Raw genomic sequence first — 107500 nt, 5'->3', positions numbered from 1 at the left:
TTTTGCAGGCTCTTCAGAATTGTTTCCAGTTCGTTTGTGTGCTTCTCTGTAAGCGACGGGTGCCAGGGAGGACAGCCGTGCATCATTACGGGCGTTACATAAGTCTTATAGCACGAACGAAGGAGTTGCTCTGTCATTCCAAACCTTCTTAGATTTGCAAAGGATTTTAGAAAACCAGCTGCCAAACCAAAACCGGCTGATGTGATCTCCAAACGATAGATCATCACTTATTGTGATGCCAAGTATTTTTACTGATTTTTTGGTTTGGAAAGGTGCAAATTCATTTATTCTCTTCTTCTTCTTCAGGAAGTTGACATGCATTACACAGCTTTTCTCGAGGCTTATCTGGAGCTTCACTTGATCAGCTTGATGTTGAAGTTCTGCAACAAGGGGTATGAGCTGATTGGGAGTTTGTGACAGGAAGTGCATCAGGCTTAGCGAGAGATCATCTGCAAATTTATACCTCTGTTTGTGCTGCCTCATCAGTCGGTTGATGACTATAACAAATAAGATGGGACCTAACTTGCTTCCTTGGGCAGCTCCACACGTGATGTCTTGGAAGTTGGATATTTCCCCGTTTTCGAGTTGTACTTACTGTTGATGACCCGAAAGGACACTTGCAATGGTAGATAAGAGAAACTGCAAGACTTTCGGGGCACAGGCTTCGTTGATTACAGTCGCTTAATCAATCAGATCAGAAGCGTTCACGGAATCAGAAAGGATTATTTTAGGAAGTGCCTCGGGATTTTCTAGGTTCTCTAGTAGATCATGAAGTAATCTGACCAGATAATGAGTTGTGCTATGTCCTCGACGAAAACCAAACTACATAGGATGAATTTTGTGTTCTATTTCTGCTAGTAGCCAGTGTAAAATAAAATCTTGGAAGACTTTTGAAATGATGGGCGTCTTTGAGATTGGCCTGAGATCAGATGGTGAGGTTGGTGATGTTTTTTTTGGAATTGGTTTGATCAACGCCTTTTTCAGCTGATCTGGGAACGGTCCGTCGATTGGGCACTGACTATTCACCATAGTCAGTAGGGGGGAGCATGCATGTATCAGCCATGCAGGAATTTCACCAGGGCATGAGGATTTCCTAGTGTTTATGCTTTCAAGTCTTTTTTGGATCTGGGAAACTGTAATAATAGGGAGGGTTTCAATTGGACCATTCTGTGGCATAGTCTTGAGGGGAGGCTATTGGCGGCAAATATTTGAAAAGTATGTATTAAGAGCGTTTGCGTTTGAAGTATCTTTTTGCTGTGACCTCAGTTTTGATTTAGACGTCTACTTTGCCAGCAGGTTCAGGATATTAGTGTTTACCTGAACATGGTCTCTATTTTAAAACTTTAGATCACTGAGGTATCCAATACATAAATTTCTATTGCTATCGGAGTCGAGAAATTATGTTTCTCTACCGTTTATATTCGTCAGAGTGTGGCTTTGTCTCATAAAGCATGTCTCGCTCTGCCATTGCTACTTTAATTGTCTGAGTAACCCTTGGTTTATTCTGTGCCCTAATTGTAACTCGCTTTTCAGAGAAGAAATGTTCGTACTCTCGAATTGTTTTTTCATAGAAGAGTTCAGACATGCTGTTTGCGTATTTGGTTAAAAAAAGGCGGAACCAGCATACTGAGTTGAGCCATTCTCTGTAGCCAATTATACCTTCTTCTGTAAGTGGACGGTAGGTGAACTGGGTTGGTTTAGTAGGTTTCATTGTTGACTTTGGTCGTAATATAACTGTTGCATGGTCATTGGTTGAGAGTGGTGCTTCCACCAAAGGATCTAAGTAGAAATCACCAACTGTAGTGAAGATCAAGTCAAGGGTGTTTTCTCCCCGTGTTCTTACTTTAACTATTTGATACAGGACTGTAGAGCTTTCGATCCAGTTTGCCTTGAGGTTGTTGAAGTCCCCACAAAGAAAGATTCCTGCATATTGATATTTTGTTCTGTTGAAGTCGCAACTTTGTTGGATGTATTTCACTAGTTGTCGCCGATATGGTCCTCTTGGTGAGAAATATACCGTGGCGTATTTCAATGACGACACTTGACGAGGTAGGCCTTTTGGTCGCGCCCACAGCCACGAAACTTCGATGACATGGTCCTTTGGTACTGCGACATCCAGAATCCTATGAGGCACGTTTTCTTTGCAGTAGAAATCGCCACCGCCACCATTTGTCTTGGGTTCTCCCAATGCACTGCAGCGTGTGGAAATGTAACAGGAATACCCATCAACCATGGCCAAGATAGGAGACGGATCCATGTTTCTGTCATGCACATGATGTCAATGTCATGTTTCCTTAGGAAAACTTCCATATCCTCTGCCTTGTTATTGAGAGATCGAACATTTGACAGGGCTTGTTTTCTTTTTCCCTCTTTCCAGGCTGCAGGAAGAAGGATCAGGAGTCTACAGTCCCAGAGCGTGAGTACCTGTTGAGGGGATTTGTGGGATAGTGGGGTATTTTGAATTAGATTTTGCTGTTGTCTCCACATTTAGACAAGTGTTTCCTGTTCTGATTCTCGCTGCCGCGAAATATATATATATGTATGTATATATATATATATATATATATATATATATATATATATATATATATATATATATATATATATATATATATATATATATATATATATATATATATATATATATATATATATATATATATATATATATATATATATATATATATATATATATATATATATATATATATATATATATATATATATATATATATATATATATATATATATATATATATATATATATATATATATATATATATATATATATATATATATATATATATGTATATATATATATATATATATATATATATATATATATATATATATATATATATATATATATATATATATATATATATATATATATATATATATATATATATATATATATATATATATATATATATATATATATATATATATATATATATATATATATATATATATATATATATATATATATATATATATATATATATATATATATATATATATATATATATATATATATATATATATATATATATATATATATATATATATATATATATATATAAGAGAACTAACTGGTATAATTCTTCGTCACTACTCAAAACATAATTTAGCGAATGGAGATGGTCTAGCAATTTTTTGGGGAAGGATTTCAGCTCTAGAAAAGGTTTTATTTAGTTCTTTTAGTGCTGCCAAATAGCTAAGAGTTAAAAAAAAACCTACAAACTAAGCACCCATTCTTCTTCCAGACCCAAAGATGTGAAAGTTCCTGGAAACGCAAATGACTATCTAGACTATGTTCTCAGCTTAGCTCGTCCAATCATTGCAAGCTCTGGATTAGACCCAATTTTTCCTTTGCCTGAAGTTACGGGCACCTTCGAAAATACGGTAAAAATCCACATTAAAGTCCTTTTAGTTTTTGATCAGAATGGTTCTTTTACTCTATGCTGCTCAATCCTTAAGAGTCGCGTAGCTTAAAATTTTAATGCAATTTTACGCGAAGAGTATGAGTAATTTACCTATACTCTTTGACCTTAGGGAGCAAATTTTGTCCGTAACGTAGGTGGTGCTAAGCAAATTCAAGTCCAACATATAATTTAAGTAATATTATACAAAATTATGGAAATGTCAATATGGTAGCAAAATGTAGAATTTCTGGCTGAGCAATTAATAAGTTTTTTATAGTAAATTAATAAAAATTTCCTAGAAAGATGGAAAATACATACGAAGTGTGAAAGCCAGTCAAGGGTAGAATGCATACCAGTACCATTATCGTTGATTACAATTCTATGGTTTCAATGTTTGTTGAAACACAACATTTTTGTTCAATATTCTTTTAAAAGGGTGAAAATAAGAACGGGTACCCGTCAGCGCGTCAGGCTCAAATATACACTATTCCACTGATAAATTTTCACTGACATTAATAACAATTAGTATGCGATTGAAATCCTCTAGCTAACTAGAAAAAACTCAGTTTTCAGTAAAGCACCAAGAGGTATGCAGGGAGAGGTAATAGCTTGTAACTAAATTATTTAACATGTCCCTGCCCTGAGGTCTTTTGGCAAACAGCTAGTCAGGGAGGAAAAAAAAATTGAAATATCTAATGAGATACATCTTAACTATGTGCAAAAGCTACTTACCCCCATTCAAGATTGGGATAGGGTTCAAAAGCTCCAGTTGAAGGCTTCAAGCCATTGAAAATCAATTGGTTATCTTACCATTTATCTTCCCTGGCATTGTAACCCTCTTTGGCCAAAATTGATATTTCGTGGCAGATAATGGCAGAAAACCCCACTTTGCTGTAGTATTATCTCTTTTTTCACTTACGAAGGTCATCATTTTCTCATTATTGATCACCAATGTTGGTTGTCGCTACATTATTCACTTCATTGTTATTTATTGTTATTGTTATAAATTGATATGTTATTTATTGTTATTTATTGAAGATTTACGAATGAACTCAGGACCAAACTTACATAGTTTCAGTATATTCTTTATACTTATTATTAATTAAAATACAAGTAAATCTAAAAGCGTAAAATCACTTGGATTTTCAACGGAAATAAATTCCTAGAAAATCTTGCTAGGCTTTCACTCATATCCAGCTTTGATTTGCATGCGTTTGATAAGTTAAAAACAATTTTAGTAAAAACAAGTTAAAAACAATAAAAAACAATAAGTAAAAAACGAAAAATTATTTAGAAACAAATATGAAATATACTGAAGATAGATCAGCGCGATATGGTACAAATATTGCAACAAAAAACGTAAATACAAAAAAAAAAAAATAACATTCAGCAATGCCTTCCATAAGATGTACCGACTGCTTTCCTGATTTTTTTGTCAACTCGACGATTTATTTGCTTATACTTTGCTTCTATATTTATTTGCTTTAATTGCTTATACTTATACCTTGTAACATTGTTTAAAGGCAATGTCACCGTTAAAGCTGATTAAAGTGAAAAAAAGAATAAATTACAATCAATTCCTTATTTGAGATGGTAAAAAATAGCCCACGAATAAGAAAGGCAATCGAACTACTACTACTACAAATAACTCACCACAGGATCAAGCCACCTGAGGCCAACACAGCTAAACACAACTCCGGTCAATCCTGCCTCCGTCCCAATATATTAAAAGCCTCCCTCCCTACACCCTCCCAGGAAATTTCTATTTTTCTTAAATCTTTCTTTACGGCATTCTCCCAAACCAACCGTGGACGACCTGCCTTACGTTTAGCCCTAGACGGATGGCCGAAAAGGACAATCTTTGGCAATCTGTGATCCTTCATGTGCAGAGCATGCCCTAACCATCTCAATGTGTCGTTTACTAGGCTATAATTTCTTCGAGGGCCACCACTCCTCAAGTGGGAATAAAGTTGAACGCAAGGTCCCCAGTCTTGCAGGTACCCTAACTGGGCCGAGACAACCCTTTACAGAGGTCGTTGTCTATAGATCTGGATCTTACGGGTATCAAAGGGTCACCTATACTGTTGTTAACTATGCAAGGTCAACTATATCGGGTATAACACAACACTAATGTTGTGTTGTATCCTCTGTGGAAATTTACTTGGAACCTTTTGTTAATCAAAGACTCGTAGAAACAGGGACGTCACGTATTGGGGGGGGGGGGGGGCACCTCACTAATGTTTTTTCCAATGACTGAAAATATTCTACTGGCTCAAATAGGTAAAACGGCTGATGAAAATGTATGACGTAAAGCAATGAAAAAATATCAGTCTCAGTTGGAAAAAAAAGAAGTAATTTTAATTGCAATATCCCCCAAAGTCAGTAAAAGTAACCAGCCAGTCGGTTACATCCATCCCCCTCCCCATAATTTGGCTAGTGATGTCTTTGCCTAAGACAAGTCTAAACTTGTAAACCTTGTGACTTGTTGTGGTTTTATCATTATCACTTCTTTTTAAATAAATTTCAGCAGAAAAAAAGCATAAGTCTTGACACTAAAAATCCAGATTTGACATTTTGATAATCTATCGAACGGAAGGAATTTTTAATTGGCCGTGGAAAAATATGTGTATTTCTGGAGCTTTCATTATTTTGATATCAAGATTTTTTCTGTGATTTTTTTCTAATATAGATTCTTGGGGTTGATTGGTATGGTGAAGTTGCTTTGTACAATGGATTCCTGTTTGGGCTTTCTACTTTGACCAGAGCAGGAGATGCTACTTTGGAAGTAGTTGGCTTCCGTATGGATTTCACTGGAGATGTCGGCCTTTCAAATGTTCAGGTTCGCCCATTTTTTCAAATGTTATATTAAATCATGCATTTTAATAATGTCTGCTGTTTCTGTTGCAACATCTTAGTCTCAATTGATGGGTCACCTCGTCTTACACAATCTCAGTGTAGACTTTATATCATTATTCAATAAAAAAAAGACAAGTTTTTTCAACTGTAAGTAAGGAGTTTCATTAAAACTTAAAACGAACAGAAATATTACGTATATGAGGGGGGTTGCCCACTCGCTTTTTATTGTTCTAATTAAACGGCCCGGTCCTTGTGTTTGAGGAGTCGCTCTAGAAGAATTGGGACTAAAAGTCAAACTTTAGTGTAAAGAGCAAGGAATTGAGGAGGGGTAACCCTACTCAAATAGGTAATAATTTCTGTTCGTTTTAAGTTTTAATGTTGCTCTTTTCTTTCATTTAAAAAACAACTTGTGTTTTAATTTAATTTCTGATCGTCTTTTTAAGAAATTTTGGGAAAATCCAACTCCCCCTCCCTAAGAAATTCCCTCCCCTAGAATATTTCTCTATGGAAAATCTCTCCCATGCAAAGCAGCCCCCCCCCCCACCACAAAAAATATTTTAATTTCTCCTTGTTTTTCAAATCATGCCGGAAACCCCCCACTGTGGAAAGTTATATCCAGAAATCCCTCGCCAGTGGAGAATTCAAGGGTTTATTTTTAGAGACATTTCTAGAAATTTAATTATTCGTAAGTTTTAGAACCCTAGTACATATAATTTTGAATTTTGCTTCGATTTTCCATTTTAAAGTCCCTTGACGTAGTGGTCAATTCTCTCAAGAAGTTTTAACTTATCTGATCTTGCATGAATGTCTAAAAATAAAATACGTAAATTATGAACCTATATTTCGAATTTCTTGCCTCTATAAGGCAAGAGCGGATCCAGGATTTTGGTTCGGGGGGGGGGGTACTAATTTTCGACTCGGTTTTCGACTAATTTTACTAATTTTTACTAAGGTTTTACTAACTTTTGACTCGGTCAGAACTTTCGGGGGGGGGGGGTTCAAACCGGTTAACCCTCCCCCCTGGATGCGGCCTTGCTATAAGGGGTCATTTTTAAACAATTAGGCGAATTCTCTGATGGTTCGCGGTTCTTATAGATCAGCTACAACGTATTATAAGATTAGAACCTGTAGTAATATCAGTCAGGCACGTATACACGTTAATCTGGCATCATTCTGCTTTCTAAAGAAGGTAAAGAAGCTTAAGGCTCTTTCTTATCTTTAGGTTTGTGGTATTTTTTTCCCACTTACCTCCAAGATCACCATAAATGCACGAGAAAAAATTATATTCTTTCTCCTCGTTTGTCTACCCGTTGCAGGTATACGGAATCTTTTATACCCCTCTGAGCCTAGTAGTCAAATAGCGGTAGTGGGAAATAACATTGTTCTCTATTCTTTTTTTTTTATTCCACTGATTGTTACAGCCAATAAGCTTTTGTAGTTAGATTATTTTGCATGAATATTTGACAAGTTTGTACAGTATGACAATATTTTGCGTAGCTTTTGATCGTGTTATTTTTAATCTTTCTGTTTATTTAACGAGAAAGTAAATTCAGTCACTTGAGCTTGTGAAATAAGAAACACGATGATAAGAGATTCGACTGATAGAGATTAAGATATTAGGAGATTTAGCGGTAAAAGATGATATTTTTTTATATCTTTTCGCAGAAGAATTTTAGCATTGGAACTTATTGCTCTCTCATCAGACGTATCTCCTATTATTTGTTTTTCAAACCGACTGGTTAAAGTTAAGTCTTAGCTGACATATTTAGTTCGACTAATCAAATTAATTATTACCTTTATTTCAATTTTTCTTCCACTATACAATCATTTTCTTAAGTAGTACACACTAAAATGAGACAAAAGTCAACTTACAATTTCCATATTACCACTTCTTCGATTACCTAAAAAAAATTAAAAAATATAATGCCCTCTAGGGCATTGTGGATCTGCTTTCTGAGTCTTTCATATGTAGAGCTTGAAAACTTTACATTTTAATAATAGTAAAATTCAGATAATCACAGAAAAAGCGAATAACAATCCACTTTGCTGTAAATTTTCACTTCGCCCGTTGTTTTCAAAAAGAATTATAAACTGATAATAATTTTTAATTAAATTGAACTTTATTAAAAGTATTTTTTTGTATAATAGTTGTCACATTATTCAATTTCCGGTAGCCTAGTACTATTTGCTAATAAATAGTGACAAAGAATTATGGTTCTTCTTAAAAATCAACTTAAATTTGAAAGACGTTCTAAAAATTTTTAAAAGGTCTATTCACTAGTGACATCTTTATTTTTTCTTTGTAGGCAGGTTACAGATGCCACTATGATGTTCAAGGTGTTGGAGATGACGCAGATATAAATGTTCTTATTCCTTATGTTAGTGCTAGGTTTTCTTCGTCCACTTTTCTACTCAACGCAACGACAACAATGAACAGTTTTCAAATACTGAACATAGGGTTAGTTTCTTTTCGTACTTGGTAAAATCAAAGACTAAAAGAACAGGAAATATAAATGGACGGTTCTGGATATTTCAATTCGTTTTTCATGCTTCCTTAAAATTCGAACTCAAAATCAAAAGCTTTCAGCTATGGATAACATTCCACGAAACTATTTGTAACTTCAATACACAAATACACTACTTTCACATCATGAAAACATTTTTTATTATATAAGCTGAAAGTTAAGAAGGGTAATTATTTTTCGGGAATTTATGACGTTGGTAGAATCTAGGATGAAAATTCAAAAGGTATTTTCCAGAAACAGTTGAATATGAAACTAGAGAGTTTACAATTTGCCGATGTAGAATATGGATGAAATCATTTTAGGAGAAGAGGCTGTGAAGTAGCAGAAGGTTTCTTAGTAAACAAAATTAGAAAAGTAACTATGATTATTAGCAAGAACATTTTAAGCTTAGTAGAAAAAAAAAGGATTTCTACAAAAAGTTTTGAGCGACAGATCGTATGAGAATAAAAGAATTGTAAGGCAAATACACTAGAGAAATCGCTCAACTTTGAATTAAGGAGGTTAAAAATAGAGGCCATGGATAAAATTGCCAATGATCTGGAAGATGCAGCTAACCGACACAGTAGTAAGATACTGCACTAGCATGTTAAGAAATTGAGAAGAAGTAGTCAAGTTGGACTTGACCCAGTAAAAGATAGGAGCAGGACCTCAGTTAGTGACAAGGAAGCTGTTAAAGAGAGATGGGTAGAGCCCTTCAAGAATGAGTTAAACCGTGATAAAGTTTTAGAATGAAAATGAAAAATTGAGAATGAAAATGAGAATGAAAAATTTTTCAGGTAAAGGAAGATAAATTTGTGGGGAAGAGTTAGAGACAGTACTAAAGGTCCAAGAATTAATAAAGCCTCAAATACTGATAGTGTGGTAAATGAGTTTTAAAATATGGTGGCAGCGAAGAAACAGATAAATTGCTGAAGATTACGAGTATGATTTTTGAAAAATAGAAAGGACCTAGTAATTTCAAGAAATCTTTAATTAAACATCTTTATAAGAAAGGGAATAACAGCGATTCTGATAAATATTGACAACATTACCTTGATGTGCTTAGAAAACAAATTACTAATCATGACGATACCTATTAGACTGAAAGATTCTGTAGGTTAAGTTTTAACAGAAAAACAGTTTGGTTTTAGGAAAAGAAGAGGATGTGCCGACAAAATTTTCACTCTCAGATTAATAATTGTGAAGTGTCCGAACCATATGACCCCTTTAGTCCTCAATTTTGTAGATTATATGCGAGTTTTTGTTTCAGCCGATTCAAAAGCTTTAGTGAAGGTCTTACCATTGTACGGTATACCAGGAAAGTACATAAAAGTGATTAGTGCTGTGTACGAGAACAGCATTGCTGTGGTTAAAGTAAGGTCAGTGGCTGGATTGGCGTTGAATCAGGAGGTAAGTAGGGTTACGTCGAATCTCCGTTTATGATTACAACGATAGAAATTTCTAAAGAATAGAGGAAAGGCTCTGGGTAAGCATGAATTCAAATGGGGAGATAAAACCCTAGACATAGGTCATATCGACGATTTTAAAGTCTTTCAGAGTCCCAGGGCGGGGGGGGGATAAGAAGTATCAAAATACTTTTTTTTTAACTGACGCCTTTTCAAAGTGGACAGCTTATCTTACACAGGTAGTATTATTAGTAAAGATGGTGTATGTAATGAAAATGTAAAAAATAGAATAGCTGAGGCCCAGGGTGTTTTTTCACAACTGAAAAAATCGAAAGCTACTATAACGACAGATCTCAAGTTTGCTTTTGAAACGTGGAGGCTTCGAAAGACAGAGAGACATTTGTTGATTATTTCCAGGGGAATTGTCTGAGGATAGTTTTAGGTACCCGTTTGATGTGTCAAGCGAGAAGCTGCACGAAAAATACAGCTTGATCCTACTTTTAAAAGCTATAATGAAAGAAGGCTCGAGTGGCTAGGACATGTTTTATCCATCCAGGACATGTTGGCTAGGACGGATGAATATGACAGATTGCCGAAAATTGTACTTTCTGTTTATCCATCTGGGGCCAAACGAGAGAGATCCCCATATCGTTTTATCAAACAGTTCGTGCCAAGTGAGGAGCAAAATGGCCAGTAGTAACAAAAACTCTAAAAAATAAAATTTTGATAACACTTTATACTTTGAAAGAATCGGCTTTTTCGGCTGATTTAAAATATACAAAAACTGTTAGTGATACCGTTAATTCCCACTTTATCAAATCATAAGGTGGGAAGAGAGATCCCCATAAGTCGACTTGTCTTAATATAAATGACACCATTAGATGCACCTTATTAGATAACCCTACTATAAAGGTTTTGAGCTCCAAAAAAAAAAAAAAAAAAAAAAATCGAAATTCGCATTTTCTTTTTCACCAGTAGAAATATCGTGCATGCGTGTTTTTTGTTTTGTTTCTTTTCCCAAGGTTGATCTTAACGGATTAATGGCTGTAGAACATGAGGGGAAGGTTCCTTCGAAAGAAAATGAAAGTTCTAGTACCCCTTTCAAGTGACCAAAAAGACTGCGCCACAGGAAAGAGGCGTTTTCTGCTATTTTGTGGCACTAAACTACGGTTTTCACCCAAAGAGGAGCAAGCTCCTATAAACTGAAAATTCCGAGTAATGCCATACGTTGGTGCATTCGTTCCTGAAAAGCCACATAGTTCATACAAGATAAATGGTCAATATGGACAATTATCTTAATGCTTGATTTAATAAAATAAAAAAAAACAAGTTTTTTCAATTGAAAGTAAGGAGCAATATTAAAACTTAAAACGAACAGAAATTATTACGTATATAAAGGGGATTGCCCTTGCCACAACACCTCGCTCGTTACGCTAAAGTTTTTTATTACTTTTAAAAAAGCGTCTTATTGTAATTAAATGACCCTTGTGTTTCAGGAGTTATTATTAAAGAATTAGGACACAGTTCAGACTTTAGCGCAAAGAGCGAGGTGTTGAGGAGGGGACAAACCCCTTTATATACGTAATAATTTCTGTTCGTTTTAAGTTTTAATGTTGCTCTTTACTTTTAGTTGAAAAAAACTAGTTTTTTTTATTTAATTTCTGATTATTTTTTAAATAATGCCAGAAAATCTGGCCCCACCTCCACGGAGAAATCCCCTCCCCACGGGAAGATCCTCTAGATAATTCAATCCCGGTGAAAAAATACCCCGAACAATTACTCTTAACCACTCTGCGCGTAAAATTGAGACGGAAAAGAGAAAGCAAGGCATTTAAAAAGAATTTTGTATAAGAATTATGGCAAATCCCCCCAGTGTATAGTTTCACCTGACACGTTCACTCCCTGGAATCTTCTCTCGCCACGCAAAATTCCTCCATGGAAAAACTCTCAGCAGAAAATTTGCCCCCCCCCAGCCCGAAAATGTATGCATACATCCCAATAAAAAATACTATGCGCAAACAATTGGGAAATTTTATGACTTAAAGACCTTTTCCCTGGAGCTATGGGGGGGAAGTCCTTGTTATAAACTAAGGCACAGTTATTGGGCTTTACAACTATGATGAACAAAATGGCTATCTCAAAATTTTGATCGGACGATTTTGGGGAAAAAAGGGTGCGGGAGGGGTCCTAGTTGCCCTCCAATCTTTTTGGTCACTTAAAAAGGGCGCTAGAACATTTAGTTTCCGTTCGAATAAGCCCTTTTACGATATTCTTGGACCACTGGGGTCGATACGATCACCCTCGAAAAAAAAAAAAACACGCATCCATGATCTTTCTTCTGGCAAAAAAAAGCAAAATTTCACAATTTTGCAGATAGGTGCTTGAAACCTCTACAGTAGGGTTCTCTGATACACTGAACCTGATGGTGTGATTTTCATTGAGATCACTTGACCTTTAAGGGCTGTTTTCCCCTTTCCTCGAAAATCAAGAAAATGTCTCAGGCTCGCAACCTTTGATGGGTAAGACTAAACTTAATGAAATTTATATATTTGAAATCAATATAAAAAGTCAATTCTTTTCATGTATCTATTGGTATCCGTTTTTAAGAGTTTCGGTTACTATTGAGCCGGGTCGCTCCTTACTTACAGTTCATTACCACGAATTATTTGATAAGTTGATTCACTTGATTTTTCATAAAATTATACACAGTGATGTATAATTACACATTGTCATTATGAAGGAGGGGCGGTGGACAAGGCCGTACCCAGGAGATTTTTCGGGGGGAGGGGGGGGGGCTTGCAAAAGTATTTTTTTTTGGGGGGGGGGGAGGGGGTATAGATTTTTTTAAAGAAACGCATCAAAAATTTGTCTATATCCATTTTGTTACGTTTCTACGAGTCGGGCAAAAATTTCGGGGGTTCCCCCCTGGAAGCGGCCTTGGTGGTGGTTCATTGTGTGGTTGAGGGGCGGGGGATAAATACAATAGCACATTTCAATGCCCAAATCGACTAACTCTTCACGATCCTTTAGATTAATATAGAAAGAATTATGGGGGGGGGGGTAACACATCTCTACTTGTTGCGGAGTTATGTTTCTTGCGTTATTGTAAAGCTTCATTTAACTAAAATGAGTTGCATCAAGTTTCATAAAATTATACACAGTGATGTGTAAGTGTGTATCAACTATTGGGAAGGAAGGACAGTAGGTCATTTTGTAGACGGTGGGTTGCAGATGCTTTAAATGGCACATTTAATGCCTAAATATCACAACTCTTATTCAGCCTTCAGATACGTGTAAAGTGAGTTTTGGAGATGGGGGTTGTATAAATTGATCTCTAGTCCTCATGATTCCCGGGAATATTTTTGGTCTGCGTATTTATTGTTGGCGTTAGGGGGCAAAGGGTATATAGTGCCCTTTTCATTGTGACAATCTTTTTCTAAGTAGCACAAAATATTACATTTACCTACCTACCAACACATTAGTGGAAAAAGCGATGCGGTACATCAAGAACCTTGCCAGGAAGTTTGTTTGGGTGGACGGTTGCAAGTGCTTCTTTAAGTTTTGTTTTTAGTGATTTGAAATAATAATGTTTCTCCTATTCTATTTGTATTCCATGTTTAAATGTTTTTAAACATATAATGTATGTTGCATACAGGCATACCCTATTTTAGAAGTCGCGATAGCTTCAGCCGCGTAGAAGATATAAGTCACCCAGAATTTTTATCCATATGAACAATAATACCCCTTTCTGTCCATCCAAAATTATATAGTAAAAATATTATTAAGGCTTTATTCAGCAAAATTACTGTTCATCGAAAATTTTGACCTAATATTAAACAATTTTCCCAAATTTTAATTAAAATTCAACATTTCGATTCTTGAGCAGAACAATTGAAAAAATGGGTTGCCACTAACCAGTTTACAATTATTGATATGTACAATTTATTAGCAAGAAATTTTGGGTTTTACAAGGCCAATGTCCCTAATCAGACCTTTTTAGGCCTGGGTAAGATCTGAAAAACGACCCGAATTTATTTTCTTTTCTGAACTGAGCAACATTAATACTTAAATTAATAGAAACTATTTTTGTGTACGAGGTGGAAAGTTCCCCCTCAGCCCCTAGCTCTCAAAAGTAAAGTTGAAATTTTGTTCCAAATCTTTAAGAAAGACTGCTGAAGAACGAGGGCTGTTGAATTGGAATAAAAACAATTAAATCACTAAAAAACTCTTAGCATAACGAGCGGGGGTTTGAGGAGGCGGCAGCTCTCTCACACAATGAGTAATTTCTGTGTTTTTCAAGTCTTAATGTTGCTCCTTACTTTCAGCTGAAGCAAACTTATTTTTCTATTTGTTCAAAAAAAAACTGAATATTCTGGCTTCAAATGTGGAAATCTCATTTGACAGAATTGTAAGATGATTTTATTTTCTTTTTTAATGCTTGAGTATTCCAGTTAGTCAAAAAACTTTCTATGTTGATCGGGAAAATATGCTTTGAATTTTCATTCAAATCAAAAGCTGAATTTAATTTATAAAATTGAAAATTATGAACTAGATAAAATAGTCCGAAGTGAATTCCAAACATGGTTCCATAAAAATACCGATTACCAAAGTCAACTTTTCTGAAAATGTGATTTTGGGCTCAATAGGTGATTTGAGCTGTCACTTGATTTTACACCTTAACGGAGACTTTTTTTTTACTTTTGCCACTTTTTTACACCTTAAAGGAGGGCTATACATGAAATATAGCCCTCCTCACAAAAAAATCTGTCTACATGCATCATTTGATATAATAGATAGTTTAATGACGGTAATTTTCTGCCCAAAACAGGGTTTACTCAGATACAAAGTAATGTTTAATCTTTTGCAGATCCCCCCAGGTCACATTTCAGGGCTTTGATGGCCTTGACTGGGTAGCTGAGGCCATTGCCGACATAGTTCTTGACAACTTGGGTGATGAGATTCTCGAAGCCTTAGAAAGTGGAATTTCAGATATTTTGGAATGCATCATCAGTGTTACATCGAGTGACGATCCAAATTTGTCCGTGGACTCCTGCGTACCAGTTCGTAACGTAAAAGTCTTCAGAAGGATTTAAACCATTGTTTTTTTTGTACAACCAACTGAAACAAATAAATCTGCTTACACCCCTGTTATTAGATTTGAAGTCCAAAATTAGGTTTATACGTCCAACCGGAGTTCAATCCACAGTTAACCAAAGGCATTCATAGTGTTGCAAGCCGAAAAAAAAAAAACAACTAAGAAACAAGCTGGATCTCGCATGAAAGTGACTTTGTGAGACCCCAGCGTCCACCAGGAACCCATTTATGAGGGTCCTATGCCTCAAAGTTTAGAGGGCACATTCCAGGAATCAAGTATAATTAATAGATTTCTATGTTCATGAGTATATATGCCAGCATGTAACATATATCTTATAAATATGTTCATAAGTTTATGTATTTTCAAGGCAAAACGTTTTCTTCAGCAATCTTTGATTACAAGGGTACATTTCAGAAGCCATGAATATATGTTATTGTGTTATCATGAGAGCTCATAATATGCTCATATATGTTCAAAGTAAAATGTTTTCTTCACAAATATTTTTATTGGGAGGGTATATTCCAGAAGCAAATTATCATTTATGATAGTATTTTCTAGAGCCTATATGTTAATGTGCCTATGTTAAGCCTATATTAATATACGCCTTAACATATATGCTCAAAAATGTACTCATAAACATTTTTGTATATATTTCAAGAACAATATTTACTTTAAAGATCTTTTACTGAGAGGGCATATTCCAGAAGCCAATTATTATTAATATTCAATAAACTCATTAGCACATATGTATATGTATGTGCTAAATATGTTCATATACATTTAAAGCAAAATCTTTGGTTCACACATATTTTTGGTGAAATAATGCATTTCAGAAATCAATTATGACTAACGATAATTATGCTCATTACCATGTAGGTTAATTTCGAAAACATATGTTCGTAAACATTTTCACATATGTCAAAAGTAAAATGTTATCTTCATAAACATTTTTATTGAAATGGTGATTTCTGATAATTATGTTCATCAGCATATATATCTTAAATGTAACATATATGCCCAATTAAAATTTTTATGTGTGTTCCCAGAACAATGTTTTCTTTAGAGGAATTTTCATTGAGGGTGCATATTCCAGAACCCAAGTACAATTGATGTTTATTATATTTATAAGCATGAATACTAACTTATAACATAATTACTCATAAATTCATATATATATATATATATATATATATATATATATATATATATATATATATATATATATATATATATATATATATATATATATATATATATATATATATATATATATATATATATGTTTTATAAATGCTTTAATTTATCCCAGTGACAAGTTATGAAAGCACCTCTCAAACCAATTTTGTGGAAAACTGGAAATTTAAAAGCAGCAAAACACGCTACTACAACGAAAAAATGTTAGAAATTATGGGAAAGATAAGCAAAAAGAAATAGGAAACCTGTGTCATTGGTATTTTTCTGCAAGAAAGTTTTTCTGTAAGATTTTTTATTGATTTTATTCAATAAAGGAGGAAGCCATAGGCTTCTTGAATTTTTACCAAATTATTAGTTGGGGCTTCAAAGTAAGTAAGCATAGTGCCATAGAATGGCGCTCCTCGTATATGTTATAATGTTAACCCAACCTTGAAAAAAAAGAAAAAAAAATGTCTGACGCTATACAATAAGTACCTGAAACAATTGTTTTTCATTATACAAATACGATCAGTAGGTTTCTGATCGTCACAAGCGAGTATAGCCTACGTTGTGTGTTTTTTCCTTTTGATGTCTGTCTTACGACTCACTCTTCAGCTAATCTCTAATAATGCCTTATTAAGTAATGACATTTATTTTTACTTGAGTTTTACATTTATGTCTTTCTTTGCTTAAAATAAGGTTTATTTCAAGATTAGTGAATTATTCAAGAGTAAAAAACCTCAAATCATTTCACTATTTTGCCGAAAAAATTGTCGAACTATAGTTTTCCTCGCTTCAGCCAATACTACCTTATTAGGTAACACTAAATAAATACACACAAGAAATTAACTAAATTGTGTGGACGATTTCGTTCTTATCTGTGGCCAGCGTTTACCCCCTGGCGTTTACGAAGAAACTAGCAAAGAAACCGGTTTGTTCTCGGGTCTTACACTCGTAAACTTGAGTGAGGGTCATAAAATAAACAAGTATCACAATTCCTTCCCCCTACGGAAAATTAAAAAAACTAAACTCAAATAAAACTCTCAAATTTGGAAAGCCTTATTTGCAACGGAGGTACTTTCCGCGTGGGGGTATTTTCCGTGGGGGATATTTAACAGGGTGAGGGGTAAACGCCGGAGGGGGGGGTAAAATCCTAGAACCGTTGTATTCAGACAATATTTTTCAATATAAAAAGACATCAAGTTAATGGAGAATTAACCTTCCTTCAGGTGAATACACGTAAAATTTGGAATAAGGTTAGGTCTAAGGTAGATGGCAAAGTTGAGGAAAAACAAACAATTGAATTGATTTGGTAAATTAAATGTAAATTAAGTTATGCTGTAAAAATGGCAGAGATTATGTGTGGTCAAAAAAAAGCAAAGAAACTCAGTTCAGTGCCCTTGTCTGCGAGAATTGTGAAAGAACAAATTTCCAAATTAGCAGAAAATGTGAAGGAACAGCTTATTTTCGCATTAAAATGGGCTAAAAAGGATGTTTTAAAAAGGATGCAAATTCAAGACACAGGAATCAATTTTGAGCCAAAACTTGTGTGAATAGTAAAAACTTAAATTAGAAAAGGCCAGGGGTTCATTGGGGCTGTAACTTACCCTATTTCATGGTAATTTTTGTTCGTTTTAATCTTAACTTGGTTGTTCATTTTATTGCTGCTCGGTTTAGGATTCGTCAAATTTGACATAATTTATTCATTTTAATACTGTTTTATTTTCAAGTTGCTGTTCAAGTTTCGTGTAATTATTCATTTTAATACTGCTCGTTTTTTACTTCATTTTTTCTTCTTCCAAAGCAATCTTGGTTCGTTTAAAGGTTAAATAACTATGTGACTTCATGAGTTGAAAGTTTTGGAAATTAGGTCTTTCAGGATGACAACCCCCCCCCCACAGCCCTCAGGGCAAGGGTTGTTAGTTATGCCCTAGGGGCATATAAGGTTTTCATAGAAAGCGTTGTCGTAGAAACTTCAAAAAGGGCTCATTCGATTGGAAATTGAAATGGCTGGTGCCCTTTTTAATAGTAGGAAATGGTTGGAGAGCAACTAACCCCCCTCTCACGACCACCATTTATCCAAACAAATCCAATCAAAATTTTGAGATAGCCATTTTGTTCAACGTAGTTAAAAGATTCGAAAATTAGGTGCTTGAGAATGATAACCCCCTCAGAACTCTCAGGGCAAGGGTAATAAGTTATATCCTGGAGGCATATAAGGTTTTTATTGAAAGATTTGCCGTAAAAACTTGAAAAAGGGCTCATTCGATTTGAAATTGAAAGGGCTAGTGCTTTTTTAATAGTCGAAAGTTATTGGAGGGCAACTAACACCCAATTGACGCCCACCTTTTCCGCAAACACATCCAATCAAAGTTTTTAGATAGCCATTTTTTTCAACGTAGTTGAAAGTTTTGGAAATTTAAGGATGCCATCCCCCCCATAAAGTAAGCCTTGGGGGCATATAAGGTTTTTAAAGAAAGCGTTGACGTAGAAACTTTAAGAAGGGCTCATTTGATTGGAAATTGAAATGGATAGTGCTCTTTTTAATAGTCGAAAGTTATTGGAGGGCAACTAACCCCCCTCTCACGCCCACCATTTCCCCAAACACATCCAATCAAAATTTTGAGATATCCATTTTGTTCAACGTAGTTGAAAGTTCTGGGAACTAGGTTTTTGAGGATGACAACCCCCCCCCCCCACAGCCCTCTAGGCAAGGGTTTTTAGTTTTTCCCTGGGAGCACATGAGGTTTTTATAGAAGTTTTTTTCTTAGAAACTTTAAAAAGAGCTCATTTGATTGGAAAACGAGAGGGTTACCGCCCTTTTAATAGTCGAAACTAAATGGAGAGGAACTAACCCCCTCTCACGCCCACCATTTCCCCAAACATATTCAATCAAATTTTTGAGATAGCCTTTTTGTTCAACGTAGTTGAAAGTTCTGGAAATTATCTATTTGAGGATCCCCATAGCCCCCAAGGCAAAGGTTGTAAGTTATGCCCTGGGGACATATAAGGTTTTTATAGAAAGCATTGTCGTAGAAACTTCAAAAGGGGCTCATTTAATTGCAAATTGAAACGGCTAGTGCCCTTTTTAATAGTCGAAAGTGATTGGAAGGCAACTACCACCCCTACCACGCCCACTTTTTCCCCAAACACATCCAATCAAAATTTTCAGATAGCCATTTTGTTCAACGCAGTTTAAAGTTTTGGAGATTAGGTCTTTGAGGATGACACTCCCCCCAGTGCACTCAGAGCTAAGGTTGTAGGTTATGCCCTGGGGGCATATAAGGTTTTTATTGAAATCTTTGTCATAGAAACTTGAAAAAGGGCTCATTCAACTAGTAATTCAAAGGGCTAGTGCCCTTTTTAATAGTCGAAAGTTATTAGAGGGCAACTAACCCCCTCTCACGGTTATCTTGGGCATGTTTATTTTTTAATGTAATTTAAATAAAAACGTTAGAGTCAGAATAACTCAAATAAAACATTCCAGTGTTCGAACCTTTTTAATAGTCGAAAGTGATTGGAAGGCAACTAACCCCCTCTCACGCCCACCATTTCCACAAACCCATCCAATCAAAATTTTTAAATAGACATTTTGTTCAACGTAGATGAAAGTTCTTGAAATTAGGTATTTGCCAGCGTTGTTGTAGAAACTTCAAAAAGGACTCATTCAATTGTGAATTGAGAGGGCTAGCAGGAGCGAATCTCAAGCATTTTTGTTGGGGGGGGGGGGGGCAAGAAGGGTCCATATCTGGGTAGTCAAAGGGCATGATATTTATACTATTTTTTCTCCACATTATTGTGGAGGGGGGCAACTGCCCCCTGCCAACCGCCAACCCCAAACGACGCCCCTTAGGGCTAGTGCCCTTATTAATAGTCAAAGATGATCGGAGGGCGAATGCTCTTCCACGCCCATCATTTCCCCAAACATTTCCGATCAATATTTTGATATAGCCATTTTGTTGAACGTAGTTCTAGGGTCCGGAAACTATGTTTTTGAGTTTGACAACCCCCTCACAGCCCTCAGGGCTAAGGTTATAAGTTATTCCCTGGGGGCATAAAATGTTTTTATAGAAAGTGTTTTCGTAAAAGCTTCAAAAAGGGCTCTTTCGATTAGAAACTGAGAGGGCTATCGCCCTTATTAATAGTCAAAAGTAATCGGAGGGAGAATCACATCGCCCCACGCCCCCCATTTCCCCAAACATTTCAAAATTTCAACATTTTGATATTGCCATTTTGTTCAACGTAGTTGTATGCTTGTTAGATTATTTGATTAATTTTTTTCCATTTTTGGTTAAATGAAGTTGTTTACTTTTTTTTTAAACTTATTATGTGCAAAATTTTTTTTGATTAATTCTAATTAAACGTCCTTTGTGATTCAGGTGTCATTCTTAAAAAGTTGGAGCAAAATTTAAAATTTAGCGTAAAGAGCGAGGTATTGACGAGGGGGCAAACCCCCTCATATTACCTATATGATGAAGTTCGTCCCCTCCTCAATACCTCGCTCTTTACGCTAAAGTTCGAATTTTGTTAAATAATGGCCGAAATAAGTAATCATTTGTTTGTGTTATTGTCCGGCATTTAATTTAATTTTATTTTATTTTTACCTTAGGATTTTACCTTAGGATTAGCATTTAATTTTACCTTAGGAAGCTTCATAACTATGGTTTTTAAGTGATAATAAACCAAAGTTATTGTATGTCTTTGGCTTGTGGTTCTTATTAATAAAAAAAAAGTTTTTCCAACTAAAAGTAAGGAATAACATTAAAACTTAAAACGAACATAAATTATTAAGTATATCTTTGAAAGATCTTTTCTTTCATTCATTTCAGTGATTCGAGAATTGCTCAACTTGTTACTTTCATTTTCCTACAAATAGTTTCAGCCTGTTTGGCCGTTTTGTTACAATGCCTTACAAAATTAGTTCCGCAAATATTGCTAATTTAAGTTACGTGGGAGAATCTTTCTATGCAGATAATGTCTCGTGGAGGAAGGGAATTTTCCATGGAGGGGGAGCTGGATTTCCGTATATTATTTAAAAGTCGATCAGTAATTAAATAAAAAAACAAGTTAGTAGTAATCAACATTATACTTCTGAGCCTTGTATACACCTTTTCAAAGAGATTCAGAGCTCCCTCACCTGGCCTTCTGGATTTGCTCGGAGGTATAGCAATTTCAACATTATTCTGGGACTTGTATACACCTTTTCAAAGAGGGTGGGTATAACTTGATTGGTGATTGGGATTTGAATAAAAGGAATAGTTTTCTTTACAGTTCATATTAGTAAGAGAATTGAATTTAAAGAGAATAGTTTATTTGCGAGGAAAAAAATTAGTAGAGGAAAAAAAATGAGTGGCGCATTTACATTATTGGAGATTAATGATGGTGCTGCCAACAAAAGCGGTGATGCACGAGAACCTAATCTAGCTGTGGAAATAACTGCGGGATATAGACTATACCTTGAATGGGACACTATGTATGCTAGATACGTGATATCATTAAGCAAATTTAAGCAGGAGGAGCAGCTATGTTTTGCTGGAAAAGTGAATATTCTCCATATAAATAAACTTCGGTCAGCATTAGATGTCCTATCGAAATATATTGATGAGAACAAAATACATCAGTGAATATTATTATTGTATAAATGTTCAATAAAATTGTTTCTTAATCAATGGTATTTTTTTCTTTTGTATAGTAGACTAGCGTATATTTTTTAGAGTATAAAAAAATTCTGGTTAGTCTGAAGTTGGTTGTGAGAGAGTTAGGACTCTAAAAAAAAATGGAAAGATTCGAGAAAGATCGAATCATGAGGAATCTAGTTATTTTGGACAAATGTTTGATTCTAGATGACAATCTTCTAGACTTGTCTATTCAAAGGAAGATATTTTCTCAAGGCTTGCTTGTCGATATAATGAAAACTGATTCTCCATCATTAGAATATTGTATGAAGCTTCTAGCCTAATTGCGTAGGTGATAAAGGAACATTGAACATTTTTTCTGATTTTGTGTGTTTTCGCAAGAAAATAGCTGGTCTTTAGCAAACTTAGCCATAGCTAGTTGAAACTCTACATAAATATCTTCATTTTTAGCCTAATTGCGAGGATACTAGAGGAACATTGAACATTTTTTCTGATTTTGTGTGTTTTTACAAGAAAATAGCTGGTCTTTAGGAAACTTAGCCATAGCTAGTTGAAACTCAACATAAATACCTTAATTTTTAGCCTAATTGCGTAGCTACTAAAGGAACATTGAAAATTTTTTCTGATTTTGTGTGTTTTCGCAAGAAACTAGCTGGTCTTTAGCAAACTTAGCCATAGCTAGTTGAAACTCTGCATAAATATCTTAATTTTTAGCCTAATTGCGTAGGTACTAAAGGAACATTGAACATTTTTTCTGATTTTGTGTGCTTTCGCAAGAAAATAGCTGGTCTTTAGCAAACTTAGCCACAGCTATTTGAAACTCTGCATAAACATTTTCATTTTTAGCCTACTTGCGTAGCTAAAACAAGAGCATTTTTGTTGTATCTATTGGTATCAATATTCTATTTTTTAGAGTTTTGGTTACTATTGAGCCCTGCGTGCCTGAAATCAGGAATTAGAATATCTAATTAGCTGTTTGGGTTTTCAGACACAGTTTTTTAGATATTCATGGGTGTTAGGTTCCTGGAGGGTTTTATGACTTCTCCCTCCAATGAATTCAGATGGTTTTAGGACTCATCCCCCTAGACATAACTCCATTCAACCTTGAGCGAAGATATAAAAGTTTGATGAAGTATTTTTCTATTTAACAACTATCTTAACAGCTTCAAAGATGACGGGACAGTATGAAACGTAATTTAACAGTTACCGAGAGGTCAATGACTCCTCCCAGCAATGACTTCTCAGGGTTCTATGACTTCTCCCCCCAATGAATTCAGATGGTTTTAGGACTCATCCCCCTAGCCATAACTCCATTCAACCTTGAGTGAAGATATAAAAGTTTGATGAAGCATTTTTCTACTTAACAACTACATTAATAACTACCAAGATGATAGGACTGTAGGACACAGAATTTATCAGTTTGAAAAAATCATCTTGTGGTGTTATATTTAAATGTGCATTTTTATTATTGTCTATGGAACTCGAAGAAATTGACTATTATCATTGGCTAGTGAACTATAACATGTTTAAGTATGATAAAAGCTTGTGGAGTACTACATTACGTTACATAAACAGACTGGGATTTTATGATAGAGTGATTACACCACTTAATAATACTGGTCAGGAACTGAGAAATGTTCAGGAGGAAGTCAGTGAAATTTGCAGCTTTTTCGGGGTTGAAGCACCCTACGTAAAGGGTAATGTACCTACAGATAAAGTTTTAATTCAAAAGTGTGACCCTAGGATTCCACTTTTCAATCTAGAAGAGTTTAAGTGTCCTAAATTTGAAGGGGGTTATCACCGTCCTGAAGACAAGGTTAGGTTCTTCGCGCAGTGGATACCTAAGGACATACCTGATCGTGATAGATCCATAAGACGTGGTAAAAAAAAAACTTATCTATATAATAGGATATTCTTTTCTGGATGTTTAAGTGTGAACTCTAAGTACTTTTTTTATGTAAATATGTGGTGTTTTTTTTTCTCAAAAAAATATTTTAATACGTTTAATAAATAAATATATTTAATCTTAAACAGTCTTTATTATTTATAATATTTTTATTCATTTCATTAAATTATTAATAAATTGTAAGTAAGTAACAATAGCTTTCTTGAATTCGCTTCCTGCACACAATACAGATATTTAATTCAAGAAATCATAAAAAAATCGCAAGTAAGTAATAAACTCTTTATTGTTTTCACCTATTGGATACACAATACTGAAATTTCATTCAAGAAATTATGAAGGAATTGTAAATAGGTAACACACTCATTCTTGAGGTCACCTCTTGTATACACAATGCAGAAATTTCATTTAAGAAATTATCAAAATTGTAAGTAAGTAGCAAATTCTTTCTTGAATTTGCCTCCTGGATAAATAAAAAAGACATTTCATTCAAGAAATTATGACAAAATTCAATGTAAGCAACAAACTCTGTCTTGAAGTTACCTCATGGATACATAATGCAGAAATTTCATTTAAGAAATTATCAAAAATTGTAAGTAAGTAGCAAATTCTTTCTTGAATTCGCCTCCTGGTTAAATAAAAAGGGCAGTTCATTCAAGAAATTACGAAAAAATTCTAAGTAAGTAGCAAATTCTTTCTTGAATTCACCTGCTGGATAAACAAAAAAAAACATTTCGTTCAAGAAATTATGACAAAATTCCAAGTAAGTAACAAACTCTTTATTGTTTTCATGACTTAGATACACGAAGTAGAAATTTAATTCAAGAAATTATGAAAAAATTCTCAGTAAGTAACAATTTCTTTCTTGAAGTCAACTCTTGGATACACAATATGGAAATTTCATTTAAGAAATTATGAAAAAAATTGTAAGCAAGTAACAAACTCTTTCCTGAAGGCACCTCTTGGATACACAATGCAGAAACTTCATTTAAGAAACTATAAAAAAATTGTAAGTAAGTAATAAATTCTTCCTTGAAGTCACCTCTTGGATACACAATACAGAAATTTCATTAAAGGAGTTATGAAAAAATTTTTAAAAAGTAGGAAATTCTTTCTTGAACTCACCTGCTGGATAAACAAAAAGACATTTCGTTCAAGAAATTATGACAAAATTCTAAGTAAGTAACAAACTCTTAATTGTTTTCACGACTTAGATATACGATGTAGAAATTTAATTCCAGAAATTATGAAGAAATTCTCAGTAAGTAACAATTTCTTTCTTGATGTCAACTCTTGGATACACAATACGGAAATTTCATTCAAGAAATTATGAAAATATTTGTAAGTAAGTAACAAACTCTTTTTTGATTTCACCTCTTGGATATAAAGTACATACTTCATTCAAGAAATTATGAAAAAATCGCAAGTAAGTAACTTTTTTTTTCTCTTTATCACAAACAATTTTCACTTAGCTACACGATATAGAAATTTAATTCAAGAAATTATGAGGAAATTCTCAGTAAGTAACAATTTCTTTCTTGAATTCAACTCTTGGATACACAATATGGAAATTTCATTCAAGAATTTCATGATTTAGATACACGATGTAGAAATTTAATTCGAGAAATTATGAAAAAATTCTCAGTAAGTAACAATTTCTTTCTTGAAGTCACTCTTGGATACACAATACGAAAATTTCATTTAAGAAATTATGAAAAAATTGTAAGCAAGTAACAAACTCTTTCCTGAAGTCACCTCTTGGATACACAATGCAGAAACTTCATTTAAGAAACTATGAAAAAATTGTAAGTAACAAATTATTTTTTGAAGTCACCTCTTGGATACTCAATACAGAAATTTCATTAAAGAAATTATGAAAAAATTGTCAGTAAGTATCAAATTCTTTCTGGAATTCACCTTCTGGATAAACAAAAAGACATTTCGTTCAAGAAATTATGACAAAATTCTAAGTAAGTAACAAACTCTTAATTGTTTTCACGACTTAGATATATGACGTAGAAATTTAATTCAAGAAATTATGAATAAATTCTCAATAAGTAACAATTTTTTTCTTGAAGTTAAATAATTGATACCAAAATACAGAAATTTCATTCATGAAATTATGAAAATATTTGTAAGTAGGTAACAACCTCGGTTTTTTTATTTCACATCCTGGCTATACATTACAGATAATTCATTCAAGAAATTATGAAAAAATCGTAAGTAAGTAACTTTTTGTTCTCTTTATCACAAACAATTTTCACTTATCTACACGATGTAGAAATTTAATTCAAGAAATTATGAAAAAATTCTCAGTAAGTAACAATTTCTTTCTTGAAGTCAACTCTTGAATACACAATACGGAAATTTAGTTCAAGAAATTATGAAAATATTTGTAAGTAAGTAACAAGCTCTTTATTGATTTCACCTCTTGAATATACAGTACAGATACTTCATTCAAGAAACGTGATTAAACACGTTTTTAAACTACATGCTATTTGCTTGCCTTTTCCTTGGCACCTTTCCAAATGAGCGGGGATTATTTCACCTTTTGGATATACAGTACAGATACCTCATTCAAGAAATTATGAAGAAATCGCAAGTACATGCAAAGTCGACATAGCTTTATTTCATTTTTTTAAGGTTAATTTAGACGAGGTTACGTGCGCAACAAACTCTTAATTGTTTTCACGACTTAGATATACGACGTAGAAATTTAATTCAAGAAATTATGAAGAAATTCTCAGTAAGTAACAATTTCTTTCTTGAAGTCAACTCTTGGATACACAATACGGAAATTTCATTCAAGAAATTATGAAAATAGTTACGTGCGTGCACGTAACCTCGTCTAAATTAACCTAAAAAAATGAAATAAAGCTATGTCGACTTTGTATATACTTGCGATTTTTTCATAATTTCTTGAATGAGGTATCTGTACTGTATATCCAAGAGGTGAGATAATGCCCGTTCATTTGGAAAGGTGCCAACGAAAAGGCAAGCAAATAGCATGTAGTTTAAAAACGTGTTTAATCACGTTTCTTGAATGAAGTATCTGTACTGTATATTCAAGAGGTGAAATCAATAAAGAGCTTGTTACTTACTTACAAATATTTTCATAATTTCTTGAATGAAATTTCCGTATTGTGTATCCAAGAGTTGACTTCAAGAAAGAAATTGTTACTTACTGAGAATTTTTTCATAATTTCTTGAATTAAATTTCTACATCGTGTAGCTAAGTGAAAATTGTTTGTGATAAAGAGAAAAGTATCTGTACTGTATATCCTAGATGTGAAATCAAAAAAAGAGTTTGTTACTTACTTACAAATATTTTCATAATTTCTTCAATGAAATTTCCGTATTGTGAATCCAAGAGTTGACTTCAAGAAAGAAATTGTTACTTACTGAGAATTTCTTCATAATTTCTTGAATTAAATTTCTACGTCGTATATCTAAGTCGTGAAAACAATTAAGAGTTTGTTGCGCACGTAACCTCGTCTAAATTAACCTTAAAAAAATGAAATAAAGCTATGTCGACTTTGCATGTACTTGCGATTTCTTCATAATTTCTTGAATGAGGTATCTGTACTGTATATCCAAGAGGTGAAATAATCCCCGCTCATTTGGAAAGGTGCCAAGGAAAAGGCAAGCAAATAGCATGTAGTTTGAAAACGTGTTTAATCACGTTTCTTGAATGAAGTATCTGTACTGAATATTCAAGAGGTGAAATCAATAAAGAGCTTGTTACTTACTTACAAATATTTTTATAATTTCCTGAATGAAATTTCCGTATTATGTATCCAAGAGTTGACTTCAAGAAAAAAATTGTTACTTACTGAGAATTTTTTCATAATTTCTTGAATAAAATTTCTACATCGTGTAGCTAAGTGAAAATTGTTTATGATAAAGAGAAAAAAAAGTTACTTACTTGCGATTTTTTCATAATTTCTTGAATGAAGTATCTGTACTGTATATCCAAGAGGTGAAATCAAAAAAAAGAGTTTGTTACTTACTTACAAATATTTTTACAATTTCTTGAATGAAATTTCCGTATTGTGTATCCAAGAGTTGACTTCAAGAAAGAAATTGTTACTTACTGAGAATTTCTTCATAATTTCTTGAATTAAATTTCTACGTCGTATATCTAAGTCGTGAAAATAATTAAGAGTTTGTTACTTACCTAGAATTTTGTCAGAATTTCTTGAACGAAATGTCTTTTCGTTTATCCAGCAGGTGAATTCAAGACAGAATCTGCTACTTACTTACAATTTTTTCATAATTTCTTTAATGAAATTTCTGTATTGTGTATCCAAGAGGTGACTTCAAGAAAGAATTTGTTACTTACTTACAATTTTTTCATAGTTTCTTAAATGAAGTTTCTGCATTGTTTATCCAAGAGGTGACTTCAGGAAAGAGTTTGTTACTTGCTTACAATTTTTTCATAATTTCTTAAATGAAATTTCCGTATTGTGTATCCAAGAGTTGACTTCAAGAAAGAAATTGTTACTTACTGAGAATTTTTTCATAATTTCTTGAATTACATTTCTACATCGTGTATCTAAGTCATGAAATTCTTGAAAGAAATTTCCATATTGTGTATCCAAGAGTTGAATTCAAGAAAGAAATTGTTACTTACTGAGAATTTTCTTATAATTTCTTGAATTAAATTTATACATCGTGTAGCTAAGTGATAATTGTTTGTGATAAAGAGAAAACAAAGTTACTTACTTGCGATTTTTTCATAATTTCTTGAATGAAGTATCTGTACTGTATATCCAAGAGTTGAAATAAAAAAAGAGTTTGTTACTTACCTACAAATATTTTCATAATTTCTTGAATTAAATTTCCCTATTGTGTATCCAAGAGTTGACTTCAAGCAAGAAATTGCTACTCACTGAGAATTTATTCATAATTTCTTGAATTAAATTTATACGGCGTATATCTAAGTCGTGAAAACAATTAAGAGTTTGTTACTTACTTAGAATTTTGTTAAAATTTCTTGAACGAAATGTCTTTTCGTTTATCCAGCAGGTGAATTCAAGAAAGAATTTGCTACTTATTTACAATTTTTTCATAATTTCTTTAATGAAATTTCTGTATTGTGTATCCAAGAGGTGACTTCAAGAAAGAATTTGTTACTTACTTACAATTTTTTTTATAGTTTCTTAAATGAAGTTTCTGCATTGTGTATCCAAAAGGTGACTTCAGGAAAGAGTTTGTTACTTGCTTACAATTTTTTTCATAATTTCTTAAATGAAATTTCCGTATTGTGTATCCAAGAGTTGACTTCAAGAAAGAAATAGTTACTTACTGAGAATTTTTTCATAATTTCTTGAATTAAATTTCTACATCGTGTATCTAAGTCATGAAAACACTAAAGAGTTTGTTACTTACTTGGAATTTTGTCATAATTTCTTGAACGAAATGTTTTTTTTGTTTATCCAGCAGGTGAATTCAAGAAAGAATTTGCTACTTACTTACAATTTTTTCGTAATTTATTTAATGAACTGTCCTTTTTATTTACCCAGGAGGCGAATTCAAGAAATAATTTTCTAATTACTTAAAATTTTTGATAATTTCTTAAATGAAATTTATGCATTGTGTATCCATGAGGTAACTTCAAGAAAGAGTTTGTTGCTTACATAGAATTTTGTCATAATTTCTTGAATGAAATGTCTTTTTTATTTATCCAGGAGGCGAATTCAAGAAAGAATTTGCTACTTACTTACAATTTTGATAATTTCTTAAATGAAATTTCTGCATTGTGTATACAAGAGGTGACCTCAAGAATGAGTGTGCTACCTATTTACAATTCCTTCATAATTTCTTGAATGAAACTTCAGTATTGTGTATCCAATAGGTGAAAACAATAAAGACTTGATTAATTACTTGCAATTTTATTATGATTTCTTGAATTAAATATCTGTATTGTGTCCAGGAAGCGAATTCAAGAAAGCTATTGTTACTTACTTACAATTTCTTCATAATTTAATGAAATGAATAAAACTATTCTAAAGAATAAAGACGGGTTTAAGCTTAAAGATATTTATTGCTTAAACGTATTAACATATTTTTTGAGAAAAAAAAACACCACATATTTACATAAAAATAGTACTTAGAGTTCACACTTAAACATCCAGAAACGATGATCCCATGATATAGATTAGTTGTTTTTTTTACCATGTCTTATGGATTTATCACGATCAGGTATGTCCTTAGGTATCCACTGCGCGAAGAACCTAATCTCGTCCTCAGGACGGTGATAAGCCCCTTCAAATTTAGGACACTTGAATTTTTCTAGATTGAAAAGTGGAATCCTAGGGTCACACTATTAAATTAAAACTTCATCTCTAGGTACATTACCCTTTACGTAGAGTGCTTCAACCCCAAAAAAGCTGCAAATTTCATTGACTTCCTCCTGAACATTTCTCAGTTCCTGACCAGTATTATTAAGTGGTGTAATCACTCTATCGTAGAATCCCAGTCTGTTTATGTAACGTAATGTAGTACTCCACAAGTTTTTATCATACTCAAACAGGTTATAGTTCACTATCCAAGGATAACAGTCAATTTCTTCGAGTTCCATAGACAATAATAAAAATGTACATTCAAATATAACACCACAAGAGGATTTTTTCAAACTGATAAATTCTGTGTCATACAATCCTATCATCTTGGAAGCTATTAATGTTGTTGTTAAGTAGAAAAATACTTCATCAAACTTTTATATCTTCGCTCAAGGTTGAATGGAGTTATGGCTAGGGGGATGAGTCCTAAAACCATCTGAATTCATTGGGGGGACGAGTCATAAAACTCTTGGAAGTCATTGCGGTGAGGAGTCATTGAACTCTCGGTAACTGATAAATTCTGTGTCATACAGTCCCATCATCTTTGAAGCTATTAATGCAGTTTTTAAGTAGAAAAACACTTCATTAAACTTGTATATCTTCACTCAAGGTTGAATGGAGTTATGTCTAGGGGGATGAGTCCTAAAACCATCTGAATTCATTGGAGGGAGAAGTCATAAAACCCTCCAGGAACCTAACACCCATGAACATCTAAAAAACTATGTCTGAAAACCCAAACAGCTAATTAAATATTCTAATTCCTGATTTCAGGCACGTAAGGCTCAATAGTAACTGAAACTCTAAAAAACAGAATATTGATACTAATAGATACAACAAAAATGTTCCTTTAGTAGCTACGCAATTAGGCTAAAAATGAAGATGTTTATGCAGAGTTTCAACTAGCTATGGCTAAGTTTGCTAAAGACCAGCTATTTTCTTGCGAAAGCACACAAAATCAGAAAAAATGTTCAATGTTCCTTTAGTACCTACGCAATTAGGCTAAAAATTAAGATATTTATGCAGAGTTTCAACTAGCTATGGCTAAGTTTGCTAAAGACCAGCTATTTTCTTGCGAAAACACACAAAATCAGAAAAAAATTTTTAATGTTCATTTAGTAGCTACGGATTGATAGTAATAAGTAAGGTACTTAAGTGCAGTTTCAACTGGCTAGGCTAAGTTTCCTAAAGACCAGCACTGTTCTTTCGAAAACACACGAAATAGGAAAAAAAGTTAGATACTCATTTAGTACATACACAATTAGGCTAACAAATTAAGATAGCTAAGTTTGCTAAAGACCAGCTATTTTCTTGCGAAAACACACAAAATCAGAAAAAAATGTTCAATGTTCCTTTAGTAGCTACGCAATTAGGCTAAAAATTAAGATATTTATGCGGAGTTTCAACTAGCTATGGCTAAGTTTGCTAAAGACTAGCTATTTTCTTGCAAAAACACACAAAATCAGAAAAAATGTTCAATGTTCCTTTAGTACCTTCGCAATTAGGCTAAAAATGAAGATATTTATGCAGAGTTCCAACTAGCTATGGCTAAGTTTGCTAAAGACCAGCTATTTTCTTGCGAAAACACACAAAATCAGAAAAAATGTTCAATATTCCTTTAGCACCTACGCAATTAGGCTAGAAGCTTCATACAATAGTCTAATGATGGAGAATCAGTTTTCATTATATCGACAAGCATGCCTTGAGAAAATATCTTCCTTTGAATAGACAACTCTAGAAAATTGTCATCTAGAATGAAACGTTTGTCCAAAAGAACTAGATTCCTCATGATTCGATCTTTCTCGAATCTTTCCATTTTTTAGAGTCCTAACTCTCTCACAACCAACTTCAGACTAACCAGAATTTTTTTCTACTCTAGAAAATATACGCTAGTCTACTATAGAAAGAAAAAAAATACCATTTGTTTATAAAAAATTCTACTTGGCTTAATGACAGAAGTTACGTTAGGTTATTCATAGTCTTATTTTCAATATAGCTTGAAAAGTCATCTAATGCTGGTTAACAAGTATTTAACCAGATACTCTATATTTTTCCTTCACAACATCGCTGCTTCTCATGTTCAAATTTGTACAATGATATCACATATCTAGCATACATACTGTCCCATTCAAGGTATAGTCTACATCCAGCAGTTATTTCCACAGCTAGATTGGGTACTCGTGCATCATCGCTGTTGTTGGCAGCTCCATCATTAATCTCCAATAATGTAAATGCACCACTCATTTTTTTTTCCTCTACTAATATCCTCGCAAATAAACTATTCTCTTTGAATTCAATTCTCTTACTAATATGAATTGTAAAGAAAACTATTCCTTTTATTCAAATCCTAATCACCAATCAAGTTATACCCACTCTCTTTGAAAAGGTGTATACAAGTCCCAGAATAATGTTGAAATTGCTATACCTCCGAGCAAATCCAGAAGGCCATGTGAGGGAGCTCTGAATCTCTTTGAAAAGGTGTATACAAGGCTCAGAAGTATAATGTTGATTACTACTCAAGTTTTTTTCAACTAAAAGTGAGAAGCAACGTTAAAACTTAACAGGAACAAAAAATATTACGTATATGAGATGGGTTGCCTCTCCTCAATACCTTGCTCTTTAGCTAAAGTTTCTTTTTAACTTTTAAAAGAGGTCATTATTCTAATTAAACAGCCTTTGTGATTCAAGAGTCATTTTTAAACAAATGGAACAAAAATCAAACTTAGGTCGTTATAAGATTATCATTAGGTAAATAAAAGTGAAATTAATATGCAAATATCATTTTAATTATTCATTTACGGTGAGCCGAATTCAAAATCTTTATTAATTCAGAACTGTTCAGAAATTAATTTAAAAAAAAGTTTTTTTTTAAAACTGAAAGTAAGGAGCGACATTAAAACTTAAAACGAACAGAAATTATTCCATATATGAAAGAGACTGTCCCGTCCTCAACGTCCCGCTCTTTACGCTAAAGTTTTTTTTATTGTTTTATAAAGCAGAGTTGTGAGAAAGAGTCAAAATTTAGCGTAAAGAGCGGGGCGTTAAGGAGGGAAGAGCCCCTTTCATATATGGAATAATTTATGTTCGTTTTAAGTTTTAATGTCGCTCCTTGCTTTCAGTTAATAAAAAATTGGTTTTTCATTTTATTTAAAGTGATCAATAGTCCTATTTTCCTAAAAATACAGATAAACAAATTTTTTTCCTAAATAATGATGATCAAGCAAATGTTTACAATTAAGAAAAACATCTAAAAAACTTCAACAAAAATTTGAATCTAAAACATAGGGAGGAAATAACTGGCTCACAGAATCTCAGGAATTACGACTGAGGCTTAAATCAACATTGGCACAGCCCTAGTGGTCCAAATGAGTTTTATTTTCTTGCATAACCTTACAAATTTACAAAACATGGATGCTAAAATTTCAAAAATTATATTCTAAAAATACCGAATAAAGATTTTTAGATCTGGAATTTTTTCAAGGATGTACACTCTGTAATAAATCACTGTATCCCCTTTTGGTTGCAGCCTTGCACCATGAAGCTGTGTTCCACACGCCCTGAAATAATTAAGAAACTAATTTTTAATTAAGAGAATTAATAATTAAGAATAATTTTGACTTTGAAACTAACCAAAGTAGAACTACAAGTAAATAAATGAACTGAAATAATATGATGTTGGGAATTTATTTTGAGCAGAATGCAAAGAAAACTTAAGAAAATCTCAAGGATGGTTTGTTTTAATTTCTATGCGCAAAACAATAAATGAATTGAAATAATGTGATGTTGAGAATTTATTTTGAGCAGAATACATAGAAAACTTAAACTAAATCTCAAGGATGATTTGTTTCAATTTCTATGCGTAAAAAAATAAATGAGTTGAAATAATGTGATGTTGGGAATTTACTTTGAGCAGAATACAAAGAAAACTTTAAAAATCTCACAATTTCTATGCGCAAAAAAATTTAATCATAGAGATGAGTCAACTGGAAAAAAAATGTACTGAATACTTTACAAGAAAGAATATCAAGTTGTTATAGATATATTGCTTTAAAAGTTAAATTGTTTGGATTTTTACAGAATATCAAAAGATGAAATTGTCATTTTCGTTACTTGGTCGAATTTTAATCGTTATTTAATCAGTTTATCGTCTGTCTTATATCTTGATACACATAATCGGTATATTAAACTTGTCAGAAGAAACTGACTCGCAACACACTTAAAAAAGGTTTAGGCTACACGGAAGAACGTAATAGCATCACTAATACTTCACTGCCATAATATTTGTTCAAATGAATATAAAAGAAAATAAAATCGTACAGAATCAAGTTCTTCAAGCTTTTATGGCTCTTACAGGATTTAAACTGTTAAGACCTCAATAGGCATGATGCATGCTAGCGAAAAAAAATGTTTAGTGAAAAAATTTGCCATTCGACACTGATTCAGGAATGGCAATTATTATTTCGGTTCGTATTAAAAGTAAAAGATAATCGCAAAAAAAAAATTATGGTGATTTCTAAGAAAAAGACTGAAATCCTCGAAAAGGACGTCAGATCAATATGAAAAGTGTGCCATTGGAAGCAGCATGGTTGAAAACCTTTTAAAGAAAAATTGCAGTCCCCCACCTTGAACAACAAGGAAAATTGCTTTTTTACATGGGTAGCACTGGTCTGTCTACCGTTTTTTTTTCCAGGGCTAGCGGATTACCAGAATATCACATACAGGTGTTTAATGGCTAATTCGAAAGCTATTTCTCATATCTACGTGAATTTCACAATCTGCAAGCACCATACGGCCCTGAAAATAGCACTTTTTGTGCCATTTCTCAAGAGGTGGGCTAGCAGAAAACCAGAACATTGTATACAGATGCTTAATAGATCATATAAAAGCTATTACTTATATCTACATTCTACCTATAAAGGCAAGTTCCAAATGGCATTAAAATGGCACTTTTGGTGCCATGTCCCAAGTGGAAAAACTGGGGCTAGTGTGCTGCCAGAACCTTTTGGAGTCAAGTTTAATGACTCATTTGAAAGCTATTGCTCATATCTACCTACTTTTTTTTAATATCAATTCTATCATCCGTAAATGTAATTTAGCACTAAAAACAACACTTACGGTACCACTTCTTAAGTGGAAAAGCTTAGAAGCATAAAACGGTACCATTGTAATAATTATGGTTCCAAGCCCTTAACTGCAGGTTTATAAGAACACCTCCCGTATAATCCCCCTCCAAGCCCCCAGTGGCGGATCCAGAGGGGAGCGAAGGGGCGCACTCCCCCTAGCGTAGTCTAAAGTAGTGTAGTTTACTTAATTAACTCAAGTTTGCGTTAATTAAACTTGCTTCTAATGCAAGTTTATCGGATCAACCTATTTTGCGCCCACCTCCTAATTTTTTTTTCGGAACAGCCTATTTTGCGCCCCCCTAAAAAAATCCTGGATCCGCCCCTGCAAGCCCCCTTGGTAAGCTACACAATTATGGTCCTACAAACACCAATGGATTAAACTGGATTAATAGAGCAGTGGTTCTGTTGTAAGAGCGCTTTTCTTCAAGTCACAATGCAAAGCGTTCAATTCCTGCTTGGACAATTTTTTATTCATGGTTCTGTCCCTTCTATATGATTTCTTTCTGATAATTCAGTATTTTTTCTTAAATGTAATGCACATATCTTTGAAAATTGTCAAGCATTTTTATTCAAAAGGTAATAGAGGTCATCCAGTTTCATGCAACTACGTTCTTAGTAGATCACTAAACCCATACTCCAACCCCTTGCCACTTAGGTGTTGGAGAAGTATAGGCACGTGATTCTGTAACCACTCAAAGTTGCACATTAAAAGACGAATTACTTATTGTTATATTTAATTATTCAAGTTATTTACTTATTTTTGCTATTTAATAGACGGGATAAAACTATTTATAATTTATTAAAGAGAAACCATAGTACTAAAAACCTATTTGTATTTTATTTTTCTGTGATATTTTTTTAGTTGCCAGACTACATTCTAACTTTTCTTTGTTTATTACTATTCCACACCTGTATGTCCAAAATGTTTTGTTGTTTAGCAGGGGGGGAGGGTTTAGTGAAATAAGCTAGAAATAAGAAAATTTTGCTTATGTTATGGAAATCTTGAAAATCTTTTTTAGAAAAATAGTTACTTCTAGAAGTAAATCGATGCGTAATAAAAATCAAAGAAATTATTTTTTAGTATGCAGATCATTTTTGATATAGAAGAGTGCATATTTGCTTACCTGCTCTACATGGCATTAAACTTATTTAAAACGTTAAATCCAAATCAATGTCGGTTCCAATGTTGGAATACTTAGCTAGTTCCATACTACATCCCTGTTTTCAGTGCCTTAACATATATTGTTTTCTAAAGTATGGATAATAAACTTTTTGTTGTAAACTTAACGTTTTGCAGGAAAACTCAGCTAGTTCCATATAAATATGGTTCATATTTCTGATAGTAAGAGGGCATTAAAAAATAAGCAGAATTTTGTAATTGTTTATTGATTTTTCTAATTTAATGGACCTTTCAACATATTAACTAAATAAACAAGTTTTTTTAACCGAAAGTAAGGAGCGACATTAAAACTTAAAACGACCAGAAACTATTCCGTATATGAAAGGGGCTGTCCCCTCCTCAATGCTTCGCTCTTTACGCTAAAGTTTTTATTATTTAAAAAGTAAAGTTGTGACAAAGAGTCAAACTTTAGCGTAAAGAGCGAGACGTTGAGGAGGGGACAGCCCCTTTCATATACGGAATAGTTTCTGTTCGTTTTAATTTTTAATGTCGCTCCTTACAACTGACTCCTGTAACTGAAGTTAAAAAAACTTGTTTTTTTTTAGTTAACTTCTGAACGTTTTTGAATTAATGCAGCTTTGATTTTGGCTCACCGTACACGAATAATTAAAACGAAATTTGCATATTAATTTTCCTTTTTTTGGCTAATTGGCTTTCTCGAAATTTTGTTCTGACGTAACTTACGAATTAACTTACGTAGCGAATTTCTATTTTCGTATGTTTTTATTACGTATATTAGGGAGTTCGCTCCCTAGTCAATACATCGCTCTTTACGCTAAAGTTCGAATTTTGTTCCCCTGTAACCCCTACTCCGACCCCAACCCCCCACTAGAAAAAATTCCTCCTGAAAACACCTGTATACGCCCCAATAACCAATATTATATGTAAACGATGGGAAATGTTTATAACTTGTAGCCCTTCCCCCGAGAAGTATTGGGGATTATACCATCGTCAGACATATAACTACCAGATTTTTAACAACGCTTGACATAAAAACCGCCTCAAAATTAGGATGGTGGGGTTTCGGGAAAAAAATGACTGTGAGTAGAGGCCCGGCTTCCCTCCAATTTTTTTGGTCACTTAAAAAGGGACCACGAGCTGCTAATTTCAACCCAAATGGATCCTTTCGCAATATTATAGGAGTACTGGATCGATTCAATCACCCCTGGAAAAAAAACAACAACAAAACAAATAAACACGCATCCGTGATCTTTCTTCTGGCAAAAAATACAAAATTCCACATTTTGTAGATAGGAGCTTGAAACTTCAATAGGAGGATTTTATGATATGCTGAATCTTATAGGATAATTTTTATTAAAGTTCTATGATTTTTAAGGGGTGTTTTCCCCTTTTTCGAAAATAAGTCAAATTTCTCAGGCACGTTACCTATGATGGGTAAGACTAAACTTGATGAAAATTATATATTTGAAATCAGCATAAAAATCCGATTCTTCTGATGTATCTATTGGTATCAAAATTCCGTTTTTTACAGTTTCAGTTACTATTGAGTCGGGTCACTCCTTACTTACAGTTCGTTACCACAAAGTGTTTGATAACCGATTTACAACATTCATTGTTGCAATGGAGTTTTAAACATAGACCTCGTTCAATGTCAACTCCTTAACAGCCATAGAAAACAGTTGCCATTACCTTGTTGACAAAAATGTCACGTATTTTTGGAATGCCCCTTGTATTATTTGATTTTGTGGTACCGGGAAGGTAGACTGGGACCCATGAGTCAGAATTGAATGGGGACGATGAACGTGCAGAGCTGTATTGTTAGCCCATTAAAAATAAATAATAGAAACTTAGAAGTCAGTTTATCCGGTATAATTTCACGAAACCTTATGATCGATATGAAAATTATGCTTATTTTTGAAAACCTGAAAATCTTTTATAGAAAAATAGTTACTTCTAGATAAACCAAGGAAATCGATGCGCTATACCAATCTTAGAAGTAAATTCTTAGTATGTAGTTCATTTTAAATATAGTTTTACTTTTATAACTTTAATAAATCAAATAATATTAACATTATGATTACTAAATATCAGTATATGTATATTAAACTGACAATGCACATTCATTTGTATTTTTCAGTAAAGCGCAAATTTTGTTCTGACCTTGGAAAGGCACAGAGGTTTTGCGCCCAACTTATGTTAATTTCTGCTCGTTTTGAGTTTGACTCGGTTATTTATTATAATTTCTGTTCGTTTTGGGTTTCATTTATTTATCGACGCTGATTTGTGGTAGTTTCGGGCTTGATAGATTATTTGATTTTATTTTTGCTAATTTTTTGTTTAATGGAGTTCTTTACTTTTCTTTGAAACACTTATTTTGTGGAAAAAGATTTTTTTTATTAATTTCTGTTCGTTTTATATTGACATAGTCTTTTCAGGGAAAAAGAAAATAATACTTTAAATCTTTTCGTTTTTTAAGACTTTATAGTTTGGCCTGCTATTTGTATGCTGGAGAAAAAATTTTCAGCAATTTTTAACAACATACCCCATTTTAAAAATCTGGACACAAATAGTACTGTTTAACTTAGTTTCATACCCCTCTAGTTGACCTGAAATGGAAAACTTGATACCATTCGCAAAAAAATCTGTTTACTTTCTTTAATAGCTTGGATACACTTACACTATTTTCATTTTGTTAAATTTTAAGAGCAGAAGTAGCATCGAAAGTTTGAACATAATACCCTCAGTCGTTCTTGGGATACTGCTGGGCGTCGGGAGGGGGGGGCTAGGTGCCCTCCAATCCCTTTCGACTTTTAAAGAGGGCACTAGCCCTTTGAATTTCCAATGGAATGAGCCTGTTTTGAAGTTTCTACGACAACATCTTCTATAAAAAAAACCTTATACGCCCCCAGGGCTTAACTGAAAAACTTTGCCGTGGGGGCTGCTAGGGAGTATCCCTTCAAAAACAAAATTATGTACCAGGAAATCAATTACGCTGAACAACATTGATGTCTCGAAATTTCGAGTGGATGGGCCTGGGTGACTGATAGGCGTGGGGGGGGGCTAGTTGCCCTCCAATCACTTTCATACATATACATATATATGTATACATATATATATTATATACATATATATATATATATATATAGTACCAGGCCCCGGCACTCGGCACGCTTCTATATATGGATTCTCACTGTCGCTTGTCTTCTAAACGCAGACAATTATAGACTTTACTTGATGTCATGACGTCCAAATCGGCCTTAAATTAGAAGTCGTGCCTTTGCATAATTACATTTTTTTATATTGGACTTTTAAATTTTGCCTCGGCTTGTCTTTTGTCATTATGTAAGACATATCGCCGAACCTTTGTTTCTTTCAATGTTCAGGTGGTGGGACAAAAACTTTTTTTACTTCCAACGATTTATCTAGTCCAAGTTTTTGATTTTACAAGGTATGGAAGGCATTCACGACCACCTTTGTTTCTTTCTATTGTTCAGGTGGAGGGACAATAACTTATTCTTTTGCCTTGGCTTGTCTTTTCTCATTATGAAAGACATGTCGCCGAACCTTTGCTTTTTTAATTGTTCAGGTGGTGGGACAAAAACAATGAATTTTTTTTTTATTAGAAACACATTCAAGTCTTTTTTTGGAAAATTGTCATCCTAAGACTTCTGGCTTGAAAAAACGATCAGGATTGGTCAAGAGTTTTATAAAATTCTATTACAGCCTTAATCTTTGGGGAAGGGGAATCACGTGAGTGGCGTCATATTTATAGACATTTCAAGAGAATAAATTACGTCATTTTTTATTCAGGAGTAGTAACGTTTTTTGTATCTATGACGCATCCAAAATTACACAAGATAACAAATGACTGAAAAGCTAAAGAAAAGATATGGAACAAGGAACAGCAAAAATCATATTGAATTGCAAAGGAAAATGTTGGACTACAAAATCCACTGCTAGAAGACAAAGCAAAATTACAATGGAATGAAGGAATGTGTCAGTTTAGCGTGCGTGAGTCAGTGAAAGGTAAACAGGTTGAAGGAACCGAAATCACGCTAGAACTATTTAATCGAATTGAAATTGCTGATTATTCACCTTAGAATGAAGAAGTATTATTTTAGTATGTACAAAGATGAACAGACAAGATAAAGGGAATTCACGCCTGAATTTCTTAACTACCCTGGAATGGAATTAAGTTATTTTGATGTCTGTGAAGGATAAACAGAAAAGAATAATTAAATTCGTGTGAATTCACGTCAGAATTTCTTAATTCAAATGAAGTTGCTGACTTGCCACTCTGTGACTTGAAACTACAGTATAAAACGATGATTACGCCAATGCGTAATTTAGATATTTAAGAGGACATAGACATTGGAACATTCCTGCTTGTTACTGAATTATATAACAACGCAATTCAAGCAAAAAATATAACAACTTGGGAAAAACTAGGAAACATTTCTTTGGTATCTATGACGTCATGCGAAATTACACATGATTTTGAACGATTCCAAACAGCTAAAGCAAAAGGCGTGGAAAAATGTATGACGTAATGATGCACAAGAATGAAGCGTAAATGAGATCTGGGGCTATAAGTCATGAGACAACAAGCATCACAACGAATCCTAAATGAAAATAATGGACAACGAAATCTGTGGTTGGAAGAAAGTGACAGGAATTATCATATTGAATCGTAAATGAAATCTGCGGCTGAGATGCAGAGGCTGTTGAATTTAAATAACAAGTACTTTTAAAGCACTATAAGACTTTTGTGTAAAGAGTGGCAGAGAGAGAAGGGGCCTGCTCCTTTGCCCACGGAATAATCTCAGTTTGTTTTCAGATTTAATGTACTTCTTTACTGTCTTTTGAAAAAAAACTTTTTTTTTGTATTTAATATTTGGATATCCAAAGTTTAATTTTTCAAACACGTCTAGGAATCAAATAAGATACGAGAAAACCAAATAAACCAATTGATAGCCCTGTTAAGCTTAAGAGATTCCCATGCAATTGAATCCCCGTTTAACTCAACCCCGTTCAACTCAACCCTCATTCAGCACAACCCTTGATTAGCCCAACCCTATTTAACTCAACCCCCATGCAACTCAAGTCCCATTCAAGTCACCCATTCAGCTCAACCCTTCTTAAATCAGCAACTAGATAATGAATTTACCTCTTATCTGGCCTATATAAGGAATTCATACGAATCTCTAAAAATTCTCTTCTGCATTCAGGATCTTCTGACAACTTAAAATCTTCAAACACAATTTGCAGTCTTCTGTCACTTCTGTGTTTAACTAGCCAAATACATTCCTTCACTGCTGGCAATGCTGATTCCGATATTCTGCCTCTTGAAAAAATATCAGCATCTGATATCATTGTTGTCCTGTTGATTAAACCACCACACCTTGGAGACTCTAAGATCAAATTGCTACAGTATAAGCTATAGTTAGGCAAAAAAAGCTGGAGCAAAATGTCACGCCAAAAACCTTATTTTATAGGATATCAAATTCTGGTGCTGTATTCAGTCTCCATCTATATATTTTTCTTGTGAGACTCATTTTTCTCCTCTCTTTCTTAATATATTAAAATAAAACTGTTGCAAGTCAAAATTATATTTATAGAAGAAACACATTGAAATGACTGTTATACCGAATTGAATTAACTCTTTGGTACAAAATGACGGCTGTACCAATTAAACCCCAAAACAATTCAATGCAGCATCACAAACGGTAGAAGGAAACAAATTCCAATTCTTAGGCACTCATTAACAAAAAATACTGAATATGTTTTTTTCAATCTATCAATTAGGTTTAATTTATTGTTGATGCTTATGCCTCGAAAAATAATGGTTAAACTGACGAAAAAAAAATCTTAGGATTAACATTACAGATACCCATACTTTTTGAGAATAAACTAATAAGGTTAGCTTTGCTCTAACAGGTTCAATTCTACTCCTTAGAATTTGAACTGAAGGTAAGTTTAAATGTTCAAAAGTTGTTGATAAGTAAGCTGGAAAGGATACGGAACCTTATTGGTGTCAAACGAAAAAAAAATCAACTGAAAGTAATGAGCAACATCCGAAATTAAAACGAATGCAAATCATTACATATATAAAGCGGGCTGCCTTCCTCTCAACTCCTCGCTCGTTACACTAAAGCTTATAGTGGTTGAAAAGGCTACTCATTTTAATTCAAATGTCCTTGTGTTTCAGCCGTCGTTTTTATCAAATTGGGACAAAAAGTCAAACTTCAGCGTAAGTAGTGAGTAAAGGAGGGGGAGCACCCCTCACATATGGAATAATTTTGTTCGTTATGGGTTTTAATGTTACTTCTTACTTTCAGTTGAAAGAAACTTGTTTTTATATTTAATTTCTGATCGTTTTTCAAATCGTTATTCTAGTCAGTCGACTGAAGCAATCGTAACCTCTAAAATAGGGTTCTCTAATATTTAAATACATCACACATATATGTCTAAATACATTGGAACATTATATACAAATAGGAAAAGAGAAATGTTACGATTTAAAATCACTCAGCTCTTCCACCTTTGAGCCGGTAGGCATGTGAATGTAATATTTTGTAGCTACATAAAAAAGATTATCATAATGGAAGGGCACTATTACCCCCCCTCCACAACTAGCACCAATAATCAAGACGCAGACCAAAAATATTTCAGGGAATCAAGGGATTAGGGATTAGACTATTTAGCAAGGAATAGATATCAGATTCCAAACCTCACTCCCCCCTCTGAAATGCTCATTCTATATTTGTAAGAATGCTCAATGACAATTAGAATACTTGGACATTGAAACTAGCTCCTTGAGGGATTTGCCTCCCCATCCCTCAAAATAACACACCGCCTCTCCTTCATAATAGCTGTGCAAAATCATTTCTGCTTAAAATTTTATAAAACATGAAGCAAATCAGTTTAGATAAATGGAACTGCAAATAAATACCAGAAATATTTTTCTACGATAAGACAAGAGGTATCACCCTACAGCACCCTTATTCAGGATTAGTCAAATGAAAGGAGATGAGACAATAATTCCCCCCCACCATACTCCTTTTTATATTTATCTGCAGGCACATACAGAGTTAGACAATTTGGGCATCGATATGCGCCTACAAAGTAAGCCGCTAACCTCCTTCATTATATGTGATGTGCAATTATACATAACTAAACATAATTTAGTGAAAAATCAACTGAATCAACTTAGTTACATGAAGCATTAAGATAAATATCCATATTAACCATTTATCTAGATAAAGGATTTTATTGGTATTTCGATGTGTTCATGGGATGTAAAAGAGCTTACCATAATGTGGTAACCTTTTTACGCTTCTTTTCTCGCATCGAAGACCTGATGTCCCGAAAGGGCAAACACACTTGCATTCAGCTCCAAAGAATCCGTAGTTTTGGCATTCCAAGATTTTTCCACAACGGTTTGCCCAGGTATCTGAAAGCAAAGTTTTAGAGAGATTTCAAATGTATTCTTTTACCTTATTTGTCAAGCGCTACTTTTTAAAGTGATTTTGAATGATGAATGTAATGAAATGATGCACATAAATTTACCATTTGAATTTCTGACTCACAAGTTCAAATGTTATTTTCGAAACTGACGCTAAGGCGAAAGGATTAACACTGGTAATGACGTTATAATCGACTATGTTGTTGGCCAGGGACTCTAATCCACGAAAATATAAGGGAGAGGGGGGGAGATTTTTTAAAGTTTTGTAATGAGTTTTTGAATGAAACAGGTGAATTACTAGCATGCTATGCGGATAAATCTTACAGGTAAATTCTCCTTAAAAATGGAATGATAGAGATACTTCAAGGAGAAAGCCAAAGGTACATCATTCCCATATGTTATCTTCATCATTTTACTCAAGAAATTTTTATATCAAGTATTACCGGTTGAAAGCCTTCAATCGGTAATACTTCCGGTAAGATCTTTTCTTAGACGATTTTCATGTCACTCAAGGCTTTTATACTCTCCATTAGAAAGTTTTTGTCAATCAGATGAAATCGTTCAGTTGCTTTTATTTGAGTGTCCAGCTACTTCAGAAGATTCCAGTATTTTATAGCACTATAGCCAGGGTGTAAAAATTAAAGAAAGTTTTGGGCCGTTATCAATCGTAATTTCTTCTCGCACTGAAATGACTCACTCAAAAAGGGTCAATATCCTAAGGAAGGAGATGGTTTAACCAACTCTTGATATTGGAAATTAACTACAATAGCTGTTCTACTGACCTGTCCAAATAGGTGAAAGGACCTTAATTGGGGTTCATATACCTCCATCCGTAAGTTGACCATTTTGTTTCAATGAAATATTTTTTTATGAATGTTGAGATAAAAATATTCTGTTATATTTTTCTTCTCCTTTTTAGTTCATTCAGTGCCAAAAGAGCTTTAGACTACAGACAGTTCCAAAGCCTTATTTTTAAAACGCTATTCTAAGGTAACGCTTATAACACTTGCTTGAGTAGATGTAATTAACGTTAAACAGCGTTACTTGAAGCAAATGCTATTTCAAATACCTCTCTATGAATTTCAGTACTAAAATACTTGATTACAAATAGAGGGGATTTTAAATAAGGCCTAAAAATATGAATTCAAAGCTGTAAAAATAACAAAAAAGCAAAAATTTAATTTTACTGAAACAAATTTGGCCTCCGCCCCTTTTATGTTAGAAGGTAGGAAATATGAGCGGTTTCTTTGAAATCATAGGATTTAATTTGCAAATTAAAATCTATGCAAAGAAAAAATATGAATCTTCTGATTTATTTGCTATGACTAGTACGAGCTATTATGCTTAGCAACTTGTTACTAAAGCTTTCTTTTTATAGTTTCATAGCATCTTTTACAAATTTTGTTTCTTGTTTTTGTCTTCAGATTAATCATTACTCAGTAAAAAGAGAACTTGGTACGGAAGAATTTAAATGGGAGTATCGGTATCGAAAACCAGCTACAAAAACTTTCAGTTTCAGGCAGCTGCTAAAACTACTAAAATTAGAAAAAGATAAAAAATCAGAGAGCTCTATTGAGCCAAAAATGGGCAGAAATAAAGTAAAATAATCTTCCAAGCGTAAAACTACCCCAAATGACTATCAACAATTAAATAAAACTCAAAACGAACGGAAATTATAATAAATAGATGATTCTAACTTTCAAACGAGCAAAATCACCATTACTAGGGCTGACAACCCCAATACCTTCTCAAGGCCAGAACATAACTTGGGCTTTGCTGAAAAAAAAAAAAATACCGTGGATTGTCAGTTTAATTTATCTATATGGATATTTATTCCTTAAAAAAAAAATGGGTTAAAAAAGCGAGTAAAAATTTTTTTTACTTGTTTAAGCAAAACAAAAGTGAAAACATTTAAACATATTTTATTTTTAGTAAAGCACAAATTATGTTCTGGTCCTGAGACGGCATGGGGGTTATCAGCCCTACTAATGTTAATTTTTGCTCGTTTCGAGTTTGACTCCGGTATTTGTTCTAATTTCTGTTCATTTTGAGTTTCATTTATTTATAGATAGTCATTTGTGGGAGTTTTACGCTTGGATGATTACTTGACTTCATTTCTGTCCATTTTTGGCTTAATGGAGTAATTTACTTTTCTTTGAAAAGCTTGTTTTGTGGAAAAACTTTTTAGATGAATTTCTATTCGTTTTTTATTGACAAAGTAATTTTCATGAAAAAAAATAATTTTTTATATCTTTTCGGTTTTTTTTAATGAATCCATAGTTTGGCATAATTGTAGGGGCTTGACATGCCCAATATACCTGAAGACATTGTTGCTGGACCGTTCTACTATGCTGAATAAAATAGTTGCCTCAAAATTTTGACTAGGTGTGTTTGGGAAATAAATCGGTTTGAGAGACGGGCTGATTGCCCTCTAATCTCTTTTAATTCTTAGAAAGGACCCTAAAGCTTTTAATTTTGAATTGAATTAGTTCCTTTAAAAGTTTCAATGAAGTTGCTAGCTATTATAGAGTGGTGCTGCCTATGATATTGCTTATATGCTTTTTGAAAACCTGCATGTATATAGTTTTTTTTTCGAACGCCCCCTAAACACTTCCTAGAAGTTCCACCTTAATACTCTAAGCGTCATTAGTTACAGTAACTGTAGTTGTAGTACTAAAAGTATACACATAGGGCCTTCTGGCTAGTTCAAAATCCCCCACAGCTTACTCTTAAAAATCTAACTTAATAACACAATTTCTTCTTGAGATATTGCTTTGACACCTTTTTAAAATCCACTTGCTCATTTTTTTTTTTTATTTAGTTCACCTAAATATATTTGTCCACCTAAATGTTTCTTATATTTGATTACTGAAGACATTGTTATGTTCTCTTTGGACTATTGGCTACAAAATGGTTGTCTCACAATTTCGATCGAATGCGTTTGGGGAAAAAAGGATATCAGGGAGAGGGGGAGGGCTATTTTCTCTCCATCACGCTTGGCTCTTAAAATGGAACTAGAATTATGCATTTCCAATCAAATGAGCCTCCTCTAAAGTTCACAAGACCACCTCTTCAAAAGAACATTACATCCCCCCGGGGCATAACTCAAACCCTTATCCTCATGTTTTAGGGAATTGTGTCAACCGCAAAGGCCGTGTTATGAGATCTTTGGACTATTTTTGAACAAATGGCAATCTTAAAATGTCTATTGGATGCATCGGGGGAAAATATGACGTGGAGAGCGGTATAGCTGCCCTCCGATAAATTTAATTCTTAGAATTGGCCCTTTAACTTCCGATTTCCAATCCAATGTATACGACCACCGTTTCCATAAAAACCTTAAATGCCCTCGGGGCATACCTTACAACCCTTGCCCTGAGGACTGTGAGGGGGTTCTCATCCTCAAAGACATAGTTTCTGGACTTTTAAACTACGTCAAACAAAATAACTATCTCGAAATTTTGACTGGAAATGTTTGGGGAAATGATCGGCGTGGGGGATGGTTGCCTTCCAATCGCTTTTGACTATTAAAGAAGGCACTACCCTTTCAATTACCAACCGACTGAGGCCTTTTTGAAGTTTCTACGACAACAAATGACCATCTTAAAATTTCTATCAGATGTATTTCTGAGAATACGACGTGTGTGCGTGTGTGGTGTGGGGGGGGGGGCTATTTGCCTTCTGATCACTTTGAATCTTCAAAAGAGCACTATAGCTTCTGATTACCAATCCAATGAGCCCTCTTTGAAGTTTATATGACCACCATTTCTATAAAAACCTTATATGCCCCCAGGGCGTAACTTACAATCCTTTACCTGAGGGCTATATGGGGGGGGGGAGTTATCCTCAAAGACATAATTTCTTGATCTTTCAACTATACTGAACAAAATGGCTATCTCAAAAATTATGATTGAATGTGTTTGGGGAAATGATTGGTGTATGGGAGGGGGGTGCATGACCTTCAATCACTTTTGACTCTTAAAAAGGCGAGTAGAACTTCTGATTACCAATGAAATAGTCCCCCCCTGTGAGGTTTATACGACCACCCTTTCTTTAAAAACCTTATATCCCCACAGGGCATAACTTACAACCCTTGCCCTGAGGTTTTTTTTTGGGGGGGGGGGGTGTCATCCTCAAAGTCTTAATTTCTGGACCTTAAAACTACACTGAACAAAATTGCTATCTTTAAAATTTTGATTGGATTTGTTTGGGGAAGTGACTGACGTGAGGGAGGGGGAGGTGGATCCCCTTCTTGAGCTCTTTTGAAGTTCCTTTGACATTCTTTTTCTATAAGAAGTACCCTGGTCTAAAAAGAACAATATAGTGTGCCCACATTGATCTTTACTTAGGCAGCGCTATAGCGCTGCCTATGATATTTTGTCTCGAAATTTCAATTATACAGCACTGGAAGTGCCGATTAGACCAGGTAAGTCCCACGCCCTAAAATTCAATATATGGGCGCCCATGTCTACGTCCGTAGCTCGGAATCCTCCCAGAGGATCCAGGTCTTTCTTGACTGTCATACAAAGATTTTTTTTTATTTCTTTTTGTTTCTTCCACTGGGAAGGGGGTTTGAATTCAATGGACTGGCACGTCAGGTATTCGTTTGGGTGCCATACAACGTGCCCAAACCATGAAATTTCAGCTCTTGACAATAGCGGATAATGATTGCGCATTTGAATTAAGTGGTCGTCTCATATCCTTTAGCTGAGTCTGACGGGGCAAATGGCTCTTAATCACTTTAGATTAAAGATATCGCGACAGCGTTCTTCTTCTACCTTCAATGGCCAGGTTTTGCACCCATGGAACAAAATCGAGCGTATACATGCCATATAGACTTGAATTTTGGTCTTCAAGCTGATCCCTCTTTTGGAAATACCGTAATGGCTTTCATATTTGGTTAAAGGTCTTCCATGCTTTGCTTATTCTAGCCTTGAGTTCATTCGCGGCCTTGCCCTTGAAATCAATCAGTGATCCAATGTAGCTCAGTTCTATTTCCTATTCAAGCTGTTGCCTGTTAAAGGAGACTGTCAAATATTTACTGTAGACAGGTGCTTAGTTTTGTGGACGTTCGATTCCATCATCTGATCTTAAGTAGTTTTCGAAGATCCATCAATTATGTATTTAAAGAGGATCGGGGAAGCTGGACAACCTTAACCCATTTTGAAGATCTCTGTAAGTTTACCTTCCACACTTACGTCGCTACGCGTTTTTTCAAATTAGGCTTTCATCAGGTTCCGTAGCTTTGGTAGGACTCCGTTTTCTAGTATGTTTTCCCATAATAAAGGGCGAAATACTTATTTGAATGCTGCTATATATATATATATATATATATATATATATATATATATATATATATATATATATATATATATATATATATATATATATATATATATATATATATATATATATATATATATATATATATATATATATATATATATATATATATATATATATATATATATATAAAACGTTGTTCCTCGGTTATGAAAAGAGCGCTGGTTTAGAAAGATCCGATGGGAAAAATGAGTTCTATGCACCCCTTTCCTGGGCAACAGCCAGCCTGATTTTTCTTATTTCTGCGCTATCTTTCACGTCTGAATTTGTTTACGACAGCGATTGTGAGGATCTTTCCGGCTATTTCCATAAGCAAGATGTCTCAATAGTTTTTGCGGTCACTTTTCTCCTTCTTAAACACTGGAATAATTGTTACATCCCTCCAGTCCTTGGATATGTAGGGATCCATGAGCGGGCTGACCAAGGACTGGCTTACTTTATACAGGGCAGGTGGTAATCCATCTTCTCCTGGGTGGTATAGCGTTTCTTTGAAGGTGATGTTTTAGAATAATCAAATTGCTAATGTTTGAACTTTATGGAAGAAATGCATTGTCAATTGTCAAAAAGTTCTGCTTATTGGTTTTCCTAGGGCAACGTATAGTAATGCTTAGAAATATACGGCAGTGCTCTATAGTTTTTATAATTTTGAAGCGACTGAAAAAAATCTTCGAAAATCCCACTTTCCAGGCATGATTAGACTTAAGATGGGTTCGAGCACCATTTTTGATGTCCTTGGTTCTTTGAGCAATCTTGTAAATCAAACTTAGAAATGGCGAACATTAAACCACTGCAACAAAGCAAATTATTATATGTTTTTGTTTGATTTTCTAAATGTGTACCGAATTACGTGATAGATGGTATCAATCATTTATTACCCACAACTACAAGACAACAAGTAGTACAAGTGGAGTATAAACGTAATAACAAAAAAGAAAAACAAAAAAGAACATCAACAAACACTAGCAATTAAATTAAACTAAGAAAAGAAATGTAAAAGACCCTGGTCAGGGCCAATATTACAAAATGCATCAGCAGAAAGCTTTTTGTGCAGGTCACCGAGCTTTTTAGTTACATCCGTAACATAAAATTTTTTAACTAGATACCGATTTCTAGTCCATGGCGGCAGAGAAAGAAGAAATTTGCAAAATTTGAAATATGTAACTTTAATCTTTTTTAAATCATTTAGCTTAAGAACAGAATGAACACCCAAAAAATAAAGCACAGAATGATCAGAAAAAGTAGAGAATAAGCGCCCAAGAGCTCTTCTGTTATATTTTCCACGATTTGCTACAATTTTTGAATAACTGAACTGAATTTTTCTTGCTGCATCAGCAACAATCTGTTTACGGAAGAGAGCTAGAGAATTAGAATCAGTAATACCAAGCCACCGAAAGGAAGAGACAGAAAGTACAGAAAATTCATTACATACCAGAGGAGTAGACGAAGACAGATTATAAGATAAGAATTCACGAATATATTTTTATACTTAGATTTAGTTGGTAAATAGAAGTTGGCCAACTATTTAGATTTAGTTGGTAAATAGAAGAGTGAATAGAAAAGAAACAACGAGTGGAAAATAAAAGAAGGAAAATGTTAAAACCATTGAGATAAAATAATAAATAGAAGCCAAGAGTGTTATAACAGATAGTCAATAAGGAAAGATAAAAGAGCAGAAAAAAATAGTACCTTTACACTTGTAGGCAAGATTGATAAGAAGAGCATCATAGTGATCTACAGGATTGTTTGATCGTAGAGTGTGTTCAAACTCGACCATTTTTGGCAAAATTGTGGCTATTGTGCGGTTTTTTGCAAAAATCTAAAAAATCAAAATCTCTAATAGGGTTTTCTTTCACAAGATAAATGTTTAGAAAACCTGGATGAAGAATAAAAAAAACTCGCGTTTTTGTGCAATCTTGATAATCAGTAATGATTTTGCTTCACTTTCCATATTAAAATTTTGGAGGGCTTGTCATGTTTGAAAAAGATAGGTTTAAAAATTTGGACAAAAACAGATACTGAAGCTGGTTGGTAAGCCCAGACTTACCAATAAATTACTAAATAGTTAAGAGAGACAGATACAGATTCACAGTACAGAAACAAAGAAAACAGAACCATACAGAGACACAATGCAGATTTAGAGAAACACAAACACAGCCTTTCATTCTCTTTATTTTCATTTAGAAAAATTATTGTTGTTTTCTTAAACATGTTTAATGACGCAAATTAAACCGCTTACCAGCATGGTATCCGAGACTGGAAAGCAATATAAATACCCTCTCAAACCATTCATGGGAAAGAACAGTAAGCAAAGAATGACTTGTATCTATAATAAGCGACACTCTGAAAAAAAATTTAGAAATTTTGACAAAAAAATGACATCGATAACAATAGATATATCAAATGAATATCTTTCTATTGTTGATTCAAAACGTTTAAAAATGATTACTTTTAAAACTAACCTTGGAATGTTATTAGTTTGAGAAAATTTTTGCAAATTAACAAAAAAGGTGGAACATCCTTAGGAAGGGTGTGATCTTGATAACAAATTACAGCATCATATTTAGCATGACCAAAAAATCCCTATTAAGATGAAATAAGTTTATTTTTGCACACTTACAAACATACAAAAAGAAGTGGAGTAAATAGATGAAAAAAAAAAACGAAAAGAAAAATTCAATTTCTAAACGAATACGAATACAAATACGAAGCACACAGTTAGTCAAAGGCACAAAATTACTCTAAACAGCTCTTGTGTACCCTATAATACTAAATGATAAAAACTGAAACAAATGATTTAGGCTTCTCTTAAACACCTCACACTCTTGAGAGCCAACAATAAGTAAAGGGATGGGAACTGGATATTTTCGCAAAACATAACTATTCCTAAAATACAAAGGAAAACTGAATAGAAACTTCACATAACGGCAAAACCCTGATCGGACCTTTAACTGTTTTGTCTTCGATAAGGAGTCCCATAGGGACCTTATTTTCATTTTAAGCTTGCTTATCATATTCAATTTAAGTAATCCTCGTTCAGAGATTTAGTTATTAATTTACCTTATTACCTGTTATGTTTTTGCAATGAGTGTTTACTTAATTTCGGTTTGTTTCAAGTTTCATTTAATTTTTAACCGTAATTTCTAGCCGCGGTGTGTTTTAATTGAGCTTAAGTTTAAAATGGCCTGAGCTTAAGTTTAAAATGGCCTTTACTTTTCTTTGAAAAACTTATTTTTCGGCAAGTTTTTTTAAGTTAATTTTTGTTCGTTTTTTATTTAAAAAAGTTTCAAGTTTTTATGGCATGGGGCTTACTGTCAGATTATTCTTGACTTTAAAAAACGGATCTAGAACTTTCAATTTACATCGAATGAGGCTTTTTTCAAAGTCTATACGATTACCTCTTTGATAAAAACCTTATATATGAACAATAGACAGCTTGCATAACTTGTGGACAGCGATTGACAACAATGAATGGATTGAAAAAATAGCTCCAATCAGGGGGTTTAGACCATTTCACTTGCTGACACAAAGGGATCACGACTGTTTGGAATTGACCTTAATAAGAATTTGTGTTCCAAAGCAATTTTGCATCTATCAAAGAGTATGTATTTTAACCTTATAATTGGATAATTATACTAGATTTCCTATGTATTCTTCCCATACAAAACCCCTTCCCATAAGCTATAAACCCCCTTAATAAGTTATGCCCCAGGGCATAACTTACAACGCCTAACCCTGGGCCCTGGTGGGCTGTGTCGACACCGGAGTTTTTTGTTATCAGAACTTTGAACTATTTTAACAAAATTTTTATCAAAGTTTTTATCTGATGCATTTAGGGCGTGGAGGAGGGAGAGGGGCTAGTACCTTCAATCTCTTTTGACTCTAAAAAAGTGAACAAGAACTTTCAATTTTCAATCAAATGAGCCCTCTCTAAAGTTTATACGAGCATCCCTTCCATAAGAAATAATATGAAGGATTCGGAGAATCCTTAAATTACAACCCTTGCCCTGAGGGCTTTGGGGGAGTTGTAATCCTCAGTAAGTTGTAAGACCTAATTTCCAGAACTTAAAACTACGTTTAATAGAATGACTGTCTTAAAATTTTGATTGGATGTGTTTGGGGAAAAGGTGGGCGTGAGAGGGGGGTTAGTTGCCCTCAAATCACTTTCGACTACTACAAAGGGCACTAGCCCTCGAAATTTCCAATCGAATGAGCCTTTTTTGAAGTTTCTACGACACCGCCTTCTATAAAAACCTTTTATGCCCCCAGGGCATAACTTAAAACCCTTATCCTGAGGGTTGTGGGGGATTGTCCTCCTCAAAAACATGTTTTCTATCTGAAAATCAACTACGCTGAACAAAATGTCTATCTTAAAATTTTGATTGGATGTGTTTTGGGGATTGATGGGCGTTGGGGACTAGTTGCCCTCCAACCAATTTCGACTATTAAAGAGGGCACTAGCCCTTTGAATTTACAATCGAATGAGCCTTTTTTGAAGTTTTTACGACAACGCCGTCTATAAAAACCTTATATGCCCCAAGGGCATATCTTAAAACCCTTGTCCTGAAGGTTCTGGGGGAGTGTCCTCCTCAAAAAAATATTTTCTATCTGGATATCAACTACGCTGAACAAAATGATTATTTCAAAATTTTGATAGGATGGGTTTTTGGGGAAAAGAGGGGCGTGGGGGGGCTAGTTGCCCTCCAATCACCTTCGACTATTAAATAGAGCACTAGCCCTTTAAATTCCAATTGAAAAGGCTTTTTTTGAAGTTTCTACGAAAACGCCTTCTATATTAACCTTATATGCCCCCGGGCCATAAATTAAAACCCTTGTCCTGAGGGTTGTGAGGGATTGCGCTCCTCAAAAATATTTTTTCTATCTTGAAAACAACTACGCTGAACAAAATGGCTATCTGAAAATTTTGATTGGATGTGTTTGGGGAAATGATGGGCGTGAGGGGGGGGGGGGGCTAGTTGCACTCCAATCACTTTCGACTATTAAAAAGGGCACTAGTCCTTTAATTTCCAATCAATTGAGCCTTTTTTGACGTTTCTACGACAACACCTTCTATAAAAATCTTATATGCCCCAAGGGCCTAACTTAAAACCCTTGTCCTGAGGGTTGTGGGAGTGTTTCCTCCTCAAAAACATATTTTCTGTCCAGAAATCCACTACGCTGAACAAAATAGATATCTCAAAATTTCTATTGGATGTGTTTGGGGGATTAATGGGCGTGGTGGGGGGGCGAGTTGCCCTCAAATCACTTTTGACTATTAAAAAGGGCACTAGCTTTTTGAATTTCCAATCGAATGAGCCTTTTTTGAAGTTTCTACGATAACGCCTTCTATAAAAGCATTATATGCCCCCAGGGTATAACTTAAAACCCTTGCCCTTAGGGTTGTGGAGGAGTGTCCTCCTCAAGAACATATTTTCTCTCAGGAAATCAACTATGCTGAACAAAATGGCTATCTCAAAATTTTGATTGGATGTGTTTGGGGGAATGATGGGCGTGGGGGGGGGGGGGGCGAGTGACACTCCAATCACTTTCGATTATTAAAAAGGGCACCAGCCCTTTAATTTCCAATCGATTGAGCCTGTTTTGAAGTTTCTACGACAACGCCTTCTATAAAAACCTTATATGCCCCAGGGCATAATTTAAATTCCTTGCCCTTAGGGTTGTGGGGGAGTGTCCTCCTCAAAAATATATTTTCTATCAGGAAATCAACTACGCTGAACAAAATGGCTATCTCAAAATTTTGTTTGGATGTGTTTGGGGGAAGGGTGGGCGTGTGGGGGGAGGGGCTAGTTGCCCTCCAATCATTTTCAACTATTAAAAAAGCACTGGAACTCTCTATTTCCAATCGAATGATCCCCCTTTGAAGTTTCTACGACGGCCCCTTCCATATGAAGTGCCTCTGGGAAAAAAATAATAATAAATAATAAAACATTGGAGCCGTATGGCCTTTACTATAGGCAACGCTACAGCGTTGCCTCTGATAACTAAACTCCTCATTTGGTACTTGTGCATTATACCGACCATTCTTATACATTTAAAATTCCCGCGTTAAATATATCCGGAAATTTAAAATAATTATTCACAAGACATCCCTCCAAAATATAAAATAATCTGTATCTCTTAATAGAGTTACCGTTCCCTGAGATTTACCTTTTAGTTGATAAGCAATTAATATTTTAACCCTTTCTCTGTTTCAACAATTATTCTATGTGATATCCATGTGCACACAAGAATCCTGTTACAAATTCCAGAAGAAACAATTTGATGGTCACCCAGCGTCACATACTATTTTTAGATCTAGTTCTCTTGTATAAGTATCTGTAATCTGACAATTGAATTCTAAAACCCCTTTCTAAAATAGGTCAATTCCTTTTCTTGATGTTCTGGCTGGACTTCAATTGTCTCCCATATTTGGACTCCAATTAGTATAGCAAAGACTTTTACTACTTCCAACAGAACACCAAATGTATCTAGGGACGGTCGGGTCGGCAGCCTTCCTCCTGAAACTTCTATTGCTGCAAATGGAATCAGAAATTCAGCCTCAAAAATATCATCTCAAACCCCGTATCGATCCCGGACTGCCCAAGGACGATTCCCTCTGAATATCGTTGACCAAGGTGGCATCCATATGGCCACCTGGAATGTTCTGACACTGAACCAACCCGGTTAAAAGCTTCTTTTAGCCAGAGAATTAAAGAACTATAAAGTTACAACTGCTGGAATTACTGAAACACATCTATCTGGTGATGATGAGGAGTACATTGGTGAAGGGTACACCACTGCTTGGATCTGGTGGTCACCAGAAACGAGAAGGCGTTGGCCTAGTGCTGAACAGTGCAGCACACAAGGATCTCCTGTCATTCGAACCAGTAATACCCATGCTCCTGAGAGCAAGGCTCGCTGGTAAACATGGAAAATAACCATCATCACCTACTATGTCCCCACAAATGAAACCGAGGAAGAAGATAAGGATGATTTCTATACGCTTTTAAGTTTTGAGCTCTCGTCTCTCGTCAGTACCTTCCCATGACTACCTCGTCATTCTAGGAGGTATGAATGCTTGCATTTCACATGAGTCTAGTAGGTGGGATTTCCCTGTTGGACCAGTAGCAGTAGATAGCCTAAACGACAACGGGGAGAGAATGCTGAACTGCTGTCTCGCCCACAATCTTACCATTGCAAACACATGGTTTCAGAGACCCGACATCGCCAAGTACACCGGGTATAGCAATGATGGATCGACGAAGAAGATGCTCAACTACATCATAATACGCCACGATGGCTGTCATCTGTGCAGAACTGTCGCACCTACCGAGGCGCCGAACTAGGGAACACCTACCCGCGTCTTGTTGCAGCCAAATCAGACTTCGCCTAAAAGCTACAAAAGCCAGCCAGACACCTCGGAAAGTTGATACCTACCGTAACCAGCAAGACCCCACTTTGGCTAAGCAGTATCAGGTCGAAATATCCAACAGATTCGAGGTTCTTACGCAGGGCGATGATTGTGAAGGTGTATGGAAGGTCTTCAAAGAAAATACTCATGCAGCTTTAACTAGCGTTGCTGGAATGAAGCAGCGTAAGAAAAGAGACTGGATCATCAACGAGTCCCTCGCCATTATTGATCGCAGACGGGAAACGCGCCTTTGCAGGGACACGACAGCGTATAGGCAATTAAATAAAGATCGTAACATCGTGCTAAACAAAGACCTTTATTGACAAAAAATACGCGAGCTCTAAGAGGCCGCCAAAAAAAAGACATTGGAGCCACATATAAGATCCTCCGTGAGTTCTCAGGTCAATACATTCAAACCACATCGTAACTCCATAACGCCAGTAGCGAAGATATTGACGACCAATCACAGTGCCTTTGCCAGTGGGAGTACCACTTCGAGAAGCTATAAACTGAGAACCAACTGACCCAATTGACGACCAGATTACTGCTGCTGCTGACAATGCTACATTACTGCTGCTGCTGAGAATGGCACTGAATTTACAGCAGAAGAAACAAAAGCAGCAGTACGAAAGCCGAACAACAACAAAGCGCCGAGAGTATAAGGCCTGGCATCAGAACTCCTTAAAATGGCGATCCATCCATGATCCTCTAGCTACAAGTGCTGTTTACTACTCTGTGGCGCTCTGAAATGATACCATCAGACTGGAAGACAAGCTTACTCGTGCCAGTCTACAAGAGGAAAGGCAGTAAAGCAGAATGTAATAACTATCGTAGAATAACTCTGCTCTCGGTACCCGGAAAACTCTTCTCCATGCTGCTCCTCAAGCGGGCAAAAAAGTACTTCCATCCCCTTCGTCGCCACCACAAGCTGGATTCATGCCGAGTAGGTCCACTACTGAGCAAATCCATACAAATTAAACAGCTGATAGAGAAAACTCTAGAATATAAAATGAAGGCATACATTGCCTTCGTCGATTTTCGATATGCTTTCGAAACTGTCGAAAGACAGTCACTGTGGCTGATCCTTAAATCTGCTGGTGTACCTAAGAAAATTGTCAATCTGAAAGAACTATACAATAAAACCAAAAGTTCTGTCATTATAAATGGCCTGCTCTCATCACATTTTCAAACTAGAAATGGTGTTCGGCAAGGCTGCGCTGCTGCTCCCGAACTCTTCAACTGTGTCATGGACACTGTTTCTCATCAATTCTCAGCAAAACACTGCTGGCGCATCCGTCTGGCATCGATTTTGCTGGAAGAGTTCTGTCACATGTCGACTTTACTGACGATGTTGCTTTGGTATGCGAAAATCTCACTGACATCAAAACTGCCCTGGAAACGCTAGCGTCTGCTGCAAGAAAACTTGGTTTAAATGTAAACCAAACCAAGACTAAAATATTTTCAATGGACAAGACACCGTGCAGCCCCCTGACAACTATAGAATTATGTGGCTGAGTTGTTGAGATTTATGTTGCCAAGATGTCAAGTAGTTCACCTACCTTGGTTCAATTGTTTCCTCAAAGGAAAATGTAGATGCAGATATATCAGCAAGGGTGGCAAAGGCGAACGCCATTTTCGGCCGCCTACTGAGAACAATGTTCCACAAACTACAGATCAGCCGTCTGACGAAAGCTCGTATCTACTCTGCCTCGGTAGCAAGTGTCGTGTTAAACTCGTCCGAGACTTGGCCTTTGACTAAGTCGCAGATGATGGAGGTAGATGCCATCCAGACAAAACAATTCAGCAAAATCTAACACGTTAGGTGGCTCGACAGGTTTCGGAACATGGATATTCTCCGGTCCTTTAAATTAACAACCTTGTCCGAACAGCTTGAATCCCACTCGCTGCGTTGGTACGGTCATTTACTTCGCCTACCCATTGAAACATCTGCCCGACTTATATTTGACTTCGATTCAACTACAAATGGCTGGGAACGCCCCAGAGGTAGACCTGTATGAGATGGGCGGATAACATCCATGATTGACTCACAGCGTGGAGCATTGACCCCAGCTAAGCTCCTACCCTCGCCCAAAACAGGACACTCTGGAGACCACTAACGGTACTGACGTCTGGTTCCCTCTACGCTGGTGACGCTGCCGAGCAAGAGATTTAAGTCAAGTAAGTCAAGTCAAAGAGAGAAGTTTCTGGGGGTCGGACATTCCAAAGGAATTTTTATACAGGGGAATTTGCCAGAATTCCTGTTCGAAATTCTTTTCATTTGTCTTACTTTCTCTTTGCAGACTCAAATTTAACATGTGGAGATGTTAAGGGAATTGTTGGGGAGGGGGAGGGATTTTCCCGAGGTTGGAATTGCCTAAGGGATCTTTCAATAGGATGGGAGGTGGAGGGTATTTCCGACCGAAGAAATTCCCTATGGGAGATTTTTTCGTTGAAAAAATTCCTCGGGGAATTTTCGGCAGGAGCAACTGTTTACTAGGGGGATGAGGATTTGCACGGAAAATTTCTACAGAGGGGTGGATTTTCAGTATGATTTAAAAAATAATCAGAAATTAAAGTCTTTTTTAAATGAAAGAGTACTTAGAAAAATTTTTCAGCCGGAATCATCCGCAAGAAATTTTCTGAGGGAATTTTCATCGAGGATGGAATTGTCTGGAAAATTTTCCTGGCCGGGGGGGGGCTTATTTTACTTTGGAGTAAGTTTTCACGGATATATTGTTCATGGGGGGGAATTTTCCATAGAGGGGGAACTGAATTTCTTGGCGTTATTCAAAAGACGATCAGAAATTAAATTAAAAAAGATAGTTTTTTAACTGAAAAAGTAAGGAGCAATATCAAAACTTAAAACGAATAAAAATTATTACCTATATGAGGGGGGTTCCCCTCCTAAATACCTCGCTAATTAGGCTAAAGTTTTACTTTTTGTCCCACTTCTACAAAAACGGCTCCTGAAACACAAGGACCGTTTATTAAGAGCAATAAGAAGCTTTCATTTCAAAATAATAAAAAAATTTTAGCGTGAAGAGTGAGGTATTGAGAAAGGGGAAACCCCTTCCATATACGTAATATTTTCTGTTCGTTTTAAGTTTTGCTTCTTACTTTTAGTTGAAACTTTTTTCTTTTGTTTAATCAAACTAAGCACCCACTCAGAAAAACTTTGCAGCGTAGTCATGCCTAGAAATAATCAAACAGTTCGTGGTAATGAACTGTAAGTAAGGAGCGACCCGGCTCAATGTTAACCGAAACTCTAAAAAACATTTTGATACCAATAGATACACCAAAAGAATCAGATTTTAATGCTGATTTCAACTATATAAGTTTTATTAAGTTTAGTCTTACCCATCAAAAGCTGAGCGCCTGAGAAAATTTGGCTGATTTTAGAAAAAAAGGAGGGAAAGACCCCTAAAAAATATAGAACCTTAATGAAAATCACACCATCATATTCAGCGTATCAGAGAACCCTACTGTAGAGCTTTCAAGCTCCTATCTACAAAAATGTGGAATTTTGCATTTTTTGCCAGAAGAAAGATCATGGATGCGTGTTTATTTGTTTTTTTTTCCAGGGGTGATCGTATCGACCCAGTGGTACTAGAATATCGTGGGAGGGTTCATTGGAACGGAAATTGAAAGTTCTAGTGCGCTTTTTAAGTGACAAAAAATAGAGGGCAACTAGGCCCCCTCCCATGCTCATTTTTTCCCAAAGTCATCCGATCAAAATTTTAAAATTGCCATTTTGTTCATCATGGTCGAAAATATGATAACTATGTCTTTCAGGATGACTTAGTCGCCTGAAGTCCCCGGCGGGAGGGCTGAAAGTTGTGAACTTTACCCAATGTTAACATATAGTATTGGTTATTGAGAAGTATACAAACATTTTCAGGGGGATTTTTTCTGGTGAGTGGGGGGGAAGGGAGGGGGTCGGGGGTTATATGGGAGAATCTTTCCTTGAAGGAAGTTTTCATGGGGGAAGGAACATTGCTATGAAGGGGGTGCCGGATTTCCCATCATTATTTAAGAAAAAGATAAGAAATTAAATAAAAAAAAGTTTTTCAACTGAAAGTAAGGAGCAACATCAAAAATTAAAACGAACAGAAAATATTACGTATATGATTAGGTACACCCCCTAGTCAATACCTCGCTCTTTAAGCCAAAGATGTTTTAGTACTTTCGTAAGAGCTATTTATTCTAATTAACGGCCTTTGTGATTAAACGGTCATTTTTAGAGAATTGGAACAAAATTCGAACTTTAGCTTAAAGAGCAAGGTATTGACTAGGGGGCGAAACCCCTAATATACGTATTAAAAATCTATGAATATAGAAGTTCGTTACGTTAGTTAATTTGTAAGTTACGTATATTTATTACTAATGAAAACGTTCGTACATAAAACTCAACAACTTTTGAAAAAGCCATTTAACCAAATACAAGTGAAACTAATGTGAAAATTTTGTTTTAATCATTCATATGCGATAAGCCGACATCAAAACCTCCAATAATTTAAAAATTTTCAAAAATTAAATAAAAAAACAGGTTTTTTTTAACTGAAAGTAAGGAACGACGTTAAAAATTAAAACGAACAGAAATTATTCCGTATATTAAAGGGGCTGTACCCCTCCTCAACGCCTCGCTCTTTACGCTAAAGTTTGACTTTCTCACAACTCTATTTTTTTAAACAATAAAAAACTTTAGCGTAAAGAGCGAGGCGTTGAGGAGGGGACAACCCTTTAATATACAGAATAATTTCTGTTCGTTTTAAGTTTTAACGTCGTTCCTTACTTTCAGTTAAAAAAACCTGTTTTTTTTATTTAACTAAAAGTAAAAGACAGTCTACACTTCCTGACGACAAGGCTTTTATAATTATATCTAAAAAACATCGAAGTCTTTATCAAATTAAAGATATTTTGTAACGAAGCAATAATTACAGATATCTAAAATAATTTCAAACTAAAACTTATATAAATAAATAAAATAGACTACATAGACTTATAGACTTATAAACTTAACTTATATAATAGACTCATATAAACTTTATAGACTTATTATAGACTTATTATTATAGACTTATAGACTTATTATTATAGACTTATAGACTAATAGACTTATATAAAATAGACTACAAGACTTGCCGTTTTATGGTAGTGCATCACTGATTTGTAATTATAAGGAACTCCATAGCTAGAAAACACATCTTTATCTTTTCGAAAATCTCTCTCATCCACAGAGACATTATCCAGAAAAACAACTACGTGATCGTCACGGTCGTATCGAGTATGCTCGTGTGCCAGTCCAAGAGCGTGACCGATTTCATGGGCTAATACGTTCAGCTAAAAAAGAGAAATGTATGGTAGAAAAATTATATCCTGCCGAGATATTGTGCTATAAATCACAAAGGAGAAGAAAGAGAGAGAGAGTGAGAAGAGAAAAAGTGAGGACAATAGAAAGTAAGTTTGCTTGCACAGTTGTTATTTTTGATGAAAAAGAATACTTAGTCTACACTCTCAAGAATGGGATAGAAATAGAGAGAGATAAAACATGCAAAACTTAAAAAAATGTGTTACTTAACAACTTATTTAAATAACTAGGCTAGACAAAACCCTAGATTTTTGATTCCTCGATAAATGTTTCTGGTGCAGCCCCAATGCTTAAACTATGCTGTACGGAATAAGAATTATATTATCAGAAATAACATTTTATTTTTAAAAGTTTTACTTTATAAATAAGGAAAAGCAAACAAGGTACGAAAAGACAATAAAAATGAGGTTTAAAAAATATGATATGGAAATGACAAATAAGAAGTGAAATCATACATTACATTCCGTAGCCTTTCCAACGTTCACTGGTTGGCCTTTTGCCAATTTACTTCTTCCTACAAATGAAAAGCAACCCTTTTCTCGGCTTTGGAAAACCAAGTAGTGCTTTTCTCTTGCATCTCTGTTATCAACAAACTTTATGCACGTTTTTTCCGTCCATTGCATCATAGCTTTCTTTATGTCTTCCTTCTTGCTAGATCCTGCAATCAGAAATTCAGTTTACGATGCAGTTATATGATAACTTTCTAAGCTACATTAATATGATTTAAGGGATAGTTCCCCTGTCCCACCACAAATATTTTAGTAATCATTTACAGTTTTTGTAACTCAGGAAAGGGAGGGTGCTCCCTGTCACTCCTGTGTTTCGACTCCTTTCGAATTTTCTCCGATTTCACGCATTTCGCCGTTTGTGGCTATATAAAGAAAATTAAAAATTTCCCTTTTTCTGTTTTGTTTTTCTATTTTGTTAAATTTGCCAATATATCTAGGATGGTTATACGGGTCCGTCTTATAAATGTGATAGTAGGTGATATGAATAGAACTCGATTAGAATTTCTAAGCAAGTATACCATTGCATAGAGGTTTTTAAATTTCCGGCTCATGGATTAGGCAAATTCAAGTTTTACCTGGCCTGTCGTTTTTATCTAATATATCCCTTCTGTTTAGATATTAATCAAAAAAAAATTTTACACAAAAAAAGTTTTCAAAAAAAAGTAAAGAACTCCATTAAACCAAAAATGAAAAAAAAAAATAGAATCAAATAATCTACCAAGCACACACTTACCACAAATCAGTATCAATAAATAAATGAAACCCAAAACAAACAGAAATTAAAACGAGTCAAACAAAAAAAAACAGAAATTACTCTCAGTAGGGTTCTATAACCTATGCTTTCTAAAAGCCAGAATATAATTTGTACTTTACTGATAAAAATCAAATTAATTTACTGAAAAATGTACATTGTCAGTTTAATATACATATGCTGATATTTATTCCTTAAAATCTTAGTTAATTTTTTATTTCTTGAAGTTATAAAAGTGAAAACATGTAAAAGAAGAATACGAGAAAGATTTTAACCTACAACCTTAGCCCTGGGGGTACTGGGGGGGGGTGTCATTCTCAAAGACCTAATTTCCACAACTTTCAACTACGTTGAACCAAATGGCTATCTGAAAATTTTGATTGAAGGTATTTGGGGAAATGGTGGGCGTGAGAGGGGGTTAGTTACCCTCCGATCACTTTCGACTATTTGAAAGGGCACTATCCCTCTGAATTTCTGTTTGAATAAGCTCCTATTGAAGTTTCTACGACAGCACTATCTATAAAAACCTTATATGACCCCAGGGCACAACTAACAACCCTGGCCCTGAGGAAGGTGGGGAGGGAGAGGGTTGTAATCCTTAAAGACCTGATTTCCAGATATTTCAACTACGTTGAACAAAATGAATATCTCAAATTTTTGATTGGATGTGTTTGGGGAAATGGTGGGCGTGAGAGGGGGTTAGTTGCCCTTCAATCACTTTCGACAGTTAAAAAGGGCACTATCCCTTTCAATTTCCAATCGAATAAGCTCTTTTTGAAGTTTCTACGGCAATTCCTTCTATAAAAACCCTATATGCCCCCAGTGCAAGACTTAAAGCCCTGTCCCTGAGAGCTGTGGGGGGAGGGTTGTCACCTTTCCAGACCTACTTTCTCGAATTTTAAACTGAGTTGAAAAGCATGGCTATCTCAAAATTTTGATTGTATGTGTTGGGGGAAATGATGGGCGTGAGTGGGGGTTAGTTGCCCTCCAATTACATTCGACTCTCAAAAAGAGCACTACCTTTTTCAATTTCCAATCGAATGAGCCCTTTTGAAGTTCCTACGACAACGATTTCTATAAAAAAAAACCTATATGCCCCCAGGGCATAGCTTAGGACCCTTGCCCTGAGGGCTGTGTGGTGGAAATTTTCATTCTTAAAGACCTAATTTCCAAAACTTTCAACTACGTTGAACAAAATAGATATCTAAAAATTTTGATTGGATGTGTTTTGGGAAAATTTGGGCGTGAGAGGGAGGTTAGTTAACCTCCAATCACTTTTGACTATTACAAAGGGCACTAGCCCTTTCAATTTGCAATCGAATGAGCCCTTTTTGAAGTTTCTACGACAACTCTTTCTATAAGAACCTTATTTGCCCCTGGGCATAACTTACAATGCTTGCCCTGAGGGATTTTGGGGGCTGTCATCCTCAAAGACCTAATTTCCAGAACTTTTAACTACGTTGGAAAAAATGGCTATCTAAAAATTTTGATTGTGTGTGTTCGGGGAAATAATCGGCGTAAAAGGGGGGGGGTTCGTTGCCCTCCAATTACTTCCGACTCTTAAAAAGAGCACTATCCAATTCAATTTACAATCAAATGAGCCCTTTTTGAAGTTTCTACGACAACGCTTTCTATAAAAACTTTATATGCCCACAGGGCATTAGGTTTGTCATCCTCATAGCTCTGGGGGGTTTTTCATCCTCAAATACATAATTTCCATAATTTTCAACTACGTTGAACAAATTGGCTGTCTCAAAACTTTGATTGAATGTGTTAGGGGTAATGGTGGCCGTAAGAGGGGGTTTTGTTGCTCTCCATTCAGTTTCGACTATTAAAAAGGGCACTAGCCCTTTCAATTTCCCTTAAAATAAGCCCTTTTTGAAGTTTCTACGACAAAACTTTCTGTAAGAACCATTATTATTTCCAATCGAATGAGCCGTTTTTGAAGTTTCTACGACAACTCTTTCTATAAAAACCTTATATACCCCCGGGCATAGCTAACAACCTTTGCCCTGAGGGTTGTGGGGGGGGGGGGGGGTTGTCATCCTCAAAGACCTAATATCCAGAACTTTTAACTACGTTGAACAAAATGAATATCTCAAAATTTTGTTTGGACGTGTTTGGGGAAATGGTGGGCGTTAGAGGGGGGCTAGTTGCCCTTCAATCACTTTTTATTATTAAAGAGGGCACTAGCCATTGCAATCTTCAATGGAATAGGCGCTTTTTAAAGTTTCTATGATAACTCCTTCTCCAAATACCTTATGTGCCCACAGGGAACAACTTACAACCCTTGCCCAGGGGGCTCTGGGGGGGGTCGTCATCCTCAAAAACATAATTTCCAGAACTTTCAACAACGTCGGACAAAATGGCTTTATAAAAATTTTAATTGGATGTGTTTGGGAAATTGTTTGGCGTGATAGGAGGATTAGTTGCCCTCCAATTACTTTCAACTATTAAAAAGGGCACTAGCCATATCAATTTCCAATCAAATGAGCTCTTTTTGAAGTTTCTACGACAACGCTTTCTCTAAAAACCTTATATGCCCCCAGGGCATAACATAGAACCCTTGCCTTGAGGGCTATGGGGGGGGGGTGTTTGAGAAATGTTGGGAGTTAGAGGGGGGTTAGTTGCCCTCGAATCACTTTTGACTATTAAAAAGGCCACTAGTCCTTTGAATTTCCAATAGCATGAGCCTATTTTTAAGTTTTTACGACAAAGCTTTCAATAAAAACTTAATCTGCACCCAGGGTGTAGCTTATAACCCTTGCCCAAAAGACTCTGAGGGGGTTATCATCCTCAAAGACCTAATTTTCAGAACTTTCAACTACGTTGAACAAAATGGCTATCTCAAAATTTTGATTGGATGTGTTTGGCTAAATGGTGGGCATGAGAGGGGGGGGGGGTTAGTTGCCCTCCAATCACTTTTAACTATTAAAAAGGGCACTAGCCCTTTGAATTTCCAATCGAATGAGCCCTTTTTGCAGTACGACAGCGCTTTCTATAAAAAGCTTATATGCCCCCAGGGCATAACTTACAACCCTTGCCCTGATGGCTGTGGGTTGTCATCCTCAAAGACCTAATTTCCAGAATTTTCAACTACTGGAAAAAAATGGCCATCTCAAAATTTTGATTGGAATGGTTGGATAAATGGTGGGCGTGAGAGGGGGGGATAGTTGTCGTCCAATCACTTTTGACTATTAAAAAGGGCACTAGCCCTTTGAATTTCCAATCGAATGAACCCTGTTTGCAGTACGACAACGCTTTCTATAAAAAGCTTATATGCCCTCAGGGCATAACTTACAACCCTTGCCCTGAGGGATATGGGTTGTCATCCTCAAAGACTGAATGTCCAGAACTTTCAACTACGTTGAACAAAATGGCTATCTCAAAACTTTGATTGGATGTGTTTGGGGAAAGGTGGGCGTGAGAGGAGGGTTAGTTGCCCTCCAATCACTTTTGACTATTAAAAAGGGCACTAGCCCTTTGAATTTCCAATCGCATAACTTACAACCCTTGCCCTGAGGGCTTTTTGGGGAGTGGCCTCCTCAAAACATAATTTCTATCTGGACTACGTTGAACAAAATAGCTATCTCAAAGTTTTAATTGGATGTATATGGGGAAATGATGGGCGTGGAAAGGGTGTTTGTTGCCTTCCAATCACTTTTGACTATTAAAAAGGGCACTAGCCATTCCTGTTTCCAATCGAATGAGCCCTTTTCGAAGTTTCTACGACAACTCATTCGATACCAACTGCCGTAGTCTAGAAAAAAGAATAAAATAAACTATACATTGTGCCAACATCGTTCTTTACTTAGGCAGCGCTATTGCGCAGTCTATGATTAACTTATCTTGGCATCACCTTAGATTAACTAGATCCCAATTACGCGAAATGCCCAACAAACATGCTGAATACAAACTTGTGTTGAACGTTATATCATACTGAACATGCCAGTAGTATTAAGATAATTTCTTAAACCAAGTTCACTAGTATCCGTCGATGGCAGTTCATAATTTTTTGGATTTTGTGCAAATCGCGGATATTGGCTAATAACTCGCTTTTATGGTTGTTATGTATTTGGTTTTAATTCTTATAATTTTTTGCTTTTATTCAGTCTTATTTATCTTTTAAGTTTTTGTTTTTTTTTCTTTGGTTTTTTGGTTCTTTTCACATTGACTTTCTGCGTTTGTTTTTTGTCGTTTTTTTTTCTTCGGCACTTTCTTTTGTTAAATCGTTCCGTTTCGAACGGAAGAAGAAAGGCGCTACTCCTCACAAAATATTTGCTTTGTTGTGTTTTTTCAGTATTTTCATTTGGCCTTTAAAAACCCCATTTTTGCTCGTTTTTCTTTCTTTATGTCAGTAGTATTGACATTGTGGAGACGGCTGGAACGCCTGAGGCTCAAAAGATTTTCTATGAATACGATCGCTCTTTTGCATATTACAGATAGTACACCTCATTTGCATATAGCGGACGGTACACCTCATTTGCATATTTACATGAGTACATATTCTGCTCGTATTATTGAAGACAGCGGACGCAAAAGACTCGAAATACATTTTTTTTGAATGAAAAGCCATTGAGAACAGGAGATGTTCAACAAAATAACTCCTTCAAATATGAATACTTACGAAATTTATTTCATGTTTATTGGGGGGGGGGGGAATGGAACATCATAGTTTTTCTATTATCATAATGCACTTATAAAATTTTTTTAGGTTACTGAAGTCTGAATTCTGAATCTGAATTCTGAATTCGTAGTCTGATAGATTTATAAACCTTACCTATAATTTTTCCTTTATTCCAATTCTTATATTTTATAACAAATCATAATGGCAGAAATACCAATTCGAAAAAAACAGCCACGTTCTGCATAAGCTTAAGGCTATATCTTTTTTTATCTTTTCAGTTTATTCTTTATTTATATGTCTAACTATTTGTACTATTGTAACTATTTGTACTATTAATATTTATACTATTTGTAAAATATGTTCTTAATATTTTGATTTTATACTCCTATATTGCAATATTAGCCCCAGATCTGTAATGAACGACCTAAGAAACCATTAAATACGAGCTTCGTTGAAAATCAAATACTACTGGTGGAAAAAAGAATTTTTTGTCAGGGGGTTTAAAAAAACTATAAAAACACGTCAAAAATTTGTTAAAACTCTTTTTTCCACGTTTTTACAAGCCGGACGAGCATTTCGGAGGGAGGGTTCAAACCCCCTAAACCCTCTTGATACGGGCTTGGCATTAACACTTGGAAGCGTGACCTTTCTATTCTATCCCCATAATTCAGCTCACTAGATCAATTGACTTATTAATTATTTCTAGTCTGCAAAGCCGGAATCCCTTTCTTGGAATAGGGAATCTCAAATTTTTTATAGGGAGAAAGTCCTTTGAACAGTTATTCAACCTCAATTTTTTCATGCAAGTTTAATTTTTGTATAAAAAGGCTTCAAGAAAGATAATCATTCCTGAGAAAATATACCTCTTCAATAATTTCTTGGGAAGGAGCTTAAGCACCAAAGGTTATCAAACTTTAGGATTTACTAGAAAAAGTTACTTGAATAAATATCATTTACAGGTATTCACTCTCCTCTCACCTGTTATATAACCACTTTCATAGTTCATTGTTGAACAAAGAATCTTGAGCTAAGCTTTGTTCAAAGTTAGTTCTGTGCGCTGTTATCAAAATCCCCTGATGGGTTATCAGGGGACTAAAAAAATTTATGTTAATTTGACAGCTAGAGGATAAATGGTAAGAGAATGCTATGATTTCGAAAATGGTATTTTAAAATAAAATACTATTTAAATTTGATTTGTATGCTTTTAAAGCAATTTTAAAACCTTGATTGGAAATCTTCTTAAGAGATTTCTAAGTCTCTTTAAAATCGGCCAGGCCTTTGCATAATTTTTAAGAACTCCCAAGACTATGCCCCTGACTAATATTATAACAGGGTCCATGGCAGCACCCATGACTATCTTCACCCCCCCCCCGTTGTCCCTTCCACCCTCCATCCCATTTTTCTGTTTTGGGCATATTAAAAAAAAAAAAATCAGCTTTTTTTCATGTTGTAAAGGATATTGTGTATACATATAACAAAAAATTCACCTGATTAAAACTTTTTTGACATACATTGCGCTTGCTCGCCTGGTTTCAAGATACTGAATTGTTAGATTACAGGTTATACGTCATCTTTTAACTTAATTTCCAAATCTTTATTCTAGGAGACCTCCGACATAGAAACAACATCACCACCACCAACAGTAAAGAGATATAGAACAACTGGTGGTGTGGAGATACCACTATCAATGAATGCTCTTCAAATGATGAATTTAGATTATAAATCAGATGAGGAATTAGAGGGGACTAGTACCGCACATCTGGAAACACAGGAAATGAATTTGTTTAAATTCTCTTTGGTTTGCTGTCCATATTTGGAAATTCTTCTTATTCATTTACATTTAATTCTTCTGTGTTTTGGATAAATAATCTCGTTTTTTTTAAAAATGGTTTTCAATTAAAATAGTCTAGAAAATCTAATGTCAAAAAGTTGGATGAGGATTGGTCACACTACTCTTTCATTCTTATGGATACAAAAATAAAATTGACATCCCATTTCAGATAAAGTGGTTTACCAAAATGCAAAGTTCACCAAATACTGACATTCAATATTACTCTATCATAGATGTATATTTTGTTGTGAAATCAAATGCTTTGGTACATAAAGACCATTGCAATATGGTCCCTCCCTTGTCTAAACTGATACATGCGGTCACCTTCATACCTACGTTGATACATGTGGTCACCTTCATACCTATATTGGTATATTCAGTCACCTTCATGTCTACGTTGGTACACGCGGCCACATTCATACCTAAGTTGATGCAAAAGGTCACTCCCATACCTACATTAATGAAGGGGCTCACACCATGCCTACATTGATACATGTGGTCACCTCCCATGCCTACGTTAATACAAGTGATAATCCTTATACCTACGTTGGTAAAAAGGCTTTTCCTCTGGGGATCTTAAAACATCTAACCGTCCAGAAAAAAGAAACGTTGTGTGTGTATGTGTGTGCGTTAATATTTTTATTTATTTGTTATGTATGTGTTTTAATTGACATGAAAATACAACTTGTTAATCACAATGAAAATATTCTTTGTTCAGCTTTATAAAACTTACCAATTTAAAAAAAAAAAATCCATTATTGTTATTCTAGGTTAACCTAGCTGTATTGTCACCACACACTCAGGTGACATACAACCTCTTTGACGGTATGTAGGTACTTATATTGACACCACCAGTACAATTTTAAAGATTGCTTTGGAGAGGTGAGTACAGATTATGTATTTCATGATAATCTCCAAATCGGCTTGCCCTCAGATAACAACGACCGAGATCAGATTGACAAATTTTTTGAAAGATTACTTTGGAGAGGCGAACGTGTCCCCCCCCGATATTTCATTGGATATATCCCTAACTCAAACAGAGGTCATTGATCAAGAGAGTGACAATGACTGGGTTGACCCCGTCGTTCTTGAAGCACTCAAGAAAATTATCAAAGAGCTGGAAGATTGCACTCCGTGATCCACCCCTCTTACAAACACTGAAGGGGAAGCAGGACAAACTGGTAGTGGTGCTGTGATAGAGGAAAATCCCCGCAACGTCCCCTGTTTTGCCAAATTTTTTGGGTTATTTCACTGAGCTATTATGACGGACCCAATAGACATACATGTGGACAAGATTCGAGACCTTCTTGAACGACAGATTTTGGAATGTGGTGGGAAGGACAGCATAAACACACCCATCGCACAAGAACTGTTTTTAGTGAAAATTTGGATGATGTGTAGTCGCACTATACACAAAGTGAAATGCTAACACTTCACCAACACTTGCAGAATTTTGAGGGTGTACTTTTGGACTGAGTTGGTTACGATTAGCGGTGATAAGCCCATCTTACGTTTCAAGAACTTTCAAAAATCACTTCAACAGAGTGATAAGGTTGTATTTGACTGCGAATCTAAACTAACAGATGTTTATGATCCATCAAATTTAAATCTTATCAATGAGCCTGAAGTCATTGCAGCCTCTTAAGTCCATGCTCAAAGAGTCTCGAGTAATACCATGCAATGGGTAGAGGTTTTTGAGACAGTGGGTGGGGAAGGTTGTATGTGCGCAACCATGAGAGCACTTATTAAAACAGCAAATAAGTCAATTTCATGGTTGCGCAATATAGACTATCCAATGATCCTATCACCAGAGGACGAGTTGGCCATTAAAAACCTGAAAATGTTTTGAGTTTGTAAGGGTAAATTTAATGATGGTAGTGGGGGAGGGATGTCAGTTCATGATCAACATCATTTAAGCAATCCAATTTTATAAGTGGGTAGCAACTTTCGCGGACTGGCTCATCAATCATGTAATTTAACCCACCTCGAGGATTCGTAAGGAAAACTTACCGTCTATTGAATCGTTTTAAGATTCACTTCACTATCATCAATGCACCACTACCGACTATGAATTTGCTAAAAAAGTTTGGGCAAAGGGAGGGTGTAAGAATTATTGTAAAATTTACCTGGTAAGTCATGTACTGACGTCGGTGGATATTCTGTCTAAGAACACAGATAAAATTTATCAGCACTTTGGCTCGGATTTGGGGTATTATTTTTGAACTCCAGATCTGGTTATTGATTTAATTCTAAAAATCAGCATAGATAAAGTAGGATTTATACAAGACATGGACCAGAATCTATTTGTAGAGAGATCCATGAGGGGAGGGTTTGTTTTACACGGGGATCGTATATTGGAAACTGACTCAACTGGACAACGCACGGGTGAAAAGTCGGGTGCAGTTTTTCTCGATATGAATTCCCTTTATTTGTAGGCAATGTCTCACTACTCTTTACCGTGTGGTAATTACAAATGTCTTAACAATCTTTACGCTCCAAATTTCCCCGACATTCCCGACGTTGAGGAGAATAGACCGCAAGGATGTTTTTTTTAACTGATGGTGAAATACCTTTGAAACTTCATGACTCGGTAAAGGATTCTGTTTTTCCGTGCATAAACAGACCGGTGACCAAGACCTCTTTCAGGCCACGTAATATTTCTTTGATAGAGGACGGGGTATGCAACGAACACCTACAAAACTAAAACTTATTCCCGACCTTGATCCGAAACAGAATATTGTTTTCCACCATGTTCTTTTGCGATAAATGATAGCCAACGGTTTCAGGGTCACAAAGATTCATACAGCCCTCCAATTTGATCACAAAGCACATATGAAAATATTTATTGCCGCTTTTGTCAGTAAACGTTCAGAAGCAAAAACGAAGGTTGAAAAAGAAATCTTTAAGCTCATTTTAAATTCAGCCTTCGATAAAATGTGCGAGAGTGTGCTCAATAGGAGTCGTTGTGACGTTTTAATCGACCCAAAACAATGTGCTCAAATCATTGTACATCAAAACTTCACATCGTTCACCATTGTAGAATCCAATATAGTTCTTTGGCATAGGAAAAAATGTTTGTTATTTGGAATAAAAATATTTCTGGTGGTAGCGCAGTTTTTGAAATTTTTGAAAAAAAAAGTCATTTTAGGATTTTTCATAATGTGTGTAGATGCCAATGGCCGAGGGAGGGGAAGTTTAAGTGTATTATGGAAACACTAAATCACTCGTATTGACAGTTAAAACTGACAATTTATTAAATAATTGGGAAAATGGTAAGCACATAAGCTCCCGAATGAAATATACCAATTGGAATGAATCCATTTATCCGGAGCTAGTAAAGCGCCAGGCCCCAAATAAAATATCATATCTAAACTCCGAGACGGGGAGCAAATTGATATCCAATTGTGTGCTCGCAAGTCTGAAGGTGTACTGCGTGCAAACGCATGACGAGGATATAAAAAATTCTGCAAGGGGGTGCTGACACACTGTGTGAAAGATAATTTCGATATGAGTGTTTATAGAAACGGTGTAGAGAGTAATTTAGTTCCAAGAGCCAAAGTAATGTCTATTCATTCCTTAAAATTTAAAAACTACAACGTTAGAGTAGATAAAAATACCATGTCAGCTATATCGGATAATTTCAATGTATGTGTGGGAAGTGTGAAGGTACTAGCCTAAGGATACTACCTCACTTCAGATCGAAATGTATGTGTAAAATATTGACAACGTCTCGGTCTGGATAAAATCATTTAAATTCAATAGTAGTTTTGGGAGGGAGGGGGATTGGTTTTTCAACACTATATTCCATGCACACAAGGCAGAGTTATTGTTGTTGTATTTTTAATGTATTTTTATATATTTTAAAATAAAAATGGTCTTTTACGTTGTTTTTTACGCGACCAACTGCCACTGCACCCTTCTGGGGGTGGAGGGAGGAGCCTTTTCTAAGTGTTTTTTAAACCGTGATTTCGCTGTAGAGTGTTGATTAATAATGTTTTATTTTTTTGTAAATAAAAGAAAACATGTATTATTCTAATTTGTTCTTGAACATCGTAGTAGGACTGATAATGATTTTCCTCGATTTCCAAGATTTTCCTCAAAATCAGATAACCTATTGTACGTAATTTCGGACTCGTTTTCAAAACTTTCGCTTTCAGTAGCCCGCTAATTTTTCTCCCTAGCCGTAAGGTCTCGTTCACTTTCGCTTTCAGTAACCCGCTAATTTTTCTCCATAGCCGTAAAGCCTCGATCAGTTCAGTCGCAGACAATTTGAACCCAGCGATTTCAGTATCTTGTCATGTGTTGAAACACAAAGTTCGTGAATTGTGGTTGCAAACAAAAATGGATAGATTCCTGATGAGGAATAATAAGAAGCCCAATGATGGTACCCCAAACTCAGAACCTGCACCTAAGACGAAGAAATATGACGAATCATGTTCGGTTAAAGTGCGTCGATATTTGTCAGAATACATAGGACTCAGATTTAGTGCGACAAACTATGTTCCACTGAATGCACAGTGCGTTCTTTGTGGTAAAGTCTTGGCAAATAGTCCCATGAAACCTGCAAATATGACCCGGTATCTCAGTAATGTGCATCATTCTTATGTCGGTAAGCTGATAGAATTTTTCAAGTGTAAACAAAAAGCACTCGCTAGTAACTGTTTGGAAATTGCAAAAGTGGCATCATTTTTTTCCAAGGCTCTCCGGGCTTCATATGCTGTGTCCTAATTAATTGCGAAACAGAAAAAAACCGCACACCATTGCCAAAAGTCTGATATTACCAGCACTAGTGAAACTCAGTGAAATAATATTTGATACGAAAACTGCTACTGCCCTTCAGTCTATACATGTGTCGAACAATACTGTTTCAAGAAGGATAAAGGACATTGCAAGCGATATTTTCATGCAGGTTTTTGAAAAAATAAAGGTGACGAAGATGTTTGCGTTACAGCTTGACGAAAGCACGGATGTGTCAGGTGAAGCCCAGGTGATCGTCTTTGTTCGATATCAAGACTGTTCTGACATAAGAGAAAATATTCTGTTTTGTCAAAACCTACTCTGTTTTGTCAAGAACAACAAGAGTGAACTATTCAAGGTGATTGACAAATTCTTCGCAGAAAGGGGCATCTCGTGGGACTGGTATCTATCAGTTTGCAGTGATGGAGCTGCCGCCCTAACAAGGAAGAATAATGGGCTCATGGCCTGGATAAGGAAGAAAAATCCAAAGGTGAAGTGGTTGGACTGCATCATCCACAGGCAAGCTCTTGCATCGAAAAGGATGAACGCACATCTGCACAAGACCCTCAACGAGGCTGTAAAAGTGATCAACTTCATTAAAGCCCGACCACTGAACTCAAGACTGTTCAAATTGCTCTGCCAAGAGATGGGTTCCAAACATCAACATTTACTTCTGCGCACAGAAGTTCGCTGGTTGTCTTGTGGGGAGATATTAAACAGACTTTTCGAGTTACGATATGAAGTTCATATGTTTCTTCTGGAGAAAAAGTCTGCATTCAGTTCACTTTTTGAAAACAAGGACTGGGTCAGTAGGCTGGCCTATCTTGCGGATGTTTTTGACAAACTGAATGACTTGAATCTCTCGATGCAAAGTTTCCGGGCGGAAGAAATCTCCCTGAATTCAAAGATGTGTGCTTTCGTCAAGAAATTGAAGTTCTGGCTTAAAAAGGGTAAAAGAAACAGCGTTAGTGTCTTCCCGACCCTTGACAAGTTTGCGGACGATAGTGAAATTGATAACCTCAACACAATCTGTGATTGTATTCGGGAGCATCTGACAAAGTTGCGAGATGAACTTGTGTCATATTTCCCATCGATTATGACCCAAGATAGAACCCGGGATTGGATCTAAAATCCATTTGTTGGAGATGTGACATCAAGCTCTGGTCTTAGTGACACGCATACAGACCATCTGATCGAACTTGCCAGTGATCGCGCCTTAGAGCTGAAATTCCAAAATGTAACTGTTTCCCAGTTTTGGTTAGAGGTGAAAGCAGAATACAAGGAACTAAGTGAAATCTCCATGTCTGTTTTATTGCCATTCAGATCCACTTGCCTTTGTTAAGTGTCATTTTTGGCAATGTCATTGATCAAAACCAAACACAGAAACAGACTGAGTGTACAAAATGACCTTATAATTGCCGTTAGTGATATCGAGCCAAGATTTGATAATATTTTAGCCAAAAAGAAGCCTCAAATTTCTCATTGATTTTGTACGTACTTTTACACATTTATGCTCCGTCATATATGAAATAAATCTCGTGTTTTTCAAAATCTAATTTGAGTTAAGAAAAAAGTAAAACAAGGATTCTCAAGAAAGGGGTACGAAACCTTTCTGGGCCTTGATTAGGAGTACGCGGAACGAAAAAAGTTGGGAACCACTGATCTACAGGGGTGTTCGTGATTCAAGTGCTCTAATAACTCTCAATAAACAAATATCCCCAGTGGTCCAAAACTTCTACTTTCAGCATACAATCAGGCAATTAATACTTGCTTTTAATGATCAATTTCTACAAATTGACGCCAATAGAACCCGCCCTTTCACCAATGGAACACTTTGAGTACAGTATGAGTAAATTCATTAATGATGAGAGTATTGCCGATGATAAAAACTAATTTTGCTACAAGATTCACTTCGAAGAGTGGACAAACATAAGCCGTATCAAGTGAGACGGGTCAATTTAAGTGTCATTGATAAAAAGTAAATCCCTCAATATTCTGCAAAAACAACAACTAAACAACTGAAGGGAGGACAATTCAACATTGTCCAATGTTTTGTCGAGTGTTTGAGACCTACTGCCACACTCATATCGTGAGCAAAGTAATAAACTCTTGACATATCTCATGGAAAATGAACACATTCAAGTTGACAATATAGGGAATCGAATTATAATTCATCTACCTTCTTTAATAGATTATATGCTTACAAATCGTAAATGAGTTTTATCATTTGACAATCCTCTATACAACTAAAATATCCAAATTCTAAAAAGATTAGTGGAACATAGCAGCAGAAGCAGCAGCAGTCTAATATTAAAAGAAGAAGAAAATTTGAATTCAATCTTGGCTAATACTAGCACATCTACCGCAACTAGTAGTAGAAACAATGATTTGATGACACCCTTGGTGGTGAAACAAAAGTGTAGGCGTCTTAATATAAACTCATCACCATTACCACCACCCACTAGTATGAAAAAGGGTAGCGGACACTAAACTACGTGTTTTTCTTCTAAACGGTTGAATTTTTGAAGCAAGTTGATGAAAATTTTGGCTAAGTGGGAAGTCTAAGTTCCCCCACCACATTCTCTCAAGTCAATGGAGTTCAAGTGAATCTTTTAACTGTAGAGGAGATTCAAAGGCGACACAATACATCCTACAAATACATTCTACTTGTAATCAGTGTCTTCAGTCGCTATATATATATATATGCTATTTCATTGCGGACAAAGAGAGGTGATGAAGTTGCTAAGGCTATAGAAAGTATTCTTAAGCAAGATTGTTATATAAAAATTCAAACGGACCGAGGTAGTTAATTTTTTAATTCAAATGTAGAGAAGGTATTGTCGAAATATAATACAATGTTCTATCATTGTAATAGTCCTATAAAGGCTGCAATGGCCGAACAATTGATAAGACGTATTCGACTTTTAATTTCAAGATATTGTACATTTTTTCTGTGATCAAATCGATACGTGATATGTATAAAAAGCTAAATGCCAAAGTTAAGGTCACCATCTTACCTGGTACGGTGGAACTCACTCCTTCATTTCCAGTAAAAAAGGGTATTAGACAGGGTGCTGTTACTTCTCCCCCCCCCTGTTTAATAATACTGTCATTGTGCCACAACAGAAAGTTCTAACCACGTGTATATTTAATGGTATTGATGTTTCGCTAGCTAACTATACTGATGACATCCTTGATATTAGTAGAACAGCCTTTGGAATTGAATAAAATTTTGAATTCTCCATAGGGAGTAAAAACGTATAGGTCTTCGATTTAATGAGAGTAAGACTGAGTTCCTGGTGTTCAATCACCGTTCACATTGCCCGACAAATGTTCAGTTAGGTGAACATGTTATTAAAGCACAAGATACACTGACGTATTTTGGCGTACCGATTGGGTCAAATCTTCGCGCCACGCGTCAACTTTTGAAAGATTTTTTTGCCAGAAAAGCCAGGAATGCGTATGGTTTACCAGTTGCGTTCAAGTTTAAATTTAACTGCCGTATCCGAGCTAGCTTTTATAATGCATTTTCTGTTCTGCATCTACTTGCCCTTGCACCATTTTGGTCTCTTCTTACTGCTTCAGATATTAAGGATATATGGAAGTGTTTCTACAAGTATGCGAAATATTTGCTAAGGCTGCCTCTTACTATCCTCAACAGCTCACTATCCTTGCGGCATGGAGTTGCAAGTCCAGTGTCCGCGGTACAGAAAAGAAATGTGAGATATCGGAGGCAGATTATTGGTGAAAGCACCTCTGAAATTGTCCGTCTTTGATAATAGATTTGTTCTTACATATAATTGCCCCTATTTGTAATTTTTTCTTCTTGTCCGTTCTTCTCTGTTTTGGTTCTGTTTGTATTTGTCATAATTTATTTGTTTTTTTTCCATTTTCTTTTTTTATACTCCATCAGTGTTGTATTTTACATTTATGATGGGCAATAAAATTATACATATATACATACATTGAAAAATACCGCTGCTTAAAACGGATGAATATCCCTTCATCACACTACCATACAAAGAATTTGGTAGTATTTGTAGAATTTGGTGATTTGTGTCGTGCTATTAATAGAAGAATCTCCGCTCGTAAAAATGTGCTTTTCGATTCAACTATTCAATTGAACAGAGAAAGATCTACATTTGTTTTCCATTTCACAATGAGAAAGTGATTCTCAACGATAATATGAGAGATATTCTTGGTTTTAAACAAATTTAATCAATGGTAGAAGTGCTGGAAGCACCAGTGGCATGGATAGCGTCATTTTCGCCGACTATCCACCTGGCTCATCCTCGGACAGTTGTCTATTTCTTTACACTTCATTCGTTGAAACATCGAGAGTTGGCAATAGCAACGTTCCCCTCCTATGTGTTTCTGAACGAAAAATCAGTCAAGATCACATTCATCATTACAATACAAAACATCTTCAATATATACTTGTAAACACTTCTTATTTGGAACTATGTCAGTTAACATTAAGATCTAAATTGGGGGATCCTTAAGCAATAACAAAAGGTTTGGCTCTGATTAAATATCGTTTTTGATCCATTCAATAACAAGATATCTAATAGAAAATTGGATTCGTTTGTCCTGATATTGATTGCTATTTTGCTACTCTTTGTCCAAGACAAATGGTTCATGAAATGGACTATTACAAAGGTCGTTTATCAATGTCGGGTTATGGTGTTGGTAGTTGGTTTACGAAGTTTTTTCACTCTGCACTACCCTTGGCTAGAAATATATTGTACTGCCTGTCGTAGATTTTGCGTCCTCTAAACTATAAGATTGGGGCTTTGGCAAGAAAAAAAATGTTTCAGAAAATCTCAGTTCCAGTGCACGATCCCTTGAAGAGCGATTGAAATCTCAACAAAGTGGAAAAAAAGGTCAAGAAACACCGAATCACTCATCAGTCTCTACTCAGGTCAGAAATGAAAGGCATCACTCTTGTCAAAGAAGAAGAAACCAAGAAAGAAAATTGTTAGATCAAAAAAGGACGTTTTCTCCTAGGCTGAAATGGCATATCTACCACACAAGGAATCCCATCCATAAGTCACTTCATCTTTAAATCTTTTCAATGCAGAAAATGTTGATGTGAGTGTAAAACATAGTTACTCTGAACAATTCTACCCAAAACAACCGCTCCCTGGACACATTCATTTTCAAATTTATTCCAATGAACATTATTTCGTGGATTTGTCTTCCAAATGCATAGATTTACATGCGGCAGTCAAGAAATCTGACATTGAGATGTCAAGTCCTACTGATAGGGTATCCTATGAAAATTGTATATAACATAACTTATCTAGAAAATCAGTGTCTGCATAAATGGAACATTTTTGAACACTAGCAACAATCTCTCAAATTCTATGAGCTACATAAAGTTCATGTTGATGACCCCAAAGTCATATAAAGAGTGGTTTAGCCAATGGATATGAACATAAGGCAGACACTGACTCCACAAATACACTTAAAAAGGCAACAACTAGTGAATTAAATTTAATTGGGAAGATAAATTATGAGATATTTAATATACCCCAATCGCTACCACCAAATATTAAGGTGGACATAAAATCAACACTTGTTCCATCCAATTTCATTTTGCGAAAGGTACTTAATACAGCACCCGATGTAACAGTCTTTTTCACCTCGGCAATACTTCATGTACGAAAGCAACAGGTTAGGAGTTATGTTGCTTTGGTAGTGGAAAAACTGAGAGCTAGTGGAAAGAATATCAAACTACTTATTCCTCATACAATCACCAATTAGAAACATATTGCCATGGGTTCACGCTCCTTTATCTACTCTTCACTTATCAATGGTGAAAGTCTGTCAAAACTGGTATTGGCATTTGTAAAAAGTGCTAGTGCTATAGGATCGTGGACAAATTCCCCACACAAATTTGAAATGTTTGGGTTTTCATCTCTTGTGTATAAAGTATATGGAATCCCACTGTAAAATTTATCCTTTAATAAATCCTATAGGTCAATGTATGAGTTGACAATGCAGTCACTAGATTGAGATTCACAACTATTTGAAAATGGTATAACTGATACAATGTTTACAAAAACTCATGGTATCATTGTATTGGACTTGTTTGGCACTCAAGATATGGGTATTATATGAACAGGGAGTGTACGTTTAGAGTGCACCTTTGCTGAGCCATTAGCTGAGAGTATTGCATCAATCTCATTAAATCAATTTGAAGCTTACTGGGAAATCACTCCCAAATGCAGTGTTCTAATAGACCTCGCAACATTAGCACAAATAAAGTAATCACCGTCTTTCATATGGATCCGTATATGTCCAAATAAAAATCCTATTGTACACCCTCGAATTTCCTTGAACAAATTCAAAGTTTTAAAATATCTTTATCATTGTTAATAGCAATCCATCGAACGTAAAGACGGGTCATTGGGTAGGTATCTTTCAAACAGCGGAAAATATACAATTTTTTGATCCTCTAGTCTATCATATGCATTCTACACTCCACACATCAACAACTTTTTTGAAAGCAGTGGGAAAACTATTATTAAAAACCAGAAGAGAGTGCAGGATTTAACAACTAAAAGCTGTGGTTCTCATGCGCTATAATATTTCATTTTCCGATGTCGAGGCTATACTTAAAATGAACGTCTCAACATTTACGTAGACAACCCTTGCCTGAATGATATAAGACGCAAATACGAAGTTTAGAAATACCACTTTTTTTTATTAAGATAAGGAATACATCCTGCCAAGTTTCTGCTTAACGAGAAATTGAGAAATACCACTTCCTAGCTATTTGCGTCGGTTGGTTAAAGGAAGGTTTGGTTGATAAAATTTATAAAAGATACATTTTATGGGAAGGGGCGGACTGTTAATAACAAGATTTAGACTGATACTAACTTTATGCCGGACTGAACTCTGGTCCGTTGTTTTTAGAAATATCTTGGAATCTTGTCGGATCATTGTAAGTGTCTATATCTTATTATATATATTATTATAGTTTCTGAGACTTGTGGTCTACTTGGGACAGCCAGTCCCAGTAGAATATCCATATCTGGAATTATTATATGTTAATTGAATAAAAGTATTGTATTTTAGACAACCTCTCTACGATCTACCTTTAGCCCCTCGAACATACCCGGTCGGTACGCCTTATTAGTTCGGTCATAGCCTAAGGCACGCTACCAAATTTTAATTACCTTAAGGCCATAGTTTATCTCCCCTTTAAATGGAGAATAAAGGCATCTACGACTACATCACCCAAATACCATAAAATACACTTCACAACAACTTCACAACAACTGGTGGTCGTTGGAAAAACTAAATAAGGTTGCAAAATACAAAAAAAAATCGAAATGACCGTATTAGAAGGGGAAAGTAAATGTACTTTTCTTTTAGCGGCGCTCGAATTAGCAAAACTTCGAGCAGCTTTGCTCGAATTTTGGCCATTAGAAATAGATTTGTATCCCCTCAAAGACTTGGGTACAATATATAAAATGTAAAAAAGGCTCAATCAAGAATTGTAAAATAGAAAAAAAATACAGTATCTAGTTTTTAGCAAGTGTATAATTATTAGTTTTTTAGTGTTGGTAATAAATGCAATGTAGTAGTGCCGTATATTACTAAATAATAAAGTATTTGTACCGTGAATTGAAAGAATAAAATAAAAGATAATACGTAAAGAAAAACAAAATCTAGCTGGACCGATGAAACGTTGGTAGAAACAGAAGAATTTGAGGCAGAATAGTGGCAAATAAGGCCCTAATTTAGCCTTACTACAGGTACAGGCTATAGACTTATTGTTCAAGGATAACACAGCTACAATTTAGCTAAGGAAGCACATAAATTGTGGTCCGAACAATTATAGGTTTGAAGCTGCCATTTTCGAGTGTTTTAGGAGTAGAGTTGCTTCGAAAATATGGCATCTTACGACGTAATAAGCAATAGAATTACCTTTGTTAAACCTAACAAATACTAGGTTAGTTATGTAGTTTCACAAGCAAAGGGAAGGAGAAGATATATAAATATATAATTAAAGTACTTGAGGAAAGGGATGGAAAAAAACGAGAAAAGTAACCTTATAAGTAAGAAAACAAATGTGGAAGCTTAGCAAAAGTCGCCAAAGGAAGCAAAAAAAAGAGTTGTTACCCAGCTGTGACTGGAACTCTGCATAAGGCGAGAAATTCGGCGAAAGAAACTGTTAATTACAGAAAATGGAGGCATGGGGATAGGTCTTAAAAGGGTCTCCTTTACCTACACAGAGGACCTTCATCTGAATAATGGTGTTAGAAAAAGTTCAAATTCTGAATTAGCCGCACAAAATGCGTCCGAAGAAAGTTCTAATTTGAATTTTAAGCCATGTAGATGTAAAGCTACCAGTGTATGAAAACTGTTATGCTTGTTTACATAGAATATAAGCCCACATTAGGACAAACAGAGAAGGCAATGCATCCTTTTGGAATAGCTAATATTGATAACTCTGGTCAGCTCTTACGGTTACTCAATGACGAATCATCCTCAAGTCTAGTCTGATTATAAATCAGTAGAGTTTAGTCGAATATCAGGTAGAGTGTATATCAGACAAAACACGGTCTGATAGTAGAAATCAAATATAGTGAAGCCAATAGTCCCTTATATTCAAATTAGCCTACAAGTAGATTGTATCCAGGAAGTAAATAGAAATAATATTACGGAAACAAGTACACAGGACGTTACAGTTTATACTACAATAATTAACGTTCAAATTCTTAACTTTATACGGGTTAAGGTAAACTTAATAAACACTATATATTTAGAATCAGCATTAAAAGACAATTTTTTTGATATGTATATTTAAAAAAAAAATTGGGGGTTGTTGAAAAAAAAACGAAGGAGGTTTGACTACTGAAATAGGGTCATTGGAAGCTAGCAAATTTTGAGGAGCTCAACCACTGCTGGCCTCTCGTTGTTGAGTAAATGCTAATCATCTACTAACCTTTAACGTTCTGAGGTGAAACTTCCAGTTGAATTTGAAAAAATTATTTTTGAATTTTAAAATAATTATAATGGGGAAAACAGCAAGAGTTTACATTAATTGATCAATACATATATAAGCTAATTTTAATTTTATTAAAATTAGTTATAGTAAAATAAAAGAATATAATAAAAGGTGAAAAAGAATAAAATAAAAAAAAAAATTAAAGACAATAATTAAGCGCTATAAAGATTTAAGCGAAACTTAGAATAAGCTTATAAAGCAAAAAAAAGTGCGAGGTGAAAGAAACGAAAAGCAATATAAAATAAATTATAACCTAAAAACTTACTAGGAGGTAAAAGCCAAGGACAAAATCCATTAAAAATAAGCCAAAAATTAACCCCATCGTCACAAGCAAACCACAGTTAATAGTTCAAGATAATAATTTTAACTCTAGCGATGTATTGGATCTGAGAAAACGAATTGGCACAGGAGATCCCTAGTTTAAACAATTGGTTTTCACCTGTGCCAACCCAAAAACCCAAATTCCAAGCCGTCGAACCCTAAAAGAAACTAAACGTATCCACTTTTTCTTTGAAAATAAAATATAAAATTACACAACAAAACAACTTGCAGTAATGAACAGAAAATCATTCAAACAACGTTCCCAGATTTAAGCTTATCAATAAACCACAGATAGTGGAAATCACATTCAAAGCTATGTAGCCTTGCCAAGGGAATTATTATTTCTCTTTCTTTGGCAAATAAAATAGTAATTAAAGCTAGGATAAAATTGGCAATTAGGATATCGTAAAAACTTACATTTTTATGAAGAAATGAGAACTAGCAAACGCGGGGCAAAACTTAATTAAAAGTGTTCTAAAAATCAGCTGAAAAAAAATACAGTACTTTTCTAACACGAACACTTTCGGATGAAGAAATTTAAATAATTTCAAAAAATACAGGGTGGAACAATAGACACCCCCCACCCCTTAAAAATAAAGGGATAATGAATTTGACCATAGAAGGGCAATTAGCATAAAAACTTGTAAAAGTTATTGATAAAACATGAAACATATCAAAATAGGCTTAGAAAAGACGTATCTTACTGAAAAAAAAACGGAATAAAAACTTGAAAAACCCCTTAGGCTTCATTAAAGTAAAGAAAAAAAAGGGAGAAGGGTTCAAGTTGAAAATATAGCCAGACGAAATTAAAATGGAAATAAATTGAATGAAGTCAGCTAAACTATGTTATAGGCACTTATTGAACTTGCCGAACGAAACTAGTATGAAAATTGTACTAAATAAGTACAAATAAGTAGCATTAATACTACGGAGCCACCGTTACATTGGTTAACGCGGGCCGAGATTAATAGAAATATTGGAGAAATGCTCCAAGTAGTCAAGAAAAGAAATTTGGCTCTCTTATGTGGGAGTCGTTTTCAGAAAATTTACTAACATGGCATGAAAAATAAAAAAAAAGGCACATAATATCTATAAGGACTTAATTTGAAGTTCAAACCTAAGACAAGACTACTAAAATTACGGAAGTTAAAGTGAAAATAGTCATTGTCACTTTTATGTCAAAAACTGAATTACTGTGTGCCATGAAGGCCTGGTATTTTCTGCAGAAGGGCCACTTTTTCTGAAAAAAAGAATAGCCCAAGAGAAAATTGTGGCCACAAATTATTAAATATTTAATTATTGTGTATGCAGGTTCATAATAGTCCTTTTAGCTGTAGCCATGACAAGAGGACCTGGAAACATGATACGGAGCTACCAGAAGCCAGTCCTGGTGAGCAAACCTTCAGAGTACAGGTAAAGTCATTTGATAATGGCATAACAGGTATAAGGTGAACAGCAAAATTTTTTAACTTATCAGATCTAAGCTGTAAATGGAGCTTTATCTAAAAAGGATATTAAAGCTGAAAAAAAGAAATTACAGGCAAAAAACGTTATAAAACTGTCTCAAGTACTTAAAAAATTCGAAAAGAATTAAAAAGCTCAAAAGTCTGAATAAATAAACAGGCATATAGTAAGCTAATGACAACTAATGACACAAGTGGGTTCGAAATAGAACCAAAATTGTAAATATAGAAATGCAAATAGCAAAGTTATGTTATATGAGCTATTGCCAAGCCCTTATATAGAGGCTAATCACAGTTATCAGTTATAGAGCATAAATCTATTTGTTGGAGTTGCTTTTGTTTTGTAAATATTTTCATTGCATTTAGGACTTATATAAAAGTATTGACGGACTTATTTAAAAGTTGTACAAAGAATAAATATTGCAGTGATTAAATAGATTATTAGAGTACATAATTATTATTTGTTTTTAACAATTAAGTTACGTATCAACATAACTTCTGTTAATATATATATATATATATATATATATATATATATATATATATATATATATATATATATATATATATATATATATATATATATATATATATATATATATATATATATATATATATATATATATATATATATATATATATACATATATAAAAAATATATATACAAAATATATATATATATATATATATATATATATATATATATATATATATATATATATATATATATATATATATATATATATATATATATATATATATATATATATATATATATATATATATATATATATATATATATATATATATATATATATATCCTAAACTATCCATGTAAATATAGTGAATTAAATGTTGAGTATTTGTGTTTTTTTATTTTTATATCATTCAAGAAGTATTCTGCATTAATACTTCATAAGCAATTAAAAAAACAATAGGTGGAATTAATTCCAATACTAGTCTATGCCGTGCATTATTTTTTTAATGCTTTAAGTTTTAAACAGTAGTTAAATATCCTATCTAGTTTTGAGAATTAAAAAAAAATACTTGTGTAAGCTATTACACAATGCTTGTATACATATATAATATATGTTTATTTTCTTTAAGTTTTAACTAGTGATTTAATGCAATATATAAATGTTTGACATCGAGTCAACGTATAAATATATTTTTATTGTGAAACAATCTTTTAAGTGATTAATAATTATATATTAAGAGTAAAAAGAGGAGAAAGTAATTAAAATTAATTAACTTTCGTTAAAAAAAAGAATGCAGTGATATATACAATTTTGAGTGTTTCTTTCTACTATATATGTAAAACTATATGCTTTATATGTATTCTAATGTGAATATTTATTTTAGAGACAGCCTTAGCTATTTTTTTTGGAAATCAAATTTTTCGTAGCATCCTTTATGATCCATTTTTTTCAATCATATTTTGACACATTTTTGGAAAGTAACAAATTTTGAAGCCACTTCAAATGTATTCTGATACTATCATCTCATACCATCAGAAACCAAACCATACTGGAAAAACTGATATTTTGGAAACTATAGCAGTAATACAGACTTTACTACAAGTTCGTCAGAAAGAGATAAAATCAGAACTTAATTTAGGCCTAGAAAATGTGCTACATAGCCCAATGGCTTATGTTATTGATATATGTGAAATGCTTTGTGCTATAAAAATATGTGAAAATTTAAAAATCAAAAATGTTATGTGTATTTCATCCAAGGTATTTCTAAAACGAAAAATAAACGGCATATAAAGCACATCACACAGATAAATTAAATTATTAATGGGACTTAGATTTAAACTCAAATAATTCAATAAATTTTCTAATATAACTTCGAATATAACTGAAGCAATACCACTAATATTATGTTTAAGCTGCTTGGGGTCAAGCTAAAACAGAAGATGCATATGAAAAGGGTAAAAGAGTATTTTTCAGTCCTAGAGACAGAAAAAAAGAGATACAAGGATGAATTTCAAATTGAAATCCTTCGAAAAAAAACATGGCCTATATTGGACCAGAAACATGACCCTAGGAATCCCATTGAGGGTGTATTAACGTAATTACCCAAAGATGGTAACCAAATAGCTGAATACAAAACTAAGTTTCTTGAAAAGTAAATTATTAAGCATTGGGACAATTCTTCTTGAAATCGGTAGTATTGTAGTAAAGGTTTCTAACTTAGTTAATTATTAATTTAGTAAAAATATATAAGACGCAAATACGAAGTTTAGAAATACCACTTTTTTATTAAGATAAGGAATAGATCCTGCCAAGTTTCTGCTTAACAGGAAATTGAGAAATACCACTTCCTAGCTATTTGCGTCGGTTGGTTAAAGGAAGGTTTGGCTGATAAAATGTACAGAAGATACATTTTATGGGAAGGGGCGGACTGTTAATAACTAGATTTAGACTGATACTAACTTTATGCCGGACTGACCTCTGGTCCGTTGTTTTTAGAAATATCTTGGAATCTTGTCGGATCATTGTAAGTGTCCGTATCTTATTATATATATTATTGTAGTTTCTGAGACTTGTGGTCTACTTGGGACAACCAGTCCCAGTAGAATATCCATATCTGGAATTATTATATGTAAATTGAATAAAAGTATTGTATTTTAGACAACCTCTCTATGATCTACCTTTAACCCCTCGAACATACCCAGTCGGTATGCCTCATTAGTTCGGTCATAGCCTAAGGCACGCTACCAAAGTTTAATTACCTTAGGGCCAGAGTTTATCTCCCCTTTAAATGGAGAATAAAGGCATCTACGACTACATCACCCAAATACCATAAAATACACTTCACAACACTTTCTAGTGGAAAATAAACTTTCATACTTGCGTAATATTGATTTCAGTGCCCTACGAATAAAATGTTCACACGAATCATAATGTATTAAATCACAATGTATTGATCTTTATGTACAAAGTCAGGATCACATTTTCTACAGTACGACGTAACTTCCGTCTTATTGTATCTCTTTGTGAAGTCAATGATACTCTTTTCATTCATATTGCACAATTCACATGTTTCAATTTGCTTATTCGAAGCAATATCAAATACAGTGTTTTCAAATAGAGAATCACTTTCTGTAACAGCCAAATAAAAGTCAGTAAACCTATAATGATAGTTGCCATTGTCTTCAAGCAATGTCGTAAAAACCAGATTTCTTTTGTTATTCCAGTAGTTGAAATGAGACCTGATTCTTCCTCCCAAAACAATTTAAAACCACGACAACACCAGTCTCTTAGAATTAAATAAAAATCTTGTTTTGGGTTCTTTCCAATCACACCAGGGTAAGTATTCTCCCACTGATCGCATTTTTCATAGTGACAATTGAAGCCTAAGAAACCTATAGTGTGAGAGTCACAAACATCTTCAAGACAGGAATAAAAGTCTTTAATTTACACTGCATATCCTCTATGCAATTCATATGGATTGCATAATCTGTACTTTTCGTCATAGTCATCAACAATTGTACAATTCTCACAGGACGACCAGCTGCCCAATTTATACAAGCGTAATGGGCATGTATAGAACGTTTTTTCACTGTTGACTCTCTCACTGTCAAAAATAAACTGACTTACGATCGATAAAGGGAATGTTCTTTTCTAGTTCTAAAGAAAGAGGAGGAGTAATCGAGTGACATATAACTTCAAATCAATTAAATCTGTTTGGACAGGATTTTCTAAATTCTTGACTTATTTGATGTTCTCGTGAAAAAACATAGAGCAAGAAATGATTTGGATAGAGTCTTAAATCATCATTATATTCCTAAGCTAGTGTTCAAAAGAAAAATCAAAATAACATTTTGGTTCGGTTAGTATGTCAACAAATTGAGCAAATGGGTTTAAGCCACGACCCATAAGGATCATACAATAATTCAAAGTTGGAGGTTCATCTTTCATAATATCGTCAAGCATTTTTTAGAGAATATTTTCTTTTGCACTGATAGCTTTTGAAATTGATCATTTATATTTAGACATTTTTCCAAAATCAGAAGATTCCGTATCATTTTATGTTTCATAAATAAATCCATTTTTTTATCCAACCACTCTCACAGCTGATAGAGACTGACTAACAAATCCAAACAATTCCAATTCACACTGTCATTCCAAAGCTATTAAGCACAAGAATCGAAAACGGTCTCTGATTGGTCAGTTACAAACAATACTCCAATTAGAATCAAAGTCACATTCTTACGGACCTTAAGTAAATCTGTGTGATAGGGTTATTTAACCAATGTGAAACATGCATTACAGTTCTGTCATTTGAGTACTGTTACTACTCATTCCTTTTTTGTAAGTAGCAAACCTAAAAAGAGGTAGCTGCAAAGCACTTATGCAATTACCTTTTTAGAGTGAATACGAAAGAAAAGTGAAATGATCTATATACACTTTTAAAGAAATCTCTTCCTTAAAGAAAAGATCCGTTCCTTGGTTATGCGGTTAGGATGGCAAACAAACCAACGTCAAAGAAAAGTGGTAAGGAATGTACTTTCTGGTTTTTTAAGAAGAATTCTCTGGGGTTCATTTTAGTACCAATATGACTGACCGTATTTTAACGGAAAGCTAGACCAAAATGTAGTTTTATCCCGATTTCTCGGGCTATAACGAGAGAAAGGTTGAGATGGCTGGGACACGTTCTGCAGATGAAGGTTGGCAGATTTCCAAACATCGCCCTAGTTGGCCATCCATCTAGGGCCAATCTGACAACAGGTTATCCCTGAATGGGTGCGGAACGAGGTCATAGGGAAGCTTTTAAGGGAAATTGGAGCTTCTTGGGAGGGTGTGGAGAGGGAGGCTTTGAAAAAATTGGGATGGAGAAGGAACGTGTTTAGATGTGTTGGCCTCAGGTGGTTTGGTGATACAGTGAGTTGTTAATAATAAAAACAATAGTATCTTCTGGTTTTGATAATTGGACCAGCTTACCCAGTAGAAAAAAATATATGCAGGATTGCTTGTGATTACTTTTTGAGTTTCTGTGACCTACCGCTTGCGCATGTATGTATGTAGCGTTAGTCGATTTGGATTGAAAAGCATTTTGAATCGTTTTGATTTGTAAAGAATCGTTTTGATTCGTCATTAATCCTATTTTTTCAGAAGTTGCCGTAAAGCTTTGTTTCTAAGAAAAGAGAAAATAGAGGTAACAATACAGCTACTGATAAATTCTATTTTGTCCCGAAGTGATGAATCACCTTATGTGATCAAATTCTATTTGACTTCGTCCAGGTAGCCATGTGCACAATATTTTTTTTGAAGGCAGCCTGGTAAAACTTTAATAAAAAGGCAAGAAGCAGGTGAATTATACGAAAAACTCCCCCCAAAAAAAAACGATTAAACTCGAGTGAGGGTGTATATAGGTTGTAAGACCCCCCCCCCTCGCCTCCTAAAATACGTGCCTAGGTCAAAATTAAAAAAAAAATTACAGCATTTTTCCAATAGAGTTTTCTCTTTACAAAATAAATCTTCTTCGCAAAGAAATAAGAACAATGGATTACCCACTGAAGAATCTATCAAGTACGGGACAATTACAAGCCCATTATTGTCTTTTGGCCAAAAAGAGAAGATCTGTTTACGAAATGACCTGAAACTTGGCTGACGCAAATCATCATAGGCTTCTTCAGTATATAACATGTCTCCAAGTCTTATGAAACCGTCACTCTAAAAGAAAAAGGAAACAACCTGTATTGAATCGTAGAGAGGTTGCTTACAAAAATCTTGTGACTCAAAAACTTTCGATCCTTTGACTTTTTAAAGTTCATATAGATAGCCTTGACTGGTTTAGAGAATTTAAGAGAGAGAAAACCGGGTATATTTTAAATAAAACACTGGAACAAACAAAAAGAACGACACACTTTAAATGATTAAAATCTGAATGTTTCGATTTTACCTCCGGGAGCCTTATCCACGGGAATTTTTTTATTATATAAGTTTTTTTTTTTTTATATATTCCACAGTTTTACTTAAATTATACCCGTTTTTCTTCTCTTAAATTCTGTAAATGGAAAAGCAGCGTGGTATAAGAAATTATTTACTTAACCGGGTCCATACAGCGGGGCTACTTGGACCTGTTTGAACGTTCGAATTGTTAGATTAGATTTCCTTTCTGCCATTTTCGGTTTTCAATTTCCGTTTACTACGGCCCAGAGTTCGTTATTTACTAGGTTCCAGCGTCCTAAACCATGCTCACAAACATCAAATAGAAAAAAAAACCTTCGCCTTCTCTTATCCAGAACATAGTAAAGATCGACCAACTTTGTCAGTAATGACGGCACTACCAAAAGTACACTTTTGTTAAAAATTATACATTAATCTAGTGAAATCAGTTTTAACTAAGCAACTCTTTAAACTATTTTTTCTAATTGAATTTAGTAAAGAACAAAACACAGCAAATCAGGCATCAATTAGACTCAAATATTGCATCATGCCCCAGAGAAGCAACTTTTAAAAAGACACATGTGTTATATTATCTTGTCAAAAAATACGTGTGTTACATCATCTTATATACGAAGATACAGTTCGTGTAAAAATTTTCATTTAATTTTTAATATCATGTTTGATTACTTACAAAAGGCAAATGATATAGCACTCCTTTCAAATGAGCTCTTTAACGTATCTGTGAGATTTTTTAATATTACAATTGTCATTCCTATCTGACAACATTTTCTGGTGTTTCAAACTACTTTTCAAAATTCCAACAAATTTGTTATTCACAACGAACTTGTACCGTGAAAATTTTTCGGAATAACAGTTACCATTCCTGAAACAGCTTCAAATGACGAATCTCCCTTGCTTAATAGTTTTTTTTTTCCTAAGAACATATTTAATGTTTTGGTCATAATGGGCTAGGGTTCGTTCTTTACTAGGTTGCCCTTAAGGAGACAACCTTCATGGTGAACTTAAGTAAAAAAAATTACGTTGCAAGCGTAAAGTTTTAGGTTTGCAGTGTGAAGGGTCCTTAAAGGAACGTAATCTTGTCTTAAATTAAAGATTAGGTTTCGACAGAATACTTACCATTCGTCGTTGTGCATATTGTGAGAGGGTTTCACGAAAAACTACGAAAGAGAAAATCCAGAAACCAAGATGCTGCAACATGTTCACTATTTAATTCTAGAAACTACATTGTTAATAAATTGATTCTAGCAAATTTTCTCTTACTTCTTGACCTTCATGCTTATTTTGATTTCATTTTGTCAGCAAAGTATAATTCTCTGACACTAATTCTGTTGGACTGCTGAGAAAAAAAGTGCAAGCAAAGCTAAGTTTTTGATTTTTAAGGTTTTTAAGCTGCCAAAATAACCTAAGCAAATAATATAGTAGTAAACACGAGAGAGAATAGAAATAAGGAAAAAGCTAATTTATTAGTTTAAATTAATGATAACCAAGATGTGCAACAAATTTTTAAAAAGGCTGTATTTTTAATAAAGTTAAAAAATCATAAAAAACTGAAATCCTGAAGTTTAAATATCAGAAATATGGCCATATTTCTTGGAAAAGTTAAAACAATGATGAAAATGAAAGATATAAATACATCACTAAACATAAAAAGCAAACAAGTTAACCGAATTACCAAACAAATAAGATAATAAGTGCTAAATAAGTGCATCAACATCAATTGATAGAAATAACGAAACAAAAAGCAATTAAACAAGGTAAAAAAAAAACAACTAACCAATAAAGAATAAAAAATTAAACTGTGAGAAAAATTGAAAAAATAAGGGATAAGGGAATCAAATAAAGGCAAAAATAAATAGATAGGAGGAAGAAGCAAACACAAAACAAAAAAAGATATAGCTTTATGGTAAAAATGAAAATGAAAACAAGTAAGAACTAATAAATAATGGGATACATAACTTAATGGTAAACAAGGATTAAGAAAGCCCCCTCCCCCAACAAACATGATGCAGCAAAAACTCGAATATAGACAAACAAACAAGAAAATAAGTAATGAGTTTTCAAGATTTTCACGGACAACTCCTTACTCAGAGACAATTAAAATGATTATTTGAATAAGATCTCACATACCGATTTCGTACTTAGTTTATAAGGGGTTATTGATATTTACGAAACTTTATCTAGCCTGTCCCTTTCAGTCCAAACGGTGGAGCTCTTACCATGGAAAATTGCGAATACACTGATTGAATACATTGATGACATCGCCGAAATGAAGCTAAAACTGTCAGCAGATAATCCATTTGATTCTCTGCTTCTTCCTTGCTTCTCGAAAGCAAGGGGGTGGATGCCCCTGATCACTTTGACTCTTAAAAATGGCACTAGAGAATCTGATTTCCAGTCCAATGAGCCCTCTTCAGAGTTTATACGACACCCTTTCTATAAAAACCCTATATGCCCTCGGGGCATAACTTGCAACCATTAAGCTGAGGGCTGTGGAGGGGTCGTCATCCTCAAAGACAAATTTCCAGAACTTCCAACTACGCTGAATGAAATGGATATCTCAACATTTTGATTAGATGTGTTTTGGGAATTGACGGGCGTGGGGTGGGGATCCCCCCCACCACGGGTGTCTTGGGAATCTTCCTTATCGACCGATTTTTTAAACCAAGGCGTTTCTGTAGGTTTACGCCAGATACCCTTGATGTCGCGAGGGACAAGTTCGGTGATTGATAAAGATGTGGTTTCTGAGTTGGGAAATTCTGCAGGTATGGCTAGAAAGGCGGTTGCTGCAACTTCCCCGAAACTTTACAGCTTCTTAGACAAACTATTCAATAATCTCAATTCACGCTATTTCGTTCCACAAATAGGTACAATCTAGTTGACGAATGGACTGTCATTATGGGAATATATTTGATACCAGCTCGGTTGAATTGAGGATCGGAAATCTGATCAACTTGGACCTTTAGTTGATGTTACAAATTCGGAGGGTTTTCAAAGTTTGTCATAAAGTGCAGTTCTCTACCAGTACAAAGCATGGTTAGATCGTGTTCTTAGCGTAAATACAGATCCTAAGCATTGCTCTCTTAGTATACTACAAAAACTTTAGTAATTTTTTGAGCAGCCAGCATTGTATGATGGCATTGCCGAACTTTTTCACCTCTTATTGTGCTGTATATGCAAGACCTCATGCGAATCTGTTGTCGAGAGTATGGGCAGTATTGTGGACACACGTGCTCGTGGCCGTAGTGTTAGTTCAGCCACTCTTCGCAGTGAGTTAGTTATCCAATGGGCAGGGCCCCCCTATTAATTAAAAATGTAAGCGATTTATTGAATCGGCCTTGGACGTTCACTTCGGTTCGCGGAAGAAGTGGCATTTCTTCCACACAACCGATCGCACTGGAAAACTGAAATTTCATCACACTAGTGAAGCAGTAGACCGGATTGGCTCCGTAAAGCCCCGTGTTCCATTTGCTTTATAAATACCACTATGTCCTATATTCTCTTTAAAACTATAATGCAATCCTGATCTTTAATGCTTAAGGACAAAGACATTGGTAATCCTAGACATTTGTATCGAATTCAATTAGTACGCTAGAAAGAATTTAGCATGTATTTAGAGAAGTAATGTACTATCCCGCTTTGTGAGTGAGATCTCACGCTGCTGCTTTTTAAAACTTGTTCAAACTAAAATCTCATTGGGTTTTATTCTCGCTATGTGAAAATCTACTTATAAGTCGCTGTTATCCTTCGTCCTTGTGAAAAAGTTTTTACTTACTCCACTTCTCTTTAACTTTCTCTTTAGTGGATATTTGTCCAAATCTCGGACAAATAGCCAAATTCTCCAAAAACTGTTCATTCGTCAGCTGAAAGGATATTAAAGGGACTGGTATCTATCAAGGTGTACATACAGTTAAGCAAGTAATGGGAAAACTGGAACGTGGAAGCTTAGTAGCCTAAAAGAGTCACGCTACGATGTACGACAATTCTCTGTTTATTTTGGGGATTAGATTAGGGCAGAACTAATATCACAGCTTCATAATGTATGTGACTACCAGGCCGCCAATCAATATTAAACTCCCAGAAAAGCAAACGCTGCTTTTTATTGTCGTAGTATCAGAGGTAACGCTATAGAGTTGTCTATTGTAAAGGCCATACGGCTCCAATGTTTTATTATTATTTATTTATTTATTTAATTTTTTCCCAGAGGCACTTCATATGGAAGGGGTCGTCGTATAAACTTCAAAGGGGGCTCATTCGAGTGGAAATCAAAAGTTCTAGTGCCCTTATTAAGGGTCAAAAGTGATTGGAAGGCAACTAACACCCCTTCCACGCCCACCATTTCCCCAAGCACATCCAATCATAATTTTGAGACAGCCATTTTGTTCTACATAGTTGATTTTGAGATAGAAATTATGCTTTTGAGGAGGACACTTCCCCCACAGCCCTCATGCCAGGGGTTGTAAGTTATGCGGGGCATATAAGGGTTGTATAGAAAGCTTTGTCGTAAAACCTTCAAAAAGGACTTATTCGATTGGAAATTCAAAGGGAATAGTGCCCTTTTTAATAGTCAAAAGTGATTGGAGGGCAACTAACCCCCCTCTCACGCCCACCTTTTCCCCAAACACATCCAATCAAAATTTTGAGATACCCATTTTATTCAACGTAGTTGAAAATTCTGGATATTAGGTCTTTGAGGATGACACCCCCCCCCCCGACAGCCCTCAGTGCAAGGGTTGAAAGTTTAGCCCTGGGGGCATATAAGGTTTTTACAGAAAGCGTTGTCGTAAACACTTCAAAAAGGGCTCATTCGATTCGAAATTTTAATGGCTAGTGCCCTTTTTAATAGTCGAAAGTTATTGGAAGGTAACTAATACCCCTTCCACGCCCACCATTTCCCCAAACGTATCCAATCAAAATTTTGAGATAGCCATTTTGTTCAACGTAATTGAAAGTTCTGGAAATTATATCTTTGAGCAGGATCCTCCCCCACAATCTTCAGGGTAAAGGTTATAAGTTATGCCCGGGGGGCATATATGGTTCTTATGGAAGGAATGTTCGTATAAACTTCAGAGAGGGCTCATTTGATTGAAAACTGAAAGTTCTAGTTCGCTCTTTTAAGTGTCAAAAGATATCGGAGGGTAACCAGCCCCCCCCCCACGCCCTTTTTTCCCAAATGCATCCGATAAAAATTTTGAGATAGCTATTTTGTTCAAAATAGTTCAAAGATCATATAACAAAACTCCGGTGTCGACACAGCCCCCCAGGGCCCGGTGGCAGGCCCTGAGGGGATATATGGTTCTTATGGAAGGGATGCTCACATAAACTTCAAAGAGGGCTCCCATTTGATTGGAAATTGAAAGTTCTAGTTCACTTTTTAAGAGTCAAAAGAGACTGGAGGGCACCTAGCCCCCCTCCCACCCCTCCACGCCATTTTTTCCTCAAACCCATCCGATAAGAACTTTGAGATAGCCATTTTTAAAAAAAATAGTTCAAAGACCATATAACAAAGACTCCAGGGTGTTCACTGCCCCCCAGGTCCCGAGGGCAGGCGTTGTAAATCATGCCCTGAGGGAATATATGGTTCTTATGGAAGGAATGCTCGTAGAAACTTTAGAGAGGGTTCATTTTATTGGATATTGAAAGTTTTAGTTCAGTTTTTGAGAATCAAAAGAAATTGGAGGGCAACTAGCCCCTCCAAGCCTCTTTGTTCCCCAAATGCATCCGATAAAAATTTTGAAATAGCCATTAAGTTAAAAATTGTTCAAAAGTGAGATAAGATAAACTCAGGTGTCGACACAACCCCCCAGGGCCAGAGGGCAGGCGTTGTAAGTTATTTCCTGGGGCATATATGATTCTTATGAAAGGAATGCTCGTATAAACTGCAGAGAGGGCTCATTTGATTGATAATTGAAAGTTCAAGCTCACTATTTAATAGTCAAAAGGAGGGAAACTAGCCCCCCTCACGCCTTCTTTTTCGAAACCTATCTGATGAAAATTTTGAGATAGAAATTTTTTTTTTTTAAATTCAAAGGTCGGATAAGAAAAACTCCGGCGTCAATACAACCCCCAGGACCAGGGGGGGCGTTCTAAGTTATACTCTAAAGGCATGTATCGTTCTTAAGAAAGGGATGCTCGCATAAACTTCATAGAGGGCTCATTTGATTTGAAATTGAAAGTTCTAGTTCTTTTTTTAAGAGTAAATAGAGTTAAGGGCAGCTAGCCCCCCCCCAAACCCCTTTTTCCCCAAAGCAGCCTGCTACAAATTCTGAGACAGTCAGTTCTTTGAAAATTGTTTTATAATTAGCTAACAAAAACTCCAGTGTCAACACAGCCCCCCAGGACCTACGAAGTAGCCATGGTAAGTTCTTTCCCGGAGGCGTATATGGCTCTTATGAAAGGGATGCTCGTATAACCTTCAGAGAGGGCTCATTTGATTGGACATTGACAGTTCTAGTTTACTTTTTAAGAGTCAAAAGATATCCAAGGGCAACTAGTACCCCCCCCCCCACGCACACCCTTTTTTCCCCAGTCCCATCCGATAAAATTCTTAAAATAGCCATTTCATTAAAAATAGTTCAAAGGTCAGATAAGAAAAACTCCTGTGTTGACTCAACCCCGAGGGCCTGGAGGCAGGTGTTGTAAGTAATGCTCTGGCGGCATATATAGTTCTTATGGAAGGGTTGCCCATATATACTTCGGAGAGGGCTCATTTGACTGGAAATTGAAAGATCTTGTTCACTTTTTAAGAGTAAAAAAAGATCGGAGGGCAACTAGCCGACCCCCCCCCTCCCCCTCCACGCTCTAAATGCATCAGATAAAAATTTGAGATGGATATTTTGTTAAAAATAGTTCAAAGTTCAGATAACAAAAACTCCGGTGTCGACACGGCCCCCCAGGGCCCGGAGATAGGCTAAGTTATGCCCTGGGGCATATATGGTTGTTATGGAAGGGATGCTCGTATAAGCTTCATAGAGAGCTCATTTGATTGGAAATTGAAAGTTGTAATTCACTTTTTAAGAGTCCAAATTTATCGGAGGGCATTTTCCTCAAACCCATCCGATAAGAACTTTGAGAGAGCCATTCAAAAATGGTATTTCAAAATGGTTCAAAGATCATATGACAAAACTCCGGGGTCGACACAATCATTCAGGGCCCGGGGTAGGCGTTGTAAGTTTTGCCTGGGGGGCATATACAGCTGGTGTGGAAGGGATGCTCGTATAAACTTCAGAGAGGGCTCATTTGATTGGAAATTGAAAGTTCTAGTTCAGTTTTTAAGATTCAAAAGAGATCAGAGGGCAACTATCCCCCCAAGCCCCCTTTGCCCCTCATGCATCCGGTAAAAACTTTGAGATAACCATTTTGTTAAAAATAGTTCAAACCTAAAACAAAAAAAAACTCCAGGGTCGACACAACCCCTCAGTGCCCAGGGGCAGGCGTTATAAATTATGCCTTGGGGGCATATATGGTTCTTATTGAAGGGATGCTCGTATAAACTTCAGATAGGGCTGATTTGAATGAAAATTTAAAGTTCTAGTTCAATTTTTAAGAGTCAAAAGAGATCAGAGGGCCCCTAGCCCCCACTCCTTTTTTTCCTATATTAAGTACAAAAGAAAATATTTGTAATAAAATTGGTTTTCAGTAAAGCGCCAATGACGCAGTAGGTTTTAGGCTTTTACAGTGAGAGAAGGAGGCGATATCCAAACTCTTGTTTGTAGTGACTTTTGTTCGTTTCAAGCTAAGCTTCACTCGTTTTAAGATTTATTTATTCATTTACATTAATATCTATTGTATGTTTGTTTGCATTGATTGCTTATTTAATTTCTTTTCGTTTTAAGTTGCATTTATACTTCAATAGCAAAATATTTTATTTCGTTTTAAGCTTGATTTTCATATTCAATCTAACCATTACTTGCTTTGAGATCTATTTATTCATTTATATTATTGCTCGTTGTATGTTATTCGCAATGATTGTTCATTTAATTTCTGTTCGTTTTCGGTTTCATTTATTCTTTAATAGTAATTTCTGGTCATTTTGAGTTTGAATTTTTACAGGTATTTGTATCTGCTGAGCTTAAGTTTAAAATGGTCTTTACTTTTCTTTGAAAAACTTATTTTTCGGAAAGTTTTTTTTTTAAATTAATAATGATCAATGAGTATCAAGCATGCAGTTAGGTATGCATTATTTTTTTAATACCAATAGCATTGGAGTGTACAACTCCATCCATAAAGTAACAGCAGTAAGCTATAAACAGTATACTTCAGACTTTGAATGCTATACTCTACTAGCAGTATTACAGTAAATATGACCTAGTACTCTTGATAAAATAGTACATATAAAAAAATAGAGTAATAGAGTATGATATTTGTGGCTAGTATATGGCTTGCCACTAAATTAGTTTACATTGTTAATTGCAATTCAGAAAACTATTGACATTTCTAACTGAAAGCTATGCTAAGTTACATTTGTTACTGTTCTGCAAATTTTACATATAAAAATAATTTTTGCTCTAAGAAAAGCAAGCTGCTAAAACACACATTGTGCTGCTAAATTGTCGGCAGCTTTTAGAATTCTGCTACTGGCAGCTTTGGAACTTTTTGCATACCTGATCGTGGTAATCATCCGATAATAACCAGAATAAATATTCCTGTTAATTACCTAAATTATCACTATCACTCTACGGTGATTTCTTCTGTAGTATACAGGTGATCAAATAACTAGATAAGGTAGGTTCCTGTCCTATTTCAAGTAACATCGTCAGGTAATTCACAGAAGATTCATCAACTGCATGCGTTTCTCTCAGCAGCTCAACTTTCTCAGAAAACTAGACCTTCAACTTTATATTATTCTGAAAGTTATCAGACTTGTATTTATCAGGTTATATTATTGAGTCCAGTTAGGTAATGATATATCAACTAGGGTACACCTGATGGTACATAATAGTTATTATCTGATAATAAACAGAATAAACATTCCCGGTAATAATATAAAATTTCGGTAATCACTCTACAGTGATTCATTCTATAGTATATTAGTAAGGTGATCGGTGGTAATATTGTATCAACTAACTGAATACGATATATTACTGTCCTATTCCAAGTGGCACCGTCAGGCGATTCACAGAAGCATCATCAACTGCATGTGTTTCTCTTAGCAGCTCAGTCCTCTCCGTAAACCAGTGGCGGGTCCAGAGGGGGGGCGAGGAGGGCGCGCTCACCCCTAACGCAGTCTAAAGTAGTGTAATTTACTTAATTAACCAAGCTTGCGTTAAATACACTTGCTCCTAACGCAAGTTTATCGGATTAACCTATTTTGTCCCCCCCCCCACTCAAAAAAAATCCTGGATCCGCCCCTGCAGTAAACTAGACCTTCAACTTTATAATATTCTGGCTGTCATCGAAATTGCAATTAGTAACATTGGGTTTCTTTAAAAAAAAAAATATATACATCATCGATTCCCTGAAGCAATGCTTGTGCGGGAGAAAACCCTCCTAATAAATCAAAAAACCAAGAAACCAAAAAAAAAAAAAAAAAAAAAAATATAAAAAAAAACAACCACATAAACATAAAAAGACACAAATAGAGAAAAAAAAAAAAAAAAAAAAAAAAATTTAGAGCTCAACTTACCGGACCCGAAAACCAACGAACCTCCAAACAACACCCAACAAAATTATAATAATTATAATCATATTCAGCTGCAACTAAGCCCTCCAGAAACACAAAACTTAAGTGGCATGGAATAATCCATTCAAAATATACACATCAAAACAATGGTTCTTTAGCGACTTACGAAAATCCTGCAAACCCCCAACATTCCTCAAATCCTCTGGCAAACTCTCCCAAACTAACGGAACAACATGGCTAATTGAAAACCTAGACCTAGACGTGACCATAGCTGGTCTTCGCACCAACTGAGAAGATCGTGTCAAATGATCGTGAGTAGTAGACGCAAGACTAAACATTCCTGAAAAACATGATGGTAACTCCGAAGCTAAATATTTAAACATAAACAGAGCATTATAGAATGCACATATTCCTGCCAACGGTAGAATTTTATACTCGCTGTAAAGATGCCTCACCGATACAGATAGGTCAATTTGATTACCATAAAGAACTTTAATTGCCATATTCTGTGTTACGCAGAGCGGATGAAGTTGAGTTACGAATGTTTTCGACCAAACCATACAACAGTAAATGAGATATGGGTGAACCATAGAAAAATACAACATTCTCAGAATTTCACACGGAAAAAGATACCTAAGTTTACCCATAATACCAATATTACGAGACAATTTGCTGTTAACAGATGCAATATGGTCTTTAAAACTAAGGCTTTCATCAATTATAACACCAAGGTATCTAGTACTAGTAGATCTTACAATAGTATGGTGCCCTACTTCTATACTATTAATCCATGGATAATGTCCAGTAATTCTACCATAAATCAAAAGATTCGACGTATTATGATTCAGTTTCAATTTATTTAACCGCATCCACTTTTCAATCGAAGAAATACCTTGTTTCAACATAGTCATCAGCTCATTTTCAGTTCTAGCCGCTACAGTGAATTGGGCATCGTCAGCAAAACATGGTAGAATTCCTTTAGTACCGTAATTATCAAGGTATAAAGAACAAGACACATTACTTGAAGCTCTACAAAGGTCATTTATATAAACCAAAAACAACAACGGGCCAAACACGCAACCCTGAGGTACTCCAATCGACATATATTCAATTTTAGACGTAACTCCATCCATCACGACACGCTGAGTCCTTCCACTAAGAAAATTAACTATCACATTTAAAAAATCACCGCGTATACCACTACTATATAGCTTTTGAACTAGTATATCATGATCAACAGAGTCAAATGCTTTAGTAATATCCAAAAATATCGAAGCTATCTTCAGACCCTTGTCTAAAGCATCATTAATAAAAGTTGTTAAAAACAAAACTCCATGCTCTGTAGAATGATGACTCCTAAACCCAAACTGACTAGAACTAAAAAATTGTCTTTTTTCGAAAAAACTTACCATCCTACTATGAATCAACTTTTCAAACACTCTAGAAATAAATGGCAGTAAAGAAATCGGTCTATAATCACTAAAACATTTATTATCCCCTCCTTTAAATATCGGGATAACATTCGCGCACTTTAGACAATCGGGAAATATTCCAGATTTTAAACAATTATTTATCAGTCCTAAAAAATGACTAGATATAACAGGTAATATCGACTTCAAAACCTTCAACGAAATAAAATCACCTCCTGATGCACCGTTTTTCATATTATTTATAACATCAAATAATTCATCAATAGATACAGATTTAAGGTACGCAGACACATCACAATCTTCAGGTAGGAACTGACGAAAATCTCCATCTTGATCAAATACTGGCACCGATGATGACACACGCTGCCCAATAGTAGCGAAGTGATTACACATCTCATCTGCAACATTATTATTCATTCCCATATTATCTGGGCGGATCAAGACGCTACCAGAGCAAGTCACCGACTTAATCAATTTCCAAGTCTTACTCGGGTTACCCTCAACTTTTTTAAATTTAACCTTATAATATTCTACCTTAGACAGTCGGAGTGCAGCATTTAACCTACTATTATAAACTCTATATATTACTTTATCATGAGGATCATTGCTCCTTGTTGACAACTTATATAAAAAACGTCTTCTATTAATTGACTGTAACAAACTCTTCGTAATCCAAGGTTTATTCGGAGACACCCTTCTCTTCTGTATTCCTGACACTTCACAATATTCCAAAAACGTATCCTTAATCTTACCGTACCAAAGCTCAAACTTCAAATTTAAATCTAATTCTTCTTGTAAAAATTTAAAGTCTAACTGTTCTATCCTAAGCTTAAATCTTGAAATAGTATTTGAATCAACTAATAATTTCTTAGGCTTAGGGCGAGCATCACAATTAATATTAATATTCTTGAATATACCCGGAACTAATATAGCCAAACCAAAGTGATCCGAAACTTAATTTAACACAACACTTGACGAATCATGGGGAACATTCAAAAATACATTATCAATTAGAGATGAAGATGACTCCGTCACTCTAGTACAAATATTTACAGCAGGATGCATCCCATAACCTAACATTAAATTCAAAAAATTCCGGGCTTTTAAATTAGATGCTAACAACCTCAAATCAATGTTAAAATCCCCACACACAAAACACGGCATGTTCTTACGAGTTAGAAGGCCCATTTGTTGCTCTAATAATTTTAAAAAACAATCTACACTAGCTGAAGGGGGCGGTAACAAACAGCAATAAAAAATGGGTCACCATTCTTATCAACCTCCGTAACAAAACACTCAAAAATCATCTCTTTATTAACACACAAATCATCCCTAACCTTCACATTCAAATCAGTTCTGATGTACAGGGCAAGTCCTCCATGCTGATAATGAGTACGGTTCTTAACATGCATATTATAATTTAAAATATCCAATAGTCCAGAATTATTATTCATTAACCATGTTTCAGTAAGTGCAAGAATATGAAAATCAGATAGCATACACAGCTCCGACAAATAATCCAATGTACTATCTAACCCCTGACAATTCAAAAGAAAAATGCCAAGTTTATCCGGTGCCAGTCTAGTATGTAAATCAACTGGGCACTTATAATTAACCTTCGGAAAAACATCATCTACCCCCATATCAAAATCCCTGTGAAGTATCCCTAATCCTAAATCCGAAACACTCAATGGATTATTCTCAAGCCAATCCAAACGATCATTACGAACAATTATCATTTTTTATAAATATATATATATATATATATATATATATATATATAAAAGAAAAGGAGGGTAGTTGCAACCAAACCTAACCAACTGAATAACTTACTATAACTCGGAGGGTCGGTGGTCCCGTTTCCAACATAATTGAAGCTCCAGTAAAAACACAATATAACCTAAAAATAATAAGAAACATATTAACAAAATAGTATAAATAAACAAACGAATACAAAAAAGGTGAAAAAATTGTCACTAACACTAGCCTGTCACAATACAGGCTTACTGTTTCCATTACTGAATTTCAGAAAAATATAATTGAAGAAAACACAATGCTCTACCTGTGTCTACCACTTACCCATTCTAAATTCTAAAAAAAACTAAAAAAATGATAAAAAACAACAACTTTTATTTTTTTTTCAAAAAAAAAAAAAAAAAAAAAAAAAAAAAAAAAAAAAAATCTTAACAAAATCTTAATTCACCATTCATGATATATAACCATCTATTGGTCACATAACTCAGGGATAGGCTCATCGTAACCAAATTTTGCCGCCACACCACCACGGTCGATCTGTATATATGGTGGAACTGTATTGGAAACCCGTGATGAAACTCCTATATCATTTAATCTAGATTTCTTTACATACAACTTCCTTCGAGCTTCACGAACTGATATTGGTGCATCATCGCTAACAGATATATTTCTATGGTGTCCAATAACTTTACCTTTTAATTTCTTTCCGTTCTTAAGCACACTGACCTTCGCATCTCGAGAACCAACATCAACTTTAAAATACGGTTGCTCCTTACGGACATTACCAATAACTCGAAACCTCGGAACCATGGACAGTCCTAGACCCTCCAAACACAACTGGTCAAAAAACGTTTCGGCTTGGGTGGTATTTTCGCAGGGAGCATTCCAAACGATAATATTCGTCTCTGTATGTCGATATTCAGATGCCATAAGCCGACGAGACAGATCTGCACTCCCGGTTTCATACTTTTTCGTTGCACTAGCGATAATTGACATTTGATTTCTTAAGTTTAGAACATCAGATTCAAGCTGTGTAACACGCGAACTCGGAGTATTAACTTCTGATTTTAGCTCAGACTGTGTATTTTTCACTGATACCATACGATTTTCTAACATTTTTATAATATTGTTTATAGAGTCTAGTTTTTACCATTTTCAGTAAGTATTGTTAGCATCCTAGCAAAATCATCCACCAGGGTCTTCAGTGAAGCGACATCGTTATTTCCTTCAGATGAAACGGTCGAATTCAACAAACTGTTCTCAGCAGACTGGGATCCTACTTGGACAGTTTTAGCAATCTTCCTTTTTCGCCCCATGGCAAGTGCAAATAAAATAAAATATGTAATCTCTCTTACCTATTTTGGAACCTATAATTTATTCACGTCGATGCGGACGTGCAGTTCGCTAAGCCACCGTTAATTTGGGCACGGCTAACAACCCTATCTCCTGCACCGATAATATCCAACAGCGTTTGAATACCGACGCTACTTCAGGAATCACAACCAACTTTCAGAATACTCTGTAGCGTTTGCAAAATTCAACTAATCAAATATTTGCATTTCATTCCACTCCTCAGGGCAAGCGGTAAAGACACCTGATCTACTACTCAATCAGAGCTTGATTCATTGTCTTTGGCCTATTTTCTTTTTTGTCATAATTAAATGACGTAATCAAAGGTGTAAAATCCCAAGCCAATTCAATCTTTCGCAATATCTTCACTGTCTAACAAATACACTTTTTACAAACCAATTAAATTCAAAGTTAAATCCAATTTGCGTCCTCACAGTTCAAAGGCTCATTCAGTACTGAAAATTATCAGGTTATATTATTTATCTGGTAATATATTACAATATATTAACATCTTGTATTATTTACCTGTGGTATATTACATGAGGACGGGTGCTGAGTCACCTAGGGCAATGATATATCAAATGGGGTAATGGTATCTGATGTTACATTATGGTCATTGTCCGTTAATAACCAGAAAAATGAATTCTGATTATCATCTATAATTCTGGTAATTACATGGTGACAACTTCCATAATATACTAAATAGTTGACATGCAAAAAAGTTTATTAGCTAACAATACCAGCTTATTTCAAGTGGCATAGTATGTAGATCTTTATTTGCCATAATCAGGGTTGCCACCCGGCGATGACAAAAGTCACTAGATTTTAGTGATTGTTTGGTTCATTTAGTGATTTTCTTCAATAATCTAGTGATTTATGTGCTGATTTAATGATTTTTTTATTTAGGCAATATAACAAATCACTACAAATAGTTATATATCACTAGGGGTGGCAACCCTGCACACACCTATTTTTTCAACAGCTTAATTTTGTAAATACTCCAGATCTTAAACTTAATAATATTTTGATAACTATCAGAATGATATTACGACATAAAATTATTTATCCTGTATCAATTTATAAAAGATAATAAGGGAAAAAGGGGGTTTCGGGGAATTTCAACTAGTGTAACGGTATGCAAACTGGGGTATGGGTCAGCTAGGGCAATGTTATTCGATGACTAATTATGGTAATTATCTGATAATCACCAGAATAATTAACTCTGGCAATTAGAGGACGGTGATTCCTTGCGTAATATACCTGTTAGTTGAGATATAAGAACATTTTAATAGCTAACCAAATACAATAAATTACTGTTCTATTTCAAGTGGCTTTGTCAGTTGATCGGCAGCCACTTCATCAATGGCATGTGTTTCTTTCAACAGGTCAATTTTCTCAGTAAAATAGTCCTTAAACCATAATATATGTCTTTTCTTTTCTTCAATAGTCAACCATGGATTCTTTGAAAGTCCAACACAAACTAGCTCCATAAAATGACGGACAGGTCCAGTTTTTGGACACCACGGTTCCAGATGTGGCTCAAGAAAAATGTGCTCATGAAATCCAACGTTATGTTCCTCTTCCAGACCTAAAATTAGAACAAAAACAATAAATGCATAAATAGCAATATTACATTATAAGCAAGTGTTATGATAATATATAAAATATCAATCCTATAAGGATTTATGATGTAAATACTTAAAAAAACCTGAGCTCCGACGCCCTAGCCCCCTCCCACCCCAAAAACTGTGAGCTCTTGGTATTACATCTCACTTTGTTTTTTACTTTCTGTTATTACCCGAACAATGTTGAAACCGAAACTCTGAGCTTGTCTTACCGGACCCAGAAACAAACTACACCCCCCCCCCAATCCCCCTTTTGACCATCAAACTTTACTGTTTTTAACTAGTAATTCAAAACAGAATCCCTGAGCTCCTCCTCCTTTCAAAACATGAGCTTCTCTCCCACCCTCTTCTTGAT

The 107500-nt window shown here is 35.0% G+C and overlaps 3 protein-coding genes across 3 annotated transcripts in view; 1 reads left to right on the top strand and 2 right to left on the bottom strand.

The window, feature by feature from the left end:
- The first annotated feature begins 2266 nt into the window (after positions 1 to 2266).
- LOC148954939 (uncharacterized) lies at positions 2267 to 15339 on the top strand. The gene is made up of 5 exons (XM_089105707.1): positions 2267 to 2322; positions 3267 to 3405; positions 6115 to 6264; positions 8588 to 8739; positions 15059 to 15339. The coding sequence occupies exons 1-5, from the start codon at positions 2267 to 2269 to the stop codon at positions 15282 to 15284; spliced, it is 723 nt and encodes a 240-aa protein (XP_088961833.1). The 3' UTR covers positions 15285 to 15339.
- Positions 15340 to 33702: 18363 nt separating this feature from the next.
- On the bottom strand, positions 33703 to 92569 carry LOC148954938 (zinc metalloproteinase nas-29-like). The gene is made up of 8 exons (XM_089107995.1): positions 92483 to 92569; positions 90967 to 91129; positions 62643 to 62845; positions 61962 to 62159; positions 51098 to 51227; positions 43916 to 44056; positions 41771 to 42014; positions 33703 to 33896 (listed from the first exon to the last, which is right to left on the bottom strand). The coding sequence occupies exons 1-8, from the start codon at positions 92561 to 92563 to the stop codon at positions 33776 to 33778; spliced, it is 1281 nt and encodes a 426-aa protein (XP_088964121.1). The 5' UTR covers positions 92564 to 92569; the 3' UTR covers positions 33703 to 33775.
- Positions 92570 to 106787: 14218 nt separating this feature from the next.
- mRpS31 (mitochondrial ribosomal protein S31) overlaps positions 106788 to 107500 on the bottom strand; it is a 44129-nt gene continuing 43416 nt past the window's right edge. The window contains exon 8 of the mRNA XM_089107994.1: positions 106788 to 107108. Coding sequence (XP_088964120.1) covers positions 106831 to 107108 — 278 coding nt within the window. The 3' untranslated portion in view covers positions 106788 to 106830. The remainder of the gene's footprint in view (positions 107109 to 107500) is intronic.

This window comes from Artemia sp. Qi Xiang Cuo, chromosome 2, assembly GCF_049724085.1.
Source record: "Artemia sp. Qi Xiang Cuo chromosome 2, ASM4972408v1, whole genome shotgun sequence".
In the NCBI taxonomy this organism is placed as follows: Eukaryota; Metazoa; Arthropoda; class Branchiopoda; order Anostraca; family Artemiidae; genus Artemia; species Artemia sp. Qi Xiang Cuo.
The sequence above is the reverse complement of the archived record's forward strand: the minus strand, read 5'-3'. Positions and strand labels throughout refer to the sequence as shown.

Excerpts from the sequence above, each read along its gene's own strand:
- LOC148954939 (XM_089105707.1), top strand. The coding sequence starts at position 2,267 with ATGCACATGATGTCAATGTCATGTTTCCTTAGGAAAACTTCCATATCC. Across the intron at positions 2,323-3,266 it reads ACTTCCATATCCTCTGCCTT|ACCCAAAGATGTGAAAGTTC; the intron begins GTTATTGAGAGA and ends TTCTTCTTCCAG. Across the intron at positions 3,406-6,114 it reads CGGGCACCTTCGAAAATACG|ATTCTTGGGGTTGATTGGTA; the intron begins GTAAAAATCCAC and ends TTTCTAATATAG.
- LOC148954938 (XM_089107995.1), bottom strand. The coding sequence starts at position 92,563 with ATGTTGCAGCATCTTGGTTTCTGGATTTTCTCTTTCGTAGTTTTTCGT. Across the intron at positions 62,160-62,642 it reads GAAAGGCTACGGAATGTAAT|CTGAACGTATTAGCCCATGA; the intron begins GTATGATTTCAC and ends TCTCTTTTTTAG. Across the intron at positions 51,228-61,961 it reads TGATGCACTACCATAAAACG|ATTTTTGCAAAAAACCGCAC; the intron begins GCAAGTCTTGTA and ends TTGATTTTTTAG.